Raw genomic sequence first — 144,179 nt, 5'->3', positions numbered from 1 at the left:
CCCTCCAAACTCTCCTTCACCTACTCAGAAGGCAAACATATGACATCAATTATACATATGAAATCACATAAAATATATTTGCATAGTAAACATGTCACATAAAAAGAAAAATATAAAGTAATAAAATTATACTTCAATTTGTATCCAGGCTTCATCAGTTCTTTCTCTGGAGGTATACAGTATTTTTCATCATGGGACTTTAGGAATTGTCTTGCATCAGGAACATAATCAGAACAGCTAAGTCTTTCACAGTTGATCATCATTACAATATTGCTGTTACAGTGTAAAAACAAATCTGGTCCTGCACACTTCACTTATCATCAGTATCAGAAGTGTACAACTCTTCTCAGGTTTTTCTGAATCTATCCCCCTCACCATTCCTTATAACACAATGCTAGTCCATCACAATCATATAACCTAACACAATCAGCCATTTCCAAATTGATAGGCATCTCTTCTATTTCCAATTCTTTGCCATCTCAAAAAAAAAAAAGCTAATATAAATGTATTTGTATATGTAAATCATTTCCCTTTTCTTTTCTTCTTGGGATAGAGACCTAATAGTGGTATTGCTGTATCTAAGAATAGGCAGGGTTTATGGTTCTTTCAGTTTTGAATTATTTTCCAGAATATTTGGACTAGTTCACAATTCAATCAATAGTGCTTTGATGTACTTATTTCCCCCAGTCTCCTGTAGCATTTGCCATTTCTGAGGTGTGAGTTGGTACTTTAGAGTTGTTTTAATTTACATTTCCCTAATCAATAGAATTTAAGCATTTTTATATGATTATAGAAAATTTTGCTATTTTCTTCTGAAAGCTGCCTATTCATATCCTTTGTCCACTTATCAACTGGGCAATGGTTCTTATTTTTATAAGTTTGATTTAGTTCCACATATATTTGAGAAATGAGTCTTTATCATGAAGAAAGACAATTTTTATATTGCTTTATGGCCTATAGTATCTTTTAACAAAATGCAATTTATCTAATTATTTCTTTTGCTCAGTTCTATTTTTTTTCTTTTTATTTTGTCTGAGATCATGATTGCAACACCTTTTTTTTTTTTACTTAAACTGAACCATAATAGAATTTGCCCAAGACCAAGAAATTATTTATTTTTAACTTTGTTGTGTGTCTTTCTAAGTCTGTCTCTTGTAAACAGCATATTGTTGAGATCTGGTTTCTAATTTATCTTCCTATCTGCTTCATGAGTGAGGTCATCCCCACATTCACAGTTATTATTATTGTGTATTTCACTGAAATCTATGTTCTTCTATTTATCTTTCTTTTACATTTTATTTTGTCCCTCTTCAAAAGTCTACTTTTCTTCTGAACACTGCCTCATTTATTGTGCTTTCCCATTTATCACCCCACTACATTTATCTTTTTTTTTTTTTTTTTTTGCTATAGCTTTTTATTTACAAGATATATGCATTGGTGAAATTTACAGCATGGACAAATGCAAAATCTTTTGTTACAACTTTTCCCCTCCTTTTTCCCACCCCTTCCCCCAGGTGGCAGGTTGACCAATACATATTAAATATGTTCAAGTATAAGTTAAATACAATATGCATACATGTCCAAACAGTTATTTTGCTGTACAAAAAGAATCAGACTTTGAAATAGTGTACAATTAGCCTGTGCAGGAAATCCGAAATGCAGGCACACAAAAATAGAGGGATTAGGAATTCTATGTAGTGGATCAGTCATCTCCCAGAGTTCTTTCCCTGGGTGTAGCTGGTTCAGTTCATTACTGCTCTATTGGAACTGATTTGGTTCATCTCACCCATCAGAATTGATCATCATACAGTATTATTGTTGAAGTATATAATGATCTCCTGGTCCTGCTCATTTCACTCAGCATCAGTTCGTGTAAATCTCTCCAGGCCCTTCTGAAATCATCCTGCTGGTCATTTCTTACAACAATATCCCATAATATTCATATACCCCAATTTATTCAGCCATTCTCCAAATGATGGGCACCCATTCAGTTTCCAGTTTCTGGCCACTACAAAGAGGGCTGCCACAAACATTCTTGCACATACAGGTCCCTTTCCCTCTTTTAAGATCTCTTTGGGATATAAGCCCAATAGCAGCACTGCTGGGTCAAAGGGTATGCACAGTTTGAGAACTTTTTGGGCATAGCTCCAAATTGCTCTTCAGAATGACTGGATGCATTCACAATTCCACCAACAATGTATCAGTGTCCCAGTTTTCCCACATCCCCTCCAACATTCCGCATCATTCTAACCAACCTGACAGGTATGTTTCACTACTTTTTTCTTTTCTTATTTTCTTCCCCCCTCCACTGTTGGACAAGATAAATTTTGGTAACCAACTGAATATGTATAAATATAATCGTCCCTCTTTGAACCTACTCTGATGAGAATGACTCAAGTATTGTCTACCACCAACACCCACTTTTTTATCCACTATAAAAGTTCTTCCTTGAAAGCTTATTTTTGGGAATTGTTTCCTCATTTGTATTCTTTCTTTCCTCTTTTCCCTGTGCATACTTTTTTTTTCCCACTCTTCAATTTTTGTTTAAGGTCATCCCAACATAATCAAATCATATTCATGCCTTCTATCTATGTAGAAGGGTTATAACTCTCTAATAATGACAAAGTTCTTAGGAGTTAAATAGATTATCTTCTCATAGGATTGTAAACAGTTTAACCTTATTGAATCCTTTATGATTGTTCTTTCATGTCTTCCCTTTTATGTTTCTCTTGAATCTTCCATGTCAATATTGAATTTTCTCCTGTCTTTCCATCAGATATGCATAACAACCTCCATTTTATAAAGCATGGAATGATGGAATTCCCCCTGACGGAATAATACTCAATTTTTCTGGGTATATTTTCTTGTTCATTGCCTTCTTAAATATAAAATTTCAAGCCCCCTGCTCCTTTCACATGGAAATTGCTAAATTTTATGTCATCTTGATTTTTAGCTCTGAATTTTGACTTGATTTTCCTGGGAATCTTCAATTTGGGATTTCTTTCAAGAAGTGATCAGTGGATTCTTTCATTTCTGCTTTATTTTCTGGTTCTATATATCAGTGTAGTTTTCCTTTATCATTTTTGAAATAAAATGTCTATGCTATTTCTTTGCTTTTGACTTTCAGATAGAAAAATAATTCTTAAATTATTTTGCTTCAATCTATTTTCCTAATCATTTTTCTTCTGATGCTATATTTCATCTTTTTCTGTGTTTTTTATTCTTTTGACTTTGTTTTCTTGTTCCTTGATATCTGATGGAATTAGCTTCCCCTTACCTAATTCTAATTGTTAAATATTTCTTTTCTTGTTTGAGCTTTTGTACCTCTTCTCCCCTCACCAGACTAATTTTGCTCTTTAAGGAAACTTTTTTTTTCCTAGTGAATGTTTGTGCCCCCTTTGAAAATTTGGTCAATTCTGTTTTTAATATATTATTTTCTATCTTTTTTTTTTTTACCAAGTAGTTAGTTCTCTCTTAATAATTTTCTTGCATGACTCTTTTTTTTTTATTTTTCTCTACCACTTTTATGTTCTTTCTGTAGTGCTCCCAAGAATTCATCTTGGGCTTTTATCCAATTTTACATTTTTTTTCCTTTGAGGTTATGCTTGTAGCTGTTTTCACACTGTTGTCTTCTCTGAGTTTGTGTCTTTATCTACTCTGCCATCATAATAGCTATTAATGATTGAGTTTTCATTTAGTTGTTTGTTCATTTTTCCAGCTTATTTCTTGGCTTTGAACTTTATGTTAAAGTGGATTTCTGCTCACTTGATGGTGAGCAGGCACTGTCCCAGGTTTCAGACTTCTCCATGCTATTGCTTTATATCTGAAGATGTGTAAGTTTTCAGTGCTTTCAGTTTGTTTTATCCAGGGAGAGAGGAAGGTACTACTTTCATAGTCAGCATACTGGTCTTTACCCAGGAAAAGCTGCTTCTCCTCTACAGCTAGAGGAGTGCTCCTTTCTACCTTGAAACTTTGACCAGGTTCTCTTCTCTTCTACAGTGCCCCTCTCTGCCCCAGAATTTTGACCCAGAAACTGTATATTGACAATAGAGTTGCCCAATAACACCAGATCCCATTACCCAGTTCCAGCAAAAAATGCCCTTTACTCTTTTTCTGACTACTTTTCTGACCTTCTTATCATCTCTAAGTTGGGAGCTGCTTAAGTTGCTGATGTCACTGATGCCATTGCTGATATTATTGCCAGGTTCCCCTAGAGGGTCCTCTTGCAGACTTGTCTTAGACTGAAAAATGTCTCACCATGGCCGTTTGTTGATTGCTGCTCTGGAATGTAATTTGAGGCATTATTTTAAAGTTATTTGGAGAGGAATGTTGAAAGAGTTTGGTTGTGTTGCTTGCTCTGCTCTATAGTCTTGCCTCTGCTCCTAGGGTCTTTCCTTTGATATTGTTTTTATTTTTTTTCCTTTTTTTCTGCAATAGAAGAGAGGCCTATCTCTGCTTGAGTTCACACATTTCTTTACTGAATTGGAGAAATTAGTCTTTTCTCTGTTTTCTTTAGGCTTCCTTTCTCTTCTATGGACTGGAGTGGTAAGAAACATTGTTTCCTCAATCTCTGGGAAACACTGATGGATAAGAGAGTGCACAGAAGAAACCCACAAGTGCGCTCTCTCTCTCTCTCTCTCTCTCTCTCTCTCTCTCTCTCTCTCTCTCTCTCTCTCTCTCTCTCTCTCTCTCTCTCTCCCCCCCCTGTCTCTGTCTCTGTCTCTCTCCCCACTTCTCTCTCCTTCCCTTCTTCCCCCTCTTTCTTTCTCCTGCTAAACTTAAAATTGGAAAGTTCACATAACTTTAAGTCAAGAGAAGGCCTACCTGGCTTCGAGAGAATTTCATTCCTTCATTTTCCATTCAAAATAATTATATATTCAGTATCTGGACCCTAGGCTTTCTAACTATATCATGGTCCTGTCTATCTTTAAGAGTATGTTATTTCTTTACTATCCTCTGTGTTCATATTGTTATTCATTCTTTATTAGGATTTTATGTAATTATAATACCATATGCTTGTATTTATTATCTATCCATATTAATGTAAATTAGTCTTTTCCCCCTGAAGTATCTCATTGAAATTATTGCTTTGACTTTTTATCTCTATAAGGTTTGAAAAAATTAATGATAAACTCGAGTATTGAACTGCCCTACAATTTAATATAATTCTTTATACACACTCTACTTAGAGTTTTTCCACTTGTGAAAGAGATTTGCATATCATATGTGAGAATGTTGCTGATGAAGTAGGTCTCTATGAGAGACTCTCTGTAGTCAGAGTGTTATCTTCATCAGCTTGAGAATTCAAAAGTGAAAGCTGATAGACTCCTTTCCTTCCAACTTTTTTCTGAAGAGCAGTTCTTGGAATAATATTTGTTAGGTAGCATCAGATGTACCCTTCCAATTTCCAAACTTGACAAGAACTAAGATTTGATCTTTTCAAAATAGCGAATCATGATAGTACCTGTTGGTAGACATGACAAGAATAAACCTAGAGCAAATTTTTTTTTTGTTTTTGTTTTTGTTTTTGTTTTAGTATAATTGAATTATATCTTCAATGACATTTCATAAACTTCATCATAATGGCACCCTAAACATGAAAAAGGAAACAGTAAAATAATCTAGCCAGTTATGAGCTACTTAGCTTTCCCTTAGATTCTGAAGAATTGAAAATAACCAATTTTCTGATTTGGTATATTCCTACAACCCCAGACATAATAATGCCTGAGACTTACCAGAAATATCCACTGAATACTGAAACGTCATTTAGCTCCTGTTTTAATGGTGTCGTCTCATTCTGAGTTTGTGACTTAAAACCTCCTCTGTCATACCTGTAGTTTTTTTGGTGGTCAGGTTTTTCTTTATTGTTTGCTCATTTTTTTGGTCTCTGTCTTGGCTTTGAACTTTATTGTTAAAATTGGGCTCTATACAGCCTGGGGTGAAGAGAAATTATCCCAAGCTTCAAGTTTTTGTTTTTGTTTTTTCATGCTATTGTTTTCAGAGCTAATTTTGGGAAGTCCGTGAGTTTGGGATGCTTCCAAAGTACTGTGATTCAGGGAGAAATGTGGTCACTCCTAGTCTGTTCTCTGGTTTTTACTCACATGTTATCCCTATTTCCTTGTAGCTACAACTACTAGTGCAATGCAGTTGCCAAATAGTGCCTGCTCCTGTGACCACTGCCACCCTATGGTTTTCTGTGATTATTTCTCACCAACTGTCTGACCCTCTTACCATTTCTGACCCAAGAGCTCCCTAAACTCTTGCTGCTGCTACTCCTGTCACAGCTGTCTCCAAAGTCCATCATGCACTTTGTTGCCTAGTGTCCCAGACCAGGCTTTATTCTGGTGTGATGGACCTCTATTTTCAGTGTCCTAAATTGCCTTAGTCTAGAAATAGATCTTACCCCCACATTTTGTTGGCTATACAACTTTAGAATTTGAATTGATCTGATGATCTTCTCAACAATTAGATGATTCTGACCAGTTCCAAAGACCTTGTGATGGAGAGAGCCATCTGTGGGAACTGAGTGTGGGTTATAGCATAGTACTTTCACTCTTTTTGTTGTTGTTTGCTTGGATTTTATTTTTTCTCACTTTTTTTCCTTTTTGATCTGATTCTTCTTGTCCAGCAAGGTAATTGTGTAAATACATATGCCGAAAATAATTGAACTGACTTTTTTTTAAATTGTATGAAAGGGGATTTTGGGAGAATTTATGAGGTTGTTGCCTCTACTCTACATCTTGGTACCACCCAGAATTTATTTTCTAAGGCTTAATTCTCTCCAGAATGTATTCAGATATGATCCATTCATATGAATAAACAATTGGGGGTCACAGAGCTAACCAGAGGCTGACCAGGGGAGACCTGGAAACCAATGGTCTGTGGTCTCAAAGCTGAGAACCAGACCTCTCAGTGAGTTATTCCTCCTATATAGTATTGGCCTGGAGCTTCCTCACATTCCACCTCAATATATAAAGAAAGCAGCCAGTTTCATGATCTCTAACATAGGGATATTCTCAGTGCAATCTTATAGCTTGTGCTTATAGTGCTCTCTGGAGGTATAGTTAAGGGGACACAAACCCTATGCTAGTTGTTTGTGTTTCCTATTCTTGTTTATGATCTTTTTTATACTCATGAATTCTGTCAACTATCCAACTATGTTTACCACTAACCTCAGATTTCTTATGTTCTCCCATGCCCTACAACACTTTTATATATTTATCATATTTCTATCATTCTTCCTTGCTACATATTCTTAAGGATAAGCCTTTTTTCTTCCCTGTATTTCAATTTGTCTCTCTTCTCCCCATTCCCATACACAATACCAAGACCATACAAATAATAGCTGTTATGTTAACTGCTAAATGAAAAAACAAGAACTCTATAACTGAGTTTAACACAGACTTGGAGTTTCCCGGTTACAAATATCTGACATAAAAGGGGGAATAGTTTAAATGTTTTTGATATGTAGTCTCAGTATTGCAACTGGGAAATTTTTATTAATTTATTAATGAATCCCAGGACTATACAATCTTCACATTTTCATTTAGCATTAAAATTCAATAATATTGTCAGTAATGAAAATTTTAATTTGATTTTTTAAAAAGTTACATACACAGAATTAAACATTTTAAGATTTGAAGAAATAGTTTGTAATATGTCATTATTCTTATAAAAAAAAACAATCTTATACTGGCAAGGGAATAGAGTAAATGATTCAATATGCTTTTTACTTATTTTAATTTCTGTTATCCTAAGAGGTCTGACAGTCATTAAACAAATAATTAAGAGACATTATCCCATTACATTTAACTTCCTCACATATATGATGTTTAATTTAAAATGTGACTGTATTATAATCTGCATAATAGACTATTAGAGGCACTTCAAAAAATGAGCATGTTACTTTATTAAATTGCTGTTTTACACAGAATTATTTCAGTACAATTTTAAATAAATTTATTAACAGCAGATTGATTTTTAATAATTTATTTTTACTTGTTTTGTTAAATCAGTCATTTATAGATGTCAACATTTTTAAAAATCAGAACTTATAGTGCTTCATTGCTAGATTTTTCTTTAATGTGATGTAATTGTTCTTAAATTGGTTGTTGCTATAGAAAACTTTGTAGCAAAGAAATTTTAATTATATTTTAACCACTAGAGAATGCTGGCCAGCTGCCTGATCCTGTTTATTACTAAAGTTCGAGTGATACAAAAGACTTCCCCACTCCCCCTAATTTTGAGATTTATGAATTCTACCTAAAATCAGAAGGGGAAATTTAAGATAAAACAAAACTCCCTCTCCTACTAGGAAAAGGCTTATCACTCCATCTTTTCCAGAAAGAGTATGAGATATTTTATCAATAGCCTTGCTAAAAAATCTAGGTGAACTGTATTCATAGAATTGTCCTTATCTATTTCTTTAGAAATCTTGCCAAAATAAATAAATGAAATGAAATTAGATTAATATAGAAACATCTGGACTTGATAAAATAATGTTTACCCTTTTAAATCACTATTTAACTTTTTAGATGCTCATTAATTACTGCTTTAAAGATTTGCTCTAAAATTTTCTCAAGAAACAAGACAAATTAACTTTTCTATAGTTTTGAGTCTCTGTTGTATTCCCTTTTATAAATTAATATTTTAATTACTAGTTAGAGGATTTTTTGCTTTCTTCCTACTTGTGATACCTCTCTTCCATTACCTTTTGAATATTACTAATAGTGACTTAGAAATCCCATCTACCAATTTTTTTCAGAATCATGAATTCCTTAAGTAGAATCAGTTCTCTTATTATCTCCTCAATTTAAATAGTAATCAAGTTCCTGTTGACTATTTTTTGTACTATAATTCCCACTATAATGAGAGAACAGAAACAAGCAAAAGAAAAAGAATCAAGTAGCTCATCACACCTACTTTAAGCAAAATTGTGATAATTTTTTCCCATAATATATCCCAAACTAAACCAAACTAAACCAATCCACTTTTTTTTGCTCCCCTTAACTTTACTTGCCAATCTCAATTCATGTTGTGCTTTAGCCTATAAAATAGTTTCATGATCTTGCCATATACATATTTATCTATTCCCTGGTCTTCCTCACATCTTTTTAAATTCTAAGTGGGTGAGTTCCCTATGTAGCCACATCAATATCCTCAGATATTGCCCCCACTACAATCCACCCATTTTTTTTCTCCTTATTGGAATTATTTTCCTTTTTTTTTTTCCTTCAAAATTCCATTCTTGAGAATTTCTCAGCCTACTAACTCACTCTGGGCTCTGGCTTTTATTATTGATTCTTTTTTTTAATTTGTTCATTTTTTTTTCTCTTGGGAATATCTGAGTTTCTTAATATCATCCTTCTTTCTTAGCTGTGGTTCTGATTCGTGCAATTTATAAAATATACATAGGCAACTTTTTCCTTCTCACATTGTTGTTTTTAACTTAACACCCTTTGATTAGATTTACAAGGAACCTAATTCATTCTTATCATGCTATTCCATGTCTGTTATCCTTTGATTGTAAACTGAGGTCCAAAATTTTGATCATTTACATATGCACCCATTTCTTAAACCAATTGTTCACTTTTAAATTTGTCTTTCTTTGCTGCATTCCTGTCCTTCTAAAGGCAACAGTGAAGAAAAGATAAACATTTTATTCAATTTCTTGCCTAAGATTTTACATTAATTGACAATTTCTCTTGGATTCTTTCTAGAAAGGTCACTTGTGCCCATTAGAAATAAAATGCCTGAAATATATATTTTCAGGCTTGCAGCCATCTTGATTCTCTTCTATTTTTTTGTTTTATCTCTAGGATTCTCTAAATATACCATTATATCATCTGCAAAGTGGGATAGTTTTTTTTCTCTTTCTCATTGTCTATTCTAATTTCTTTTTCTTTTTTCATTGCTAAAACTAATATATCTAATACAATACTAAATAATAGTAGTAATAATGGGCATTTGAATTTGTTTCTTTTTTTGTTTTGTTTTTCTGTTTTTTATTTTTCTGCTGAGGCAGTTGGGGTTAAGTGACTTGCCCAGGGTCACACAGGTAGGAAGTGTTAAATATTTGAGACTAGATATGAACTCAGGTCCTCCTGAATTCAGGGCTGGTCCACTATTCACTGCGCCACCTAGTTTTCCTGATTTGTTTCTTTTTTGATTTTATTGGGAAAGAGCTTAGATTATTCCCATTATATATAATCGTATTGATGTTTTAAATAGATACTGCTTATCATTTTAAGGAAAACTCCATTTATTCCTATGCTCTCTAGTGTTTTTTATTAGTAATGATATTGTGTGCTGTCAAAAGAGTTTTGTGCATCTATTTAGATAACCCTATGATTTCTTTTAGTTTTGTTACTTATATGGTCAATTATCTTTATTGTTTCATTAATATTGAAATAGTCTTGCATCACTGGTACAAATTCTTTCTGGCCATAGTGTATTAACCTGATGATAAATTACTGTAATCTGTTTGCTAAAATTTATTTAATTTTTTGCATCAATATTCATTAGAAAAAAATAAGTTTATAAGTTTCTTTCTCTATTTCGACTCTTCTGGGTTTAGGTATCAGAATCATATTTGTGTCATTAAAGGAATTTGGTAGGACTCCTTCTTTGCATATTTCCATATAATTTGCATATTATTATAATTAATTGTTCATTAAATGTTTGGTATGATTCACTTGTAAATCTATCTGGCCCTGGATATTTTTTCCTTATGCAGTTCATTGATGGGTTGTTTGATTTCCTTTTTCTAAAATGGGGATAATTTAAATATTTTATTTTCTCTTCTTTTTATCTGGTAAATGTGTATTTTCATAAATATTGATCCATTTTATGTAGATTGTCAGATTTATTGGCATACAGTTGGGCAAAAAGCTATAAATATTTTTTTTTAATTTTCTTCATTATTAGTAGTGAATTTATGTCTTTAATTTTTAGTCTTGGTAATTTGTTTTTCTTTCTTTTAAAAAATCCATTTAGCCAAATATTTATCCTTTCTCCCATAAAAAATCAACTTTAATTTTATTTGTTCATTAAATACTTTTTCTACTTTCAGCTTTATTAGTTTGCCCTTTGATTATCAGAATTTCTGATATGAAATTTAATGGAGTGTTTTTCATTGTTCCTTTTCTACCTTTTTATCTGCATGTTAAAGTCATTGATCTGCTCTTTCTTCATTTTATTTATTTAAAGATGTAAAATTTCCCCTAAATATTACTTTTGCTACATCCCACAAGTATTTGTATTTTGTCTGATTGGCATTCTTTTGATGAAATTATTTATGTTTATAATTTTTTGACTCCCTCTTTCTTTATTATAATTTTGCTTTTGGTTTATTCCTATAACTCACTTAAATTCTCCTTTAAGAATTTAGATACTCTACCACTTGGTACATATATGTTTCACGTTGAAATTACTTGATTGTCTACAGCACCTTTTAGCAAGATGTAATTATCTTCCTTTCTTTGCTTTGTGAGATCAGGATTGTTACCTCTGCTTTCTTTTTTCTTTAACTGAAACATAATATATTAGATTTCTGCCTTTTATCTTTACTTTGTGTGTATTACTCTGCTTCAAATGCATTTCTTTTAAGCAACTTATTGGAGAATTCTAATTTTTAATCTACCGTGCTATCTATTTCTACTTTATGGTAGAGCTTATTCCATTCATATACATAGTTATGATTACTGTGTATTTCCCTCTCTTCTATTTTTTGTTCATTTATGCCTTTCTCTTTCCTTTTACCCTGTCCCTCCTCACAATTGCTTTGCTTCTGACCACTGTCTACCTCAATCTGTCCTCCATTCTATTAACCCTCCTCCATTTTCTTTCCTCTTTCCCCTTCTAGTACCCTATAATAACATAAATTTCTAGACCCTACTGTGTATGCTATTCCCTCTTTGAATCAAATCCAATGAAAGGTTCAAACAATGCTCATACCTATACTATAATAGGCCCTTTGTGTCTCTTCATGTGATAAAACTAATATAATATATGATAATATTATATTATAATACATTGTATTATAATATATATAATTAGTATAATATAATAAAATAAACTCCATTATACCTCCCTTTCCCCCTCTTTTCCCAGTATTCTTTTTTAATCCCCCCTTTTGTAAATCATCACCTCAAAGTAAATTTAAAGTTATAGACAAAGTAAATAAATATAAAATTTAAATTTTGTCTATTCATTTTTAAACTTTAAACTCCACTAAAACATATGTCTCAGGAGTTATAAATAGTATTCTCCTGTATAGGGTTTTAAATAACTTGACCTTATTCAATAATATGTTTATTTGTTTTCCTGTTTCCTTTTTATGCTTCTCTTGTATTTGAAGATCAAATTTTCTGTTCAGCTCTGGTCTTTTCATCAGTTAGTTCAAAAGTCCCCTATTTCTTCCAAAGTCTATCTTTTTTTCCTGAAAGATTATACCCACTTTTCCTGGGTAATTGATTCTTGAGTGTAATCTAAGCTCCTTTGCTTTCTGGAATGTCATATTTAACACTTTCCTGTTATTTAATATGGAAGCTGTTAAGTCCTATGTAATACTGACTCTGGCTCCATGATATTTGAATTGTTTATTTCTGACTGATTGAAGTATTTTTAACTTGACTTCATAATTCTGGAATTTGACTATAATACTCCTTGAAATTTTCATTTTGGTGTCTCTTTTAAGAAGTGATTAGTAATTTATTTTAATGGCTATATCCTTCCGCCTCACCTCCTCAGTTCTAAGATATCTTGGCAATTTTCCTTGATAATTTATTGAAAGGTGTCCAGGATTTTTTGGATTTAGTATCATCTAATAATTCTAAAATTCTCTCTCCTAAATATATTTTCCAGGTCTATTGTTTTACTAATGGTTTATTTTACATTTTCTTCTATTTGTTTTCATTCATTTGGCTGATTATTTACTGGTCAGTCATTACCTTCTACTTGCCCAATTCTGATTTTTAAGGTAAATTTTTCTTCAGTTAGCTTTTGTTTCTCAATTCTAATTTCTATGTACTTATTTTCTTCAGTATTTTTGTATATTTGTTCGTTTGTTTATTTCCCCCTAAACTTGCTAATGGCATTATTTTTTAAAGGAATTACTTTAATTTCTGTCCTTCCTTTTCCAAGCTGTTGGCTCTTTCTATCATAATTTTCATTTGTTTCCCATTTTTTTCTTCTCCCTCTCTTATTTTATTTTTAATTTTTTTTTGTTTTTCATTGGATTTAGCTTTTCTAAGAAGACTTTTTGAGCTTGAGACCAATTCACGTTTTGCTTTGCAGCTTTGCATGTGTACATTTTTCCTTTTCTGAGTTTGTGTTTTGATTTTCCTTATCACCATTGTAGATTTCTATGGTCACGGCTCTTTTCTGGTTTTGCTCAATTTTAGCCTTTTCATGACTTGTAAAGTTGAACTCTACCCCTGAAAAACAGTGGGTACTGTACCAAGCTTCTTGTGCTTGGCCATGAGTACTTATGGCTTGCCCTTTGTGCTAGAATAGCCTGGCCAATTTGCCCCTGTTTTGCATGGGCTTCTGTCCTCTTGACTGCTGATCCATTCCTCCCATAGAGCCTCCTATTTTCACTAGACTGTACTCACCTTTTGTTAAAGTGAGACAGACCTTAGCTTAAATCCTCAGTTAGATTTAGTTGGAAATTTGTTGCACTACCAATATTACATATTTTTGTATGTTCTATCACTCCAGAATCTATTTAGAGACTTAATTCAAGCCCCTAAATTGTTGTTTCTAAGGAAATTTTGGCTGCTCTTTACCATCTTGACTCTGTCCCCATGATCTTCACAGTTATTTTTCATAATACTTCTATGTTCTTCATTCGGCCTCAGAGACATCTTGGATCTTTTCTCTATATTTAAATCTCAAACTCAGTTCAGTCATCAGAGCTACCCATTTTAATGCCTAAGAATCATATTTCCATTATTATTGATATAGTTTCTAGAATAAGAATCAAAGAAAAATTGAATCTTCAAAATCAAAATATTCTGAGATTTCTAAACAGCAAATATGTTAATTGTTAGTTCTGTAGTTTAATGTCTATTATCACATAGGCACACACATGGCAACACACACACACACACAAGAGAAATAGGGTTATGAAAACAAGAACACTAGACTGGGATATGATCAAACTTTCATTTCCAGCTCCTTTTCTTTACTCATTTATAAAATCAAGTAGTTGAACTGAATATGCTTGCCTCTTTGAATTCTTTTATTTTGTATTTGCTGTGTTTGGATAGTTAGAAATTTAATAAATGTTTTACTTGGAGTTTTTACATAATTTTTTTCTTAAGACTTCTCTTTAAAATAAGCAAAGAAATAAGGCAACGATCCCCAATTATCCAACTATGCTATAAGCTAAAGAAATGTAGTGCAATCATTCACTTTTCTTTTCTATTATGCAAAAGTTGCTAAATGTTCTATTTCATTGCTCAGGCAACTGGACCTGACAGTTCAAAGATTATTATACTTTATATTGATTATAGAACTATCATCTCAAGATGAGAATCTTTATAGTAAAAGCAGCATAAGAAATACAGAGATCATTTTTGTTCTATTTTTGATGACGTTAAAATTATGGTCATTGCTCTTTGTGCTGGAAAGAGAAAAGCAAAGGGAAAAACAGAAAAAAAGACAAAGAAAGAGAATGAGGCAGAGACAGAAACAGAGATAGATAGAGATTGAGAGAAACAGGGGGAAGAGGAGGAGGAGGAGGAGGAGAAAAAGAAAGAGGAGGAGGAGGAGGAGGAGGAGGAGGAGGAGGAGGAGGAGGAGGAGGAGGAGGAGGAGGAGGAGGAGGAGGAGGAGGAGGAGGAGGAGGAGGAGGAGGAGGAAAAAGAAGAGGAGGAGGAGGAGGAAAAGGAAGAGGAGGAGGAGGAGGAAAAGGAAGAGGAGGAGGAGAAGGAGGAGGAGGAGGAGGAGGAGGAGGAGGAGGAGGAGGAGGAGGAGGAGGAGGAGGAGGAGGAGGAGGAGGAGGAGGAGGAGGAGGAGGAAGAAGAGGAGCAGGAGCAGGAGCAGGAGGAGCAGAAGAAAGGAAAGAGGGAAGGGAGGGAGAGAGAGAGTGAGAGAGAATACGATGTCTGGTATGATTACATATATCTTCAAAGGGGGACATCTTTAATAATTGAAGCTGAAATTTTGCCTTTCCTCACGTTTATATGACTTTCACTTGAAAGACAAACTAGAAATTAAACACAGTGGGAAGTATGATATTACAATTGAAGTTTTATCAGTGGTGGACCCTTCTTAGTTTCAGTGACTTGAATGAAGTTTCCTTGGCAAAAAGCAGCCACACCCTACTCTATCTGATCATACATTTTATGTCTGCAATGAGCCATGACAGTTATAGAGACTCTGTTGGAGGACACCTGGCCACTTCTCAGGTGGCTATAGAGGCAGCTCTTTTTCAAATAGATATTGGAGTAGATTGCTTCTAAGACCTCTAAAGACCCTAAACCTCTGCAATCCTATGCTTTATTGACGAGGACAGAAGGCATGATGGAGATTGAAAAGGGATAAAGACTCTAAGACCAAAGACATGGTACAGTGAAAGGGATTGTAGACTTCTAGTCAAAGTTCAGATCCCACCAACACCATTTATTATTCCTATAGGACTCACATGTCTTCTCTGGCTTCAGTTTTCTTTATCTGAAAAATGAGGGGATTAAAAGAGATAACCTATAAATTATGTTCCAATCCTAAATTTCGAAGCTATTGTCCTAATAATATCACCTTTGTACTCTCTCTCCAAACAACTCTCTTCTAGATAATTCTGTTTCACTACATATTTCTCTCCCACCCACAACCCTGTGTTTTGTTCCTTGTTTTAACTTTTACTTCAGTATTAACCACCAGAGACATTTAGTTAGAAGATAATAAGATGGGAGGAAAACAAGTAAATAAAAAGGAGTGGAGAGAAATTGCCAGATTTGAAAATAGGGCTTCACGTTTCTCCTTCATGGAATTCTGTATTAAGTTTTCCTTACCATTTTCTCTATGATTCTCCCCTTAGTTCAAATAATTCCAAGGGGAAAAAAGAAAAAATTAATAACAACAATAATAACAAGAAAAACTTAATTGTATTTAGTTGCATCATTTTCCTGTTGCTTTATTATTAAAATTATGTTTATAATACCACATTATTTTGGTCATTTTATGTAGTTTCACTGTAAAGCAACAATAATTCATTCTTTTAAGTGGGGGAGAAAAAGCCTTAAAAGCTTTTCTAGAATGTTTGCAACTTGAAATGAGTAGTAGTTTATAACTTATTTATCTTGTAGTAATAGTCTTACCACAGATATACATATAGATAGATATATAAATATAGAATATATATATAAATATATAAATGGATATATATATATATGTAAGCAAATAACAATATACACAAATGCATGAGCATTTGTGTGTTTATATGTACATAGGTATAAAGTGCCATATGTATGTGTATATGTATGTGTGTATATATATATATATGTGTGTGTGTGTGTGTGTGTGTGTGTGTGTGTGTGTGTGTATGTGTGTGTGTGTGTGTGTATATGCAGTGTGGTAAATAGAGAACTAGATTCAACGTAAAGAAAACTTAATTTTAAGGCATCCCTCATATGTACCTGGGTTGTATGATCCTGGGAAATTCACCTAACATCTAACTGTCACCTAACATCAACTTTTAATATCTACTAAATTGACAAAAAAAGGTCAATAGTCATTAGTAGAACTTTCTCACCAAGGGCTTCCTAAACAAATAAAATCACAATTTTGGTCCAGAATACAAGTTGCATATCTGTATGCATATACATATATACACATGAATATATGCAAGGCTGCACACACATGTATATGTATATGCTTATATATGATCAGATCCAATTATATAAGGATAGTTACATGCCTGTATATACTATTTATTTGTGTATGTATATATGTGCATGTGCATTTATTATCCACGATGTAAATGACTTAAACGATAATGAAGAGATATGAAGTATAGAAATAAACTGTAATATATTATCAATAATTTCTTAATTTAAAATTTTATTTAAAACATATAATCCAAGATTAGAAACATGAAATGTTGCTAAGTATAGGGTGTTTTAAAACTAGGACAACTATAACGTATTTTAAACTTTGAATTTAAAACTGCTAAGACTTTGGGGACATGCTATATAGAATATAGGATCATAAATGCAATTCAACATGAGCAAAGTACTCTGATGGGCTAGGGAATATTAAACAATGAACAATAGTCCCAGATTCAGGGGGCTTACAATCTCTCAGGATATGAACAAGAAGGTGTATATATATATATATATATATATATATATATATATATATATATGTGTGTGTGTGTGTGTGTGTGTGTGTGTGTGTGTGTGTGTGTGCATGTATGTATATGTATATATATATATGCATTACAATGTATGTGCATATGCATGTATACATATAAACATAAATTTGTTTATTCTATTAGGATCCAGAATATGAGTGATGTCTAAGGTCTTCATTGAAACAACATAAAATAAATAAACAAAAATCAATGGACAATATCAAGGGTTCTTTATTGCATATGTATTTTTACTCATCTTTGGTTTCCTTTGTCATACGTTATATTTTATGTTATTCAATTAAACCTTTGTTTTGAGAAGGCCATAGAAAAGAAGAAAACAATCATTCTTTAAGTACCTACTATGTGCCAGATACTGCCCTAAGGGTTTTACAAATATTTTTCACAAATAATCTTTACATTAACCCTAGAAGGTAGCTAATATTCCCATTTTGTAGTTGAGGAAACTAAGGAGCATTTTCCCAGGTCATTATTGGACCAAAATAGAAACCACATTTGGATATAACTAAATGATAATATTACCTCTTTTTGAGAAAATAAAGCACAAATGTTGAAGAAAGGGTCATTGCACAGATTAGCATCCAAAAGAAATTCTGATATAACCTTCTCAATAGATGAGCCATCTAAGATGAATGACCTATTGATGTATTACAATTGAATATGGAAACTTAAAATATACGATGAGGTGCTTACAGCATTGATAATGTGTACTGTTTCTTTAGTTTATTCTGATTGAAATAATGCTTTTGATGGGCTATCAGTAGAGGTCAAATGTCATAGGGGGAGTTTCAGGACATTTCAAAATGATGACCTCTTGCATTATTATTTATATCTTTAGGGAGCATCAGTGCTAATGAGAGGTATAACATGCTAAGGGTAATTGGATCGTGGTTTGAATATTAATGCAAAATAGCTTTTTACTATTCCCAGTCATCCTTACATACATAGAAATTAGTTACTAATCCTTCTATTTTGAGAAGCGCACCACCTTCAGCCACAAGAGTCAGGAAGTCATAATTAATGAATATGGCCATACCATAGGTTCAATAGTGAGGTTTATGGATCATCAATTTAATAGCATCACTTTTCCAAAGAAGGTCCATTTAGTGAAGTGAAATGTTAGTGATCACAGCTTCCCTCTTTAGAGGGGATGGAAAAGCTATCTCCTTTAATCCAAGACACTGAAAGCACTTAACAAACATTATCTCATTATCTCCATAACATCCTTCTGAGGTTGTATAATTCCCATTTTATAGATGAAGAAAGCCATGTACATCATGGTTAAGTGGGGAGATATGGAGTCTACTGAAACAAAAGTGCTTTTGAGCTTATTTATCAGGGAAATTTGTCTCCTTTCCTCACTTCTCATTTCTAGTGTAGACATGACTGTAATGTGCTCAGAAAGCAAGTATTTAAGTGGCCAGATGTCTAGAGATTTGTGCCAGGAGGAGCACAGCAATGCCAGGGCTGATCTAATTTACTTTATTTCCTGTTGATAGTAGAGAGCAATACTTAAAGTTTGAAAGCCTGATAAACTTTTATGTTATTTTTCAAGGTACATTTTGATGATATGGTGACTAAAAATATCACCAGAGAATCACAGGATTTCAATGGTCTTTAAAGCCTAAAATACATTACAAGTAAAAATTGCAGTGGAAATTTATTAGAGGATATCATCCAAAATATATATGACCAAAGAAAAAGTGAAAAAGACGGGTTAGTCATATAGTAAGAGTGAAAGACACAAGGAAACATTAATATTCAAGCAATGTCAAGAAAATGTGTAGGGAAAGCCCTGGATATGCTCAGTGGACACTCTCTGGTCGATTTATGGGACATAGATCAGATTTGCACAAACTGCAATCAATATTGTCAGACACACAGCAATAAGAACAAAAATCCATTAGGGTATTGTAGTATTGTCGCTCAATGAGCAACATTTCCCCGGTCATTTATTAGCACAAAAGGCTCAATGTCACGCCCATGAAATGTTTGTGTATAACTTGTAGGCTATGGCCATGCTAAAACTTTTACTTTTGTTTTGTTTTTGTTTTTGTTTTACCTTGGCTTTCCAAATCTGGACCATATAAAGAGTATCTGAAGACAGAGATCAGTAGACCTTTTGACAAGATCCTTAATCTATTAAAGCATATATATCATTTGACAAGAATGTATATTTTTTTGATCCAGAACAAAATTCAGTGTCACCTCCCTTTTAAAGTTGAGAGGTATTTACAATGGGATTTTGAGTAAATACACAATAGATAGTCGGAGCAAAATGTGTTAAAATGCTCACACACAAACCCCTTCACTTTACCTTAAGATAGTTACAGAAACCTGATGTACTAATGGGACTAGGGGTGAGGGTAGCAGGCTGGAGCAGTGACCCAGTAGTTTGCAAAAGGCTAACTTCATTTAGTTGGGTGGCCAAGACAGGTGGCAAGGCTGATTGGAAGAAGGGCAATAAGAACTGACGCTCCCTTTTTATCCTATTCCTTCGACAGTTGTAAGAAGTTGTCAATGGAGAGAGAATTTCGCTGCACATAACACTTCATATTCATTTTGTGCTGTAGGATAGGGCATGTCTCATAGAATCAGAGGGTTTTCAGGCTAGAAGAGCCCTTACCATTGATTTCATCCCATCACCTCATTTTATAGATGAAAAAAGAGGTTCAAACAAGAGAAATAACTAAACTACCACTATCCAGGTAGTTTTGGCACAGTCAGTGCAAGAATCTAGGTCTTCTAACTCTCAATCTTGCAGTCTGCTTTCTATACAATCCTGTTTAAATCCTCATAAATGAGTCACTCAGGGCTGTAGTGAAATTGAAAAAGCTAAAAGATATGAAGAAAAGAACTATTTTTTTTCCTTTTCTTGGAAACAAGAGGAAAATTAATTTTTAATGTCTAAAGGAGGAATCTTAGAGAATCCTAAATTAATTCCAATAGAATGGAGACAAAATAATGGAGCAGGTAGAACACTACACCTGCCTTCATGAAGATCTGCGCCCAGAGCCTTTCCCAGGTACTTACAAAGTGCCTTGGGCAAAGCATTTCATTCTTGCCAGTTTTCTCATTTGCAAAATGTGAGCTTTGCATTGATGATGCTTTAATTTTTTTTTTTTTACAATTCTAATTTTACCATTTTATGAAATTCCAAATATCTTTAACACACAAATTACAGCTGAGTAGAAAAAAAAAATTAGGGGGCTTTTTGTTTAGTTTAGTTTTGTTTTGTTCTGAACTTTTCATTTAATTTCATTAATGTAAGGAATACCTGTTGTAGAAACTTCCTTATTGATGAAATCATCTGAAATTTCTAAACCTAGAGAGCTTCCTGAGGCACTGAGATGCTAAGTGGCTTTTCCAGATCTTCTCTGTGTCAGAAGTAGAAAACTAATCCAAGCTTGTTTATTTTCTGACTCCAAGCCCAGGCCAAGCTCATACATTATCTATTACAATATATAGTCTCACAATTAGATAATAATCTAAGTTTATATATATATATATATATATATATATATATATATATATATATACACATATATATGCATGTTATATGTTATATATGTATATATGTGTGTACATTTGTGTAAATGTGTGTATATAGATAAATAGATATAGACCTAGATGTGAAAAATTAATTGGTACAGCAGTGTAGGATGGAGATCTCTCTGTTAGAATTTAAAAAATGATTCCAGATTTGTTTATCCTCTGAATCCAAGCCCGTGTCTTATCAAATGAAATATATAATTTCTCAATTAGGTAGTAATCAAATTTTATAGGTATTGATATATGATAAACATTATATGTATATAATACATAATATATGTGTATCATCCATATATATATATGTCTGTATTTAGATAAGTAGATAATGATATGAAGAATTAATTGGTACAACAATTTAGGAAGGACATTTCTATATCAGAAGCAGAAAATTAATCCAGGATTGTTTACTAAATTCCAGCCCAATCCAAGCTCATACCTTATCTATTACAATATAGTCTCAAATTAGATAATAATCTAATTTACATAAATGTAATATATATGTATATATATACATATATGCATGCATGTGTATGCATGTATATATATACACATCTGTATATGTATGTACATTTGTGTAAATGTGTACACATAGATAAATATATCTAGATCTAGATGTGAAGAATTAATTGGTGCAACAGTTAAGGAAGTACACCTCTATGTCAGAAGTAGAAAATTAATCCAGGATTGTTTACTTTCTGAGTCCATGTCCAATACAAGCCCATACTGTATTTATTACAAGATATAGTTTCACATTTAGACAGTAACCTAATGTTACATAGATAGGTATATGTGTGTGCATGTGTGTATGTATACATGTATGTGTATTTGTGTAAATATGTATAAATAGATCAATAGATGTAGATCTAGATATGAAGAATTAATTGGTACAACAGTTTAGGAAGGACACCTCTGTGTCAGAATTAGAAAATGATTCTGGGTTTGTTAATTTTCTGAATCTAAGCTACTGCATTAGCTACTGCAATCTACAGTTTCTCAATTAGATAATCAATTAGATAATCAGTCTCTCAATTAGAGAGTAATCTAATTTTAGATGTGTGATATGTATGTGTGTATATACATATACATATACACAATACACATGTGTGTATACATGCATGTATATAAGTATGTGTATATATGTATGAGTGTATAGATAAATACGAAGAATTAATTGATGCAACATTTTGGGAAGGACACTGAAAAAACAAAATACTTCTAGAGAAAAGCCATTGAGAAGACTTTATTAGATGTTTTTGGTTGTGGTTATTCTTTCTGACTCCATTAAGGGGTTTTTGAAAACAAAGATCCTGGATGGGTTTATCATTTCCTTCACCATGAAGCAATATGAGGACTAATTTGTAATAATTGAGTAATTGGACACATTTAGTCTGCAAAAGAGAAGATTTGGGTGTGGATAGGAGGGATTTGATAGCTGTCTTCCAATATTGATAATTCCTACACTCATAGACTTAGAACTTGAAAGATACTCAGAATTTAGTTGATTCAATTGCTTCATTTTACAGGTGAGGCAACTGAGACCAAGGCATATCAAGTGGCAAAGTAATAGTGGCAGATTTAGGATTTTAATTTTGGTACTTAAATTTAGCATTTTCTCCTCCACACAGTGTTGCCAATCACTTGGAGAGGAATTAAACTTTGTATAGTCTAACCTAAAACTAAGCATAATAATTAGAAAATACAATTGTATTTATTCAGGCTTAATATCAGATTAATCTTTGTAACAATGAAAATTATCCCTAAGTGGAATGGAGGCCATTGGGAATCCTTCTTCAGAAAAGATTACCACTGTTAGCTTTTCAGGGAATGTTACAAGAGAATGTCTTGGGACAGATGATTTTTTTAGGTTCCTTACAATTTTAAAATTGTGTTATCTTGTGAAAAAAATTTGAATGGATTTTCAGAATATTCCCTCTCCTTCTTCACCCCATCCCACTTTGAGATAACGTTTCAAAAAAAGTGTTATTATAGGGCAAAATGTGATGTGTTTACAATGTAATCAGAGTCAATATATATAATATGTAATCTAGAGGGGGGAAAGACTTGAAGGTGATTTTTTTAGCTTTCATTTCAAAATTATACACAGTTATTGTCTTTATGAGAATAAAGTAAAATGAAATAATTATAAAATCAATATGAATATTAGCAGGAAAAATTGTCATAATATAAATATGCTCTACCTTTAGTGAGCTTCTCCAAAGGAATATCTTAACTTTAGATGTTAATAATCATATGTAGCATTTTTACAAAAGCCTCAAGTTGCAATCTAATAAATATAATATTCACTAATATATTCACATAGCCAGAAGCAGAAATTAAATTGCTTCATCTAAAAAGAAAAATAATTATATACATGGACCTAGATATTTATATAACTGTATCTACATCTCTATATTTATTTATATGGATATACATATGCAGTACCTATATACATAAACACATTTAGTTGCATATATATAGAAATATTAACCTGGTTTATACATTAAGGAAAGACAGATTAAGATATATGCTGTCTTTGATTAGTTCCTGAAAAGTCAAAACTGGGCAGACAAATGCTCAGCACTTCAGATTAGGCAGGGAATTCCAAAATATGGAGCAACCAGAAAATAACTGATTCCCTATTCTCAAAGAGTAAACCTGTGAGCCATTTATCAGAAGCACATCAGTTGTGACCTTAAGTATTGCAGAATGCTCTATTCCTGAGAGAGGAGACCTCCCTTCAGCTGAACTGCTCAAAATTCATTTTCCTCATGCACTAGCTCCTCTCAATTCTATCTGAAAACGTATGCAGACAAAGTTGATTGACAGGCCTCTAGTTACCATACCATGAAGGGTTAGACCAGAAAGACTGCACATCTAATTCGCTGACAGCTGAAAGCCAGAGAACCCAATTTCTTGGGTTCATTCCTAAATCTCTAGTCATATTCCCAAGAGGAAAACAAATAATGGAAGATTACACAGGACTAATGAAACTCAGTATAGGGTAAGGGCATAAATATGGAAATTACAGTCAAGAACTCTTTTCCCAAAAAAAAAAAAAAAAAAAAATTCTTAGAATCACTTGTTACCATTATTTTCAGGAACCCATTAATGAAATCGTTGTGTTTACCAGGAATCTATCTGAGGATGATGCATAATTTGATGATGAGCAAAAGGAAGAAAAGAAGAAGAAGGAAGAGTAGAGGGAGAAAGATAAGGAGAAGGAAGAAGACTAAGAGAATGAGGAAGGGAAGAAAAAATTATTTGTGTCACAAGGCCTTACCAAAAGAAAAAAAAAAAAAAATATATATATATATATATATATATATATATCCATAGAATTGATTTAATCAGTTCAGCTGAAGAAGAAAGTTTACATTAAAGAGAAATTGTTTTGTATTAAACCTATAAGAAAATCCATAGAAATATAAAATAATAAATAAAAGCAAAAGTAATAAAAACATTTGTTAGTCAGGAGGCATTCAAACAAATTTAGAAGAAACTAATCCTCTTAGTACACTCTCCCCCCACCCCTTTTCTGAGTTTTGTACACAGAAGTTAACCTTTCTAACACCTATAGTTTTTTGTTTGTTTATTTTATTTTGTTTTTTACTTTTCACTCTTAAATTTTACCTCTCACATTAGGAGAATCTAAATCTTTTATCTGTTCTTACTTTATCATTCAGTTCTATGGCTGACATTTAAGACCTTCCAGGGAGTGAAATGTGAATTCAGTTGATCAGGTCCAAGGAGAATTCAATTATATGCTGTCAGAATTACATAGGGGCTATATGCTTATTGAGGATATCTTTTCTTTAAGTAAGAAGGGCATCTAATTTCCTTTCTCCAAGGTCTAGCTATAATACTTATATATATATATTTTTTTCATTTCTCTTTCTCTGTCTCTTTCTCTTTATATATATATACACACACACATATATATATACAAATATATATACACACACAAACACATATATATACATATATACACACACACAAACACACACACACACATATATATATATATATATATACATATATATATATATAGTTTGTAAAATCTAAACTACCTACCATAGCATATGATTTACAGTTATGAAAATAGTTTTTTAATATTCTTAAGGAATTATCCTTGCACATACTAGGAACTAAACAATTTTAATTGAATTAAATGTTCTTGCAACAATCCCAATAAACAAAGACTTATGCAAATTAAATGGGACAAAATAAAATAATTAAATTTATTGCCATTCAATCAACCTTACAAATTTTACATCTAAAAAAAATAAAATAAAATAAAACTTTTATATTATGCCATATGGCCTCCTTTTTCTGTAATCACTTGTTTTATATGATTTGGCAGTGAGTTCACAAGTTTTTGACACTTTTATAAAAAATTCATTGTGAAAAAGCACCACATTGGATATTTAACATACTTTTGAGGAAAAAAATCCATTTTAACAAGTTAGCCTTCATCATTTTCCATAGATTTCCAGAGGCTTAAATGAAGAGAATCCATAGGCCATTGTATCATGTTTCTCTCTATCTCTTATATAAATTTCCTAAACTTTTAGTATATATAACATAATGGTACTTATTATTTCAGAAGTTCTGTAATTCAGAAACAATTCTGCTTGTTGGGATATCCAGATATTTAAAGACTTTTAGCATCATTGTAAACAAAACATCTTAAAAAAACACAGAGGGGGGAGGGTAGATAATTTTGTAGATTGAGGAAGATGTTTAAAAGTTCATCTGAACCTCTGACTAGAATGTAGATAGAACCTTGAATGGAAAAGTAAGTTACATCATTAAATATTTACATTTTCACTAATCTTTAGTACTCTAATCTTTGTAATGTCAATTCAAGAATTTTCCTGTCATATCAGCAGTTAGCAGCTAGTTGTTTGTTTGTTTGTTTGTTTGTTTGTTTGTTTTTTTGTTTGTTTTTTTAGTTTTTGTCTTGTTTATTTCTTTGTTTATCCTTGTCTTTTCTGTTATTCCATCTCCAAGATGTCACCATCACTTTGTAAAGGAAAAAAAAATTCCAACTCTTTCCTCGTATTTCTGAAGTTCTTTATTTTATGAAAATTAATTATGCTGTTTTCCATTTACAATTAGTCATTTATTGTCTCTTTTTTGTGGCAGTTTTCTTTCTGCTTTAATGTAACTAGTCCTGTTTCATTGTGAATTTGAATGATCTTTGAAACATAATTTCTCCCCACCAAAAGCCACTATCATATATCTAACATATATAGATAACAATATATACATCTATATTTATTAATAGAAATCAATATATCTAATTATACATTTCCATATCATGGAAACATATGCTTAAGAGTTAGAATTTTGCAAATTTCTTCAGTCATATATGATTTTCAAAATCATCTTGGGGTAGATTCACTTAAATTGACTCATGCAGATTCATGAAAAAAGTCATAAGATCAACTGAACAGATCCTAAAGTTTTATAGAATTAAGTAATAAATACAACATATACTAGAATTTTCTAATACTGATTTTCACGAGATCTATATTATAGAATAACTGAGCCTTCTAAGTGAGTCTGCTTTAAAATTAAGTAAAATGCTCAGCTTACTTGGGACGGGAGTCCAAGAATAAGCTGGAGCCAGCTGATATGTGCCTTAGAGATTAAATTTTCAATGTGAGCATTTAGACCTCAGATATCCTAAAGGATATCTTTAGTCCTGTTCTGATGGGTTTTCTTTTGATTGTCTAGACTTAAGAAAGTGAGAGAGATAATATTAATAATGCATATTAAATGAAAAACTGCATTGCATTTTCTGAGAGAGGGTTACTACATAATGATCAGAACATCCCGGAATGGGACTTTTCATGGCTCTTCTAAACCTCTGGATATAGCATATTAGCAATGATGTGCTTATCAAGATAGCTAATTGTCAGGTTTCATATCCATAAAGGATGACCTTTTAGACTATGGGCTTATGATCACAACAGCTACAAGACAAATCATCATCTTCTCAGAATCATTCCTAAGATGTTGTTGTTTTAAATCCCTCTGTACTTGGGTATCTTTGATAATATCTAGAATTTTTAATTGTTTTCACTTGTTAACTGCTACCCATTGGGAAAAGATGTGTCACTTCTAGTGATATGTTCTCCCTCCGTACCGTAGAACATTAGCTACAAGGAAGGTTTTTAGAAAAAGAGATGTCATATGAATGAACTAGAGGGCAACTTTCTATTCTTAAAAGGTTTCATCTTACTGATTCAAAATGTACTAATTTCTTAAAACACCTAATGCTACCCAACCACCCAATATCCTGCAGTTTTGAATTACAACATTCAATGAAAAAGGAAGCAATGGAGGTGGTAAGAAGAATTTTTAAACCCTAGCAAGAAGATAGGTGCCTTTAATTTTGACCACAGTTATTCCGTAGGCTATTAAGAACAACAAGCTTTCTGGCTCTTTGCCTTATTTTCTTACAGGCAGAATATCAAAGTTACAATCCTGATTTTCTGAAAATCTCTTCATTTTTCCCTGTCTTTGGTAAGGAGAAAAGACAGTGAAAGCTTTTTTTCCTTTCTCTTTCTTTTAGATTTGGAGTCCAATGGTCTGTACAGCCATTGGTCAACACATGCTAGGGATGATTCCAAAAGAACAAAATCTACCTTTAACCCCTTTACAAGAATTCTGGGATTATGAATGTTAAAATCAATATTGAGTCAATTGTTGGTCTTGTCCAACTCTTCCAATTAATCCATTTCACACCAGATGCTCTGTTTGGTTTCTATCCCATAAATATCAAAGTTTCCCCGTGATAAGTTCGTCACCAAAATTCTCAAAATTATAAAGATTGCTTCAGCTGTGGAGCTCAACACCTCCTCGCTACTCTCAATTGCCTCTTTACTCTGATTGGAGGAGGAGCAGATTAAAAAAAATAATGAAAAAAACACCTTCCAAAGCCTCCATTTATAGAGAATTCAGTTACCAGCCAACTATTCATATTGCACAAGCTGCTCTGCTTTTCCACTCCATGAATGTTATCCTCTACCCTCTTTCAGTACCCTCTGGCAGCACTCTCCAGAGGCTTTTCAACTTCTTTTTTTTTATATTGTTTTTGCTCATTAAGTCATAAACTCCTTGAGGAAAGGATTATCAATCTTTTAATTTTTTTCTCATTTGTATCTTTAACCTCTGTGCTGGGCACCGAATAAAAATGTAATAAAGAATTATTGGCTATCCTTGACTAATGTTTGGTTGAGTAGTCCATTATATCTGACTCTTCACTCTATTTGGGGTTTTCTTGGCAAAGATTCTGGAGCCGTTAGCCATTTCTTTCTTCACCTCATTTTAAGGTGAGGAAATTGAGGCAAAAAGAGAGAGTTAAATGATTTACCCAAAGTTACACAGCTAGGAAATGTCTGACACTGGATTTGAACTCAAAAACACAACTAATATCCCTTTTAAAATGCATACCCATGAATTTCCTTAAAAATACATTTAGCTTATAAATCTTCTCTTACAGTAAAATTGTCTTTCTTTCTTTTGAGTGACATGGACATTAATCTACTGTCCATCTTTTCCAGGGAACTGCAATTAACCTCAATTCTTGAGTCTCTTCCTAGAGCAGTCTTACTAATACATGTCCTTATCTAATGGTATTTCTCTCTATTGTGCATTTTATTGATCTCTATCTCTTGGTTCAAGGTACTAAAACCTCCGAACTTCCAGTTTTCTTCCAGTAAACTAATCAACTTTCTTCTTTTATTGCTTCTGCTGCTATAATATCTCCTCACTCAGCCTTTAAGTGAGGTCTTCCTCCCCACCTTTATCATCTGACCTGAGATGACATTCATAGCTTTCCCCAGATACCACAATTGGGTTAAGAAGAAATAATGCATAAACAAGACAATATAAGGATAAGTTAATAAATATAAGGATAAGTTAATTTTTTGTAATACCAGAGAAACACAGGAAATGTATGATTGCAAAATGAGATGGATTGGCTGGAAGCAATATGCTAAGAGCAAGGGGAAACTTTTAGACAATCCATGCTGAGTTCAAATATAGCCTCAACCTCTTACCTACAGATAGTCTTTAAAGCATTTTTTTCTCTTTTGCACCTCTGAACTTTCCTATGATACCTTGGGGTTTATTGGCTGGATTTCTTTCTTAATGACCAGGCCTTCAAAAACAATCTGATTCTCATTGACCATCAATAGGTCCCAGACCATTTGGTCTTCCTTTGGGTTCTGATGGACTCAGACTGAATATAAATAACAATCATTTATGTTTTGGCCAGAAACTCTGAGGGTCTTCCCCTCTCAGACTCATTCATTCATTTATTTATTTAGAATTTTTTTGACTAGGTAAAAGAGGTCATTCTTTGCCTCAATTGTTACCTAGCCTTAATCACCAAATTGATGTGAACTCAGTCAAACTGAGACCTCTTGAAAACCTCGACTTAAAAAGACCAGGGCCATCTCTACTCATCCAGATCTCTATCTGGCCACTGGACCCTGATGGCTCTGAAGGAAGAACTGAGGCACATGACATTGCCCAGCCCTCCCTCACTTAAATCCAATCCATTTGCATGTCACAGCATCACCTCCCTGATGCCATGGTCCTCTTCAAAACTGAAAGTCAAATAACAACTACCACTGATCCTTTCTGGCTGTAAAGCCCTGTTTACCTAATTTTCTCACAAGTAAAGTGAACTAGAGAAGGAAACGTCAAATCTCCCTGGTATCTTTGTCAAGAAAACCACAAATGGAGTCACAAAGGGTCAAACATGACTAGAACAATAGGAACAACAATTTTATGAAGTTGGGCACTAGAAATTGGAAAAGAATGAAAACAGGAGGTGACATTTGAATGGAAGGAAAGAATAAAAATCCCTAACAGTTACAGATCAGGCAAATTCTCCTTTGAGGCATTTTTGAATATTCTGATTTGTGTAGACTAATAATAAGGTCAGAAAAATATGACTCAACAAGGTAATAACCACAGTACAATCTATTTATCCTGTAGGTAACCTACAAACTATCAATGATTTTAGTTAAGTAGTAAAATCTCTAAGGAACTTCTAAGTAAAACCTTTTTGCAGCACACTTTCTTATGTAATAGTCTAAAAAATTCAGTGATCTATATGGTATATTTAGGAGATCAGTAGAAGAATAATTTCCTTCCTGCCCCCCAAGCCATTTAAGCAAATTAATTTTTGGCTATCTATTTTATAAAGGCAATAATTAATTTAATCATCTGTACTAAATTTTACTATACAGAATCCAGATCTAAAATTTAGCATTTTGCATTAATATGCCATGATGAATTTCATGGAATTATAAATCATAAGACTAAAAGAGACCTCAAGGAGATCATTTATTCTGTCCCCTGCCTTTTGGAAGACTACAGCCAAATTATTCCACGAAGATTCCTAAGCTATAATTTTCTTTAAACATTTTCACAGAAAACTCTACAACTTCTCTTAAAATGAGTGAGTGCTAAAGGTCCATAAGGTAAATTAGAATTGGCACTTTTTGGTGAAATAAAGAAAGTAAGATGAAATTGCCATTTGATTCAATGAAAAATGTGTGCTTATTGACTAAAATGATCTACATTTCATTATGTTTTCTGTCATAGTACCTGTAACACTAGATTTGGTATGTTTAAAGATGTAGATTTTTTAAAATTTGATTTTCTTCAAATATTGGTTTATTTATTTATTTTAAATAGCAATTATATCACATTTTCTTAAGTATTAAGAAGGCATCAAACATTGTTGAAAATAGGACATTGGAATGCCAAAGAGTTTTTAATCTAAGATGAGAATTTCTTCTCTATCATCCCTTCATTGGAAAATGCTTTTCTTGTTAGTAGGGGTTGTTTTGTTTCTTTTATTGTATTTGTAATCCAGATGCCTAACACAATATAAGACACATGATAGGTTTTTAACAAATATTTGTTGATTGGTATTATCACTTGCCAAATTTTATAGAACAGATTTAAAGTATATATTCAATGACTTTCATTGAGAAATCTTGAGAACAAAATTTTGGGGTGAAGCAAGAATGACCATTATTACCGATTTTGTTTAATATCATACTAGAAATGCGAGTTAAATGTATTTATTAATAACCACAATCTGTGAAGATTAACTACTATAGACTTATCACTGCTCATCAATACAGTGTCTAAGACAATTTCAAAAGATTCGTGATGGAAAATACCATCCATATGCAGAAAAACAATTATGGAGTCTGAATGCAGATCAAAGTATACTATTGCCATGTTTTGTTTTGCTATTTTTATTTTTTTTTCTTTGTCATGGTTTTTCCCTTTTGTCCTGATTCTTCTTTTGCAATATAACTAATGTGGAAATATGTTTAACATGATTGTAAATATATAACCAAATACACACACACACACATACACACACACACAGAGTAAAAGAGAGAGTGGGGTGCTCTAGAGCAATGATTATGGAATAGTTTAATAGCTATGTGGCTTCAGAAAATCCATTTAATGGTTTAAAACTCAGTTATTTCATTTATAAAACAAATATTGTATGTTATAAGTAATAAATAAGCTATTACAACAATAAAATAAAATATATTACTAACAGTAATGAGTTATCTACATATAAGGGATTGTTAGAGGATTAAAAGTAAAGTTCTGAGTTCTCTTATAAATCTCCCAATGCTAGGAGAGTAGATTAGCTTCTAGCAACAAGCTGGTGACTTTATTTCTCAATTCCAGCTTTTGAAGAATAGTCTTCATTTTCACAGACTTTTCAGTGGCACTGTACACATTAAGAAAAATTAAGACAATTAGAAAGAAGAAAGATAATGGGAAAACAAGGCTATTCATTAATAATGATTGTCGGGGAAATTTTTGTTACTGTAAAAAAAGCAGTAGAGGATTATTAAGATATAATGAAAAGCTACTTATAATAATAATAAAAGAAAAAGAAATTAAAGGAATTAGAATAATCAGAATTATTGTAGATATGATACTTTACTTAGAAAATTGTAGATAATTAAACAAAACTTGTTTGAAATAATAATTTTAGCAAAGTTACAGGATATAAAATAAACCCACTAAATCAAAAGCATTTTTATATTATCAATAAAGTCCAGCAGGAAGAGATAGAAAGGGAAATTCCATTTAAAATAAGTGTAGACAATATAAAATACTTGATGTCAAATGCCAAGAGAAACTCAGGAAATGTATGAACACAACTACAAAAAAACTTTTCACACAAATCAAGTCATATTTAAATAATTAAGAAAATAATAATTTTCCAAAGCTAGAACAAAACAATATAATCAAAAACAATTAAAGTAATTATGTATTAAAATTGTAAATTAATGTGCTTGTTCAGTCTGTATCAATAAATTACCAAAAATAGTTCATAGGGCTGGGAAAAAAAACAATAATAAAATTCATCTAGAAGAAAAAAAAAAGTTAAGTATATTGAGGAAATCAATGAAAGAAAAATTGTGAAGTACCAGATTTCAAACTGTGTTACAAAGCAGTAATCAAAATAATCTAGTATGACTAAGAAATAGAGTAGTGGATCAGTAGAATTAAGGCAAATGACAATAGTAATCTAGCTTTTGATAAAAGCAAAAAATCTAACCTTTTGGGACAGGAACCCATTAATTGACAAAAATTGCTGGGAAAACTGAAAAGTAGTTTGGCAAAAACTAGATATAGGACAATATCTCATATTATCCCAAGGTAAGATCAAATAAAGATATTATCATTAGCACATTAGAGGAGCATGGAATATCTTACCTTTAAGATCTATGAATAAAGGATGCATTTATGAAAAAAGAGGAATAGGAGACCATCACAGAAAGTAAAATGAATAATTTTGATTACATTAAAAAAAAAAAAAAAAAAAAAGCTTTTACAAATACAAATCCAGTGCAGCCTAGATTTTTGTAAGTCAAAAACCAGGACAGGAGGGGGCACATTTTACAGCAATTTTCTCAGATAAAGACCTAATTTCTCAATTACAGAGAGGAATGAATTATCTGTATGATATTCTACTTAATTAAACTAGGCTATCAATTGGGGATTTAACCATTCATATATTTGCTTGCTTGTCATCTCATCCAGAAGAATTTTCCAGATTCTACAGTTCTTAGACCTCATTTTATTTTATTTTTTATTAATTTTATAATTATAACATTTTTGACAGTAGCTATGCATAGGTAATTTTTTTACAACATTATCCCTTGTACCCCCTTCTGTTCCGAATTTTCCCCTCCTTCCCTCCACCCAGTCCCCTAGATGGCAGGCATTCCCATATATATTAAATATGTTATAGTATATCCTAGGTACTATATATATATATATATATATATATATATACATATATATATATATATATACATATATATATATATATATATATATATGCAGAACCGAATTTTGTTATTGTTGTTGCAAAGGAAGAATTGGACTCAGAAGGTAAAAATAACGTGAGAAGAAAAACAAAAAATGCTCACAGTTTACACTCCTTTCCCAATGTTCCTTTTCTGGGTGCAGCTGATTCTGTCCATCATTGATCAATTGGAATTGGATTAGCTCTTCTCTATGTTGAAGATATCCACTTCCATCAGCATACATCCTCGTACAGTATCATTGCTGAAGTGTATAATGATCTCCTAGTTCTGTTCATTTCACTCAGCATCAGTTGATGTAATAGACCTCATTAAAAAAAAAGTCACATGGCATTAATTTGTAAATATTTATATTTCCTTGTGTTCATATTATATTCTCCAGTAGAGCATACATTGCTTAAAGGATTAAAATTTTATATTGATCTTTGTATCCCTGTGCATGAGTTAGGAGGTTAATAAATCTTTGTTAAAATAACTTGAATAAAAACAAATATCCTTCTATTTAGGAGGAACATTTAAATGTATCTTATGGAAACATACAGATGTTTACATCAGTAGAGAATATGGGACATGAGGTATGTGTGTATATATATGTATATATTTATTTATATATATGTATATATATATATACATATATATATATATATATATATATATATATATATATATATATATATAGAGAGAGAGAGAGAGAGAGAGAGAGAGAGAGAGAGAGAGAGTATAGAGTGTTGCAGTGTTGCATCTGGAGTTAGGAAGATTCATTTTTCTAAGTTCAAATCTGGCTCACTTACTTCTTGTAATGTTGACTCTGGGCAAATAACTTAATCCTTGCCTCAGTGTCCTCATCTGTACAATAATCTGGAGAAGGAAATGGCGGCAAACTATTCTAGGATTTTCACCACAAAAATCCCAAATGAGGTCCGAAATGACTTAAACAACTAAACAACAATATCTCTGTCCTTACATGAGTTCCTTGAGAAAAAAATTCTTAAACAAAGCTTAAATATTGGTGATGTCTAAAATTTTCTCAAAAATTAATAATGTTATCTTCTTATGAAAGTATTTAAGATACAATATGGACTTGGGCATTTTATTTTTTTCATCACAGGAAATACAAGCTAGGAAATGCTAACAAGCATACATGTATTAATAGGGAAAACATGGTTCATTCAATTAGGCAATTACAGTCATTCTACTGTTTCTCAGATGATAAAGTTCTTTTATGGGAATGCTGATTGGATGTTTTGCATTTGCAAAAGAATCTCACCATAATTTTTAGCAATGATATGGGTTCCTTATTCCTTAAGTTTTTAGATCCTCCTCCAGCTGTTATTCCTCTTCTCTGAGAATTATGCTGTTAAAGGAAGATTAGTTTTTTACTACCATTGTGCAATTTTGGAATTAAGGAGTCTCTGACCCCAAGATTACTCACAAACTTAGAAAATACATTTATCAGACTAAACGACTAAACTGTGCTCTCAAAAATCAAAAAGCCAGAGAAAGGCAGTTAAGGACACAAGGCACTCTCAGATTCACTTGAGAGCTGATATAACTCCTGTTGCCACATTCTTAAAGATGTAAAATATCATTACCAATAGAGGGACAGGAAAAAGTGCTGGAAAATAGTGCTAACTGAAATACAACAATTATTTCTTATTTTAAAGAGAAAAATAGAAATACATGGTATTTCCTTAAATTGATTGTATGTGTACGTGCATCCAAATACTGTTATTTGTCATGGAGGCATGTGAGAATGCTTTCCAATAAAATCAAAAGCAAAACAAACAAAAAAAATGTCTATTGTCATTATTTATGTTTCGACATAGTATTAGAAATGTTGAATATAATAATTTGATAAGAAAAGAAAAATTGAGTAGGTAAAAAAGAACAGAATTAAAACATTTTGCAGATAATAAAATGGATTTTTTAAAGAACCATAAAGAATCAACTAAAAATTTAATTAAAACAATTACTACAGCAAACTTGAAAGATATGAAATAAATCCACAAAATTATCATCAGCATTTTATATAATATCAATAAACCCCAGAAAGCAGATAGAGAAATTCCATTTTAAATTATTGCAAAATATATAAAATGCTTGGGGAAACTACTTTCTTGATAAATACCAAAGAATTATATAATTACAAAGACACTACAGACTTCTCTACTATACCCCCAGAAACCACTTTATCCTGGAGATAATATCTAATTTGGAATTCATACCTGGGAATTACTCATTCCTGAGTTCTTACATAAGATATCATGACTCCTGAGAACTTCCAATTAAGGGGAACATATAAGTTAACAATCTCTTTATTTTTCAGCAGTTTGCATTCCATACCATTCCTCCACTACAAGTTTAATTCTTCTTATAATGCCTTTCAGCTTCATTTTATGTGTAACCTTCCCTCATTGGAATGTAAGCTACTTGAAAGAAGGCACTATCTCTCTTTGTGCTTGTCTTTCTTTTCTCAGCACTTAGCACAATGTCTGGAAGATAGTAAGCAATGAAATGTATATCGTCTGATTAACTGATTGAATAAACTCTTTACAGAAATAAAAATAGGCTTAAATAATTACAAAAACATTAATTATTCATGGTAGAATGAGCTAGTTTAACAAAAATGACAATATTATCTAAATTAATTCACTTAATCAGAGCCATAACAATCAAAACTGCCAAAGGATTACTTTATAGAACTAGAGAAAATAATAACAAAATTCATATGGAGGGGAAAATATGGTCAAGAATCTCATGAGCCTAAGACTTTCCAGAGAAATAATAAAATGAAACAAGAACAAAGTGTGTCTAGTAGTGCCCTCAAACTATATTTCAGAGTAGTAATTTATTAACAACAATTTAATACTGGTTAAAGAACAGAGAGATTAATCAGTGGAATAGACTGAATATGCAACATAGAAAAGCAAATATATCTAATATGCTAATATTTGATAAATAAAAAAGCCCCTCTGATTAAGAATCATTTTTGATCACCTATCAGATTGGCTAAAATGATTGAAGACAATCAATTAATAAAATAAAATGACAATTGTTGGAGGATATATGGGAAAATTGTCATAATAATTCTCTGTGGGTAGAAATGTGAAGTGGTCCAACTATTTTAGAGAGTAATAAGAAATTATGACCAAATAACTATTGTCTTTACCTTTTTATCCAGCAATAACAAAGACAGGGGTGTGGAATTGTGTTCCCTTTAATCTGTAAAATTAACACTAAAATTGTGTACTCTTTGATCTATAAAGAAGGGAGGGTCAGGTCTCAGGCCCTCCTAGGAAGCAGATTTCCCCAGACAAGTTATGTTGTATCATCCCACTGGGCTACTTCTAAGGTTAAATCACTTGCACTGATAGCAGATTCTCTATTCAAATTCAGGCTGAAAAAGCCTTCAAAGCAATTTCATTTGGGACATCCTGGTTTGATCAGCTCAAACTACCCCACCCCCACCAAGATCTGCTCATGTAATATCTCTGTTTACTCATTTCTTTGCAGAATGTCCAAAGTAGGACTATTCCTTGTCCCTTGGTATAGCTGCCAGGACCCTGCCCAATGAGAAGACATTCTCTTCTCAATGCCAACCTCCATTTCCCTAATAGGATTTGCCACTAGGAAGTCAGTCTCTTAGCAAAGCTGACTTCTCATCCAATAAAAAAACTTCCATTTTTTGCCACCTAAAACTCTTCGGATTGGTGAAATCTTTCATGAAGACCCTGCACCTCCAATGAAAAGGGGATTTCCACAACTCTCTGACTATCATTAGAACCTTGTCATCACTAAGAGGTCTGTATCCAAAGATGACTAGGACAAAAGAAAAAGAACTTATATGTTCTAAAATATTTACAGCATCATTCTTTGTGGTGTCAAAGAACTAAATTTTGCAGGAATATCTATTGAGAAATGGCTGAACAACTTGTGTTACATGATTATGAAGTAACACTACTAAAATGATGACCTTAATCTTAGAAAAATAGACATAAACTTGCATAAAATAATGAAAAGCAAAATCAGTAGAACCAAGAGAATAATGATTAATAGTTACAAAAATAATGATTTAAGAACAAATTTGAGTGTTGATTTCATTTTGACTATCATAAAAATGCAAATTAACTGCAAAGAACATGAAAAAGAAGACATTATTTGAATCCAAAAAAGAAAAAAAATATTGAAAAACAGAGGCATGTATAAAATGATTTTTACATGTGTGCTAGTATATACAAACAAACGTGTGTGTCTGTGTATGTGTGTATGTGTATTACATATTTGTTCCCCAGGACTACCTAGAAAGGAGGGGGGGAAAGGAAAGGAAGAAGAGAAAATTACAAGATAACTTTATTATATATTTACCTTTATTATATATTTAAAAGGAATAGCAAATTTTACATAATAGATTTGTAGCTTCATATGCAAAAATCTTTTTTTAATCTATATTATGGAAATGCTTGTTTTATTTCTAAGTTCAGAATAAAATTAATAATTTAAAAATAACTATTTGAAAAAATAGCAGGAAAACTGGATAGCATTATGAAAGAAATTGTATTTAGACCATATTTACATTTTAAACAAAGGTAAGAATGAATGATCTAGATATAAAGGACCACATCATAAACAAAGAAACAAACAAAAAAAAACCTATTAAATCTATGGATAAGAGAATAGTTTATTTTTTTTTTAAATAAGTAATAGAGGATCACAATAAGATGAATAATCCAATTGCATATAATTTATTTTTTTTTCTAATTTAAATAAAGGGGGGGGAGTCCTGGAAAAATATTTCAGCAAATTTCTCTGACAGAGGTATTTCCAAGATATAAGGAACTGATTCATTTTTTTTTTTTAAAGATCCATTCCTCAATTGTCTTAGGAGGTGAATAAATAATGAAAGAATAAAACTAAGCTATCTATAGTGATATGCAAAAAAGTTCCTAATCTAAATAACTAGAGAATTATAAATTAAAATAATTCAGAGTTTCTACCTCACAGCAATAACAGTAACAAATATGACCCCAAAAAAGCAAAATAATAAGTAGATGAGGCAGAGAAGAATGAGAGGAATAAGCATTTATTAAAAAGAAAAAAAAATCTGCTATAAGTCATGAATTATTCTAAGTTCTTTATAAGTATTATCAAATTTGATACAACAATTCTGCAAGGTAAATCTTGTTACTGTTATATTTTGTGGCTGAGGAATCCGAAACACAGAAGTTAAATTCTTGTCAAGGGTTACATACTTAATAAATGCCAGAGGTCAGTTTGAATTAAGGCCTTCCTAACTCTAGATCGTGTGCTTTACCACTGAACTGCCTCCAAAAAAAATTTTTAAAAAAATTGGCAAATTATTACAGAATGAACTGAGTAGAATTTGGGCAGTAGTTCATAACATAACATCAATTTTATAAAAATGAAAGATTTTGAGGACTTTTATTAACTGAAAAAGAATGAAATGAGCAGAATTGGAACAATTTACATAACATCACTGAAAACAAGCCGGTTTGAAAACTAAAAATTATTTATTCATATAATGATCATTCATTATTTCAGAGAATTAATGAACAAACAGTTATTTTAGATATTGTGATGAATTTAGGATATCGAATGACACATGATGATGATATACATATGTCTCTTATGTATATGTTTCATATGTTTTAAATCATAGAATTATTCCTACAAATTAAATGCATGATCAAGTATTTGTCAAGTATGTGCCAAGTATAGTCTAAGGCAAGACTTAGACTAGATGCTAGACATAGGAATGAAACAATTTCTACTTGTAATCAATTTATATTCTAGTAAAGGAGATAAAATAGTTATAAATAAATAAAAAGATAATAATTACAAATAGGTAAATGCAAATAGTTTTTCATGAACAGAACTAATAGTAGTGAAATTCAGGAAAAACTTGCATGGGGCAAGGCCAGTAGAAAAACTCAAAAGACTTAGACAAGAATGTCATATATTTTGTAGTATTCAAAAACAATTATATATTTCCTCAGAAAAGATGGAGTTGTTCTATAAATAATGATGAACAAGCTGATTATAGAAAAGCCTGGAAAGATTTACATGAACTGATGCTGAGTGAAACAAGCAGAACCAGGAATATATTGTACAACTATAACAGCAAGAATGTGCAATGAACAGCTACGAAAAGCTTAATTCTTCTTAGTAGCTCAGTGATCCAAAACTTTTCCAACAGACTTTGGACAGAAAATACCATCTGCATCTAGAGAAAGAACTAAGGAAATTGAAAAATTGAATATAAATCAACAACAAAATTCCATCTTTTCTCTATTTTTTATCTCTCTCATGGCTTTTCCCTTTTGCTCTGATTTTTATCTCCCAACAAGGTGATTCCTAAAACAATATGTAATAAAAAGAAATAAACTTACTACAATAAAAAAGGAAGAGGAAAAAAAGGAAAGATTAAGCAAACATTCAGAGTTTAGCTGAACACCTTCTTAATTATCAAAACTTAAAAGTAACACATGCCAGTATATCCTGGAGAATAGTTTTCCTAAAGCCATTCAATCCTTCTTTAATCACGGCCATAAAGGATTCTCCAAACATCTTAAAGAAATGAAGGGGAAAGCTCCTCTGAGAACTTTGTCCCTGTTTACTCCCAGATGCTCATTAGATACCCTAGTCTAACAAAAAACAAAACAAAACAAACAAACAAACAAAAAAAAAAACCAAACACTCTGTAATCACATCAAAAAATTTGGGGACCCACCAAGTCAAATAAGAGTTTCTCCTGAATATTCCATTTGAGAAGTGAAGATTCCTTCTTTATTAACTATTTCCCCATTCATGCTTAATGAAAAAGAACCATAGACAGGACAAGATATCAACAGTTTCTATAATTCTTTCTTAATTAAAAAAAAAAAAAAAAAACATTGCATACAAATACAAATGTTGGCAGAAAATTACTTTTTCTTTTCCTCATCACTCAAGAGTAATGTTGAACTCCAAAATGTATTCTACAGCCAACCATTTGGGAAACAAATAAATCATCTGGGATGGAAAAGAGAGAACTGAACTTGTGGTAGGAAGAATGTATTGAATCCCTCTTACTACTATATACTAGCTTTTTGACCAAGAGTAACTCACTTAATACTTAACATCTTTTAATTAAGCCTCAGCCATAGCTTGCTTGCAGATATCTGATGGAATTCCAGGAAAAAAAGTTTAAAGAAAGTTAAGCCATACTTTTTTTGTGGATAAATCCATAAGTATCCTTTATTGCAGATCTCTCTTTACCCCAGAAACCTACCAATTACTTGAGTAAACACAATCATAATCCCCTACAAGAATGAACAAATATTCTTCATACTGTGCCTCTTGTGATGAAGTGTCCTATACCTGGGAGGTTGCTCTGTCTTGAATCACATATCAAATGAGAATACTTAGCTTAGTGCCTTCTTTGTTCTCAATCTATAAAAACCCCTTAGTGGAAAGAGACTTTGAGGATTCAGCTAAATAAGTACTGTACAGCTTGGCTCCCACTCAAGACTTTGAATTGTTAAGACCATGAGTCCTCCTAGCCAAAGAATTTACATCTTGGTGATTCCTCAGAGTGATGATGTATGTTGTATGTTGTTTATGTATGTATTGTAATAACTGCTGTGTTTGTTAATTGGGTATTACTTTTGTGCTATGAGTTTCCCCTGCTCTAATGTCTTATTTAAATAAAAATTTTGAACAGTTATAAATTTGTACCCATATTCTTTAAGACACAAACGAAGTCACAGAGGTTGAATCATGTCTCTTCCATCCTTACCCATCCAAAAAAAAATAAAAAGTGAGAGTGGGAAGAGTAGGAGAGGGAGAAGCTAATAAACTTTAAAATCTACATGAATGTCAATTTATCACCATCATGATCCTTACATACTAAGGATCAATTTATTATGAATTTCTTAATGAAGTCTCATATTTAAATTAAATCCATCCCAACCTCTCTTGTCTTTACTGGAAATAAAGTACAATTGTTTTGAATCCATTTCTTTCATTTTTCTTAAGGTCATTCTTAAAATCTCACTCATCTTCCCTATTCCAAATTAATTCAATAGACTCTAGAATAAATAGATTTGATATTTTAGGTTGTACTCATTTTCCCTATGCTTGCCCATGTTTATCAAGCTTTATTTCATACATGAAAATGTTATAACTGACTAGAATTAAGGCTTCATGGAAACCCACAGACATTCTTCTCTGACTCTTCTACCCTTACTCACCACAAGACAGACATGGGGACTTAATTTCATAGTGATAGGGTCCAATGATTTAATTTACATTTTTCAAATGGATCTCACAAAGAACCACAAAGTAGCTAGAAAGGTAAGGAATATAGTTTATGATCACAGAATAATGAAATAATAGACAAAGTAGTGTTCCAACCATGATTTTTACTAATATTATAATTCTTTCCCAAATATATCTCCATTTTTATTGTTTTTATTGTTAATTTTTTTTCCTTTTATTTTATTTTATTTTGCCTGGGAGATTGGAGGTCAGTGAAATAATACAAGGGGAAAAAAATCCAGCCATAGCTTTTCTTTTGATTAACTGCTAAAAAAGTTCTAGCAGTTTCGATTTTATCCACAATCTAATTCATCTCTCACCCTGTTGCTATATAAGAACAACAAAAAAATATATCAATAATTCACATTCAGGTCTTATCTTAGAGTCTGGAAACATTGTGCATATATTAATACGTTTAAACCTCACAACAACCTTGTGAGGTAGGCATTATTATTTTTATATTTGGAACAGTGAAATTGAGGGTCAGTGTTTGAATTTTACAAAAGAATATAATTCTTCAAAAGAATATAATTTCTTTGAGATTAAGAACTGTTTCATTTTTCTTTCAGTATCTCTAGTGCCCAGCACAATGTTCAACCCACAGTAGGTACTTTAAAATTTATTCATTGATGAATTAATTCCCCAAACTCATATGACCATTATATTTCAAAAACAAGTCTTTCTGATGTTGAATATAGTATTCTACCTATTATATCATGAAGTATCCAAATGTGTGTGTATATGTGTGTGTGTGCTCACACACAAAATGATGACAAGAGAGAAAAGTTATAACTAAATATAATCTACTTACTTTTTGAAAGCAGAGGCACATTAATATTTTCTGACTTAAGAAAAGTAGTATAAATTTACTTTTGGTTACTTTTATGTTCATATTATCATTCAACTATTAAATCCATAGCAACTTTTTTTGGGTGCTTTGAAATGTAGGATTAATTATCAAATCCTTAAAAGAAAAAAAATTGTTGCCAGCCATTTTGAGGTCTGAAAATGAACTTAGTATGATGGACTAACATATTTTCAAAGCCTTGACATAATGTTTTTCATACCCATAAATAGGGTAGAGGGAAAAAAAAATTCGGCAGGATATTGGAATTGAGACAATAAGCAAGAATTAGGTTCAGCAAGAAGCAAGAAGTGAACCGAATAGAAAATTCATAAAAATAATTAACTAAAATTGGAAGCTTTGAGATACCAGGTCTCTTCTACCTCATACTAAGTGAAATTTTCCTGTCTCCAGAGTCCAGTGGTCTGGTTTTCTTCTCCCAGGGATAATCTCATTAGAAGTGGTCACAAAGAGTCCTATTCTATGTCTCTACTCACAGGATTTTTAATGATATAGTCTGGATCTATCAATGTTCAACTGGCTGTGTTTTACTGCTCTGCCTAAGTAAAAGAATTATGAGCTGACACTTTTTCTTTGTTTTAGACCCATCCTCCTGACCTTGAGTTGGTATTCAGAAAAGCACATTCATTACCATCATTCTCTTAATAATATGTATTCTCTTCTGAAATCATATCAAATTGGAATTCCTATTTTGTATATAAGATGGAAAATGAACCTACTCATGCACATGATAAAACACTTTCTGCTATAACACCTCTTTTCTAGGATGGATGAAATCAACCCAACATATTTCTAAGAACATCTTTTGTCATTTCTTCTTTAAATATTTTTACTGCCTAGATCATTTTTAACAGAAATCTATACAGTTTTTGGAAAGCTGAAAGAGGACATACTTGACAATGCTCTAAATTTCTCTAGTTTTGACTAATTGTTCTCAACATACAGTGATTTAGCATTTTTTAAAATAAAAGTGACTGTCATCAAGAGAAGTGAGATATTGTTCAGAGTGCATCAGACTTATGCTACTTCCTCCAAAAATATATTTTAAACTCCATCTGCCATATGCACACAAAGCAAATGACATTAATATAAAAAGCAGTAAAGTCTAGATTGGTCAAAAGCACACACAAGCTTATAAGAGTAAAGACCACAATTTGATTAAAATGTTAATATGCATTCAAAAGAACTAAAATCAATATAGAACAATGAGTCACCTCTTAATAGATAATATATCTGTGAATAGTATTCAGAAACATTATAAACTACCCACAACCATCAGATTTTCCACATCATTAATATTAAGAGATATACAAATTAAACCAAGCAAAATTTTATTTCACACTCAGAAAGTAGTCAAAGATGAAAAAAGCTAAAAATATTGTATGATATGAAGCAAAACAAGTACATTAATACATAGGGGAACTAGAAGTGTTCCTTCCATTTTGTGAAATAATTTTAATTATCAATTAACAAGGATTTTAAAAAACATCTATAATCTTTTAGACATTGTGGGTGATTGCATGTCACAGTGGAAAGACAGCTTTGCCCCAAATCAGAAAAGACTTACCTTCCTGAGTTCAAATCTGATTTCAGACAGTTACTATCTATGTGATGCTGAACAAATCACTTAATTGTCTTTCCTTCAATTTCCTCATTTTTAAAATGATACACACACACACACCCCCACACAGTATAAGATTCCCCATAAGTTTTAGTGTAATATTAAGCTTAAATAATGTCATATAGCAAAATTTGTGATATTTTTAAATTAAATTATTTTTAAAAACTAAGCTATCTATAATATAAACAAAATAGTTTAAAACTATGTCCAGATTTTCTGAGATGCTCATATATACAAAGTAAATACAAGATTAACTTTGAAAGTAAAGAACAGTACTAACAGCTGTGGAAGAGGAATAACTGATTTTGTAACAAAAATCACTAAGCCTTCCAAACATTTTGACTGTTGGACACATCCATTAACAAAGTCACAGATAGAAAGGGGGGAAAAAGGTCCCAGTTATGCCAAAATACCCATCACAAAAAAAAAATTTAAAAAAAAGTGTGTAACAAGAAGCTAGAAATAAAGTATTGGAAAGTGGATAAACACATTTTGTTGTGGTTATACAAATTGTTTTATAACAAACAACAGATATTAAGAATTTTAAAACATAGAAAGTATGTGTATTTTACAGTTGAGTGAAGTAGCTAAAATAGTCAATAAATATTTAAGTTCATGGTGAAATCAAAAAGTTCCAAATACGTAAACTGTTCCCCTTCTTAGATGGAGGTTGAGAAGATTGTGGCTCTTCTGTAGAACCAGATGGGCAGAAGGTACAAGTTGATGAAATGTCTCAAAGATGGATTTCTTTCCTGATGTGGAAGAATTGTAAAGAAAAGAAAAAAAAAAAAACTTAAAAATGAGAATCATACACATAGTACACATACACATACACACACACAGAGGCTATGATGATATAAATCTTGGATATTTCATTTTGGTAAAAACACATATGCATGTACATACATAGATATGAAGACATATTTTTTGCTTGGAGAGGTAGTAGGAATGGGAGGTGAGGATCCTGGAAGTAGAATATTGCAAATGCTATCAAGTATTGTCAGTGGGTGGGTTAGTTTTGCTCAACTATTTTTATTTGTTCCCTGAGAACATTCGCTGAATGGGTAATGGGTGGAATATAACTTGAAATGATTATGATATAAAAAGAAAAAAATCATCAGGAAAATGTAAATAAAATTTTAAAAGGAATATCTGAAACTTTCTTATCTAAAATAGTACTGAAGAAAAAAATTTGACAATGTACAACTATTCAAAGTTTGCTATAAATTTAATAAACTCCATACAGCCTCAAGGATGAATTCATAGACACTACGACCTTTAAAATTCCTTTATTGAAAAACATTCATATTCTTGTATCTAGTAATATTTACTTATGGTCCCATCAAATAATGTTACATTATTGTATTTAATTAGCTATACTTTTTCCTGCATTCGAATGATGTGGAAAGAGGAAAAATACATTTGAGAAAGAGGTGATGTTTCAGTTCTCTTTAGTTATGCTCCAAGTCAGTTTGTTCAAGGTCTTTATTAACATAAGGTGAAGATACGCATGTGCATGTATGCATAATAAAGTGGCATAGTTGAGCTTAAGAGAGTAAGAACATGATTGATGAATTCTTATCCATATTCTTCTACTAATGTTCCTGAATTTGATTTTCTTTTTATGTTGATTTGCTTATTTTTTTAAAATAATTTGGAATAGCTTTAAACACATGATTTGTTTTTTGGTAGAAGCCCCCACACCTCCAATATATGCACACATACACATCCCACTCCCATAAATAAAAAACAGATAATAAAGCCATTTTCTATGAAAAAATCATTGTACTTCATATTTCATTATATAATACATTTATGTCATATTTTCTTATTAAGTCTGACCTCTAGTATATGGCTCATAGAACTAAAATGTAGAACTATTGCATGTGCATGAAAATGACTAAAACAATGGAAAAATCTCTTCTTGAAAAGACAGATATTCTCTATTTTTCCTCCCTGGCAGCAGTTTGGATATCGCATAAGTTAGTGTTTCCCACTGTGCTAAACATTAATTCAGGAGGGATGATTGACAGACAACTTGGGTATTCAAAGGCCAAATTGCATAGATCAGTTCAGATTGACTCTCTTGCTTCCCAATATTCAAATAGGATATTTTCCTGATACCCTCCAGAGGCTCCTACAGATAGCAGTGCACTGTTGCATCAACTAATTACTCATCATGTTCCTCAAGTTGTGTGTAAAATGACAGGAGAGATTTTTCAAGAATTTGCTGCCCTTGTTATCAGAGACAACATGTGACTAGGGGCATAAGGGTAGGGGGAATGGAATACTTCTTATTATGACATAGGAAAGTGTACAGGAAAAAATTTTTTTCCAAGGTGTATATATACATTTTTGTGAATGTCCTTAAAAGAATACCTTCTAGGGGTACCTTAAAATACAATGATGCCCTTAATGAGTGACTTCTCTTGCTGTATGGGAATGAGTTAAGCCCTAGATGAACTATTGTCTAAACGACCCAAATGCTGTCCTCTGCCTTTTACCTTCCAGCACTCTCAGCCTCAGGTCAGATGGAAAGCAATGGCCACAAACAGTATTATCTGTTTCTCCATGACTGCCTCAGAAATACTGTCAGTCTGAATTCCATTTGATGCAGAGTGCCAGATGAAGCAAGTCACTTGTACTTCCCAGTGGTGTCACGGCTCATTGGAAAGACATGGCTGAAGTGAGAAATCTTCACGTTTTAAAGTACCGGGCATAAGGAGGGTCATTTTGTAACCTAGTTTGTCATTACTTATGGAGGATGGAAATTTGTATCCATACTAGACAATAGGAAACCATGTCCATTGGGTTCTAAGATACACCAAAGTTCTGAGGCACCAAAATCCTACTTCCAGCGAATTTCCATTGACACTGATATGAAATCGAGTGGTTCTAGTGCCATTCTGACCCAAGTCCAGTTATATTAGCAACGCCTACATAACCAAGCATTGTTTCCTAACACATGCCAATTTAAAATTTCAACAACATACAGATAAATGATACATGGTAATGTAAACAGAAGTAATTCAATATAAAATAATGGTTAAACAAAATAGTATTGATTTCCTTCTATCTGCACAGGGAGGAGAAAATAATCAACAATAAAAAAAAATCCTAGATAAAAAAGCAGAGAAGAAAGAATAGTTTATATCTATCTCTCATGCACCTGTCACATATAATTTTATAATTATCTATGCTTATGTCACACTGCTCAATTAAGCTTTAGGTATTATATTATTTTTGGAAGGAGTCCTAATCTGGAATTGACCAAGTGAGCATGATTCCTGGTGTGGAAACTACCTTCCACTGATGTGGATTGGAGCATTGTCTATAATTTATATTCCTAGAGGGATGTCTGAATAGTCAAAAGTTAACTCATGGTCTTATGACCAGCATGTGGCAGAGACAGGATATTCCTAACTCCAAGGCTATTCCCCTATTGTGTCATGTTACTTCTACATTACAATAATATCTGAGTATTTTATATAGTGCTTTAAAGTTAGCAAAGTGTCTTATACACATTATTTTACTGAAACTTTGCAACAGTCCCACAAATTAATATTTTAACCATTTACATGTGAAGAAACTGAGTTTCAAATAGTGAATTGGGTTTCATGGGACTTTCTGGTTTAGCCACTGTTTCCATAAACACATTACCCAAGTTCATCAGATAGTGTCTCGATAGGGAGTTGGGAAAATGTGAGACTGGTTTTGGAGAATTCTGAAAGAAAGTTTTGGAAAGAGGAAAGTGATTAATCAGGTACATGTGGTATCTATATAACATTTTGGGTCTAATTAGGAGATATAAGGCATCCAAATATTCTGCTATCCTAGTTCTTCCCTTTAGAAACACTAATTGAAGCCTCTGAAGTGTGTAAAAGCATTAGCTCCTCTAAGAGCTACAGTAAGGCGCCCTGAGAAGGCCTCAGACACATAGTATTTGTCCTTCTTTCTTGCTCTGAAGTCTAGTCTCTGAAGCACTAGCCATCTCCCCTGCCCTCTGACTCAAGACAAATAAAAGAGCTCTTTCTCCAAGGTCTGTCCTTCCCTTCTTGAAACTGAAGAACAATCTTACAAAGAAAACCATTTTCAGATGCTGCTGTCAAAAAACACTTGGCACTGCATGATACAAATCTAAGAAGTTGACCAATTGTGCCCTTTGTTTCTCAGATCTCTACTTATAGTCTCTCTTCCACTTAAAATAAAAGTAATCAGAGACACTAACCCTTGTTGGTTAAGCAATGCTGCTGCTGGAGATAGGGATCAGAGGAACTGGTCAGTCTGGAGAAGGGAAGGGATGCATCTAGACTCTAGAAGGAATCTTGTCAGGAGCAACTGAGCAAGATTTCTCCTCTGAGAGATCCCAACCTCAGGTCACCTATCACATTAGTGTTTATAGGTGAAAGTGCAAACACAGAGAAATTAAAAGGTGAATCAAAATCCTGGGACTTGAAAGGATTAGCTCCTTAGGCCCAACATAGGAGAAGGATCTATCCTCAGTTTTTGTATTTTTTATTGCTCCTCTACACATTTCTCCCTTTTTAGCATCTTACAATCGGGTGAGGATATTTACAGAGTAAGTGTTACCCCATCACCACCCTCATATCACCACCATCCTACTAACTTGTCTTTTAAAAGCCCTACTTGAGCATCATTATATTACATGTGGATATTCCTATCATTGGGTTTTCTTATTTTCCCAAATGGAAGCACAGAGATAGATCTTAATCTAACTTACATTTGTTTTCCTCACTACCTAGCAGTTAAAGTTTTCTAAATAAGGTGGCTTTTATCGAAAAACAGTAGATACACCAGAGAAATAAAAGACAACTCAAGTATAAAGTTTCCCAACCTGAAGCCAAATTTATTGAACTGTAATTCTGGTTTCTATTCATTTAATCCTTGGTCTCAAATGGGAAGAGTACAATTGTTGAGGACTCCCAGAATACATCTACCAGGAATGTACATTTTTAAGCTGGCAGAGTTTGTCTACATTACTGGATTGAGTTTATCAGTATGGACAGAATCTGCTTTGCTATGATGTTTTTAATAGTTTTTCTTTTGTTTTTATGTTCTACTGGGGGTAAGTTCCAAGAACCCTTTTCCACCAAAAAGATACAAGAGTTCTGAAAATAAATTTTAAAATTTAGCTTTATAAAACCTTTGTTTTCATATTCCTTGAGACTAGATTTATAAAGAGACACTATCTGCCAATAAATCTAGTATGAAAAAGAGGATTTTTCATGCAAGAATTTTGTTGATGGGTTCAGAATTTTTGTCTACAATGAGGTCCATCCATGTTGATAGTCATCTTAGTAATTAATTAATGTATTAATATAACCAAAAATTGATTTAGCTTCTTTTACTAACTATTCCAATACCATAGAAACTGATGCAAGATAGAAATTGGTTTTTAATCTTTAATGTGGAGAGTTTAGACTAGCAGACTGAATGGGACTAATGTCCAAAATCATTTGGCCTGAGGAACTGAGGCAGGGAACTTATATAGGATTTTAGCTAACTAGGGTTTGCAAACAGAATATATAATCTTATAGGGAAAATAAGGGCAGATAAGGGGTGGGGAAGATACTGGGTGGGTGGACAAGCCCATAATTCTAGGAAAAAATATAACTTAATCCTGACAGGATAGGGGTAAAGATAAGAAGATCCAGGGCAAGAGAGAAAGCAAGGTGAGGAGCAATACTCAAAAGGAGGGGGAATTATCCCAGCAAAGATTGAGATGATGCACCAAGAGTTTAAAACACAATGGTATGTAAAGTAGTCAGAGTTTAGGATTTTCCTGCCTCAATTTTCCCAGTCCTATTGACAAGGAAAGGAGGAGGGGGAGCTATGATTTTTTTCTATTCAGAGTTCAAATATATTCCCTATGGGCTGTTATTCAGGGTTCAGTACAATACTATCTGACAGATCGCTAGGCAAGAGAGCTTTCAAAATTGTTTTGTTTTGGTTTGGTTTTGGTTTGCTTGTTGCTATTGTAGATTATGCTGATTTAACAGAGGAAATAAAAGATGAAGTTAGAACAGAGATCCATAGGTTCTTTCTGATGAGGTTATCAGACAATAGTTATCCTGGCAGCATCAGCAGCAACTTTTTTTAGTCAGCATTAAGTCTTGGGGAACCAATCAGAGTAGTTTCCTACTTTCCTCTAAGCAAGGTAGTTACCTAGCTCAAAATTCAGATGCTTCCAAAAAGGCCCACCCCTTGAAATCTTAAGTTTAATGAAGGATTCATCCATTTGATCTAGGAGTCCCATTCATCCACACTCCTACTTCACAGGGTTGTTGCAAGGAAATTACTTTGTAAAGTACAAAACTCAATAATGATATGAAAAGGCAGTTTTCAAATCCATACTGGAAAGGCTTCAGGTGATATTCTCAACAGTTTCCTTAGAAGAATGAGTTCTACACTTTACATGTAGAATGTGAGGTGCCTGGTAGATGCTAGCTAGTTTGGGAGGTAAAAGCTTGAGGGTGATCATATTCAGGATCTGCTGATTTAGGATGATTTCCCCCAGAATCTAAATGGGAATGCCTCCTTTAGGTATTGTAAGTGAGGTTAATGAAACGTTAACTTCCAAGCCTAGTTGGGACCATTTATATGCTAATTATTAAGCCTGGCAGTTTAAGAAACAAAAATGCAACTGCACTGGAGGCACTTTTTAAAAAAGCTTTGTGCTTATGGTCACTGCTTGCTCTTAATTTATCTAGAATGACTTCTCCTATTAGGCAATTATTCCCTATGCAAAATGTTACCAACTTAGTGTACATTGGAGAGAAATCAGAGTGTTTCATGTAATCCAGCTCAGTTTGACTCCATCTCATTTATTTCTGAACATCTCTACATACATGTTCTGTAGGTAAAGGGAATGTCTCCAGTTGTGAGCAACCTCCAGATGAATATTGGATACTATCTGTCTTTTTATTTTTCCCTGAAGTTGACCTGTTAGCAAAGTGCATTACTAATATACTGTGAACCCAATCTCTCCACTAATTCTCTTTCATCAGTTTTCATTTAGAACACGGCTTCTTAAATTTTTCCCATGCTGGGTATGTATGTAGGTACATAAAATAGATATACAATTCAAACATTCACTGATAATAAATCATAATTTTGTGACCCCCTACATTTAGTATGGGACCCCATATGATTTCACAAACCCCCTTTAGGAAGCTTTGAATTAAAGGGCATTTCCTCAGAGATCTTTCAGACACTGGAACATCCTACGGAACAAAACCTTGAACAAAAATTTCATGCGCCATGAAAACACCCACAAGGACTAATCTCCTTGTCCTTGTCTTTGACTCTCATTCAGGTATTTGCTTGGTTAAGTTAGTCTAGAATTATTTTGACCTTATTGGTTGGTAATGGCTTTATCTCAATTTCATTTCTACCGGAAATGCTGAGAGTCCTGATGACATTTCCTTTATCTATTTTCATCGTTAATAGCTTGGAGGAACAGGTCAGGTGGAAGTGCAATCGCCCATGGTGCTGGCTCATCATTATCCTCTCCTCTAATTTGATGTTGATTTTGCCCTTTGACTTAACAAAGCTAACTTCACATAGGCAGCTCATTCAGAAATGACCCTGACATCAATAATCATTGAGTTGTTGTCTGTTACAATAAAGGCAATTGTAGAGGAAATGCTGGATCCTAGTCCTGGGCCTTAAACTAGCATATAAAAGTTACTACCATATATATTTTCTAAAATCACTAAAAGGAGTATATTTAGACTTTCTCATCTCATAGAAGGAATATTTGCTGCTACTTGAGCCAAAGGTATGTTTAGACTTAACTAGACCTGCAGAAGAAACACTTGCCCTATTAATTGTTCCTTGAACCCAAGTAAACAAGTTTTACCAAATCCTATGACTAAGCCATTGTCTGAAAAAGATTCTGTTGTAGTGACCTTACTATTCCTAACATGGTTTACTGCCAATATTTTTGTATAAAAGTTTTATTCCCCGGATCCTAATTCATTTCTTATGGTATTTGACCCGCCTTTTTTGGCAAAATCCTGTGTATGTTGTGTTCTCATTCTGAAACGCTCTTCCACAGCAGCAATGACTCCTCCCTATTTCATATTGCTCTTCAGTACTGTAATGCAACTTTTAGCTTCATTAATAAAATAGGTAGGGTTCAAAAGAAGGCATCTCATGAACTTCCTGTATCAGACCACAGCTGAGCACAACTAGGTCCTTAGTAGTGGGTGCTATGCTCTAGGAAAATATTCGAATTTGAGATAAACTAGAGAAAATAAAACTCTACAATTTGAATGTGCTATAAATATGATCTTAGCATAGGGAGGGAAAAGCTTGTTGGAGGTAGGAAGATATGATTTCTATCTTCTAAAGTATATTACCAAGTTAATGTATAATTGAGAAACATTAAACAAATTAAGTAAAAACACAATAAAACATAGATAATGTTTTAAAAGCCAGGCAATAGGTAATTTGCCAGAATCATTATGTGTGATTTATTTGCACTCATTTTCATTTAAGCTTGATACCTGTGTTGTACAGAATGAAGAACTAGGCCCTGAAAGAAGATTGATACTTGTTTTTCTTTGGTCAGAGAGATCAAAATTAAAACCAGTAAGTTGAAATTAAAAGAAGTATATTTGGGTCAAGTATAAAGAGAAGCTCTGAAAAAATCAGGATCAACATCTTTACCCTTCCTCAAAAAACCTTCACTTGAGTTGAGGACATGCCCATCAATTTGGGAATAGCGGAATGGTATTCATATGCTCAGAGAAAGAACATGGGCTGAAGCATACTTTTTTTAAGCATTCTTTTTTCTTCCTTTTTTTGGGAGGGAGGGCAATCTGTTTTCTTTTTCAACAAAACTGTTATGGAAATATTTTGCACAACTTCAAATGGGCCTCCTCAATGAATCTGGGTGCAGAGGGGAAGAAGGGAGAGATGGAAATGTAAAAATAATATTTTACACTTAACTGAGGAAAATAAAACTATTTTTTAAAAGTCCCTCAGTTGATTAACCATCCATCCTGTATTTGATTTTTTATCATTTCTCCCTTTTGAGGCTGAATTCCTTGAGGAGGCTGTCTATAATTAACATGTCCCCCACTACCCCCTCCCTCTCTTCTTAGCTCTCTGCAGCCCCAGTTCCCAACCTCATTTTTATACTGAAACTGTTCTCTCCAAAGTTACCAATGCTCTCTTCATTGCCAAATCTGATGTTCTTCTTTCAGTCCCCAGTCTTGTTGATCTCTCTATAGTCTTTAATACTGTTAATTATCCTTTTTTTTTTTTTTTTTTTAAAGATTTGCTTAACACTACTCTCTTATGGTCATCCTACTGTCTGACAACTTCTTCTCATTCTTCTCTGCTGGATCTTTGTCTAGATCATACCTCTAAAAGTAGGTGGCCCTCCAGGTTGTGTTCTTGGCCCTCTTCTCCTCTATACTTTTTCACTTAGTGATTTCATTGGCTCCAGTGGATTTAATTGATATCTTTCTCTTGACTATTCTCAAATTTATTTACCCATTCCTAAATTCTATGCTAACCCCCATACCCAAATGCTATTAGGTATCTCAAAATGGATGATCTTAAACTCAATACATCAAAGTTGGATTTATTATGTTTTTCCCAGACTCTTCCACCTTCCAAATTTGTCTTTTACTGTCAAAGTCAATCATTTCCCAGTCACCTAAGCTTAATAATCTGTCATCCTCAACTTCTCACTACTTCTTACCCCCATTTTAATCTGTTATCAAGTTCTATCAAGTTTGCCTTCATAATATCTATTATATATTCCCACTTCTCTCCTGTGACACTGTCATTGCCTTGGTTCAGGTCCTCATCACTTCATATTTGAGCTAGTATAATAGTTTGATAGTGACTTTCCTTGCCCCAATTCTCTCTCCACCCCATTCTATCATCCACTCAACTGTCAAATTAATCTTCAAAGAGTTAACTAGAGTGGCTCACTAGTATCTCCAGGATCAAATATAAAATCCTGTTTGGTATTCAAAGGCTTTCATAATCCATCCTACTTTTACTTTTCCAGTTTTCTTTTCCACCATGTTTGAAATATTTCCTTCCTCATTTTGCCTTCTAGCAGAGGCTTGTGTTTTCTTTCAAGTCCCAGATAAAAATTCATCTTCCAGGAGAAGCCTTTCCTGATCTTCCCTATTACTAATACCTCCCTTTGTTCATTTTTTGCCAATTTATCTTTTATATATCTCACTTGTACATATCTGTTTGCATGTTGTCTCTCCCATCCAATTGTGAGCAACTTGAGACCGGGGATTCTTTTTTTTTTTTTTTTTTTTTTTTTTTTTTTTTGCTTAGCACAATACTTGCTGCATAGGAGGTACTTAATTGAGGTTTATTGAATGACTTTCTTAAGGTGACATTTCCTCCTTACAAGCAAAAGCTAAAGGCCATTTTCATTTCTAGTCAAGAATTTAATAGAGAGGAATTTCAGCTTTGGAGGGTGAGGGTGGAGATTAGACTTCATGGCATTTTAGGTTTCTTCCAGCTCTGAGATTTCACATAAGAGTCAGAAAAAAACACTATGTGTTGGAAAGGTATTACTCATTTCCTAAATAATGAAACTAAAGATTAGAGAGGTTGAGTAAGTTCTTGAAGGTCATAAAGAAAGTGACTATGCTGAAATTTCACTCCAGATCTTCTAATCCCAAGCTCAATGTCCTTTCTATCATATTTTCCTAACTTGCCAACCTAATTCTCTGTCTGTTTAAGCCTTTATGTTTCTTTTCCTTATTTTTTTGGAAGAATTTTCACTGTAATTTTGAGAAATATAGTACCTATTAGGAAGGAAGACTTTTCCCAGGAGAATTTTGCAAATGAAAACAAAAGGTCATCATAAGAGTGTTATTAATTTAAAGCATGACATGACTTTCTTGTAATAATCTATAAATATCAGATATTTGCAAATATTAGGAAAACCTATTGAATTTTTATTACTTCTTTTCTAGATTATTGACGTCAGTGTGTGAATAAATATGCATGTGTAACAGATGCATGTGAACACAAATACATAAATACATATACATATATAATATACTATCATATATGTAAGTATAATATAAATAAATATGCACATGTACATAAACATATGTATTCAAATACTCAAACATATTAATATTTATTTGTTGTTTGTCATGTCATTCCAGTGTTCATCAATTAATGAATTACTGATTTAACATCAGTGATAGTTCAGAAGCATGTATCTGAATCAATAATAGATTCTTCAGACACATTTTCTAAAGAAAACTTCTTCTGTTCAATTTAGCTGATGACATTAAAATTTTCCCTTAAATATTGGAAGTTCAAGAATCCTTGGTCCAATCTAGATTCCATTTACTTGTGGGATTTTGTCAAGCTTTTTCAAAATTACAATAAACTCTCTCTCTCTCTCTCTCTCTCTCTCTCTCTCTCTCTCTCTCTCTCTCTCTCTCTCTCTCTCTCTCCCTCCCTCTCTCTGTCTCTCTCCCCCTCTCTTCCCCCCTCTCCTTTCCTTCCTCTTTTGTTCCCTTTCTTCCCCCTTTCTAATCTATCAAATATTTTCTTCTCTTATCTGATAGATTCTAAAGTATAAAAGATTCTGAATGGTAAGAGTGAAAAGTAGAATTTTAACGAGAAAGAAGTATAAGTGGGCTATTTTTCAGGGCAAAACTACAATGAAACAATTGCTTATCATTAATCTCTGATACCCCATCATTTCACAATTTTTAGTGAGATTTTATCACCTCTTAACTGTTGCCTTTTGCATCTAATGACCAAGGATTCATTAATTATCTATTTTTGTGCAATTATCAATTTTTATTTCATAAAAAATTTGTAAATTATAGAGCTGAAAAGGTGAGCTGTAATTCAATTCTGTCACCTGTGACAAGTAACCTAAAACATCTAGGAGGTTAATGGCATAAAACGACCTTTGAATCAGTTTTGTGGATCATAATAAAAAAAAAAAATGCAATAAGAATTTGAAGCAAATCCTGTAAAGTAGGAAGGAAGCAGCCTGGCACAGTGTAAGGAACCCTAGCTCCAGGAACCTGGCTTTAAACCATAGCCTCTAATGCCTGTGATGCAGGGCCTATCACTTAACATTAATGTGTGAGAGGAACTAAACCACTTTGCACTGTACTCCTAGTACCATGTTTCTTTACCCTTGCCATTTTTGAATCTCCCACTTGTATAATCTGTTTAATGCCCTGAATTCTACTTTCTTCTCTTAGCTTTGGGAATTGTGATTAAATAAACACTACCAACTTTGCTTCTGGGAAAAAAAAAAAAAAAAACGTGTAAATCTATTGCTCTAACACTCCACTCTCCATCACTGTGACTTCAGAGATTAAAGCAGGGTTTGAATCTCAACCAGCTCATCTGTGTGGTATGTGTGACATTGGACAAGCACTTTCTAAGTATGTTATCTTCCCCTATTAGAATGTTTCACCAAAGCAGGGGTTGCCTCACTTTTATATTTGTATTCCTAACACTCGGCACCACACCTGGAACAAAATAAGAACTTAATACATGGTTTTCCCTCATTCTTTATGCAAATTTCATTTCCTCAACTAGACTATAAGCTTACCAAGGACAGGACTGTGTCTCTTCTCATGTCTTACTCAGTAGGTAACAATAGTTAACACTGATACAATGTGCCCTAAACATTGTACTTATCCTCTTACAGTTCTAATCTTACAACTCTATGGAGGCAGTTGCTGTTATTATCCCTATTTCACATATGGGAAACTGAGACAAGCAGAGCTTGTGACTTTCCAGGCTCACACAACTAGTAAATATAAGAGATCACACTTGAACTCAATTTCTTGACTCCAGGACCAGTGATCAAAGGATCTCAGGAAATTCTTAATGACTAACTGAATGAATATCTAGACCCTCTTGATGCTTTATGAAAAGACAGCAGAGAAAAGGCAGTGACTGCCTCCAAGTCTACCACCAAACTCTGACCTGACTGTGCTGTTAATAAGGACATAGAATGAGCTGATATTGCGTGAGGAGGGGAGAATTAAAGATCTGCTAGTATTACTCACTTATTTGAGTATTATGCAGTGACAGAGGGTCCTAACTCCCATATCTCATCACACAGAGCTTGGTATATATTACTCTTTCTTCTCAGAAATTCCTGGACAATCCCACTTCAAGTTGAATCTGGAGACCCCAAATCCATCCAAATATAAACTAGCACATCTTGCTTTTAGAGTGTTTATAAAGTTATAGTGGAAAGGGGATAAGAGAGGAATAAAGTGTATAGCAATGACAAAGGTGAGATAAATAGCATGAGAAATTTGAGGGATGAAATGTTATTTTTATCTGAGGAAAGTGAAAATTGTTTTATATTTTTGTCTATCATTTAGCTGGAGAACCACCCCCTTTTCTGAGAGTTGGTCATAAGATCTTGCCTTTGGCTCTAAAACTCTTTCTCATTGAAATTGTTTCTGAATTTTTTCAAATTCAGAATCCAGTTTTCAGGTGCAAACTGTCTAGATATTCTAGACTCCTAAGCTGGCTCTTTTCTCTCAGTTCAGAAGTCAGTGAAATTGTAGTGAAGTTGGATTTAGATTTGGAAAAGATGGCCTTGAAATCTGGCTCTGCCACTTACTACCTAAGTCATTGTAAGCAAGTGATTTTTACCTTATAAAGCCTTAGTTTGCTCATCTATAAATAGGGGAAAGGATTATAAGGCATTTTTTTTTATTCTATCATCTCCTATAACTGAGGCCCAATTTGCTGTCACCTTTCCTTTATTTAATAAATACATATTAAATAAGTATTTAAATATTAAACAGTTTTATATGTAATTAATAAAATCAAATACATAAATGTTAAATAAAGAGATAAATATTCCTTTATATTATTAATATAATATTTTTTGTGCTTTTCCCTAATACCCCTGCTTTCCTATTATCTTCAAACACAATAGGCATTTGAAAAAAAAAAAAAACTTCTAGGATTTGATCCAAAGAAGAAAGAGATTATTCCAATTCATAACTAGTGAAAATAATAAGGTAAGGACATTACGTGGCCCTAAGCCTCCTAAATTCTCTATCCTCTCTTGTCTCAAGAAAAAAACCTTTCCAGAATGACTTCTTTTATATAGGAGGAACATAACTATTGTAGTACTCTCATGGTAAAACAAAACAAAACAAAACAAAACAACAAAAAACAAACAAACAAACAAAAAAAAACCAAAAAACCTCCAGGTAAGAATTTCTTTTCTTTTTTTTCTTTTTTTTTCTATGAACAATTACGTTAATAACTCACATTGTACATGGCTCTAAGATTTGATGAATACTTTTTTCTCACAATGGCTTGCCAACATTACTAGACCAACAATATAAGTATTTTTCCCATTTTGAAGGTGACAAAAGTTGTATACAGGTAATAAGTGAATGAATCAGGATTCAAACCCAGAATATTCACAATTAGGATTTTTTTTTTTTTTTTTTTTTTTTTTTTTTTTTGCATCTGAAGCAGGAGATAATAAAGGTACCAACAGTGGAAACAGCACAAAGAACTAAAACTCCTTGGAAATCATGATTTGGAGGTGGGGACACGGCAGGAAACAACCACATGAAGGGAGGATTGAAGCGCTGCAAATTATCAAATTTCTTCATAATTCAACTAATTATTCTTTTTTATTAGATACAAGTTACTTAGCTGTGTATGGCTAGTTTGGGCTCCTGGGACAAGGAGTAGGTGGTAGATGGAGGGATTCAACTCCCTTCTTCAGCCATAATCACATAAAAAATAGGATTTTATAGATGGAGAGGATCACAGAAACAATGACGATTATATAAGGTATATAAATACCTTATAATCCTTTCCCCTATTTGTAGATGAGCAAGAAGTTCATTTGAAAAAGAGCAAACCAAGACTCAGAAGGATGAATGACTTCTCCAAATTCCCACAAGCAATAAATAACCAAATTGAATGAAATTCAAATCTAGGTTGTTTGCCATCAATTCCAATGCTTATTCCTTCACCCCATACCTTCTGGGTATATGGAACCATGCTAAGTGCCTGGACCTCAAAGAGGCAAGAGGTGTATGGAATATAGCTACATAACAATTGGTGAGAAGAGTTCTATTTTATTAAATGACAATAAAAACAAATATTTAAATCTGTGCTAAGATGGTTAGATAAATCTTGTCAAATCCAAGGGAAGGGATTGTTGCAATTTTAGAGTTTTATCTCTAACGTTATAGTGACTCTGAAATTAGAGTGTGATTAGAGAGTTCATTTATTTTTCAGTTGGATGTGATTCTTCACGACTCCACCTGGAGTTTTCTTGGCAGAGATTCTGGAATGACTTGTCTTTTTCTTTTTTAGTTCATTTTACAGATGAGGAAACTGAGAGAAACAAAGTTTAGTGACTTGTTAAGGAGCACAAAACAAGTATCTGAGACCAGATTTGACTTCATGAAAATAAATTTTACTATCTGTAAGCCTGGCACTCTATTCACTGTGCCACCTCGTTATTCAAACTGTGATCACCAATGCTAAAATTACTCTCTTGTCTCTCTCTAGATATTTTAGAGGTTAAAGTTTCCTACACTTTACTGGCTTTTGCACTGACCTGGAAAGTGCTGTTTTGTCATCTTCATCATTTCTTCTTCTGTAGACTTTCACAGAATTGCTTTGGCTGTCATATTATGAAATACATTTATTTAAGAAGGTAACAGTAGGGCACAATGTATTGGCCATTTCTTTTAACTTCTGTTCACTATTTCCACAAGATGAAAAATGTTTTAATAGTAGTTGAATGGGATTTTTCATATTAGATTAGTTTTTGCTCTTCTTTATCACACAGAAAAAAACAAAACCCTAATGGCATAATAAGTTGATTGCTAATAAAGTCATTTAATATTCAGCACATATACATATTTATCAGCTGTAAGTGCAGCCTAGCAATCAGTGATATCCCCATGATAACTCTCCCTGTGGTGTTTGGCAAGATAATATAAAGCTTGATGAAGAGTGAGGCTCACTTGAAACATGAGGCAGTCAAAATTCAATTTTGGTGCAAAGTAAATGCATTCGCCCCAATGACCCAGCCAGGAGAATAAGCAGAAGCAAGGCGCCCCTTTGACAAGGAAAATTCAAAAATGTAGAATAGTTTAAATGAGATCTCTACTCTCTCCAAAATATTTTTAAAAGATGAAACAGACACTGTTATGACCCATTAATAATATATACTTAGCATTAAAAATCTCTTTGAAGTGAAATAGGCTTGTAATTAAAAAAGTAGAATTTTAATATGTGTTGTTTTATGCATAATAAAGTATAGTAATGAAGAGATATCCCAGAAGAACTGCAGCTAACAGTATGTTCTCAGTGCATGACAATGCATGAAAGAAGATGGAAGTCACATGCTATCATTAACACTAATGGAGTCACACTTCTCTAGATATTTTACTATGTATATTGTATTGTTACAAGATTAATATCACACTAATTTTCTTTCTATTACTGAAACAAGAAATAAAAAGCAAAGTAAGCTTTTTGGGGGAGAAAATTTGATGTGCAGGTCTATTTTAATGTTGATCTACCTTAAATCAATGAATATTTACCAAAGAAGACTAGACATAAATGGTTGAAGAAGTAGATCAAATGAATGTCAAAAGACTTCTACAAAATTATAATATCAGACATGAAACAGAAACCAAGTGTACTGCAGGCTATCATCTCTTTTTATATGAATTTCTGACATGAATACTTCTAATGTACCACTCCAATTGACAAAGTTTTTCAGGGTTCAATGAAAGGATTTTTCACTTTACTGATCACCACAATTGTCACATGTGAAACAGTCATAAACAGGGAAAGAGAAAGATATTTGATGTATTTTTTTCCCTGAGGCAATTGGGCTAAATGACTTGCCCAGGGTCACACAGCTAGGAAGTGTTAAGTGTCTGAGGACCAGATTTGAGCTCAGGTCCTCCTGATTCCAGGGGTTGTGCTCTATTCACTGCACTACCTAGCTGCCCCTGAGTTTTATGTGTTTTCATACTAAAAGCCACCCCAAAATTCTTTAATTTAAACTAGATAAAATTCTTCATCTCCCCACAAATCCTGAAATATTCCAATAACTAGCTAATGTAGCCACATTGGGCTAGATTTTTCATAAGATCACCTAGAATAGAAATTGTTTCTTTTCTTTTTTGTCATGGAGATTTTTGGCAATCTAGATGATCCCCTTTTTAGAATATTTTTTTCATATGCCTAACATAAAATGCATAGGATTACAAATCAATCATGTTAAAATCTGCTTGTTATTATTGTTATTTTTTAAGTTAATGACTCCTAGGTTAAGAATCCTAGAAGAATTTAAGAGAACTCAAATTTCCATGGCACTAAAAAAACAAACAAAATCCCCTCATGTGTAAAATAGAAATTCCAATTAACAAAGAACTGAGAATAAAGGGTGCTTTATAAATCTTAAAGGGTTGTACAAATATCATTTACATCTAAGTACCTCAATCTATGTTATCCTAATTGGGAGCTAAGCTTTGGTTTTCCTGAAAATGTTATAGACAATTTTTCAACCTAAAACAAAACCTCATTCTTATTACTTTATCACTCATGGCTATATATTTTGATCTCTGGAGCATTCATACTGAAGATTTCCATCATGCAACTCACACGTCTCTTATTCTCAATATATATAGCTAAATCATACATTTATTTAGTAAACATGTATCATCCAATATGTACTGGAGATTAGAAATTCATTGTTCTAGGATACAGAAATAGTACAAAACTGAACAAATTAAACTATTTGACTTTTTATTCTATAGAAGTTTAGGTCTACTTGCATTTTATAATATAAACTTTTTTTTTCAAGAGTAAAGTTATCCTTTCCTCCTACTTGCTCTTGCTATTCTGAACACTTTTGCTCATTGGAATCTATGTAATATTATGGGTAAAGCTCCATAGTTAGATCCAATGGTCCTGGAGAGGAATTTGGAACAGCTATCCTACTGTGCCTACCTTTTGATCTAAGAGTGTTTCTACTGGACTTATATCCCAAAGAGATATCAAAAATGGGAAAAGGACCCCATGTGCAAAAATGTTTGTGGTAGTGGCAAGAAACTGGAAACTGAGTGGATGCCCAACATCTGAAGAATGGCTGAATAAGTTATGGTATATGGATGCTATGCAATATTATTGTTCTGTAAGAAATGATCAGCAGGATGATTTGAGAGGCCTGGAGAGATTTACATGAACTGATGCTAAAAGAAGTGAGCAGAACCAGTAGATCATTGTACATGGCAACCATAAGCTCATACAATGATCAATCCTGATGAACTTGACTCTCTTCAACAATGAGATGATTCCAGTTCCAAACATTTTGTGATGGAGAGACCCAGCTACACACAGAAAGAAGACTGTTGGGACTGAATGTGGATCACAACATAATGTTTTTTAACTTTTTGTTGTGGTTTGCTCAAATTTTATTTTCTTCCACATTTTTTCCCTTTTCATCTTATTTTTCTTGTGCAACATAACGGTGGAAACATGTATAGAAGAATTGCACATATTTAACCTATATTGGATGGCTTGCTAACTAGGAGATATAGTAAGGGAAGGGAGGGAGGAAATTTTGGAACACAAGATTTTGCAAAGGTGAATGTTGAAACTATCTTTGCATGTATTTTGAAAATAAAAAAAAATATTATTTAAAAAACAAAACCTGTATTGTTAAGGATTGACCTCAAACTAACTCCCTACATGGTAGACAATTGAGATGCTTGGGCTCTTTTGCAGAATCTTTTTTTTTTTCGCCCAGAATTAATTACATTTCAAACTTTTAGAAAAAAATGATAGCTTGCTCCAAGATGCCAAGGTTTACATTGCTACCTTCATGTTGGAGATCAGCAATTCAGGAACATTGTTCCATTTTTATTCATGTGCATTTGTAAGTACTGTCCTCATTAACACTAAAGGGTAGATTTCAGATGCTCTGCATTAAAATGAATATTTAAAGCCCCAAATAATTAATGTTAATGGATGCCATGAAGTTTAGTCTCCTTTGAGACTAATTCAATAATTAGCCCTCAATGTTTACACTCAAAAGGGGAAGGTGGAGAATACAATTATAGCAGGGAGAGATTGAGATCAGTCCCTGAGAGAGCTGAAGACTTCTGGTATTCTGGCATTCTCATGAGATTTTTACAGCAGGAACTTTGAAGCATCTGTCCAATAATAGCAATAACAATAACAATAATAACACAGTGGTGATGATGATACTATATTTATATATATATATATATATATATTTTATTTATGTATAAATTTTATGTATGTATAATTTTGAGTTTTGCAAAACAATTTGCATATGTTATTATATTTGAGACTTGCAACAACCCTATGAGGTATAATTATCCTTGTTTACAGATAAAGAATTTGAATCTAAAAATTAAGTGACTTGTCCACACACACACATACACACACACACACACACACACACACACACACACATATATATAAACAACTTATATTTTTATCATAGGATTACAGAGAGCATGAAAAGATTTTACCCCTTCAATTTACTAATAAAAGAAGTTGAGCCCCAGAGGGCTTGATAATTTATACACTGGTAGTATGTAGCAGAGATGGTTTTCTTTATTGCTTAGTGTAGTTTCTAGTACATGGAAGGCACTTACTTAATACTTGTTGACAGGTTAATTAGCCAACACATTTATGTTATGGCATTATATTATCATCATAGTGCTTTTAGTTTTAGCAAGTGCAAACCTAGAGAGGTAAATCTTATTTTTTTAAAATATGATTTCATTGGGATAGGGAATTTTTAATGGGGAAAGGCTCTCTAACAATGAAGAGTGATCATTTTTTTTTAAATTTGTTGTCTTAGAGGTTTACCTAAGATACTGATATTAAGCAGATTGTTCAGGATGACATAGTTAATGTGAGTCAAAAGCAAGATTTGATTCTGAATCTTTGACTACTTTCTCCTCTCAATGCTATCACCATTCTTCCCATCGTACAGGGAGCAAATATCAGGTTATGAGAAGTTAAACAACTGGTATGCTTTTATTTAGCTAGAAAGTGGAAGAATTAGAATTCAAATCCGTTTTTGAACAAATCTATTGAATCATACTACCTATCTATGTAAATGAATGAGATAAACTAGTGTGAGATATATCTGTTGAAGTGCCACCAACAGTTAGATAAACACCAAACCTTTAGTCCCTTTATTAATCTTACTAATAGCATCCCCCTCACAGCTATCAGCTTGGGAAACACTCTTTGTGGAGGAGGGGCCAGTCTTCCTAACCAATTGCCAACCAATTGACATCCAAGACGGAAGAGAAGTCGTTTACCTCTCAAAATAAGGCACCCAGGCAGCATGTGTCAAGAAACCACCTCCACCACATTGACCACTGTGTTCCCTCAGATGCTGAGAACGACAGCCTAGGATCTTGATCCCAAAAACTTTTGAAGTAGCCAGCTTGTGCCTAGTGCCCATAGCCATCAGCCTGGGAAGAAATCCTGGTGTAGATATCTCTGGTAAGTACTTTATCCTTAACCCTGTGTTCTACAATCACATCTGTTAAAGATTCAGAAAGAAAAGTTTGCAGTGACCAAAATCTTTGGCATTTTAAAATGATTCAACAGAAGAAACTGCTATGGTTTTATTAACAGCAAAGACATTAATGAAGAAGCATTCCTACTGTTTTACTGATGCAATTTTATTGTTGCAGCAACTAAACTTCACTGAACTTGTAGATCACACTCTATATGTGTTTTCTTTCCTGTGAAAATTTAAACTATTTGAATTAGACAACTCTTATTTTTTCTCCTTCTGTCTCTAGTATTTGTTACTAGAGATTGCATTACACACAATAAAGTATTTTAAAAGTAGTTTATTCATTCATAGTTTATAATGTCTTAAGGAAAGTAAGGAATATTTATTAAGGAAATTTATTATTTTAACAATTAGCTTTTCCCACTGAGGACAATCTCTTAATTTTACAATGGCAAAACTTGATTCCAAGAGAGTCCTTTGCCCAACGTCATAGAGATGATGTGCATCTGAAGAATTTAAACCTAAGTTTTGCAATTTTATAACCAATATTCTTTCTACCACGTTATACTGAAACTGTAATTTCTGTAAAGAATTGTTGGAAAAGTTGATTTCACTTTTAAAATGGTTTACAGATGTTCCAAATTGGAATGATTAGTTTGGACAATGCATACCTGAATAAGATGAGACATAACTGCCACATTTTTGCTGTTTTCAGTCTTTCTTTGAATACCAACCATTATATTTGCAGGTAATTGAGTGTTCTTTGGGATACCTCTAATGTTAGTCTGTCTTTTTTTTCCTTACCTTACCCCTAATTTTTCCTATGTATTACTTCCACAATGATCAGGGTTCAATGCTCTAGGACCAACTCTATTCCTTCATTAAAGTGATGATCCTTCAGAAAATTGAAGACATCTATGTATACTCTGTACCTTTTCTTCTCTATATTCTCAGTTCTTTCAAGCAGACTTCATATTGTATCACCATAAGGGGTTTTGTCAGTCAGGTGGCCCTCCCCAGGATGTGTTCCAACTTATCAAAGTCTTTCCGCATGTGTCTTTCCTGTAACTGCCAGTAACATTCTTCAGAGGCAGTCTGACCAGGACAGAAAACTAAGTAGCGACTGTGACCATCCTAAATGTATTCTGGCTCAATTTCTTTCTTTACTTATTTTGCAATTTGTTCTAGTAGGTCAATGTAGATTTGCTTGATGGTTTCTTCTATATTGCTGCTCAGGTTGTTTTTTGGGTCAAGTTCTATACCTCTAAATTCATAATTAAGAAAAGTGTATATTTACAAGTTGTTCATGAGAATATAATTATTAATATTGTATAACTTTACCTTCTGCAAAACTTTTAAAGATATATACTATGACGAATGGGAACTCTAGAAATTCTTTCTTTTAGTCTTATTTGAGGATTGATAACTAAAGTATTTGATTATTTATAATGGATATATGGTTACTTGTATGAATTTGTTTGATATTACAAAGAATGTTCTGATAATGTCAAATATCTTCAATGGATTATCCTTATTAGGAAAAAAAAACCTTTAATGGCTTTATTTAGATAAAAATGACTATAAATAAATTGAGGCAAGGTAGACTAAGGGGATATAGATTACAATTGCAATTTATGTTGGTTCATTTCAGTGCTCTGAACCAGTACTAGTATATCCAAATCTGGCTTGAGATCAATCAATAACATTAACCAAAAATATAAACTATATACTTCATAGCAGTTATCTTCACAATGTTCAACATATCCTCAGTACCCCAGCTACTACCAACTCTCTGATTTGTTGGTGTAGAGAACTTGAATGGAAATTTTATTTTATTCCCTAAGACTTTGGTATTTAAAATGGCATTTTTATTTAGAACAATAACCTACATGTGGCTACTGATTCTATGAAGAGTATTTTTTTTAAATTTCCTGAATTACTTTTGACAGTTCCATGCAGACAAAAAACTATGTCACGTTTCTTAAATGTTAAACATCAATTAGCTGTATGTATTCAATTCTTCCAAAGTAATTAAACTTGTGTAAGAGAAACTCATAGAGCAGCCAAAGGCTGTTCAGACAGCAGTGCAGGAACCTGAGAATAATTATTCTGTATAGTAGTGTCAGGGCACGTTAAGTGATTCTTTGCTAAATGTTCTTGTTAATGTCATGCTTTGGAAAATGACATATCTATTGAGGGTGAGGACGAACTGGCTCATTGTTAGTTACAGTTAAAGAGGCAGAAAAGGGCAATGCCAGTTTCTTGCCTTTATATTAGAAAGTGTTTATAGGAATCAACAAATCATTCTAAATATACCACGGAGAGGTGGTTAGTTTTATTAAGAGTGTATCTTTCAATGTCATTGCACTCACAAAGGTAATGACTGGAAACAACAAGCTTGAAACCTATCATAGGGAATGTCTAAATGGCGTTCATCATGTAAACAGCAGGAAATCTTTTAGAGGAACATAAGTGCACATATAGAGATTATACCCTTGTCAAGAGGACACTTGATTTGACTTGTTTAGTTGTTGTTTGTTTTGCTTTTTCTCTACTAAAATCATGAGGAAAATTCTTAGCACATTGTACAAATGAACTGTGGTTGATTTATGAAAAGACATGGAGAAGAGTTGCATGGAGAAGTCATAATAAGCAGGGATGGATTGCTGCCTATCACTTTATGAGATAACATATCTATTAAAATTTTAGGGAGGCAAGTAAAAGGTTTTTTTTTTTTATTCTCCCAAAGTGGTTACTTCATATTCAGGATAATATGTTTTATTTTGCTTTTAGTTGACTAATTAGTATTGGATTTCAGAACAATAGGATAATAGATTTCAAACTAGGAAGAGATATTCAAAGAAAATTGAATCCTTTTATTTGATGGATTTAAAAACTGAGATCTAGGCAAATGAAATGAGTTGTCCAGAATTATATAGATAGGCAATTAACTTTCTTCCATATGCAGATATTCTCCCAGCTCATTTTCTTTAATCTGCAATGTTTTTAGCAAATATATGTATTAGTTTACTAACTCAACAAACTGACCATCTGATTGCATGCCATTCTTAATGACAATATACATTATTTATCCACTTGTTTTTTCTTGTGTGTTAAATTTTAGTCTAAACTCTTTTAATTATAGAAGTCATTGAGAAACTAAAATGTGTTAGCGGCTTGATGCAACAAGACCAGAAGTATGTGAAGGGAGTCCCTTGTCCCCTTGGACAATGTATACAATATCCTCCATTAGAACATCAAATACCTTTGGTGAACATGTATTTTTTTCCATGCTTTTCTTAAGAATGGAAAGAAATATTACCTTACAGAAACCAGGGCATATTGCATACTATTTTTGTATTTCTTAAGTAATTTGATATGATACTAATGTATTATTGTCATGTATGTTGTTAAAAAAAGAAATTTTAAGATTAAATTTTCCTTCACTAACTTATTTGTAATCACTGTACAATGACAAAACCCTCATTTATTCTCTGTACTTTTCATTAGTTGTATACATGTAAAAATGGATATCGTATTGTAAACAAAATTATGTGTGAAAGTTTTTTTTTTTCCTTTGTACGTTTTAGCCAAGGAAAAACTCAAAAGGTAGATAGGCATGTATGTATTTATGTATATGCACATATAAACATATATATATGTGTGTTTGTATATGTATATATAATACTCATAATTTATAAAAATGAAATATAAACCCATGAGTCATTAGTTATTAATAATACATTCTTGATCATCTTGATCTTATGTATTATTTTAGATAATAATATTACCCAAATGTTTTTTATTCTTCTGCTCTTTCCCACCCTTTTATGGTCTATTGGTTCTATGGTTATGACCATAAAATGAATTTCTTTTATTATGTGTTTACCTGAATCCAACAACACTTCTCATCTTTATCATCATAAATTTAATTTCCATTAACTTGTGTAACACTTTGAGCATTAGGTGCTAGACTATAAATGTTATTTCAGCTGTCACTGATGATGAAAATAATTCTTGAAGACATAAAGCCTGTTCCATTTTGCATTGATTTGTTGTTCTCCTATCACTGTGGTCTATGGATGCTCATGGAATGAGGTAGTTTTGATGAATTTCATGGTGCACTTTCTACAGATGCATTTCTGCTGCTACTGTTTTTCACTACTTATGAGGTGACTCTGCTTCCAATATTTCTCAATCATTCTCCACATCAGTTTTTGAAAAAAAAAAAAAAAAAAAAAAACCTTTGCTCTGAACTAGTTTTGTCCTTAGCTTTCATCTTTCTCTGCATTTCGAAATAATAAATACTTGGTGATTATAGTGATTTCCTGGATTCTTTCAGCCTTTCACCTATGGTGATTGCTTTACTTTACATTAACTTTTGTAGAAAACAGTGATAACAGCAAAAAGAAGAAAGAAAGATGTTATCTTTCAGATTTCTGGGCAGGAGAGTAGTTCACAATCAATGACCAAAGAAGGTAAAATGGATAATTTTGATTATATATTATTAAATTTGTGGGTGTACATGAGCATATATAATATAAATAAAAGCAAGGTGACTAAAATCAGGAGAATCAGATAACGGGAAATATTTTCAGTAAGTTTCTCAAAGAGTATAATTTCTAAAATATATAAAAATGATTAAAATTTAAAAGAATAACAGCTTTTCCCTAATTGATAAATGGTCAAATAATATAAAGTTTTCAGTGAAAAAAAAAACACAGGGTATTGATAGCCATATGGAAAAATGTTTTAAATTACAAATAATTAGATAACTTCAAATTAAAAAGCAACTTTGAGCTTCATCGCATATCCATCAGAATGTCAAAGTTCACATACACACAAAAAGTGACAAGTACTGAAGGAAAAATGTACACGTTAATGCACTGTTAAAGGAACTGTGATTTTTTCTAGATGCTTTGAAGAACAACTTGAAACCACATGCAAAAGTTTCTAAACTGTATTTTGATGCAGCAATAACATAGTTGTACATTTCCCAAGGACATGAAAGAAAGAGGGAAATGATTCAAATATACAGGAATAATTACAGAAGTTCTTGTTGTGTTGTCAACAAGTTGAATAGTAAGAGGACCATTAATAGTGGATTGGTTAAAAAAAAATTAAAGTGTACTATTTTGTTTTGATACTAGTGTGCCATGAAAAGGAAGGGGACAGTTGTAGAGAAATTGGGAAGACATAAATTAATGTATAGTGAAATTAACAGAACAGGAGAATAATTTTAGAGATTGACTGCTAGAGTATGGGACCATGACCAGAGGGAGTACCGAGGCCAACTCAACCTTTGGTGAACAATAAGTTTTGTGCCACATTGCAGAAATGCCCTTTTTGAGCAAGGACCAGTGATGCACAGCATGGAAGCAGGTTCAGCTAGTTGCTTGTAAGCCAGGATGCTTTAGCAGTGCCTCTTGCCTATGAGTGAGCTGCTGAATTACTGGATTGGCTCTCCTTCCATTGGCAGATACCATGCATAGGCAAAGCCCACAAGCTCATTCTCTGAATGGTGATTGGTGATTGCCTGCTGTTCATGTGCTGAATACACTTGCAAAAATATATAACAACAAGGCTGTGGTGCATAATAACCTGGAGCTTTTCCATACTCCATGAGTTTCCTCATCATTCCTCTGGCCTCTGAAATTAAAAGGCTCATATACTTTGAGCTCTTAAGACAGACAGCCTCAACAATCAACATCATAATATATACAAACAAGAAACTTGTAAGATCTGATCAATAAATATGATGACCACCCATAATGCCAGAGAACTATAGTAAAATGTTGACCTTCTGACAGAGACAATGAACTCGAGGAAAACTAAGATGTAGATAATATGGGGATTTCTTTTGTTTTGACTAATATGCATTTGTTACGAGGATTTTATTATTTCTTTTTTCTCAAGTAGGAGGATGGGAAAAATAATCTATTTTTGTTTGTTGAAATAGATTTTAAAAGATTTTAAATAAAATATTATATTAAATATTAAATCACATCAAGATATTTGATGCTAAAGTTTTTGTAAAGTTCCAATAAGTAAAAATACTATTGGTTAGTATAATTTTATAGCCTTAAAACCTCATGCAAGTGTACTATCATTAACTTTATAAAGAAATTCCCAAAAAGTAAACAGAATAAAAATATAATAAATTTTAGCAACTTGAAACCCATCTCTTTCTGACTTCACTTTATCTACTCAAAACATCCAAGAGAATCACAAGGTAAGTTCTAAAAGCTTTTTGGAAGCTAAAGTAAATGTCAAAAAAAGTCCATGAACTAAATAAAATCCATCTTTGTTACACAAAGAACTGCTCAAGACCTCACTCATTTTATCCAAAATTCTAACAACTTAGTTGTATTTCAAGACAACACAAACTTAGAATCAGCAAATAAATTTTTTTTAAAAATGCACACTACTATAAGCAGCATACTTGCATCAGTATGGAGATACAAGTAATATGAAGGGGAAAGAAAGAATGGAAAAAAATAAATATGAGAAGAGAACCAAAATTCAAAAGCGCAGCTAGCTGGCAAGGGCCATTAAGTACATAGGCAAGGTGCCCAACAAATCTCAATAATGCCTGCATAATCCCTGTAAAGATTTCAATAAATGATGTCTATAGTGATGAATCTGAAACATTTAAAACTTGGTTAAATTATGTATACTATGTGCTGCTTACAAAGGCATGTATTTTGTTTTCTTTTTTATAATTATTTGCACCAAAAAAGTTTAAAACTTTTTTTTAAATTTCTGTATCATTTCAAATTTTAAAATTTTTATTCATTTTCAAATTTATATTTATATAATATATATATTTATATTTATATTAATTTTCAATTTTTATATTTATATTATAATATATTTATAATATATTTTATAATATATATTTTATATTTTATATTCATTTTCAAATTTTTATTTGGTTATAAGAGTTTCTCATTCTACAGTTTTCACATTGCCATACTTCCTGATCTTAAAATTCAGTTAATCAAAAATCATTTAATGAGTTCCTACTATATATCAGACACTGAACTAATATCACATATTTATATTCTTTTTTTAAAAATCCATTGATGAATATGTATGCAGTTTTTCTAAATATAAGTTAGCACATTATTAGCTTTACTGAAAATCACAACTTTGTCATTGTCTTTCTCTTGTCTGTTGTCAAATATACTCAGGTATATTTCATTTGCATCTTCATTTGACTAATTCAAATTTTTGGAAGCTATTCATGTTACTGTCATTTTATTAAACCAATAACAATTGTTATTTGAGTTGAGGAGAATAACAAAATTACCTTAATTATCTCTCCCAAATCCCCAAACAGGCTAAAGATCACTACATCTTTAAAAGGATATCATACGGTTTCAATGTAGAAAGGAAATTGTCATGACTGGAGGGACATTCATGCTTTCTCATCTTCAGCAAGTCTTATCCATAGTTTTTATAACTCTGCTATAAAAGATACTACTTGGAATAGGTATTTATTCTTTTTATACTTTATGCTGACCAAAGTAGTAATTAGGTTATCTATTTGCCATCTCTTGTTTTGCTAAATGCTAAAAGCCAGTTTATTTTCTATGTGTGTGTATATATCTATATCTATATCTATATATATATATATGTATGTATGTATTTATATCTATGTATGTACATATAAAAATAGGAATACTAAAGAATCAGGCTATTCACATAACTCATTTCCTGAGTAGAAGGCAGACTGAAGGAGCTCCAAGTCTTCTCTCTGATACTTGGCTAGTAGAAAATGATGGACATGTCAGTCAAAGAAGCTTTACTCAGTTTGATCATGTTGAAGTGTCACCAAGGTCTAGTCTTGTTGAATATACTTTTCCTACTATAGCTAAATAAATCTATTTTTGTTAACTGTTGAAAGACCTACAAATGTCTCAGTTTGTTCCAGTAATGAACTGAAATGGAAAGGGGAGTCTCTTTAGTCCATAACAGGTCATCTTGAAGGACAGATCACAGTTGATAAGGTACAGCATCATTTCCTTTGCCCTATTGATATTTTTTATGTTGATCCTTCCAACACTGTATTGTTTTATGAGAAAATAGATATCCTTAAATCCTCAAAAGAGATTTAAAAAATAGATATCCTTAAATCCTCAAAAGAGATTTTTGTTCCCATGAGTATACCACCAATGCTAATCACACCCTCTTTTAACTTAGTAGATAGTGTTTGAGAATTTCAGTGAGGTGGGAAGGGGAATGTCACCTATAAAGAACAATAAATATGCTACTTTGACTGAAATGTTGAGTGTGGGAGGGGGAATATTGTGTGATCAGCTTTGAAAGAAAGGCTGGAGCCAGATTGTGAAAGGCTTAAAATACCAAACCAAAGAGTTTTCCCTCCATGAGAAGGTCTTAATCCAAATATCAACAGAATTTTATCTAATTAAATCTTCTGTTCTCTTCCCAATGGCCTTCTGCTACCACTCTTCCCCTTCCCTGGCATTGGTAAGCTGTTTTTTGTTTTCAATTTGCATTTGTTCTCTTTCCAAGTTAGATACATTATGTTTAACCCCAGATAAATTGGATTGCTTAAATAATGATCAGCCCTGGTTTAGGCAGGATGTAATAATATTGTCTGAGAGTCAGTTAAATTTCAAAAGCAAAGCCACATGCTATTTGAGGTGTTTTGGAACACAGCTAAGAAATAAATCCTAGATTAGATAATGTATAGAAATAGTAGTCCTGGTTACAAATATTTGCTAGTCTGCTAAACCAACCCCTTCCCCATTTTGAGGAACACTACAGACTTCCAGGTGTTACTGATGATTATGGGTATTTATCCCTGAGATATGCTCCTTTGCTAGAAACAAGATAACCTTAGATTTGTATCTTTTCAGTAAAGCCCTACCTGGTACTTTCTTCTGATTCAATTGCTCAACATGGCATTAGACATCTCCCTCAGAGATAGTTGTAACATTCACTGGTTCTGAATGATGGGATGTGATAGGATGATGCCTTTCAAAGTTCTAAATTAAACCTTACTACAGAATATTCCCAGATTGGTGGATCAACTTTCAGAGCATTTAGGCACATAGTTTTTGGATAAAATTGGTCAATTGGTCCTAAGGACCAAGCTCTTCACATTTGTATTGCAATGTGTAATTGTAATGCAATTCATCAAAATCTTGTTTTTAGTCATTATTTGAATTGTTCAGATTCTCCAGACTTTTTCTACTTCTTCTGAGACTAAGGCTAACTATAGCCAGCAGATACTATATTCAGTCCATCCTCATGATATGGGCACAGTCTTAGCTGGGAAGGAGTTACCCACTTAAGAAGTAGTTTATCTGCCAATATGGATGAAGAGGCAATGAAATGCTCTAAGTACTGTAGGATGAATTTATAGTAGGTCATAAATATTTTATAAAATGGATTTGGTAAAGGTCAGGAATGAGTACTACTAAGACATCATGGTTTTAGCTGTAGTTGAAACTACCAATGAGCAACTACATTGTTCCAAGAAAATAACCCAAAGAATTAGATTTCATGGAGAAACATTGGGAGGTACTTAGTCCAATATTAATTCCCTCCATTCTTTTCCAGTAGTGTTGATGTTTTTGTTTGTTTGTTTGTTTGTTTGTTTTTGTTTTGTATTTTTGGTCAATGAAGCAAAATGCATCCATCTCATGGTAATTAGAAAACACAATTTTCCATTTCCTATAAATTTCCATTCCCACAATGCTCTATCTTCTTTCAGGCTATCAGAATTCCACATTTAGAGCTTCAATCTCAGATGCTGGAATCAGGGTATAATGGAGAAGTTGCCTACCAATTTACTGTTGGTATGATCATGCTACTTTCAGAAGCTTTATCCTAAAAAAAACTAATTTAATGATTAATTAGTTACTATTCTTATAAGAAAAAATATTTTAAAAGTATGTTGATTATGCATAAAGAATTGAAAGAATTCATTGCTAAGTCAATTAAAAAAAATAGCCATAAGCAGAGAATCTCAAATGCTGTTGTTCTCCCTATCTTTTATATCCAACCCGTTGAACCACTTATCAGAGTTAGTAATGTTCAAAAAATTGAAGTGCCAAGATATAAACAACCCCTAGATTTTGAGCTCATTTAGATAACAGATTTTTCTTTTTATGCCTTTATATTCTCAACATAAAACATTGAAGCCTTGTACACAATAGATGTTTAATAGTTATTTTAATTAATTTTGATTAGATCTTCTCCTATTCAAAATACAAATAGCCAACAATCATTTCATCAGAACCAGAACTTGAAGGGATTTTAGGATTACTCTAATCCATTCCCCTAATTTTGCTGATGAGAAAATTGAGACCTCAAGAGATTAAATGACTCCATGCAGGTTACAAAGGTAGTAAGCATCCGAGATAAGAATATGGATCATCATTATACTGATTATCTTGACAAACTCTTCTACAAAGTATTCCCTATGCTGCCACCAAATCCAATCCAGAGTTCTTAGACCTGATCTACAAACAGGAGCCATAGGCTATCTCTGCCAAGGGCCAAGTTTGGCTTCCAAAAGTTTGAATTTAGGCTGGTAAATTTCAGGATTTGTTTTCTGAGACTAATATTTTCAGACTGCACATAAAGCTATGGGATTTATATCTTTTTAAATCTACATTATATATTAATAATGTATATAATGCTAATGAACAATTATATGGCAGAACATCTTGTTATTCACAACAATAATGTACAATAACTATAAATGAACACTAGAATTGCTGAACACATATTAAAGCCACAGTTAAAAATGTAATAGCTTGGATGAAATTAGCCACATGGCAAATAAATAAGTCATTCATAGTCATTTACTATATTAAAACTATTTTTTAGAGAAATAGAAATTTAAAGAGTAGCAAAATAAGGTGTTAAATATTAATTTTATAGGCCTCCTTTTAAAGCACTCTCAAAAGAAAAAAACAAACAGAAATTACATGCAGAGTTGGTGGTAATGTCTGCCCTTTTTTGAAGATGACTGTGAAATCAGGGAGGTAAAGCCATGGCATGCAACTGAATTGGATTTATGTGAGAGATGGCTATACAAAGTCAGCAGCCTCACTTTCTCATCTGAAGCCATCTGGACCAGTGTCCAGATAAAGATCAGGATGGCTTATATTTATCATCAAAGAAAAAGCCGAGTGCAAAATTGAATATTATGTGGTATAAGTGTAGACAGGAGATAAAATTTGATTTAAATAGAGGAACTGGTTGTGTCTTCAATTCAATTCAATGAACATTTATTTAACTCTTATTATACATCAACTACTGTGCTATACATCAACTACTGTGCTAAACAGGAAATATAAATAAGAAAGACAGGCCCTGCCAGCAAGGAATTTGCAATCTAATTGGGGGATATAACACTCAATAGGAAGCTAGAAGGAGAGGAAAGAAAAGACTGGAGGACTTGCCTGAGAAGTAAGAAGTATCTTGTGAGAGTGATAAATGGAAAATGAGAGTGAGCTGCAAAATCTAGGGTCTGCCATCTGTAAAGGAAAGCTTTGGATAGAATTTAATATTTTACCCTCCAGCCAGGCTATGATTGGAATGAGGAGGCTGAAGAAGTTGGGAAAGTGATGAATATTTCTGATAATTGATAACATAATATGAGAATTATGGTGGTCACTTTTGAATTGAGGATAGCAAAAAAAAATCATGGAATAATATATAATTGGAAGTCCAACTGAAATAGGATATAATTAATATTTCTGATCAAATTCATTAATATATTTATTAATGAGCAATATGTTACAGAAAGTCAAACTTGGAAGGGCAAAACTGTAATGGATATAGGATCAGAGGAATTGGATTTGTTGAACTGAGACAGTTAATGGTTTTAACTAACCACCTTTTTTATTTTTTATTTTTATACTAGAACTCCCTTACTATCCAAAAGGGGCCAGACTAACCTGGGATCAGGATCAGCCAAGTAGGAAACAAATGGAACATTTCTTAAGCTGAGCACACTAGAAATTCCTGGCAGTATTTGTTTGCTGAATGCAGAACTCCCTGTATTACGCTATAGAACCAACTCAGATGGTCTTATGTGAATCATGAGGCCAGCAATCAAACCTGATACAGCCAAGATATGCCTTCTGAGAAATCCCACTAAGCAATCTCCTGCCATTTGTGACTTTTGTCTGTATAGTTCCTGCTGCCTAAGCCCACCCCAAGTTCAGTTCTAAGGGATATATGCCAGCTGTTTAGGAAGAATAAGCCCATACACTATAATTCTATTTGTCTTTCTTAGATTGAACTCTGGAAAAAAGTTAACATTAAATGATGCTGTGACTCAGTGTGGAGAGATTTGGAGAATTTTGGCTCAACCATCTCAACTTGGGTCCATAGAACCTATTTTTCTATAAATCCAAATATCAACATGTGAGTGAGTCCCTTCTCCAAATTTCCTAATCCCATAATGTTCTCCTGCTACAATCCACTTCCCTCTCTAAGCAGGCCTTGGGGGAAGAGACCACAATTCCTCAGTAATTTGGGAAAGGGGCAGAATATAAAATAGAAATCTGGCCCAGCTGAACGGCTGCCTCTCTATCAGCCTAATGATTATAATTATTATCACTGTTGGTGTTGGCTAATTAAAGACAGCTCTCAATTCCTTTTTTTTTTTAATTATTTTTTCAATTTTTATTTTCTTTTTTTAAATTAAAACTTTTTTTTTTAAATTTTCAAAACATATGCAGGGGTAATTTTTCAGCATTAGCCCTTGCAAAATCTTGTGTTTCAATCCCCGCCTTTACCCCACACCCTCCCCAGATGGCAAGTAATGCAATATAAGTTAAACATGGTAGAAATATGTTAAATCCAATATATGCATGCATATTTATACAATTATCTTGGACAGCCCTCAGTTCTGTTGAGGCTCCAATGACTGGTTCAAATTGGTTTATCTTAAAAACAAAATAAGTCAAATGGCCTATAAGACATCTAAACCCAAGCTTCTTTCCAAACTTCTTTCAACTTGTTCCCCCCTGGTTTGCTTGAAGAGACTTCCTTCTGCAAGGCTCTAAAAGCTGCCTCAGCTCACCATTCCCCCTTTCAGTGCCATCTATCCCTCTCTGCTCTATCTCTTCCACTTGCTACTTATTCATCTGTCCCCCTTCTTCCATGAACTATCCTCTACATTGTTCATGTCATCCCCATTATCTCCAGAATTAGTAACAGTGGGTCCGCTCTATCCACAGACCAGATTCCTGTCAATGCCATTCCTCTATTCCCCAGGTACTTTGGTCACTATCTCCTTCAATCTTGATCTGAAATCTCAGGCCTTTCCTTTGTGAGATCAAAATAATATGATTGTAAACTACTTAAAACATAATCATTATCTTATACTATCTTATACATACTTATAATGCACTACATTATCATTATTTCTTTAATTGAATGTCATTGTTCCATACTTTATAACTCAAAAGTGGTTTTATAAATCTAAAGGTAATGAGATCAGTGATTTTTATTGTGATAATTTAGAAATGCAATCTGTGTCATCTGAAGTTTATTGTTTATATTATAATATTTCTACATCTAGTTCATGAAACTTGAGACCATTGCTAACTAGAAATACTATTAGACAAAACTTTCCTTTTAATTTGGATGTTTTAATTTGCATTTCTCTAATCCAGAGTGATTTAGAGCATTTGTTCACATGATTATGGATGGCTTTAATTTTATCATCTGAAATTTGTCTGTTCATATACTTTGACCATTTATCAATTGGGAAATGACTTGTATTTTTGAAAATTTGACACATTTCTTTATGTATTTTGGAAATGAGACGGTTATAAGTAAAACTTTTTCCCACCTATTCGTTTTTAATCTTGTTTCTGTTGGTTTCATATGTACAAAATCTTAATCAAAATTGTCCATTTTGCTTTTCATAATATTCTCTAATTTCTTTGCTCATAAATTCCTCAATCTCAGAAGATCTGTTAGGTAAATTATTCCTTACTCTCCTACTTTGCTTATGTTATCACCCAAATCATGGACCCATTTTGATCTTATTTTGGTATGGGGTGTGATATGTAGGTCTATGCTAAGTTTCTGACATATTATTTTCCAGTTTCCCCAACAATTTTGGTCAAATAGTGAGTTCCTGTCCCAGATGCTAGAGTTTAGGGATTTATCAAATTCTATTGATCAGTTTCTCTATCTCTTAGCCAAACTAAATGGTTTGGATGACTGCTGCTTCATAACATAGTTTTAGGTCTGCTACAACTAAACCTATATCCTTTGTATTTTTTTTCATTAACTCCCTTGATATTCTTGACCTTTTGTTCTTCCAGATAAATTTTGCTATTATTTTTTCTAGTTCTATAAAATAATGTTTTAGCAGTTTGTTTGGTTTGGCATTGAACAAGTGCCAATTTAAGCAGAATTGTCATTTTTAATTATATTACCTTAGTCTACTCATGGGAAATTGTATTTTTCCAATTGTTTAGATCTGACTATTTCTGTGAGAGGTGTTTTTTTTAAATTTTGTTCATATAGTTCCTGGATTTGTCTTGTTGGGTAGACACTCACATATTTTATTTTGTCTACAATTATTTTAAGTACAATTTCTCTTCTTCTCTCTTGCTGCTGAGGTTTTTCTTGATTTCCAAAGAAATATTTAAAAAGAAAGGGAAAAAAAAAAAGATATTGAATACATTTGTAAAGACCCTAGCAAATTTCATTATGATAAGGTTAACTGGTTGTATTTTTTTTTTCCATTTTGGCATATAAAAACTTAATCTCCTTCCCATTATATACAATTTTTGACTAAATATTAGTTAATTTTTATAATCATTTTATATTATTTTAAGGGTTTCTTTGTTACTTAGAGAAATCTTACACCAACTTAATTTTGATAAAATCCAATATTAAAGATTTGTTTTGGAGGTTGAAAAAAAAAAATATATATATATACATAATTTTAAAGACTGCCAACTTATTTACTTCACAAAAGTTTAGTGATTATTCCTTTTTTTTAACATGAGAATAAATTTTAAGATATCTTGAATAAAATAAATACTTTTAGGAGGAAATGTTTACATTAAGGGGAAAAAAATCTTGTAAAAAATCCATTGTGTGATTTTTAGAAGATTTGCTAAATTATTATTTGTAAGATAATTTAGTTAACTTGATATTGATAGCAATTATGCCCAGACCTATTGTGATTACTGAGACTTTGAGATGCTTTAATAGTCTTTTGATAATTTTATTCTTAGATTCACTATGTCCTTGGGCCAAGGGTAAATGGATCCTTTCAGAGAAAAAGTGTCAACAGTCAGCAGCTCAATAAAAGTAGCCATCTTCTATTATCAGGGTATAATCATTAGTTGTTAAACTAGTACCAAGGCAGGTAATTTCTGTAATAAGCTGTAAGTGGGAAAAATCTTGTTATTTTGATCTGAATTTGTTATCACTCCATGGCCTACACAGAAGTTAAATTAGTGTTTGAACTTGCCATATGAAAACGATTCAGATCCTGAAGATCTCATACTTTGAGAATAACATAGTCAGCAACTTTAAAGATCTTGAGAAACTAGAGAAAACAATGTTCCAAATCTAATAATTAGGATTTTTTTTTCTTATTTAGTGTGTATCTATAATATTATTACTATGAGATTATGACTAATATGAAAATTCCCTTCACTAATCCAATGTTGTCTAAGGTATGAATATTTGAAAGCTATTTTGTTGGCGTAGTGAAAATGTGGGGAAGTCTCCATTCTTTAAAGGAAGAGAAGCTCAATGAAAGACACTAATTACATATGAAGGGGCTAGATAAATTGATAAAGAACTTGCCTCTAGAGCATAAAATATATTCATAGCTTTGTCCCTAGACATTCACTTAGCTTCCCAGAGGAATAGGAGAGACAACAATGTCTAGTTTGCAACTAAACCTAGAAGGGATTTACTGCAGAAATGTATTTTGGAGCCAAGAAGAATTTCCAGATAGGAAAGACAAATAATTCTCTCGAATCCTGGTTGGAGGTGAGTCTCAGAGCTGAGCCTCTAAGAGAATCAATGGGAAAACTTCTGTTAATCTTAAATTAATGAGCAAGCATAATCATAATCATAACCAAAAATACCCAAACCTTTTTTGGTATTTTTTAACACTCTAATTGAGTTTTGAGAGTATTCATCCAGTAGATAATTGTGAAAGAGAGTGTAGATGCTCATTGAAGAGCAAGATGATTGACCTGTCCAGCCTAGACATCACAGTTTGCCCAGACCAATGACAGCAATGGTGAAGAGCCAGCAGCCAAGTTTCATAGCCAACTTCTATTATCCAATAGTGAATTGTCTCTGACCTAAGCCACCATACCAAGAGAAAGAAAGGCTTACTGCTTTATAGGTCCCAGAAGGATGCCAATCTGAAACCTGGGAACAGTCAATCCAACTAAAGAGCAAAGCATTCAACCAGCATTAGCAACAGGCTTTAGAGTGAATGACCATCTACCAGTGGGATAAAGTCCATCCAAGCCGTGCACTTTAGGAGTTGTGAATGGTTTTAGTCATGCATGTTCTTGCATATACAACTAAACTTTAAGTCTGTGCCCCCTCTTTCCCTCTCATTGACTTGGGGTTTACTCAGGGGATAATATGCCATAGTTTGGAAGATACTGCTTTAGAATAATTATTCTTATAATAGCATTTGAGTAAACAAATACTTTTGCTAAATAAATGATTCTATTGGCTAGAAGACTGAGAGGGACATTATATGTAAACTTAATAAACGTGTCTTCCATGACTTTATCCAAGTATTTGATTTTTTAAAAAAGTTAATGAGTTTAAGTTTAAATGATAGAGTCAAGGTAGAAATACCTAGTTCAAAATTCAAAGCACAGGTGAAGAATTCACAATGGCATTCTCTTTGCCAAAAGCTACCTTTATTTATAAGACATTAGGGACAAATGAAGAAGTAAAACAAGACACTAAAAGTAGTAAATATGAAATAGATTCAGAAAATGATATAGTTAGCAAGGAAAGGGGTTTTTAATAATTAACAAGGAAAAAGAAAAATTCCCTAGTGGAAATCACAAATAACCAAGAGAAAGGGAATAAGTCATGAGGTGGGAAGGTGCCATTGACTGATAGGTTAAATTAATAGAGAAATTTGGCCCCCTAAAAGAATTAGTTAGCTATAAAAAGGAGAAAGTCACCAAGAGATGCAGGGAGGGAAGAAATATAAACATGAGGGAGAATACCATGATGGCTTACCCCAAAAGAGTTTCAGCAAAGATGACATAGGCTATGGGCATATTTATAGGGTATATTTAACCATGGGGATGAAATATCACAGCTAAAATCTCCAGTTTTTTAGTCATTTACCATCATGTCTGACTGTTTCTGATTTGCCAAATTACTGGAGTGTTTGACATTTCCTTCTCCAGTTTATTTTACAGATGAGGAAACTGAAGTAAAAAGGGTTATCTTATCCTAGGTCACACAGCTACAAATTGTCTGAGACTGGATTTGAAATCAGGTCTTCTTGATTCTAGGCCTAGTACTCTATCCATTTAGCCATCTAATTGTCTTGCTGCACAAGATAACTGTATAGATATGTATACATATATTGGATTTAACACATATTTTAGCATATTTAACATGTATTCGATTACCTGCCATCTAGGGGAGAGAGTGGAGGGAAGGAGGGCATAATTTTGAATAAAAGGCTTTGCAGGATCAATGTTGAAAAATTACCCATGCATATGTTTTATAAATAAAAATATTCAATTAAAAAAAACAGAAAATTCAGCTCTTATATATAGCCAGTGTTTCTGATAAAGGAGGCCTCATTTCTGAAATATAGAAAGAATTATCTCAAATTTATAAGAATACATTTAATTCCCCAACTGATAAATTGTCAAAAGATATGAACAATTTCCAGATGAAGAAATTAAAGGCACCTATAGTCATATGAAAATAAAAATCTCTAAATCATTACTGATTAGAGAAATACAAATTAAGATAAATCTCATGTACCTCCTTATATATCTCAAATAGGTTAAGATGAAAGGAAAAGGTAATGATAAATTTTGGAGGGCTTGTGGGAAAAGTGGGCCACTAATGCATTTTTGGTGGATTGTGAATACATCCAGCCATTCTGGAGATCAATTTGGAACTATTCCCAAAGGGCTATCAAACTGTGCATGCCCTTTGATCCATCAGAGCCACTACTAGGTATGTATCCTAAGGAAATCATAAAGGAGGGATAAGGACCCACATGTGCAAAAGTGTTTGTAACAGCTCTTATTGTGGTAGCAAACAATTGGAAAAGGAGTAGATGCCCATTAATTGGGGAATGACTGAATAAGTTATGGTATATGAAGGTAATGGAATATTATTATTTTATAAAAAAATGATGAACAAACTGGTTTTAGAAAGGCCTGAAAGATTTACATGAACTGATGCTGAACAAAAAAAGCAGAACCAGGAATACATTGTACACAGTAACAGTGAGATAGTGTGATGATTAACTAGGAACCTTGGTTCTCAGCAATTCAGTGATCTAAAGTAATCCCAATAAAGTTTGGATAGAAAATGTCATCGTATTCAGAAAAAGAAATATGGAGACAGATTTTAAATCAACATATAATATGATCACTCTTTTTTTCTTTGTCTTTTTTTTTCTCTTCTGCTTTTCCCCTTTTTCTGATTTTTTAACATGATTTATAAAGAAATGTATATTTTTTGAAAAAAATATAAGAATGTGGATGTATAATCAAAAAAAAAATTAAAAAGGAAAATTCAACTCTCTCCCTTCTTTAAAGAGGTGATGTCCTCTAGATGTAGATATTACCAATCAATAAACATTTCTTCAGCACCTACTTTATGCAAGGTATTATGCTAAGATTTAAGAATACAAAAAAGAGGCAAAAAACAGTCTGTCTTTTTATTTATTTATTTATTTATTGTTTGTTTTGTTTGAAAGAGAAAAATCAGAGCAAAAGAAAAAAAAAACAAAAAACAAGGGAGAGGAAAAAAAAAAGAAAAGAAAAAAGAAGTGAATATAACATGTGTTGATATGTTGTTTTATATTCAATTTCCATAGTTCTTTTTCTGGAAGCAGATGACATTTTTCTGTCCAAAATCTAGTGATATCGCTTTGGATTACTGAACTACTGAGAAGAACCAAATCTTTCATACTTGATCATCAAACATTTTTGTTATCATTATGTACAAAGTATTCCTGATTCTGCTCATTTCTCTCAGAATCAGTTCCTGTAAATCTTTCCAAGCCTTTCTAAAATCAGCTTGTTCATCATTTTTATAGGACAATAATATTCCATTATCTTCATATACCACAGCTAATTCAATCATTCCCCATTTGAGGGGCATCTACACATTTTCCAATTCTTTTTTACTCAAAAAGAACATTTTTGGATATGCGGGTCCTTTTCCCTCCTTTATAATTTCTTTGGGATAGTCTCTGTCTTTAAGGAGCTTAGTCTATAAAAGGAGAGATAACAGAGACAAAGAAAGCAAGACATATACATACACATATTGAAGCAGGACCATTATCATTGTAATATTCTATTAGTTGCTCTTCCACTAGTTTCCATTTATCTGCTTCTAATTCTTCTTCCTTAGGGAGCCAAGAGGACGTGTATTCTAATGTTTCTAAGAGTCCAGTGACTACTCCCAAGTTATAATCAAACCTTCACATTTTATTAACCTAACTTTGCTTTCTACACACTTCCCTTGGGATGGGGGGGGGGGGGAGGCTCTTTTCTTGGTATCTGCCCCCGAAATGAAAGTGACTAGTTTAGCCCTTACCAAAGTTTCCTCCTTGTCTATTTTTGTACTCATCCTATTTCTGGCTCACAGGGACTTCTCCACTGAACTTCTGATAGCATCAGCAGAGATGCTGAGTGTAGGTCCATAGTCCAGGTTGGGCGCCAAAATGTAATGTCCTGGCTAGCTCTCTGGAGGGCCTCAGGATCAGCCCAGTCCTTGGTCTTTAGTGAAGAAGTGAAGGAGGCAGGAGAGCTGCCATGTGGCTGGTCCAAGGTGGTGTCAGGAGCCTGATGTCTTCTCTGTGGCTTAGAGCTGCTACTGAGAGATGGTCACTACCTCACACAGAGCATGCCCAAATGATAGGGTACTATGGATTTCCATATTTCTCAAGATGTTCAGATATGTAGATTGAGTTGAGGTATTTGTTAAAATATCTGTCCTGTTTTTTTTTGTTTGTTTGTTTGTTTGTTTTTTTCTTTCCTATCCATTGTTATAAAGGATGACTCATAGGAGAAGGAAGAACAACACATTTAGAAATTAATGCTATTTCAATTTTTTTCTTTTTACAATGTATGCCATATCTTTTTTTTCTAGCAATTGAGATCAAGGAATTCATGTTTTTCCCCTTTTATTGAAAAATCAGTTTTATTTTCTTTTGTCCTATGCTGTATTTCTTGTGTCCAAAGGTCTTTAATATAAATTTCAGTGGCTGAATAATCTGCTACGTTGTTTGAAAGTTTTATTGGTTTAGAAAGTGATATCCATATTGATTTTTTCAGACTTGTCCCTTACCAATATACATACAATCTCACAGGCAGACACACACACACACACACACACACACACACACACACACACACACAACCTTTTCCATTCTCTTTTTTCTTTTAATTTTATTTTATTTAAAAAAGAGTAAGAAAAAATAGGAAAACAGAAAAGCAATACAAAAAGAAAATAAAGCAAAACAAAATAGAACATCATCATAGATCCAGCATCAAATCATATAACAACAAATTACCAGATTAAGAAACTAATATTCCTGAAAATCTACAAGTTTGCTGAGTATCCATTTTTTTTTATCATTCAGCATTATAGATAATTTTACTGGATATATTTTTGGCCACAGGCCTAGTTCTTTTGATTGCTGGTTTATGTGATTCCAGGACATGCAGTTTTTTATTGTAGCTGCTGATAAGGTTTGTACAATTCTAATTGCAGCCCCAGCATATTTGAATTGTTTTGTTTTGTTTTTTTCTTGTTTCTTAATAAAATTTTCTCTTTGATCTGAGGATTTCAAATTTTGGCACAGATATTCCTGTGTGTGTGTGTTTTGTTTTTTTTTTTTCTCCACAGGATCTCTTTGAGGAAGTGAGATGTGGATTTTTTTTTTTTTTTTCTGTTTCTACTTTGCTCTCATGTTCTATTTTACCAAGGCAATTTTCTTGGATTACTTCCTGCATTATTGTATCAAAGTGCTCTTTTTGATCAAAACTTTTTGGCAGTCCAATTATTCTTAATTTTTTTCTTCTTGATCTGTTCTCCAGATCTGTCATTTTTCTTATGTTTCACATTCTGTTCTATTTTTTCATTTTTCATAATCAGTTTTGTTATATTTTGGTGTCTCATAGCTTCACTGGTGTCCCCTTGATGAATTCTAATTTTCAAAGCATTATTTTCATCTTGGAGTACTGTAACTCTTTTTTCTAGTTTGGTTAACTTTTTTTTTTTTTCCCATCAGCTTCTTATTTTTCTTGAATGCTTTTTTGTTTTTTTATTTTTTTTCCTTTAGTTTTTTCCTTTAAGTGTCTCATTTGATTTTTTAATTCTGTTTTAAATTCCATAAATTCTCTCTGGTCAGAAAACCATTTCAAATTATTCTTTGGGATAGAGGCTTTTTTGATTTAAGTGTGCTCCTCTGAAGATAACTCCCATTCTTCCCTGTTCCCATAATATGCTTCAGTGGTAGGGTCTTTCTTCTTTGCTTATTTGTTGAGGTTGGAAAAGGACCCTGAAAAGGTTGAGGGTCACAAACTAGTGTTATGAGGTGTTTCAAAAGAATTTGCAAGTTTGAACTCATATCCAAGAGGCAAAGTTTATTGTAAGTTCCAAAAGAATTTAGCAAAGTATCCAAGAAAAAGGAGGTAGATTTATAGGAAAAAGTTGATCAGAGTCAAGTTACTTATTTGCTAATTTTATGGCTTACTAGTAGATTTGAGGTGTGGTCTATATTCACTATTGTCTCAGAAACTTGGTTATCACTGACCAACAGATTATCTATTTAATAGTCCCTAATACTTGTAGATCTATTCTAAGGCCAGAAGACTTTGAATCATTGACAGGTGGTTAGAAGAATAGCATTCTTAGGTCAGAGGAGCTCAGGATCACTAATACATCTTCCCTAAAATCTAAGGGAAGACATAGTATTTTCCTCAGCCAGAGGGCTTTTATAATCAATTACAGATTACCAGAACAATAATACTCCAAGATTGGTATTAGTGTAAGTACCTTTAATCATGGGGTGGGGGAATCATGCCTCCAGCTTCCCTTCAGCTTTTACCTCGGACCAGCAACCCCAAACATGAGCTCCCCTGTCCTGCAAGTGCCCATAGCCTGGAGTGGCCCTGTCCTGCAGCTTCTGCACTCCTGGTGTGCTGGCTCCTTGTCTCAGGAGCACAGCTGGGCCCTGCTTTCCCAATAAATTGAGATTCACTCAATCTTCAGGTTCTTAAACCCTGAAAAAACAGTGTGGGAGGTGAAAGTCTCTGTGGCTCCTGTAGACTTCAACCATATCCAGCCAGCCCAAACTATACCCTACTTGACAGAGATAGCCTGGAGGTGTTTGCACATCTGACAGGGTAATCCCAGGCCTGGGGTTTTTCTTCAGATCTTCTCAGGTTATTTTAAGAGGACCACTGTCTTCTTGATTTTTCAAGAGTCTATATTCACCTTGAGGTGAAAATTTGTTCTATTTGTGAGGGAAATTTAACCTATTCCACCATCTTCCCAGAATCCTCACATTCCTTTTAATTCTCAATGAAATTTCATCTTTTTATGTCTTTAGAATTTAATTCCTGAGAGTTTCATTTTCCTCTTGGGAATATGCAAGGAGAATTTTTTTTTTTTTCCACAAGAACCTAACCATACTTCTGAACCTTTGAAATCTTTTCTTTAAACTATATATAGCATGCATATCAAACTACAGCCCATTTTTCTCTCCTCTTTCAAAACTTACAAAAAAAGTGGTCTATTCTCACCAAAAAAAAAAAAGGCATCAACAATCTATTATTCTACTTTGGTGAGAATTAGATTCTTGAGTGAACCTTTTTGGTTCTTCTACATTATAAATAATGGAATTTATCATAAAATAAAATCATTATTAACCACTTCACTTTAAGTAATAAGACATATATATGCATTATATATATATGTATATATATATATATTAGTGCATAAAAGTATTTGAATACTTCTTTACAACTTGGCAGTCACTTATATATCATGACCTCAGGCCAAATATTCAATCTGTTTTTTGAACTTATCCATTTCCTCTTTCTGTCTAGGAATTCTGGAATAAATTAAATTCTGAGCATTTTTAAATTAATGTGGACCCAATTGCTCTTCATCATGAGTCTCTCTCTCTCTACTTCTTACATTTTCATCCCTTGAATTTTTTTTTAATATGCAATACCATTTTATCTCCTCTTATCTACCCTGTTCTTCAATAGCAATAATACTATTAACAATAACCACAGCTAAAATTTATTGAGCACTTAAATATGTGCAAAGTGATGCACAGACATGATCTCATTTGACTGAACAATTCTTCAACTTAACTATTATAAATATGATTATCTTCACTTTACAGATAGGGTAACAGAGAAATGGAGCACTTAAGTTAATTACTCAACCATGGTCACACAAATGAGAACTGAACAAGTCTTATTTCAGTTCCACCATTCTATCTATCACCTTTCCAAACATAAACAAAGGAATCCATAAATACATTAAAATTTTATATAGCTCTTTATATTTGCAAAGTATCTTAATACATTATCTCAATTTTTCATTACTACAATCTTATGATAAAGGAAACTGCTTCTCAGACAGGTTAAAGTACTTGACTACAATCTCACTGCTAGTAAAGTATCAGAGATATAATTTATAACATAACTTTATCTATTTATTATAGCTATCTCTTAAAAAAATTCTCACAGCCAAATTCCAATCTTGAGTTTTTTCAAATCAGATCAGATTACTACATATAAAGTCAAAATGTCTCCTTGAATTCAAATCTTATTTTACCTTGGATATCATTCAAACATGCTACTTTATCGTTTTTCTAAGAATATTATATCAATAATTACTCTTTTTATACACACACATACATTTCTGCATATTTCACTTTTTCCCTTTTCTGTTGGTTTTCCACTAATATCTTTGGATTTTATATTTAAAATGAATGATTAATTTATTTTTGCTTGTCTTTATCACATGCTTTATCTGTAAATAAGATTACATAACATCTATGTTTTAACTTTTATTTTTTTTTCCTTTTTTATTTTATTGTTTTGTGGGTTTTTTGGTTATACACATATATTTTTGGTAATTTTAATACATATTTTTTGAATCATGTTGGGATATGAAATCAGAAAAAAAAGGGAAAAACTACAAAAGAGGGAAAAAAAAACAGTGAACATAATGATGTGTTGATTTACTTCAGTTCCATAGTTCTCTCTCTGGATGATAGTGTTTTCTATCCAAAGCTTATTGGAATTGCCTTGGATCATTGAACTCCTGAGAAGAACCAACTTTTTCATAGTTGATCATCACAAAATCTTGCTGTTATTGTGTACAATGTATTCCTAGTTCTATTTGTTTCACTCAGCATCAGTTCATATAAATCTTTCCAGGCCTTTCTAAAATCAGCACATTCATTATTTTTTATACAGTAATAATATTCCATTACTTCCATATGCCACAACTTATTCAGACATTTCCCAATTTATGGACATCTACTCATTTTCCAACTCTTTGCCACCACAAAAAAAGCTGCTACAAACATTTTTGTATGTGTAGATTTTATGGTTTTCCTTGGGATACAGACCCAATAATGGCACTGCTGGATCAAAGAATATGCATAGTTTTAAAGCCCTTTGGGTATAGTTCCAAATTAAAATCCAGAATGTTTGGATCATTTCACAACTCCACCAACAATTCATTAATGTCACAACATTAATTTCTAGTTTTTCCATATTTCCTCCAACATTTATCATTATTTTTTCCTGTCATCTTAGCCAATCTGACAGGTGTGGTGGTTTATCAGAGATGCTTTAAATTTCATTTCTCTACTTCAGGAGTGATTTAGAGAATATTTTCATATAATTACAGATGGACTTAATATTATCATCTGAAAATTGTCTGTTTATTCCGTAATCATTTATCATTTTGGGGATGACTTGTATTATTATATATTTGAAATAGTTATTTATATATATATATATTTTAAAAAATATATAGTTTTCAAGCATTGCAGCTATCATTTTCCCATCTATGGATGTACAAGTTTAACCTTTAAATAATATATATTTTGCCCCTGTTTGTCTTTCTCTGCTTTTCTTGAATCCTGTTTGTAGATTAAATTTTATGTTTAGCTCAATTTTTTTTCAATAGAGATGATTAAAATTCTCTTTCTTCACTGAAGATCCATCTCCTCCCCTGAAAGATGATGCTCAATGGGTATTTAATTCTTGTTTGTAACTCTAAGTCCTTTGCCTTTCAGAATATGGTGTTCCAGGTCCTCTGATTCTTTTAATGTAGAAGCTGCCAGACCTTGACAGTTTCTCCTTGATATTTGAATTGCTTTTGTCTGGCAGCTTGCAATATTTTTATCTTGAGAATTTAGTTTTGGAGTTTTACAACAATGTTTCTTGGATTTTTCTTTGTGGGATTTCTTTGTGAAAGTGCTAGATGGCTTCTTTCAGTGAGTATTTCTCCTTCTAATTCTAGAATATTGGGGCAGTTTCCCTTAATGACCTCTTGTAGAATGCTATTCAAGTTCTTTTTTTTTTGGCCATGTACTTCAGGTAGATCAATAATTATTACATTGTCTCTTTACAATATATTTTCCTGCCTGGCTGTTTTTCTAATTAGGTAGTTCATATTTTCTTTCATTTTTTTTTTTTTTTACTTTATGTCTCATAGAGTCCTTGGCTTCCATTTGTTCTGTTCTAGTTTTTAATGTGTGATATTCTTCAATTAGCTTTTGTATCTTTTTCCAACTGGTTAATTCTACTTTTGAAAGAGTTGTTTTCTCCAGTGATTTTTTTTTTTTTTTGGTGTGCTTTATGAAATTTCCTTCCTTTTCTAATCTGTTGGCTCTTTCTTGCATACCTCTTATTTCCTTTCTCAACTTTTTCTTCTACCTCTCTTTTTTGCCCTTTAAAAAAAGTGTTTTATGAGTGCTTCTAAGAAGCCTCTTTGGATTTGAGACCCATTCATATCACTTTTTTGAGATTTCCTCTGTGGGCATTTTGTTCTCATCTGAGTTGGTATTTTGATCTTTCCTGTCTATTTCTATTTCTTGCTCATTTTCTTTCCTTTTCTTTTGGTATTTCTTTTTTATAACATTTATGGTTGAGTTCTGCTCCTGGAGTAAAGTGCCTATGGTCTCAAACTTACCCTGAAGCTCTGAGCTTTGGCTTTGGGAACAGGGGCCCTTTGTGTTTACTAGGGTTAGCTTTGACTGCTCTATTCAAGGCTTGCCTTCTGATCTAGGACTGAAACCTTTTCCACTGATCTACTCTTTTACTGAGCCAGGGTTGAGTGTCTCAATTGCTATTTGCTGTGATTAAGATCTCTTAGCAGATTTCCCAGAGTCTGTTTGATCTGGGCTGAAGGAGAGTTACCTTTCTTGAAATTTTTCCAATGTTTGTTGAACTGGGCAGTAGTTTGGTTCCATTAGACTCTATTCAGAGCCTTGGTTTCATGTAGTTTTCAAGAGAAAGTGGTAGAGGTTGAGCAACTTCCTGGCTTTATTCCACCATCTTGGTTACATGTCTGGAACTCTCTGTTTTAACTTTCAACTTAAAATCGAAATTTCAGTCTCAGATGCTATCTCCTTGACAGGATATTTACTTTTTAAAATCTACCTTTTGACTTTTAAAGTTGTTGATGTTTCTCAGCATCCATCATCATAATCATGATGAATTGACCATTTTTGTCTATAAAGTAATTCTGGCTTTTTTTTTTTCCCCAAGATTTCCAAAATTTGAAAAAAAAAAGTTATTCTGATATTCCTTCTGCAATTTTCACTTATTTTCATTGAATGGATAGCAATCATCAAGTTTAGTAGTGCTAGGTGATTCTCCCTCCTCCTGAAAGCACTCTTAGGAAAGAAAGAAGACTTTTACTATATTGTTATTAAATTGACAAATAGCTGTTTCTGTAGCTTTCAGAGGAGATTCCAACTATCACTACTAGTTTCTTCCTCTAACATTTACTGGATGACATTGAACCTGACAATACCTGTGTATTGAGATCATCATTCATTCACTATATATACATAAATCATGATAACTTGACAGACTAGCAATGTTTGGTTATATTTAACTTAGTAATATCATATAAACAATTTCAGAATTACAGGTTAAACAGCAATTACTTTAGTAAAGTGAAATGTTTTCTTAAATGCTCTCTTGCAACAATTATGTATAATAATTAGACAACATTTCCTAAAAGATAGAATATCACAGATAACCTTGTTCAACGACCATTTCATCATTTATATCAGGTGAGGCATAAAACTGGGAAATGGATGCTTGCCAAAGATATCTATCAATGTCAGGAAGGGCTCTAGTGCAAAGGCCAATTTGAATAGAGATCCCTCATAGATGGTGAGATTCTTCTAGACACTTTTTAAAAAATAAATATATCATTGTGATAATTGCATCAAATCATGAGATATAGCAAAGCATCCTGGATGAGAACTATTGCCAAGAACAGAATTTAGACTTATTAATCCCACAAGATAACACAACAACAACAACAACAACAAAATAGAAGAATCTCCAAATAATGGCATTAAGTTAGATAGGAAATGTGAGAAGAATTCCATGAGGATCCCCCCCCCACACACACACACAGAAAGAGAAAGGCACTAATGCATGTGGTATCTGTGTGTGTGTGTGTGTGTGTGTGTGTGTGTGTGTGTGTTTGTGTGTGTATTTTGCTTGGATATTGAAAATTAAAAAGAAATCAGAAAGAGAATTAAATAAAAATCAAATAGCAAGCTAAGTTGACTTTGGAATTTGCAATCTTTCCTTGTTGCTTTCATTCCCCCATTTTCTTTTTTTATTTTCTTTTTAATGTCCATATTCTGACATTGTTAAATAATTGTGGGCCATGACTGATAGTCTCCAAATACATATATACATACCAATGTTTGTATATATATATACATGCACTATAAAATATATAGAGATATATATGAAATTGACAACCATATTTATTTACACTTTTTTATTTAAATAAATTTAAATAATTTAAATAAACATGAACGTCCTTGAGAAAAAAAAGGAGAAGTTTATGATATATGTGAACAGTTTCAAAGATATTACAAAGGAGAATTAGAACAAAGAATGTCTTTAATATGTGTCCTTGAAAAAAGGTGGGCTCACTATCATGTGCTAAAAGCAAAAGATAACCAAGACACAGCCTGTATGTTCCATAATATCCTTGCGGTATCAAGAAGCAGCAAGGGAAACCTTCAGCATATGGGTAGATATCTTGTGGTGAATTATGAAAGGATATATGCCAGTCACTCAAATTGAGCAAATACATATGGGCAGAAGGAGAAGGGTTAAGTATTTATTAACTATATATTGTGCTCAAATGATTGTTCTAATTAATTTTCAAGTATTATCTTACTTGATCCTCACCCTGTCAGGCAGATACTAGAATTATATCCATTTTAGAGATGAGAAAACTGAGATTAACAGGAATTAAGTGATTCTCTCAGATTTACAAAGCTATTAATTGTCAGAGACTGGGTTTAAACGTAGATTTTTCTGTCTCTAGACCTACTTAGCTGCCTCTTGATGGGTTATAATTTACATCACTGAGATCACAGATACATTATACTATTAAGTATCAGATACTCATTGAAGCCTTTTTATTTTTCCTTTTTGTACCTTTATCTCCTCCTTAATAGAAGCCAATGAATTTTATAGCTTATCACTCTCATTAATAAAATACAAAGCATTGTTGACTATGTGAATAATATCATCTGTAACCAATTCTGACATGTGGACTTTATAACCCAGGTGTATAAAGAGCAGAAAAACATTTACAAATAAGATTCCAACATATTCAGTCCAATAAGAATTTATTGCTGGATTAAATTGAATGATTTTTGGAGTGAGGTTGATAGGATGAGATCCTCTCACAGGATTGTCGCTGACTCAGGGATATGAGTGATGATTACAGGCAATAGATAAAATGAGCATTAAGAATGCCACTTTCATTATTAATTTGAAATATATTTGAAAAATGAAAACCACCATTACTCATCTCAATCAGAGAACTCAACTAAATCCAGGACACTTTCCCTCTAAGATAAAGATCTTGCTCAAATAATATTCACTGTGTTATTCATAAGACTGGACACCAAAGTAACCTGGCTTGATGCAATTATTGAAATGAATCTACTTACATACCTATACTGAATTCTTCTTCTCTTTGATAAAGACTGATTCTACATTAGATGCATTTTGTAAACATGTGCCTAAAAAAAAAAAAAAAAAAAAAAAAAAAAAAAAAAAAAAAAAAGGAGGGTTTGGTTTGTTGTTTTAGGACATAGACTGGGCATAGACATAATAAAAATATATTAATTTGAACAATTAACTTTTTAAACAATATCTTGTCAATCACTTTAATTAGTAAAATACAAAGCCAGTTGAATCATGTAATGAGAATGACATTTGTGACAAGTATTCATACATAATGCTTTCTATGACTCAGGAACAAGAGAGCAAATATATAATCTATATATATAATCTATATATTGAGCATACATCAGTTGTGGACAGAAAGTCTAAGTAAAAAAAATATAGTTCATGTGGAAGCATTAGCATATATGCATATATAATAGAATAAGTTGTTCCAAGCATGATGACATAAAAACTGAGTTGAAATGGCAGAAACTAGGCATGGACCCACATTTAACACCACATACTAAGATAAGATCAAAATGGGTCCAAGATTTAGGCATAAAGAATGAGATCATAAATAAATTAGAGAAACATGGTTTACCCCTCGGACTTGTGGAGGAGGAAGGAGTTTGAGTCCAAGGGAGAACTAGAGACCATTATTGATCACAAAATAGAACATTTTGATTACACCAAATTAAAAAGTTTCTGCACAAACAAAACTAATGCAAACAAGATTAGAAGGGAAGTAACAAATTGGGAAAATATTTTTACAGTTAAAGGTTCTGATAAAGGCCTCATCTCCAAAATATACAGAGAATTGACTTTAATTTATAAGAAATCAAGCCATTATCCAATTGATAAATGGTCAAAGAATATGAACAGGCAATTTTCAGATGATGAAATTAAAACTATTTCCACTCATATGAATGTTCCAAATCACTATTGATCAGAGAAATGCAAATTAAGACAACTCTGAGATACCACTACACACCTGTCAGATTGGCTAAGATGACAGGAACAAATAATGATGAATGTTGGAGGGGATGTGGGAAAACTGGGACACTGATTCATTGTTGGTGGAGTTGTGAAAGAATCCGGCCATTCTGGAGAGCAATCTGGAACTATGCCCCAAAAATTGTGAAACTGTGCATACCCTTTGACCCAGCAGTGCTACTACTGGGCTTATATCCCAAAGAAATACTAAAGAAGGGAAAGGGACCTGTATGTGCCAAAATGTTTGTGGCAGCCCTTTTTGTAGTGGCTAGAAACTGAAAAATGAATACCTGCCCATCAATTGGAGAATGGTTGGGTAAATTATGGTATATGAAGGTTATGGAATATTATTTTTCTGTAAGAAATGACCAACAGGAGGAACACAGAGAGGCTTGGAGAGACTTACATCAACTGATGCTGAGTGAAACGAGCAGAACTAGGAGATCATTATACACTTCAACAATGATACTGTATGAGGATGTAATCTGATGGAAGTGGATATCTTCAACATAGAGAAGAGCTAATCCAATTCCAATTGATCAATGATGGACAGAATCAGCTGCACCTAGAAAATGAACACTGGGAAAGGAGTGTAAACTGTGAGCATTGTTTTTGTTTTGTTATGTTTTGTTTTTCTTCCCAGATTATTTTTACCTTCTGAATACAATCCTTCCTTTGCAACAACAACAATTGAGTTCTCCACATATATATTGTACCTAGGATATACTATAAGATATTTAATATGTATGGGAATGCCTGCCATCTAGGGAAGGGGGTGGAGGGAAAGAGGGGAAAAACTCAGAACAAAAGGGAGTACAAGGGATAATGTTGTAAAAAAAAAAAAAAAAAAAAAAAAAAAAAAAAAAAAAAAAAACTACCTATACATATGTACTGTCAAAGAAAATGTTATAATTATAAAAATTAATAAAAAAGAGGAAAAAAAAACTGAGTTGAATATGATTGTACATCCTATTTGAAATGTGCACAGCAAAGATTCACCTAAACTAAGGAGCTACCTCAATATATCCTGAAGAAGAGACCATTATTAATGAGGCTACCTGCAAAAACTAGGTTCATCTCTTTTTGACATTTCTGCCATCTGGTGCTTCACTCTCTTGTGGCAGTAAAACAGAAATAATGAAATCCATAAACTGAGAAAGGGCACATGTGACTGAAACATTGTCTTCTAATTCCTCTGGGAGTGCTAATCTTCTAAGGCACTAGTGCATGGGCTTTCTGCATTGTTTTGTTGGGGTGTCATTGGCTTCTGACACTTCCATTTATTTAATATTTTTATCACTGTACCTGAGTGAACACACCTGCAGCCAGAGAAGGTTTTATTTTACAAACTTGTCATTTATGCATCTGTTTGATTCATATTGAACTGTATTTCCCATTCAGTGGACAGAAGTTTAACTTTATTTTTGTCAGAAAGAAAAAAAGAAAAATATTATGGGTAAGTATAAAGATAATAAAATAATATGCGTGAGCATTTCCACACACACACACACACACACATACACACACACACACACACACACACACACACAAGATATTGTGGAAAGCTAACTGTAAGAGCGCTATACTAAAACTCTTCAAATACATAATCCAAGGATAGGAAACACAAGGTGTTCCCATAATATGCTACAATTGCTTGTGTTGTTTGTTGTGTTACATGATTTAAATAATGGATATGTATCACTTGAACTTTCATAAATAAATGTCACTGTGGTTTGGAATGACAAGCCTCATGTCACTTCATTTAGCATGTTTTGTGGGAGTATCTGTGTGTGTGTGTGTGTGTGTGTGTGTGTGTGTGTGTGTGTGTGTGTTTCTACCTTCGGTAGAAAAGTTTTCAAATATGTTGCTATGCTATCACTTACATAATATACTAAAACATATACCAATTTCTACTTTGTAGAAAGAATAGAGAAGCACGGGAGAGACATAATGTGTATATTGTCAGATATGGTGTTTTTTAATGTTTCATTTACCTGGTAGGATTTTTTATGTTTTTGCTGCTGTACAAGGAAAGATTCAGTGAGCTGGGAGAGTAATGGAGAGGATGTCATGTCGGGAAATAACTAAAACTAAAACTAAAAAAGTTTATAAAATGTATTAAATATATTTCTATCATTATGTTCTATTCCTTTTCTTGGAAAGTAACAAAGGTTAAGGAAATAGTGTCTAAAAATAGGATAACAATTTATCTATTTCTATAATATCTATATTATGTCTAATATATCATATATAAACATTATATATGATATAATATATAATAACATTATCTATAATATTTCCACATGAAGTATTCTAAAATAGAATTATATCTTAAGATAATAGAGGAGGGGTGATCTCAGACATCATCAATCCTAATACATGTGATTTTCAATATTGAAAATATTTTCTGCCTTTCTTATTTTTTTCAATATTATTTAATGTCTTTTTATCTACTTGCAACTTTTTTTATCTGTAGTCTCTATTGGTATATCATGTTCTTATACCCATTGTGCACTTTTTACTTTATTATTTTCCCCTCTTTCTTCCCTATCTCTTCCAAGCATGTTACAGTTAAGTGCAGATACATACACACACACATTCTCATATATATGTGTATGTGTGTGTATATATAAATGTATACATATACATTTATACCCATATACATACGCAAAAATGCACACATATATATACGCATATATATTCATATATATATATGTAAGTATGTACTATGCTTGTTTGTTATCCATTTTCAAAGAATATCAATAACAACATAGTATGATGTTTTGAACTGGATTTAAGTAAGACAGAGTTACACAGAGTCATCAGTCTCATTCTCTCTTACACAGTCATAGAAATATAGTGGCAAGGCAAAAGTCAAGACAACTATAAATAAACACCAACAAACATTATTATATCATTAATTTATGTAAAATAGGTCCCCATCATCAAAGATATTTATCTTGTGTTTTTGGAGATAGACAGAGATTTTTATTCTTTAAAACTATTAACTATAATGCTCAAAATTTTAATAATAGCATTCAAAATAGCAAGACCATTATTCTGTATTCCAGATGCCTTATTTAATGCAAATATGTGAAATGAAAAGAACAACACTGTATACACAACATTTTGTGTTTTTATGGTCCCCTATAGTTTAGAATAACTAGTGAACTATTAAAAAGCATAATTGATACACACAAATCATCAATATTTCTATACATTACTGACAAAGCCCATCAGCAAGATATAGAAAGAGAAATTCCATTTAAAATAACTATAGAACAAAATAAAATATTTGGGTGTCTACCTGTCAAGATAAACCCAAGAACTAAAAGAACACAATTACAAAATACTTCTAACATAAATAAAGTCAGATCTAAACAAATGGAAAAAATATGAATTGCTCATGGATAGACCAAACTATTATAATAAAAATGGCAATTCTGCCTGAATTGATCTACATGTTCAATGCCATGCCAATTAAACTGCCAAAAACATTTTATAGAATTAGAAAAAATTATAACAAAATCCATCTGGAAGAACAAAGTTAAAGAATATCAAGGGAATTAATGAAAAAAATACAAAGGTTAGTGGCTTAGCAATAGCAGTCTTCAAATTATATTATAAAGCAGTGGTCATCAAAAACATTTAGTACTTACTAAAAAAAAAAAAAGAATGGTGGATCAATAGAATAGATTAAATACACATAATCTAACAATCCAGGCCTATAATAATCTAGGATTTGCTAAATACCCAAACTCTAGCTTCTAAAATTAAAACTCACTATTTGACAAAAATTACTGGGAAAACTAAAAAATAATACATCAGAAATTTGGCACAGAAATTTCACACCCCATAGCAAAATAAGGTCAAAATGGGTACATGATTTGGGCATAATGGATGATACCATAAATAAATTAAGAGAAAAAGGGATAAATTACCAATCAGATCTTTGGGGTGAAGGAATACATTTTTGGCCAAAGAAGAACTAAAAAATATTAGTAAAGGCAAAATGGACAACTTTGATTGCATTAAATTAAAAGGTTTTGTACAAACAGAACCAACAAAAAGAATATGAAAAAAAAGAAGTACAAAGGTATGAAAAAATACTTATAGTCAGTGTTTCTGATAAAGGTGTCATTTCTAAAATATAAAAAGAACTGTGTCAAATATTTAAGAATATGTCATTCCCCAGTTGATAGATGGCCAAATGACATGAATAATTTTTAGATAATGACATTACAACCATCTATTGTCATATGAAAAATATTCTAAATCACTATTGTTTAGATAAATACAATTAAAACTACTGTGAGATACTACCTCACACTTCTCAGATTGGCTGACAGGAAAAAATAACGATAAATGTTGGAGGGAAGGTGAGAAATCTGGAACATTAATGCATTGTTGCTGGAGTCATGAAATGATAAAGCTATTATGGATTTGAAATTTGAATTTGAAACTATACTCAAATATATCAAAATTTTGGTATTTTTGACCCAGCAGGGTCTGTATCCCAAGGAAATCATAAAAGATGGAAGAGGAACTATACATGTAAAAATGTTTGTAACAGCTCTTTTTGTCATAACAAAGAATTGGAAAATGAGTAGATCTCCATCAATTGGGAAAAGGCTGAATAAGCTTTGATATGTGAAGGTAAGGGGATATTATTGCTCTATAAAAAATATGAACAAGCTGATTTTAAAAAGGCCTGGCCTGATGCTGAACAAAACAAGCAGAACCAGGAATACATTGTATACAACAATTACAAGAATGTGCAATGGTCAACTATGCAAGACTTGGTTCTTCTCAGTGGTTCAGTGATCCAAAGTAATCCCAATAGCCTTTGGACAGAAAATGCCATCTCCATCCAGAAAAAGAACTATGAAAATTGAATGTAAATCAACACTTGCTATGTTCACTTCCTTGTGTTTTTTTTTTTAATTTCTCCCACAGTTTTTCCTCTTTGTTCTGATTTTTCTCTTTCAACATGATTCATAAAGCAATGTGTATTAAAAGAAAAAAGAAAAAAATCATAATTGAAGGAACTGTTTATTTTAGAAATTATAGAAATTTTTTCACTCCTCTATAAAATCATTAAAATTATGTAAGGGCGTGAAGTATATATGGCAGTGAAATTGTTTGCCCCAATTACAGAGAAGTAGGGAATCACAGGATCAGGCATTGAAGTCAATAATGGACTTTATTGATCATTTAGTCTAATATCCTCATTTTATGGTTGAGGATAATGAGGTTGAGGATATATATAAAGGTGGTAAGTGTAACCATCCAAACAGCTTTTGAGAATCTCACAAAATTTATATGCTTTTCTGAGGCTTTTCCTGGTCTCATACCTCATACTTCATACCCTCACCATGCCCATCTTTATGACTTCAGTAATTATTTGACCTCTTTTGCATTGTTTATTTTATATTATTTTTGTAGTAAGTTTATTTATTTTAATACACATTGCTTTATGAATCATCTTGGGAGAGAAAAATTCTTTGCTACCACAAAAAGAGCTTGCTCCAAACATTTTTGCACATTTGGTTTCTTTCCCTCTTTTATGATTTCCTTGGGATGCAGATCTAGTAGTGGCAATGCTGGGTCAAAGGTATACACAGTTTTATAGCTCTTTGGGCATAATTTCAGATTGCTCTCCAGAATGGTTTAGTCCTTTCACAACTTCATCAACAATATATCAAGGTCCCAATTTTCCCACATCCCCTCCAACATTCATCATTATCTTTTCCTGTCATCTTAGCCAATCTGAGAGGTGTGAAATGGTGGCTGACAGTTGCTTTAATTTGCATTTCTCTAATGAGTGATTTAGAGAATTTTTTCACATGACTATGGATGGTTTTAATTTCATCATTTGAAAATTGTCTTTTCATGTATTTTGACTATGTATCAATTGGGGAATGGCATGTATTCTTGGAAAATTTACAGTGTTCTTTATATATTTTGGAAATGAGACTTTTATCTGAAAAACTGGTTGTAAAAATTTTTTCCCAGCTTTGTACTTCCATTTCAATTGTGTTTCTGTTAATTTAATGTAATCAAAGTTGATCATGGTACCTTCCATAATGTTCTCTAGTTCTTCCTTGGTCATTATTTTACTACTTTAAATGACTATTCTCATCCTGGATATTTTCACTTAGAAAGAGATGTACAATTTGAGTAAATGAGCAATCTTCTAAACGGTAGATCACATTTAAGGGTTGGAATGTCCAATCATTGTTTAGCAATAGAATTTCAGCACAGTGTTTGGCAAGGACAAGTTAATGTCTGGGAATCAGCCCCACAGAGTCCCACAGAAATATAAACATTAATTCAACTGTTTTATTCCAAAACTAAAGCTTTATTTTTTTAAAATTAATGTCTCATTATTACTACATTTATAAATGTTTTTTAAAGTTTAACCAAAAAAAAAAAGTCATAGTGGGGAAAATGTATATGAAAAATGATAATATAGACAGTACATAGTATGCCATAATCAATAGAATAATGGATAGGGAGTGAAGGTGAAAACTTAATGAATATGCCATTTAAAACTCAATGAGGCAGTTTCTTTATGTATGAAATGTAGGCAGTAATACATGTAGAATCTTCCTCTATTGTAGACTATTTTAACAATTGAAAGAAATCATATATATATATATATATATGTCTATTTTACAAAAACTGAAATCCTATACAATATTTATCATTTTTATTTCCCTACATTTCTACAGGGAAATATTTCTAGTATTAGCAATCAAATAAACAAGTTCACTAGGGGAAATGCTAATTAGGAAAACAGTAGTTGAAATTAAGTTTTATAATGAAATGTTGTGTGGTGTTTTTAAAGTATATTAATATATTCTGGGAGTCAAATGACCTTGTGACTTCTGAAAATCCATGTAGCTCAGTTAAATTCCCAAGAAATTCTTGCAGTATGGTTATGTCCACAATTAAAGTGGTCAGAAGTAACATTTGAGGGCACAGAATTAAGTTTAAAATACTATAAGGATTTGTAAGGTCATATTTGCTGCATATACACACCTAGGTATGAACACTTTTTCTGATGACCAAATACTCATGCATATTCAACCTCATTCAACCTTGCTAAGGAACATAATATTAAAGAACCGTGAATTTAGAATCAAATGTCCTGGGTTAACATCCTGGCTCTTTTAACTAGTTGTATGACCTTAAATGATCTCGAAAGTACCTTCCAATGCTAAATCTATTGCCTTGTATAAATTCAATCTGAAACAACTTCTGTAACTGTTGGATCTTTTTAAGGTACCAGAAAGAATAATAAATGAAGGAGTAGATATCTCTGACATGTGGAATAAATGGAATGCTTCAGCTCAAACCTAAGTGACAAGTATCACCACAGTTTGTGAAAAAGCCCCCGAGAGGGGAGGGAATAGAGGGAGGGAGGGTAATTTGGAAAAATGAATGCAAGGGATAATATTGTAGAAAAAAAAATATATATATATATATATATAATGAGAAGGAGTAAAAAAAATAATAAAATAAAATAAAATATAAAAAAAAAAAAAGAAAAAGAAAAAGCCCCCGAGACAAAAAGTATTAGCAAGAGAAAAAACTAGACATGGTAGGCTGATCATTCTATTCTTTTGTCTTGGATTCTTCCCTCCCTACCACCAGCCATGGCAATATTCAAATAAGAAGGTTTGAAGGACAATGAGGAAGTCACAAAGACATCATTACATAGAATGTGTTACAAGAGCAACCACATCCAATGAAGTGAATGTGATAAATCAAGATGGTCATCTCATTCTGTTCTCTACTTGTGGAAGGATGTTGGGAAACAGGGGTGGTTAGGAGCATAGTTGGTAGAAGGATGCTCTGCTAGTATGATCTTTGAGTGTACCTGAGGATAACCATGTAGAAAAGACTAAGTGGGAGTAGTTACGATTTCAGAAGATTTCTAGGAATACCCTAGATCCTAAATTCTAATCATATATTTTGTTCATTTTCTTTTTTTCTGTATTAGAAAATGTAATTTAATCTAGATGTAAATGAATAATTGTTTCTAATAGTTGAGAGCTGAGAATATATTAGAATTATGTGAGAACAAGGATCAGTTTTTTAAAGTTAAAAATAATTGTTGTGAGAGTCAGATTATAGAAAGGCCTAAATATGCCCAATTGGTAGTGAAAAATTTCTCAGGATTTGAACCTATAAATACTTGATTTTGCACAGTGAAAGTGAACTGGAGAAGTTCAAGCTCAGACTGTCTCTTGTTGGCTTTTGCAAAAAGTATACTAGATGTAGTTATTCTATGGGAACGTTTATAGGTAGATTTACCTATAATCCTGATAGTTGATAATAAGTTTCTACTGATCTCCTGAGGCCTTTAAATCCCATTTTGAATGAGAAAAGGCTTGAAAAATAACTATTTGCATCAATCCATACATAAGCAGACATCATCTTTACTAATGTCACTTATCAAACTCTCTTGTAACCCTAATGCATCAAATGGTCCCTTACATTAGTCTGGCAAATTGCCTCATAATTCTGATCTCATATTCTCATAATATCACATCCACATCCTTCTTACAAATCTGTGGACTAAATCTTCACAGAAGACTGGCTTGGATTTGGCAGTTGCCAAGTTATTTTCCTTCCTTGGGGGCTCTTATTCAAGTAACTCAGACTGTTGATGTTCCCTAGTAGCATCTTCTATTGGAACTCTGGCTTGAAATATCCTCCCTGATCCCTAATCAATGGTAGAAACCAGATTGATTTGTAATTATTTCAAGGTAAAGTCAGACTTAGCTGCTAATGGGAACTTTACCAATGGGAAAGAATTCTTTGGGAGCAAAAAAAATGTTTAAAAGATCAAATTGGGTTTCTTTATGCATATGTGATCTATATGTAAACTCTTTACAATTCTTTTTAGTGCTGCTGAGTTCCTCGTTAGTCAAAATTATGAAGGAAAAGCAATTAAATCAGTGAAGTGAAAACTGTTAAAAGTTTTATGGTCAGTTCACTTTAAAAGAAGTTATAGAAGTTATTTATATATATATATATATATATATATGTATATATATATATATATATATATATATATATATACATATATATATATATATATGTTAAAAGAAGTTATAGAAAATGGATGGGGCAAAATGAGTGGAAGATGGCTTTCCTTAAGTTTTACATCAAGCAACAAAAGTGTTTATTAGACCAAGAGAATTTTTCCTGCAAAACTTCACTATGGTCATTATTAAGATTAAAAAGCATAATATGCTGTAATTTGCAAACCAGCCAATCATTTTTGTCCTTTTTCCTAGTGCTTCATTTCCAGAGGCAAGTACTATTATTGCATTTGATGTAAGAATCTATTTTAGTTTATAAAACTTCACAATGATAGAGCATTCTTGCATCATTAAATCTTTGAGTGAAAGTTCATGTCTTTGGGCATCCAAAATATTGTAAGGTGAATTCTGAAAAGTTTTTTCTTTTCTTTTCTTTTCTTTTTTTGAGTGAAACCGACATCTTCATGCAAAACTCTCATGATCGTTGAGGCATAGAGAGAACTAAAAGAGCTTGAAAAGTAAGAACAAGTATATATTTCTTATCCTTAATTTTACTTGTAGCCCTGCTTAATGCTTTGCCCTTACTGCCCCCTGACCTGTAAAGCATTCACACACAGGTTTTGGAATGCTGTCTCAATTTTTTAGATCTAGTAGTTTGTATAGTGAAATGGAGAATTTGAAGCTTGACTTGTCTAAAGAAGTTTTCTTCACTAGTTTACCATCATATTCTACACTTTAATATACATTCCATAAATTCCATTATGAATCCCAAGCCATTTTGCTTTAAATTCAGTAAATAATTTCAAAATTTCCAGGTTTTAAAGATAATGGATGCCTCTTACTGCTAATAAGTTAAAGCTTCATTTTTTTTTCATTTTGTAATCTGTCTATTGCTACACACAGCTAATCTTACTTTTCCTTACATTTACAAATTTGTAAAAATTTACATTTACAAATGCAATTCTTGCATTTCTTTCATGAAATAAACAAGTTACATGATTGAAAGAAGAAATTGCAATAAATGCATTCAAAGTTACACAGGTAATAAGTAATAGTATAATCCAAGTCCAATCCCATTGATTCCAAATACAGATCTGGTTCCTCAAGACCATAGAAGTTCCGAAAACAATTAGAAAGATGGGATTGATTGTTATTGAATAAATTGAAACTTTCTCTACTTAATATTTTTGCTCAGGAGTTTTTTTCTATATTCTAAATATGACTTCAAGAAATCAAGAATTTCTTCCAATGATGCAAATGACAACTAATTTATGCTGATCCTTTTTCAGTTTTATTCAGTTTGGATTTCATTTATTTTCCTCATCAATGTTCACCCCAAGAAGTCTACCTCAATGTCATAGGGATACCAATGACACTCTAGCTATATAACTATTATACCTTAATGTTGCCATGCAATTAGTCCACATTAATTTTCTGTCAATTCTTTAATGGTATGTTGTATCCCTGTTCTTTTCTTTTCCTTAATGATTATGTCTTGCATGCTATTATGACATTAAATTGCAGTCTCTGTGATGGTCATTTCTAGTTTTTTCTGAGAGAATGATATCCCAGTACTTTCTGCCAGCTAGCAATTTTACTAATATTTTTTATATTTAAAAGATATGATTTTGTAGGTATGGGAAGTTTAGGGCTAGTAAACATGCTTTGTAATTTTCTGAAAGCAACTGAGCTGGTTTTCCACACCCATTTCAATTCTGGGCTTGACTTACTGTGTTCCAAATAGACATCAGTTTGGATATAGCAAAGGATCTTCACCTGTATATATTCCAAGGATTCCTTTGGATGTCTACTGAAACCCTTTTCAAAATAATTTTTTTAAAATTATAACTAAAATCTACAAAATTACAACTGAAATCAATCATATGTAAACAGGGTCATTGTTTTTTAAGTTCATAGATGATAGGTTAAGAACACCTTCTCCAGGGGATGTCCATTCAGATTGAGAATGAAATCTGGAAAATAGACATTCTTAACCTATCTGGTATTTCCTATTTGGATGGACTGGCCAAACTCATGTGAATTATTCTGAATCTCTTCAAGAAAGCTCTTCAATGTTATGGAGCTTGATAGATTAATATAATGTCACATGCAAAAATAAAATAAAACAAAAACACACAAAGAGAAAATCTCATCGTCTTCATGGAATCCTTCCTATTACCTCTATCACAGTGACAGATACTTCATTAATCAGGCATGCTTATGTTCCATTCCTTCTGTTACATTTTTCATCATAGAACTATTGAACTGGAATTTGTTTTTACATCTTCCTGCTTGTTCCCTACTAATACTGTGATCAAGAATACCCTTAATTCATAAATAGATAACCCTTAGAAATGTAAAAAAATGGTAAATATACATAGGATTTTGTGGTCATCAATATTCTTTCAGCACTTTTTTTAGGGTAATAACAAGATTAAGACTATTTTTTTTCCTTTGATATTACTCCCTCTTTCAGATATCTCATCTATCAATCCCTCAGTAAATTCACACTTGTATTACTTTTAAGCAACTCTGCTGTCTGCATACTTAATCAAATTAATCTGCTTTTTCCCATATGTGGTTTCTTTAATACTAATTCAACTTCTTCTGTAGGCACAGCAGAGTCTAATATTAGGATCCAAATACGATGAGTGTAATAGCCTTGATAGTTAAAAAACCTCATTAAAAACAGTTATATCATTTTAAATAAATATTTTTTTTCAGTTTTCCTTCCATTTGTACTACTTTTCTATTTTTAATCCTTGAATGGCCTTGAGATGACTTGCTTGGTTGGTATTTTGCCAAATTAACTAAACTTATTCAATCCTTCACTACTTGCATCTGCTTTATAAGACAAGTATTTATAACAAGATTTTTTCATAGAAGCTTACATTTTTAACCAAAACTGACTTTGTAAGTTATCTCTGTCTATTTGGTGAGTAAGTCAAATGTTTGATGGCTAAGTTGATTTCTGGTCTATTTTGTTTTTCTTGCAGTAGCAATTAATTTGTTGGATTAGATGGCAGTTTCACCAATGGTGAATTAGTCTCCCAATTTTTCCTCCATTTCAATATTTATAGCTTTCCTCTTCAATCTGAAAGGAATGAAATGATATATCAAGTTGTTTTAATTTGTATTTATCAAATCAATAATAATTTGGAAAATTTTTTTATATATCTTTAAATTGAATTTACTTTAAAAATTAACCCAGTTTTTCTATGCTGTCCTTTATATTTCTATCAGTGAGTAAAATTTAATTAAATAAACTTTGTAAAACAATATTGGTTTTGTTTGTATAATTTTATCAAGTTCTTTGGAGAATTTTTTCTTCTCTTTTCATATAAGACGTCATTTTCTAAGCTATAATTGCTCAACTTATTCACCACTCGGCTCGATCTCAATTTTAAAGTTCTAGCAGTTAATGGAGTGTAGAATGAGACATTTAATTTTTGTTTGGGTGAGACATATAATTTATAGACAAAGATTAAAATATTTTGTTTTGAATTTTTTATTTATTTAGTATATTTCCCAGTTACATTTGAAATAATTTATTTTACATTAAAAAAATAAAATTGAGTTCTAGGTTTTCTCCTTTATCCCTATCCCCAATTAAGAAACATGTCAAGTTCTGTAAAACATTTCCATTAAAGTGTACATTTCACTTTTGTTGAGTTCATGAAGCACTTTGTAGGTTTGTTGTTGTTTTTCTGAGAGTATCATGCTCATCATTTCTTATAAAACAATAACATTCAATCACAAATATACACTATATACACAAATATACACTTGGTTTGTATGGCATTGAGCCATTCCTCAATTGATGGTCATCCCCTCACTTTCTAATTCCCCCCCCAATATTCAGTATCCCTATCTGTTAGAAAGTTTATAAAGAAGGAAAAAAGCCAATTTTTACATTTTTAGACATAGCCAGGGAATTTTTCACCTATTGACCAATCTGCTGGCCATGTGAGCCCTTTACAATGATATTCATTGGAGACATTTCAGTTTGTCAGAAGGATTGCACTAGAATCCCTTGTAGATTATGCAATCTGCCAGAGCTTGCATTCCTGTGGCATAACCATTTAGAGCCAAGTATCACTTCCACACTGTGATATGGCATCAGTACATGATCGTGGTATTACTTAAAATACTTTTCTTCCTTTCTTCTTCACTTCCTACTGTATTTTTTTCATCTATTTTCCTCCTAAATCTTCAATGGAGAACCCATCTCTAACTTTCTGTTCTTAGAGTACAATACAGATCATTGTATCTAATAGACAATTTAAAATGTTTACTCATTGAGGGTATGATGGTGACATAGCAATGGCCTGCATCAATTTTACTCCACGCTTCTAAATGTTTTTTATTCACTACACAATAAAACTATATATTTTTTATCCCTTGTTTCCTTTCTCTGGAAGATTTTTCTGGCAATCACTTATTTTTTCTCTTCATCTTCAGTTTGTTTCTATAGTTTCTATTTTTTACTAATGTATATTTAAAAAGTAAACCAGATTACTAATTTGTGGTTGTTCCTGATTTGTTTTATTTATTTATTTTTTATTTATTTTTTTTAACAAGTAACTTCTGGAGGTACATATACACATAAAGTCATGAAAGGAAAATGTAAACATCCTAGTGGTAAATGGCACTATATCTGGGATCAAAGTAACTATTCCTGACAACAATAAAACTGGGAAAGCAAGGAGGGAGCTGAGATGGGACTATTGATGAAGTTCATTTATGGATTTACTTGTGGGAACACTACTGAGGGAAAATTTTTAAATGTCAGAATAAGAAAATTGTGGCACAATATATAGATAATCTTCTATGTGTGTAGAAAAGGTGCTGACTTCATCATTTTAACTCCTGGATTTCTTATATTTGAAGGACAATTGAAGATAAAAGAATTAAGATAGTGAAAGCATTTTAATATTGATTTATTTTGATACAATTGGTAATCTCCAATTCTTGTGTGTGTTTTTTTCCTGTTGACTCCAAAGACTTTACTGTCCCTTGATGTTGCGCCAATTTCCTTCTCATTCCCCATTGCTGGATAATCATATACCTTCTACTCCTAAATATGAGTATGCCCCAATACTCTTCTCTTTCTGTTATAGAAAGGATGAAAGAATAGAGCAGTTTTAAATAGAATGTGATAATGTCTTCAAATCAGGTCAGCCTTAGCATTAATATTATATATATATATACATATATATGCATATTATTTTATCATATTATTATATAAAAAACAATATAATATTTAATTAATTTTATTTTAATATATAAATCTATTTATATTATAAATACACATATATATAATATATATTAATAATTTAATAATTAAAAATAAAATACAAATAAAATATATAATAATATATATTATATTATTAGTATATATATAAAATACATAGTATATTATATATATATATATTTTTTAATCGATTTAGTATAAATAGAAGGTAGTTATATAGCCACTAATAGACAGATAAGCTATTAAAAAGGAATATTTATTTTAAGAAGTACAATCACAAATATACAAATCTACTCCCCCAATCTGTGGGAGACAGAGTCCTCCCTTATCCTCTGTATCACTTTAGCTCCTGGGGAGGGAAAGGGGATTCGTTTTTTTCAGCTTTGCTTGATTTGTATGGAGCACTGTCCTGTTGCAGCTCCAAACCCAGAGGTATCCTCAGTCTCAAGTCCCAGCACCCAGTCTTCTCTAAGGCTATCTGTCAGATTGGTTGGCTGCAACATCCTGGTTTCAGATGGCTTAACCTTCTGTCACAAATTCAGTGGAGGTTTCTGCCTACACTTAAAACTGAGGACAAACAACATAGAATAAGAAAAAATATTCTAGTCCATTTCTTGGAGCCTGAGTTAAAGAAGGAACTGGAGAAATGAGCCCTTCTTTCTCTAGTTGAGTTTGTCATCCAAATTGTGGCTATATTATTAACTTCCTCCCATTGACAGTAGGAGAGTTTATGTAGGAATGAATGCCCAATCAAAAAGAAAAGCTTGAGCTAGAAAAGGAAACAGTCAGGCTCCTTCTACCCAAATGAAAGAGAATCAAATGAGATCTGAGACCAATCTTAGAGATGCTTCCATGTCAGGCATGCATGGCTCAATTCAAAAACATGTCCAGCAAACATAAACTAACAAATCTATATGCTATATTTAACTTCACTCTGGACCTCCTATTCTGTATCAACAACAGTCTGTTGATTGCATATCCCTGGGTATCTTTTATGGATTTCATCACCATCTATCACCATCCCTCCAATTAGCCAGGTTTCTAGCCTTAAAATTATACTAAACTGTCTACTTTTCCCTCATTTTCAATCATCAGTACCTAGGGTCCTGTCAATTCTATTTCCACAATATTTCTTAAATCCATTCTCTGTTCTCTTCTCTGACTGGCATCCCCCTAGTTCAGGTGGTCTTCTCCTTTCACTCACTTTCAGTATCTCACCTATCAAATCCAAACCTCACAGACATGACAAGGTTACTCTGCTGTTGATGTATGAGAAAAAATAGAGATATAAATGTTGACATGGGCTTATCACCTTTTGTTGCACAGATCTGTTCAGTAGTTCTTAACTTGGTGTTTATGAGTTGCTTTTCAAAATTATTTTGATAAATGAATTTCAATATTATTGGGAGTTTTTGGAGATCCTATGTTTTTGTTTATGCATTTGAAAGCAAAAGTTTAGACTTCAAAATACTATCTGAGGAGTCCATAACACAAAAGAGGTTAAGAATTCCTAGCATAACTAATATACCATACTGCCAAGCAGAATCCAGAAACTACCTCCGCTAACAAAAACGGCTTACTGAAAATCCCTTTGTGTCTCCCTATTTCTTTTAGGATAAAATGCATATTCCTTAATATGATATCCAAAGCCCTCTTTTGAGACTCACTGCATGTTACTCCCCTTTGTGTACTTTAGATCTAACCAAAACAGACTAGTAGTTTTCCTCAAATAGTGAGTTTCATCTGCAATCACACGCATTTTCCACTCTAAGCCAGGGGCACCTTCCTTCTTCTCCTCTGTTTCTCAGAATTCTTATCTTCCTTCAAAGCTCAAATAATTTAAGGCATCTTCATGCAGCCTTGTCTAATTGTCTCAGTTTCCAATGTTCCCCTTCTCCTCAAATTGCCTTGTAGGATGAGGCAGTAGGAAGGAGACAGTGGGAAGGTCTCAGAATCCACATGACCTCCAGACCTTCAGGCCATGGTGCAGATATATAATGAGTTGACATTGGGCAATTCAGTTACTGTGCCAGGATATCCAGAAAACTTGTAAAGATTGTGAGTTACAGATAAGTTTTCAATCTGCATTGGTAAAATCATAAGTGTCATGCTCTCATGTCAAAAAGTCCACAACAACAACAAAATCACAATGATAATTATTTTGGGTATAGAAAGTATCACATCTCACACAACAGAGTATAGTGAGAAAACATTATATTTTGATTTAATTTCTAGTGATTTTGAACAATGAATGAATAAATGGATGAATGAATGAAGTTAATCTTTTACTACATACTAAACACTCTGGATATAAGAACAAACAAGACTGTAATCTCAAAGAACACACATTCTAATGGTAAGTCAACATATATCAGAATTTTCACATTCAAATTAGATGACAGCATCCAGTGATCCTTAGGGTATAGCAGGGAACCTTCTCTTTAATAATGTTTCCACTGATAAAACCATATTTTCTGCTGTTGAAACTTTTGATTCTGTTCTAGAAACATTGCTATTCCAAAGGCCTTTAGGGGCAGTCTTAGACTGTTTTCATCAGAATCTGAAGGGAAATGGTGATTAAATTGGTAGTGGTGGTGGTGATTCAACTTGTCAGACAAATGTTGTCTCCTCTCTTTTCCTCAGTGGGTCTCAATTTCCTCAAATATATGTTCAATAGAACAAAAGTCTTGTTATATCCAGCCCTTAAGGCCCCTTCTAGCTTTAAATTTATACTCCTATGATTATCTGTATACATGGTCTGTCCCCAGAGTAATACAGAAATTTCCTGACTTGAGAGACTAGTTTAATTTCATTGTTGTGTGCCAGCACTCAGCATAGTATTTTTGCATAGATGTTTAGTAAATGTATTGAATTGTTGAGAAAGAAAAGGACAAAAAAAATTCCAGATCTCAAAGCCTATGAAATTCCAATTTAACCATATTCAGAAATTTTCCTTTCCTAAATCTTCTTTATTGTCCTCTAAACTCTTACTGTGTGTTCTAAGTACACTCAGAAAAATTGCCCAATATAGATTCCCTAAAAGGGCTATAGTGTATTATTTAAAATTTTATTTTGTACACGTTCTACTTACTCTCAGAATTGGACTTCCTTTTCTAAACTCAGCCATATGTCCTGTTTGTTGTGTTGAGACACTTTTTCATTAGACAGAAAAGGACCTTTCTAAAATTGACACCACATATGGGATTGCTTTTTTTTTTATAGATTCATAACGTCTGAGTGACTAGCACTGGGTCTCTGAATAAAAATGGGGTATATGAGGAATGGACTCAGGGCTTGTCTGATGAAATTCACCAGTCATTGTTGGTGATTGTCACTAAGATGGGTAACAGCAGCTAGATAGTTAAGAAATGGTTTCTTAGGGCTGGGTCACCACATTCCAGTGGTTGGCTTTTAGCAAGCAGGTTCAGAAAACCTTGATTCAGTTTACCTAGGCTTTTTAATAAGGCTCTAGGGAATTGATTCACATACACTTAACTCACAAGAGGCTAACTGGTGAGCCAGAATGTCATTTTGTAAACAGGGCAGTTATTTAACATGATGACAAGTCAGTAGATCCATTCAGGAGGTGACATGATGAATCTCCTACAACTTAGCTTATCACCAAGTAGAAAAGCACAAACATTGATATTTCACATTTATTGACTCCAAAAGTGATCCATTTGACTTGAGGTTTCAGGCTGACTATCAGACTGATTTGATGGCCAGAAAGGGTAAAAGTGTTCTTTTTTATTTTATTTTATTTTTTCAAACAAGCAGAATACGGTATTTTGTTCCCAACTAGATAACCAAATTAAAAGTCCATGCCCTGTCATGGACTAAAAAAAAAAAAAATAGTCTTGTAGGGCTTACATAGTTGTGTTTCTGAATTTAAAAAATTTAAGAGATAACAGTAACATGATTTTTTATAGATTTTTTTTTTCAATTTTCAACATTTACTTTCATAAGATTTTGATTTCTATTTTTCCTCATTCCCTTCTTTTCCTCCCATCTCCCAAGATAGCAAGCAAACTGATATATGTTATTATACACATACACATAACCATATTAAAAACATGTACACATTAGCCATGTTGTGAAAGAAGAATAAGAACAAAAAGGGAAAACCATGAGAAAGAAAAAAAGTGAAAATAATATTCTTCAATCTGCATTCATATTCCATAATTATTTCTCTGTAAGTGATAGCATTTTCCATCATAAGACTTTGGCAATTATCTTAGAACATTGTATTGTTGAAAAGAGTTAAATCTATCAAAGTTGTTCATGATGCATGTTACTGTTACTATGTTCAATATTCTCCTAGTTTCAGGATATTTTAAAATTGATTTTATTTAAATGTGTGCTTGAGCTAAAAGACAAATCTAGTAGCTTATCTTAACAAGTCACCATTGTTGGAAACTGGGCTTAGGAAGAGGTCCTTTAGAGACAGACCCAAGGAATAGTGGAATTCTGAGATATTTAGGAAGTGAAGCTACTTAAAGAAAAAAAAAATAGGAAAAAAAAGAACAAAAGAAAATGACTGAGTATAAGGGTCCCTCAAGCTGAGCCAGCTTCATGAAACATTTCAGGAGGCCTGCTTTTCTGGCCTAAACTCTGAATAGCAGATTGTGAGGGGAAAATTCATTTGTCAGTGCACAGAGCATTATGGCCTTAGAGATATGTTTTCAAAACCTAAATTGCTCCTATGGATACTGTGTTAACAAACAGGCCTCAAGCCATTTGCACTGATGGCCGTGGATACTAGTATTTGCCTTTTCCACTATAGTTCTATATTACCAGCATAAAATAACATATAGACATTGCACTTTAAAAATTTGAGAATTTAATGTATTTCTACAGCTCTTTATATCCCCTGTCAATTTTCCAGCTCAGTGTTTTCAATAAATAGGACCAAGCTACTACTTTAAGATGATTGTTAAGATTTTTGTAATATTCATTAAACTGGTCAATAGTATTCATGAAGTTGTCACTGATTGTAAGAATTTTCTCTTCTCAAATCTAACACAGGATATAATTAACATAGATACTTGTCAAGCACTATTTTCATATTGTGGCTATCTGTGTCTCCTGTCCATTTATATTGTAAGCTCCCTGAGGGAAGAGGCTATATATCTAATCTAAATTTTGTATCTCCCCAGGAGCCTAACACAACTCCCTTTGAAAAGTAGGTACTTAAAGCTGTTTACTAAATTGCACAGAACCAAATTTTATTTTAAGGATGTTCATTATACTTATTAAAAAGAGTTGTCACATTTTTATACTGAAATGCCAGTGTCTGTTTTCCATTCATTGTAGTACAAGATTATATAGTGATATGCAAATTAACCAAGACTATGTAAAGTAATCAAATTTATTGTGTAACCTGGCTTTGTCTCACTATGCCTCTTGTGCTTAATGTAGACCATTTGAGGGACCTTTAGAACACGTCCATATTGCTTAACATCTGGATCCCCATGTAGGTGGGGGAGTCTCTGAGATTAACTGATTCTTTAATACCAAAGAGATTAAATTGACTGCTCTATTTCTAACACTCTTACGGCTGTTCTCTTCCAACATTCTTGCTGAACTCTTTGCTTGGGCAGGGGGTGAAGACCTCATTCCATCTAAGCATGGATGCTGTGTACTGAAAGGAAAAACTTTCTTCCTCTGCTCCATCTTTTACCCAGGGTCTATGAAGTGGGTCTCTGGGTGTTGGGTTTTGTCTTGTTCCATCTGTTTTTCTCAGTTTTTTGTACCAGTGATCATCCCATCCAGACCTGGGAATTCAAGCCATGGCAACTTTGGAGCTAATATTGCAGGTGGCGTTTTGCAGCCAGCCAGCCTGGCAGGGAAGCCCAAAGTAATCAAGGTCCCTGGGACCCCAGCCCAGGGGGAGTTTTGAACTTACAATTGGAACTATGCTCTATAGATTGAAAGCAAATACCTTTGCTCTCTCCAGAGCCGGAGATAGTGTTTCAATCTGGATTCAGATTCTGTCAGTCCTTTCTCTGAGGTCGAGAGCACTTTTCATTTAAATCCTTCAACATTTTCTTAGATCATTATATGACTGAGAATAGTTAAATCATTCAAATTGTACCATCATAAAACATTGTTGTTACTTTATACCAGGAACATTCTCCTGATTCTGCTCATTTCACTTTGCATCAGTTTAGTAAGTCTTTTCAGATTTTTTCTGAAAGCATTTGGTTCATTATTTCTTATAGCACAATAGTATCATATATCACAAACTTGTTGAGCCATTCCCCAAAAGTCACACATACCTTCAATTTTCATTCCTTTTCTACCACAAAAGGAGCTACTATGAATATTTTTTAACATTTAAGTCCTTTTTGTTTCTCTTTGGAAGACCAGCCTGGATGGGAAATTCTGGGTCAAAGGGTGAGCATGGTTTTATAGCTCTTTGGGCATAGTTCCAAATTAATCTCCAGAATGACATCAGTTCACAAATCTGCCAATAGTACATTAATGTATCAATTTTCCTTTATCTCTTCCAAACATTTTCCTTTTTCTGTCATATAAATCAATCTAATAGGTATGGGATGGTATCTCAGAGTTGTTTTAATGTCCATTTTTCTATTCAACAGTGATTTAGAACATTTTTTTTCCATAAGACTATATAGATAACTTTGATTACTTCATCTCAAAAAAGCCTATTACTATTCTTTAGCCATTTATCAGTTGGGAAATAACTGAGTCATAAATTGACTTATTTCTATATATTTGAGAAATAATGGTTTTGCCAAAGAAACTTACTATGAAATTGATAAATGGTCAAAGTAATCAAAAGTTATCAAAGTTACTTATATAAAAAATGTTTTCTAATTTATTCTATTGTTCAAGAATAGAAAAGCAATTTTTGTTAATAATTCTCTGAAAGGTGATGTCTAGGCTGGATTTTTCATCATTGCTTTTAGTTTATCCAATACTTTTAAATTTATCTTTTCTGGTCTAATTTCCATGTCAATTTTTTCCCCAATGAGAGATTTCAAAATTGTCCATATTTTCTTCTATTTTTCATTCTTTTTGAATTTTTTTTCTTTTCTTGATTTCATCATAAAATCAATAATTTTTACTTGTTCAATTCTAATTTTTAAGGAATTGTCTTTCATGAGCAAATGCTATATATTTTGTCCATTTGATCAATTCTTCTTCTTAAAGAGCTCTTTACTTCAAATTTTTGTACATTTCTTTCCCTTCAATAATTTTTATATCTTTTTTTTCCCCATATGACCAATTTTCTCTTTCTTTCTCTATCTCTCTCTGTCTCATATGTAACAATTTTGTCTTTGTCAAACTTCTTCCAAGTTTGTAGTTTGATTTTTCCTGTCACCATAGTAACTATGGCCATGTTACTTTTTCTCTTTGCTCTTTTTTCTAGCCTATTAACTTTAACTTTATGTTAGAACTCTGCTGAGCTCTGTTTCTGGGGTGGAAAGAGCATTATCTCAAACTTCAATTTTCTTTTGAAGTTGCTTTCAGAGCTAGTTCTGGGGGCTAGTTCTGAGGTTTCAGTTTTTTCAAGGAAGTGTTCAAGAAAAGGTATGTTCACTACTCTAGGCTTCTGCTCTGATTTGATTTATGATCAACGATGAGCATTTTTTTCCATTGTGGAACTGTGGACCATGGTCCCTGCTCCTTGTGGATGGCTACAAGCTCGTTGTGCTCTTGTTCCTCCCATCCTGGGACTCTCATCAGGATTGCAATCCAGATCTGTTGTCACAAAGTACTATATCCAGTGCCAGTAAAGGAGTGCCTGTAATCTCCTTCTAAAGGTATCTGACACCATTCTTATGAACTGAGAGCTCCAAAATCCTTTGCTGCTGATTCAGTGGGCCCCTAGGCCTCCACTGAGACTGATACTTTCTGCTATTCTTCTAAATTGTTTTGGGCTGGAAAAAAAAAAAAAGTTCCCTCCATATTTGTGTTGATCGGGCTTCCCTAGAATTCATTTTGAAACCTTATTTTGAAGTTGTTTACTGTGGAATTTGGGAGAGTTCAGGTGATTCCATGTCTCTTCTCTGCCATTTTGACTCTGTCCCATTATAGTTGTTTTTTTTGTTTGTTTGTTTGTTTGTTTGTTTTCTAATTCTATTTAAATTCAGTAAGTTTCCAAATTATTGAATCACTCAAGCATCTATCTCTTGTGTAACATTCTTAATTTATGGGCATGTTGTAGTATTCCATTATCATTTGGAAATGGCTGTAATTCAAAAACAATTTTGCTTTTCAGCATTTTAATATACTTATCAGATTGTCCCTGAATGTAGTCAAGAATTTGAAGCTCAATCTAAGTTTAAAAAAATCACCAAGGATTTATTTTTTTTTCAGTTAGGGGTGTGTCTTTACAATCTAATGAAGACAGACTCACCTCTAATTTTCTGACAATGGTTTTAGCATAGCTTTGAATAAAAAGTGAGCTGTATCATTTAAAATTACCCTTTTAAAAATATTCAGTAGGCTGGCTAGTCTTTATATTGTCTTTCCTATGACATGACAAACATTTTTTCTTCATGACAATGGTGAGCACCTTTTAAAAAAGAATCCCATATGAGTTTTTAAAGGAAAATAACTAAAGAAGCAGTAAGAACACCACTAACTAGATCACTCTGAGAATCTTTGTTTTCTTCTAAAAATTAATTAGGTTCTTTCATAGCAGTATTTTGTCAGTTATTGGAATTTTGTGATTATATTTTAAACTACAATCTTTTTATCACTACTGCTTATTCTATATCATTATGGGCTTGAATAAGCCTTGAAATGCTTAAATCACACACATCAATACCTGCTGCCATGTCTTGAACTATTATTATGATTTTTAAAAGCTTCACTTTTTGAATTCTCCCTTGGGATAGTATCTTTCTGTGATAAAAGTTTCTCACTAGTGGGTAGTATTCTATTTGCTTCCCTCAATTTGTGGAGAAAGTTTCTCATAAGCCATAATTTTCAGGTGACTTGATAATAATACTTAGGAAGAGGGACAATATTCACATATAATATGGAGGAGGAAAATTAGTCAGTGAAGTCATCACAATCTAACTCTGATCAAGAGGGAGGATCAAATAAAAGGGCCATGACTATGATAGCACATCAGTGAGTTAGTTACAGAAAAGAGATTCAGGAAAGGTAGAATTTAATGGAGAAGATTATTTTCATAGGAATTTGGTAGAGGAGGAGATTAAATAATCATACAGCATAGGGAAAGGAAATGAGGAAATGCTTCATGGTAGAAGTGATGCACAAAATAGCCCTTGAAGGGAAAAGTGAACAGCTGTCAGCTCAGGGATAGAGAATTCCTTCCAAGTTTAAGGACAGAGTGAAAAAAGGAATGAGAGAAGATAAGAACAGGATGAAAATGGACTCTAAAAATGTTAGAGTGGGTGATCTCTTCTAAGTATGATACTGGCCAATTATTTCCCATTGCAATTCACCCTAAGTATGGGGTAGGGGAAAATTGGAAAATTGTTACAGAATCAGAAAATACATATAAGAAGGAACTTGGGGATCATCTATTCTTGATTTTCATATGCAATGAGGAGACCAAACAAAAGTCATAGGGAAGTTAAAACAAGACACGAATTCTTCTCAATCCTATTCTCAAACATTTCCCATTAAACTGCATTTCAGTGTTAGATAAGTCAGGTATTCAAATTTTAAAATCCCAAGCTGCATCAGGGAATAATGTTTCTGTATGTTTATTGTTTTAATAAAAAACAAATCCCAAAATATATGCTTCCCTGGGAATTTTGCTCAATGATTGTAAAATCTTTTCATTTGTAAGTTATTGTGTCTTCCTACGAGCTATACACACTGTATTCCTGAAGTCTCTGCTCAAACATTCTCTTTGGATTTGACCACATGATTGCTCTCTTCAAAATACACTTCTTGCCTTTCCATGACTTTCTTTCTTATATGATTATAGCTATTTGTCAGTCTACATCTTTAAGCAGCTGAAGCCACAAATTTATTCTTGATGATAAAGAATGATTGATTGATATTGAATGAAAACATTAACAATTATTATTTTTTCATGATAGAAAAAAAACTGAATGCTTAATTCTCTTCTATCTTCTTGCAGTGATACTATGAGTAGAATTAATGATAGAATCCTGGAATATTATCATGGACTTTATTACATCATCTATTAAGATTCCCAAGAGACAACCATTCTTTTAATATTCTGTTACTCAATTAAAATAGCTGATGTGTATATTTTTTTACAGTTTTAAAGTCTGTAAAAATTTTTCTTATTTTATTAATCTTATACAGTAAGTTAACCTATTATTCTTATGTAGAGTTGAAGGGGGAAATTTGAGACAGAAAGAGGGAAGAGGACAAGAGAGGGAGAAAAGAAGGAAAAAGGAAGGAAGGAAGGAAGGAAGGAAGGAAGGAAGGAAGGAAGGAACAAAAGAAGGAAGGAACAAAAGAAGGAAGGAAGGAAGGAAGGAAGGAAGGAAGGAAGGAAGGAAGGAAGGAAGGAAGGAAGGAAGGAAGGAAGGAAGGAAGGAAGGAAGGAAGGAAGGAAGGAAGGAAGGAGGGAAGGAAGGAAGGAAGGAAGGAAGGAAGGAAGGAAGGAAGGAAGGAAGGAAGGAAGGAAGGAAGGAAAGAAGAAAGAAAGAAAGGAAGGAAGGGAGGGAGAGAGGGAAGAAGGAATGAAGAGGAGAGAAGAGGAATGGAAAGAAGAAAGGAAAGAGGAAAGGAAAGGATAGGAAAGGAAAGGAAAGGAGAGAAGAGGAGAGGAGAGGAGGTGAGAGGAGAGGAAAGGAAAGGAGAGGAGAAGAAGAAAGTAAAAAGAAAAGGAAGGAAAAAAAGAAATGAAGAGAAGGAAAAAAGAAAATGCAGAAAGTTTGAAAGGAATGAATGGAGAGAAAAGAGGAAAAAGAAGAAAGGAAAGAAGGAAGGAAGGAAGGAAGGAAGGAAGGAAGGAAGGAAGGAAGGAAGGAAGGAAGGAAGGAAGGAAGGAAAGAAGGAAGAAAGGAAGGAAGGGAGGAAGGAAAGAAGGAAGAAAGGAAGGAAGGGAGGAAGGAAAGAAGGAAGAAAGGAAGGAAGGGAGGAAGGAAAGAAGAAAGGAAGGAAGGAAGGGAGGAAGGAAAGAAGAAAGGAAGGAAGGAAGGAAGGAAGGAAGGAAGGAAGGAAGGAAGGAAGGAAGGAAGGAAGGAAGGAAGGAAGGAAGGAAAGAAGGAAGGAAGGAAGGAAGGAAGGAAGGAAGGAAGGAAGGAAGGAAGGAAAGAAGGAAGGAAGGAAGGAAGGAAGGAAGGAAGGAAGGAAGGAAGGAAGGAAGGAAGGAAGGAAGGAAGGAAGGAAGGAAGGAAGGAAGGAAGGAAAGAAAGAAGGAAGGAAGGAAGGAAGGAAGGAAGGGACTAATACTAACTAAGAAGGCTAATCATTTTGTTGCAATATAATATATAGAATGTTGACAGTGAAATGCTGAATATGAGTTTGAAATAGTGTTAGAATGTATAGGAACAGTTTCAGAACTTTTAATATTCAAACTATTTTTGCCATATTCAAACTATAGAAAAGTAATATAATCATTTTTCAAAAACAAATAACTTGTTTCTACTCTGAACTGAAAATTATAGTTGGAAGCTGCAAGAAGATATATTTTAGTCTGATTTTAGGACAAAATATTTTCCTTAAACCCTATACAAAAATAGAATAAGCATTTTGGGAAAGGTAGCAAGTTTACCTTTATATGAGGATTTCATGCAAAGATTGAATACCTATTTTTAAGCATTAATCCACCAGATACATTTTCAAGCATGGTTTTGACTAAAGGTTTCTAAGTTTGCTTCTGGTCCTAAAATTCTGTGAGTCTTTGACACACACCTTCCACCCCATTTATCGTTTCAAATTCCAAGATTCTCACGACTAAGATTGTTCTCCAGAGTTCCTCTAAAATGAAGAAATCTATGTCTTGAGTCCATGTTCTAAATTTGAAAGAGAAACTAATTTGAACCCTTGCTATCTATGGCAGAAAGTGATCATCTTTCAGAATTGTTTTAATGAAAATGGCATTGTAGGCCAATAATCTATAATTTCTGTTGTAGAAGTCTACATTGGGATCATTTCATTGGAATGGGAATTTTAGGCTACTGCAATGGTAGCAGGGCTGTCTGACACATTCCCTTAAATATACCTAGCAGAGCAGTGAAGTTAAAAGTGTGGCTTGCTATGTTACATAGCATACATGGATGTCTTAGGAGAACAATACAAATTAGAGAAAAAATGTAAACTGATGGTGGCAAAAAGGGATTAATAATGTCAAAAAGTTTAAAATGGTTTTCATAAAGTAATTGTAAATTATTAATATATTTCCTGCTATTTGCCAGTGAAAATATGAAGGGAATTGTGAGAATTGTCGTGGGGTTAGGACTTGGGGATATATTGAAGAGTTGTATATTTTCTTGAAATATAAAATATGAGAGAAGAAAATAAGAAATCAAATAATGTTTATAATTCACTCCACAATAATGGTGTTTCATCTTAATAGAAGTGCCTTTACCTTTCTTCTATACATCATTCTTTTTTTTTTTTTTAATTAATTTTTCCAAATTATCCCCTCCCTCCCTCCACTCCCTCCCCCCGATAGCAGGTAATCCCATACATTTTACATGTGTTACAATAAAACCTAGATACAATATATGTGTGTAAATACCATTTTCTTGTTGCACATTAATTATTAGCTTCCGAAGGTATAAGTAACCTGGGTAGATAGACAGTAGTGCTAACAATTTACATTCGCTTCCCAGTGTTCCTTCTATGGGTGTAGCTACCTCTGTCCATCATTGATCAACTGGAAGTGAGTTGGATCTTCTTTATATACATCATTCTTTTTAAGAAAAATCAACTTGACCATGAAAATACTCCTAGGTAAAAAAGACCAATGTTTATTTTTGGATTTTGTTATATACTTCATTTAAGACTTTAGTGTCAGTTTATCATTTGATACTCGGAGGACCTTTACAATTTCTTGGCATTGTTAGGAGATTTTAAAATTTCAACATTGAAGATAAACTTTTGAGAGGTTATTGAGAAGTCATTTATACATGTCTTAATAGATGGATGGATAATTGATCTCAAGGTATAGAAAACATTGAATTACTGGCTTCCTCTATACTCTTTTTTATTATAGTTTTGTTTTTTTTTTTTGTTTTTTTTTTACAAGATATATGCCTGGGTAATTTTTCAGCATTGACAATTGCAAAACCTTTTGTTCCAATTTTTCCTTTCCTTCCCCCCTCCAGATGGCAACTAATGCATGTTACATATGTTAAAGTATAAATTAAATACAATATATGTATACATGTCCACACAGTTATTTTCTGCACAAGAAGAATCAGACTTTGAGATAGTGTACAATTAACCTGTGAAGTAAATAAAAAATGCAGGCAGACAAAAATAGAGGGATTAGGAATTCTATTCCTCCATACTCTCAAACAGGACTTGGTGATTTTCTGTCTTTTCTAATGATTTCTTTCATAACCTTGGACAAATCCTGTGATCTCTCAAGAACTCACATTCCCTCTTAAATCTTCAAATTAACCACTCGTGCAACAAACTATGCTCCTTGTTCACTTAAAGACTTTAGAGAATGACCATCCTTTAACAATTGCAGTTCTTCAAACTCCCACTAGTGTAGTTTACATTGGACAAATCAACTAAAATAACATCATTAACTCTGAATCTGTAACATTTATTAAAAAATAGGCAAAGCAATCCTTAAAATATATCATCCAATGCAAAAGTCCACCAATGCAAGGTGTCTATGAAGGTGGGTGAATACCATAGCACATAGGCACGTAAGTATGGCTCATATGTCTTTTGGGCAACATACAACTCTGGAAGATGGGTCTTGATACTTATCTTTTTACTTCTTCAAGAGTTTTTTGCCCAATAATTCACCATAATGGGTGGGACCATGCCTCTTCTAAGTTTCTCCACTTGCCTAAAAGGTAGTTCTATTTCTTTTCTTTTTTTTTTTTAATTTTATTCATTTTTCCAAATTATCCCCTCCCTCCCTCTACTCCCTCCCCCTGATGACAGGCAATCCCATATATTTTACATGTGTTACAATATAACCTAGATACAATATATGTGTGTAAATACCATTTTCTTGTTGCACATTAATTATTAGCTTCCGAAGGTATAAGTAACCTGGGTAGACAGACATTAGTGCTAACAATTTACATTCGCTTCCCAGTGTTCCTTCTATGGGTATAGTTATTTCTGTCCATCATTGATCAAGTGGGAAGTGAGTTGGATCTTCTTTATGTTGAAGATTTCCACTTCCATCAGAATACATCCTCATACAGTATTGTTGTTGAAGTGTACAGTGATCTTCTGGTTCTGCTCATTTCACTCAGCATCAGTTGATTTAAGTCTCTCCAGGCCTCTCTGTATTCCTCCTGCTGGTCATTTCTTACAGAGCAATAATATTCCATAACCTTCATATACCACAATTTACCCAACCATTCTCCAACTGATGGACATCCATTCAACTTCCAGTTTCTAGCTACAACAAAAAGAGCTGCCACAAACATTCTGGCACATACAGGTCCCTTTCCGCTCTTTAGTATTTCTTTGGGATATAATCCCAATAACAGCAATGCTGGGTCAAAAGGTATGCACAGTTTGATAACTTTTTGGGCATAGTTCCAAATTGCTCTCCAGAATGACTGGATTCTTTCACAACTCCACCAACAATGTATCAGTGTCCCAGTTTTCCAACATCCCCTCCAGCATTCATCATTATTAGTTCCTGTCATCTTAGCCAATCTGACAGGTGTGTAGTGGTATCTCAGAGTGGTCTTAATTTGCATTTCTCTGATCAGTAGTGATTTGGAACACTCTTTCATATGAGTGGAAATAGTTTCAATTTCTTCCTCTGAGAATTGTCCATATCCCTTGACCATTTATCAATTGGAGAATGGTTTGGTTTCCTATAAATCAGGGTCAGTTCTCTATATATTTTGGAAATGAGACCTTTGTCAGAACCTTTCCTTTTAAAAATATTTTCCCAATTTGTTACTTCCCTTCTAATCTTGTTTGCATTAGTATTGTTTGTACAGAAAAGGTAGTTCTATTTCTATGCTGGCAGTTCTGCATATTTGCTTTCTGGATCTTCAAGACAATAAGCTTTTTTCAGGATAAGACAGCAGAGCTCTTCCAAATTTGCCTCCTTGCTTGGGATATAAGGAGTTCCACCTGTAAAGCAATATATGGAGAATTCCTCTCAAATCAATATCTGAAAAAATATATATATATCATATATAAATATATATACTATATAATATATATGATAAATATATATATATATATATATATGATAAATGAAAAAATATATATATACATATATATATATTTTTTCCCCTAATTAACTAGCAACAGAGTTTTTCTCACATCAAAGTTTCCTCAAATTCACTTTTAACAAGCAGCAGGTGGCAGTGCAGACTTTAATACTGTTATGACCTCCTATAAGGTCATTACTGAGATTGTTCTGAGAATTCTGACCAACGTTAAGTTCTGGTCTGATCTCTCCCAGATGTGGTCTTTACCAACGTTATAATTATAAACAGGGACTCTTATGTTACTCAAAGTACCTGTATCTTTTAAATTTAAAAAATCAGTATTTCTATTCATCAGACCACCACTAAGTAAAATAGAGTTGTCCCATGATCTCCAAACAGTTTTGGTTATCAATATTTCCCAGACAGCAACTTATACCCTTCATTTAAGTTGTATGTAAATTAAATGCTGGGAAAACTGGACATTTCAACATTTTTATGCTTTATCTTTTCTCTGAGGGATTGTTTTGTTTTAGTATATCATTGTCTTATTTATTTCTGTTCCTGTCTATTAGTAAAATTGTCCAACTCAAAAAAGGGATAACCCCTTACCCAGGGATAATTTTGAAGGAACTTTGCTTGCTAACTTAGAGAAAGGAAGATTTAAGGGCTAAATGAGACTTTTCTTCAAGTATTTCTCATGTAACAGAAAAGATGGATTTCTTCTGCTTAAAAGAAGGGCAAATCAAGAACAACTGTGGAAGTGGCAGAGAATTGTGTTTTGATTAGTGTAAAGAAAATGCCATAACCATAGAATCATTCCAAAGTAGAAAGGAGGATTTCTGGAGATCATGGGTTCTTTTTCACTGGAAATCTTTAAGTAAAAGTTGGCTGAATACTTCTCAAAAGTGCTTTAGAAGGGCCAGACAAGACATGTCTTCATTTTTCCCTTGGCGATACTTTTTTGAATGTTTCTAACATGCCTCCAGGAACTTCATCATTAAGAACCTCTTTATCTTTGGTACTGTTGCCTGATTAGTACCCTCTCCTCAGACCTCTCTTAATTGAAGGCAGAGCAAAGGTTCCATCCCCAAATCTTCCATTTAAGGGAAATTCCCTATCCAGGCATCTCCTCATTTCCCTATTGGCTATTTTTTGTTTTGTGTGTGTGTGTGTGTGTGTGTGTGTGTGTGTATACACACGTGCCTGTTATGTTCCCACATTATATTGTAAACTCCTTGAAAGGAGGAACTCTTTCTTTTCACATTTGTATCCCAGAATTTAGCACACTGCTGATCGAAAGTAGATGTTTAAGAAATGTTTATTTACTGACTGACTTCTCCAAGTAACAAAATGCAGTGATTCAACCCTACAGACAATCCTAGGTAACTGAGATGCAATTAAATTTTATGTTAGATGAGATAACACTCCTACTGACAAAATCTGGAAACACTCAAAGTATTACAGTTTGAAATTAATAATTTGCATTTTTTATGATTTAAGGATTATGGTTTAATAAGACTTATGATTTCATTGGAGCAGCAAATACCCAAATATGAGCTCCCTCTGCTAATGAAGATTGTTATTACTTGCACTTATTCTCAAAGAGAATTATTAAATATATTAACAAGGCAAAAGTAGAATTTGAAAGAAATCTATTGACCTAAGTTATCTGGGGGAAAAATGATAGGTCACAGGTAATATGTACATATATTTCCTTCCTGGATCCCCATGCTTAAACCAAGCATGCATTCAATCATTTATTCATCATTTCTTTGTTTAATGAATGCTGTGGAAAATCATGTGCTTAGAGACAGAAATGGATAATTCTTCGCTCCTTTTTTCAGGGATTTTACAACTTAATACAAAATTAAAACCTTGAAAGCAAACCATTATGCACCATATATCCTCTTTTCTCTTTTTTTCATAAATATATATTTTACTACTAGAATAACACACATAGTACCTTAGCTTGAGGCTTACCAATAGTAGGGTCCACTCCTCTGAGATTCCTTGGCACATAAATGCACAAGCAAAATGCTTATAATGTAAAATACATATATATACACACATATGCATGTGTATATATGTGTATATGTACATATATGTATGTGTATGTGTATATATACATACATGTATATGTATGTATGTATATATAAATGTCAGGCTAGAATTGTTAGTAAATTTCGGGCCATAGCCAAGAGGATTGAAGTTATCTTCCACCTCCAATTCTTGGTTTATATTTTTCTGCCTTTTTTACAGTTGAGGAAACTGAGACACACAGGCTAAGTGACTTACCCAAAGTCATTTATGTAACTGAGTTTAGTAACTGAGTGAGGCTATTTTTGAACTCAGAGCTTTCTAAATTCCAGTTCCAGAGCTTTGTGTACTTATGGTACCACTTAGCAGCAGCTGGGTAGACAGTCTGCAGTCAGTTCTATATATTCAAGACATGAAATAAGTATTCTATATCTGGAGGAAAAGGAAATTTTTCCCTGCCCAAGTTTCTTCAACAACATTTGTTTTCATAGGACAATCATTCACAAATATACAGCTGCCTACTTCACATTCCCAGCAAGTCTTCTCCTGTAAGAGAATAAACCAGTTAAACAACTATATCTAACAGCATATTCAGTATTCCACTAGCATAACTCCCACCTCTCCAATAGAAGTTCAAAAATATGTTTTAGATGATCTTTAAAAACAAAAGGAACATTCCACTGAGCAGATTTCTTCATCAGTAAAATTAGAATGTTGGACTGGATGGTCTGTAACATCTCCTGGCTCTATCTGTAATCATTTCTAAATCTACATAAGAAAGCAAGAATATATGCATATACATACATGGGTATGCATGTGGGTATGTTTGTGAATAGATACAGATAGATATATTTATATCTATATCTAATCTATCCATATTTCTATCTATCTATCTATTATTTATCTAGCTATCTATATCTCCATATAACCTCTCTACAGATTTTCTCAAAAAATAAAAACCAAAACAGTTCTGTGAAGTATTAGGACATAATTTATTTTTCTATATCCCCTTTTAATTTTGCTTTCCTCTCTCCCTAAGGGCTGTGTTTTTTCAGAACCCCTTGACCTAAGGTGCTATACCTGATGTGAGAAGACAAGAAAGTGCCAATTTAGCATGTAGATGTTTGATTGTTTTATAATAAGGAAAGGATGTCAAGCATCACTGGATAATGTGAATTAAGAGGAATGATGCAGAATGATAGGGAGGAGTTTTGAAAGGGAGAACCATCATTGACCTACTAAACAAAAGGAGTAGAAAAAAAAATTAGGCAAAAGACAAATCCTGCTATGTTAGAAATTCAAGAATAATAATAGCTACAGTTAGCTATTACGGTAAATAAATCACAGGGCTTGGAATCCAGAACAGCTGAGTTTCTATCCAACTTAATATATTTACTATGTGACCCTGAACAAGTAGTTTAATATTTATCTGTATCTCAATTTCCTCATTTATAAAAAGGGAGTAATAATAACTCTGATCTCCCAAGGATGTTGTATTAAATGAGCACTATATAAATGTTAGCTATTATTAGTAATTCTTAATATTAACACACTATATTAACAGCTAATTATAGCTGTATATAACAAATAACAAAGTTGACAGTTTAGATATGGAAAAGAATGAGTGGATCAAATAGAAAAAAATTTTTAAAAGCCTCATGATCAAAGAATAAGAATTTGTTTTAGTATGAATAATAGAGATTGAGAAGCTGAGTGAGCTCTGTCAAAATGAAAATGTTAATCAGGAATGGGGTAAAGAATTCTGTCAGTCTGGAAGATGTCTTTAAAAAGAGGAAAATATATTCAAGAGAGGCTATTACTTCAGGAAAAGTATAAAAAGTCTTGGTTCAAATGTTCGATGTAGATATCGTTCAGGAAATAGGTGGAGGAAATTGGATACTTATTGCATCATTGGAGGGTTTGCTCTGGAAGAGATATATTTGAGTGCTGTATGCTAAATGATAACTCAGAAGTTCACAGAGAGGGACTGAGGGAAATCTACTTAGGGAGTCAGAGATGTGATTTGTGCCAACTGATGAGGCAGTAATATTAGCAGGCTGGTTTGGTGCACAGAATTCAAATAACTACTTTTTTTTTTTCCTAATTGCATTTTAAAATTGAAGACATAGTTGGAAAAACATCCCAAATTAAGATAATCATTATATATTGAGTATTGTTGAATTAAATATACAGGAAAGGGGAAACATTTCTCATTTTATTTGTAATGTGTTTAGGTTGTTGTGGGTAAAAAAAATGCATCAAGAGCAAAATAAATAAAACCTTCTCTCTTTCTAAGTGCTCTGTCACTCCCAATCGTGCACTCAATGGTTACCCTACTAATGTGCATCCCTAAGTATCTCATTTCTTCTAACTGAAACTTAGGCCTTGGGGAACAGGGGATTTAACGCAGATGGATTTGTTTAATTTTTATTTGTATTTTTCTTTTTGGTCCAGACCTGTAATTTCACAAGAGGTAGAAAGATATTTCCAGTGTAGAAACTCTCATCTGTAACTAATATTTATAGGAAGTTGTACAGGGGCAGTGACTTGTATGTGATCATACAAAGCTATTGTCAAAAGTAGGATTTAACCCCAAACCTTCCTGAGTTCAGAATAAGCTCCCTATCCACTTACTTTGTTTTTCATACAATACCAAATAGTCAACAAAGAGCAAGACAATGCATGCTGACCTGTGTGAGTGTGTGTGTGTGATTTTTTTAGCCTCCCTTTCAGGGTCTTTCTGGAGTGGGGGGATGAGATAAACTCACGATGTATTGATAAAGTTTGAGGTAGGCAATGTTTGTGGTGAAGAAGCATATCAATCTGTTTTTCCATCAAATAATAAAAGTTGTCGGGCAGTTAGATGGCACAGATGAAACAATGGTATACCTAGAGCCAAGAAACCTGAGTTCAAATTTTGGCTTCAGATACTTATGAGTCAAGTAACCGAGGGCAAATTAGTAGATTTTCTAAACTTCATTCCTCATCTATAAAATGAGAATAATAATAACAACAAGAGTTTCTGTAAGGATCAAAATTAGATAGTGTATATAAAGTGCTTTGTAAACCTTAAATCATTCTATCACTTCTTATAATAAAAATACTAATTATTATTTGTTCAGAGTTTGAAGGTCAGCATTATTATAAGTGGGAGACTATTAAAGGCTGTTCTATAGGAGAGTTATTTTAGATCATCTTATTATAATATGACAAAATGTTTTTTCTGAAAATACTATAGGGGTTTTATGCTTCCTATATTTCACAAAAAGTTATGGGATATTTTATTTCAACAAATATTTGTTAAAAATGTGGTCTGCCAGAAGCTGAGGATACATGGAAGAAAATGGAGTCACAAGCCTCAAGGAGCTTTAAACAAATAATGGGAACATTGTGTGTGTGTGTGTGTATGTATGTAATTACATGCATATACACAAGTACATTTACATATATGTATACATGCTAAGATCAAAGATATACTAACTAAAATATTGAAAATTAAACAAAAATAATAGATGGGGAGATCAGTCTCTTAGATATTCTGTATACTTACTTTGGGGACTTAACCATTCATTATCCTCTTTTTCTCAATTACCCATGTCCCCATCAAACATAGTTCTCCTTAGTATAGCCAGGCTGAAATCCTTTTGTAGAAGAATGGTGTCTTGAAAATCAGAGCTTATAATTCATTTGTATGATATACTTCAACAAGCAGGTGAATCCTATTATATATCATTGAAGTTCAAAGTCATTTTTACTCACTACTTCATTATCAGTTCATGGTTTGAGCTTCCCCAGCTTCTCAAAGGAAAAAAAAAAATGACCAGACTTATGACCCTCTGAAATTCTTTGTAGCCAATATAGACTTTCAATCTGATGCTGTCTGATCATTTCACTTAAGCATATAAACGGAGTGCAAATTAGATTGAATAAGTTAACATATTTTAGCAATAACCCAGAAGAGAATCACAGACTTAACATTTTGTTGTTCAGTCATTTCAATTATGTCTGACTCTTCATGACCTCATTTGAGATTTTGTTGGAAAAAATACTGGAGTGTTTTACCATTTTCTTCTTCATAAGTCTAATATATCTTCATTTAATTTATTGTTTGCATGAGAGAATGGTTTAATGATCTACACAAAGATGTGAATTTGGTAAATGGCCAAAAGAAGGAAGAGTTTGTTATTTTAGTTGTGTCCCACTTTTCATGATGCCTTTTGGGATTTTCTTGGCAAAGGTACTGGAGGTTTTGGCCATTTTCTTCCCCAGTTTTATAGAGGAGGAACCTGAGGCAAAGGACTTTAAGCTAGATTTGAACTCTCAAGGACAAGTTGGACTTATTCTAAGTCTGATGTTCTATCCATTGCATCACCTAGCTCCCTGGAAGACATAAAATTAAGTTAAATAAATATACAAATAAAAATAAATAAATGTACAAATGGTAGATATAATAATCGAACAGAATATACTTTTAAAAAATACTAACTGAATTATTGAAGAGGAAATAAACATAAATGATAGGAGGGAGATCAGTTTTTTGTTAGGTGATTGTTGGCAGAGAAAATGTCTTTCCATATTTTAATTATTATCACCTAAAGAACCTTTCAAACCTGTCATAAGTCCTACCTGGATTAGTTCTTACCCATATGGCCATTTATTAACCATTAATCAAGTTCAGCAAGTCCCTTAATCTATGAGTACCCCACTCAGAAGTCAAGTTTTTGCTCTGTTCCTATACCAATGTGATTTGGACAAGTCAGTACTCTCCAAGACCTAATTTTCTCATTTTTATAATGAGGCAGTTGAACTAAACAGCTTTGAATCTTATGATTATTAGTATCTGGATTCAAGGACCTTTTTTTACTGTTGTCTATGAATTCCTAGAAGTTACACAGAGCTTTGAATATGGTGGGAGATTAGACAAAGTAGTTGAAGACATATGACTATACATCTCTGAAGGAGGGAAATATAAAAGAGGCACAGAAATGCTGCTACAGAAGGGGAAACAATGGGTGAAATTACTACTAACTTCCCAACCACCTCAAAAAATTAAAAATTAAGGCCAGAAAAAAATGTATATCACTAAGTAGGTAGTAAGAGCTTCATTAATGCCTTAGGGGACATAAGATGTATATGGATTTAAAAAAAAAAAAAAAAGCATTATTGTCCTATATGTGTTTTGCCAGTTAGGAAAATATGCTCACAGAACTTCAATTTTAATATTGCATTCTATGATTTAATATTTGTATCCATAATTCTTATGATTTATTATACTCTGTCCCCCAAACTCCCAAAACTCTCAGATACTTCAGTAATTCATTCTGAGATCATTTGAAGATTAAATTGTTTATGTTCCCTAATGAGTGGATCACATTTCCAGAGCTCCTTAAAGATGAAAATGACAGTCATTGTCTCATTTTAATTTTCATAAAGCAAAAATGGAAAGAAGATATTATAATGTGTGCATGTGGGGAGAGAGATGCCACTGATTCTTATTTGTGTATTATCACTTCTCACCCTACTCTACCCTCTAAAAATCATTTCTAACTTAATTCCAAAAAGGACAATATAAACTTATTTCTTTATTTTTATAAAGATACATAGTTTATCTCTAAACTTCCCTAAAAGCAAGAAGTGTTATGAAGATTTCTATTGAAATTTTACTGTGATTTATTTTTTCTTGGAAAATTAATATATTTTTATGGCTCTGTCATAATTTCCTAAGAATAATCTCTAGTTCATTGTCAGATATGGAAAAATTGTCAAATTGACCCAGTCATCTCAATATATCTGTCCATTCTGCCTTTAACCTATGACCACATTCCAAATTTTTCTTAAATTATTTAGGGCCATTACAATCTGGCTCTAACTAGCCTTTCCAGATAATTTATATTCTTCATTGTTTTCAGAATTCATCATCCTAGCCCCTGAGACTAGATCTTTTCTAGCCTGTCCTCTATCCATCAAGATTATGTTCATTTTTTCTGTCCCCTGCTTGCTTCTTTGAAGATACAGTTAAAATGTTTTTTTCTTTCAGGAATTCTTTCCTAATAACACAGGCTGTCTGCATTTCTTTTCATTTTTATATTTATCTTCCATTTATTTATCTGTGCATTTTGTATTCCTCTTTTGGAACTCTTGCCAATAAATCATAAGCTTCTTGAGTTCAAGAGCTATTTTGATTTTCTTAGTATCTTTAGAACCTAGTAAAGTGCTCTGGACAGAGTAGGTCCTTATTCATGTTTGTAAGTTGAACCTCATTCTTCAACTTTATAGGAGCTACTCTGCCACTTTAATTTATCAATAAGAAGAGAAACACCTAATATATGAGTATTATCGATCCTGAATACTTCATTGAAGAATTAATTAAATCAAATGAGATAATATATGTAAAGTACTTTATGGGCCTTAAAGCACTATATAAATGATAGTTATTGTTATTTATTTATTAATTTTTCTGTCTGACTGTAGTGAATAAGTACTTCTAGGGTTGAGACAATCAAAGGAAAATTCCACAGTTTTGATCTTTTGGATTTGGGTGGATGGAGAGAAACTCTTTACCTAGGATCCAAGAACTAATTTATTCCTTTATAATCCTATGTATTCAATTTTATGCATTTGAAATCATTATTTTTGATTTGGGATCTATAAGCATCACCAAAGGGAGTCATGATAACAAAAAGAGTTGAGAAATTCCGGCATAGAAAAAGGGTAGGATTTATCATTGCTACTATAGAAAATATGAAGATATATGTGGCAGATCTTCAATTCTTAGTTGAGGATTAATGCTTAATTACTTTTCTTTCCTTTTTTTTTTTTTTTTTTTGAACTCAGATCTTCCTGACTCTTGATTCAATACCCTATTGCCACTTAGCTGTATTTGATTATCAGCCCTTTTAAAGGAAATAATCATTGAAGTTACCACTTTTTTTTGAATGTTGTAAAACTTTAATATATGTATAAGAAGCAACTTGGTGGACAGCTATGAAATTGTATTTGGTTCTACCAACCTAAATTGCTAATTGTTATTGCAGTCAGCTAAAAATGAACCCAGAAAATATGTTGTATTCTCTACATCTTTCTCTTAATTGTGTATTTAGGACAATTAGGCTTGTTGTGAATATTTACAAAAGTATTCTTTTTCCCATCTCATATTTTTCTAGGGATATTCTTAGTAATGAGTTGGATCATCTTCATAAAGTTTTTAAAGACATGGTGTTTTTCCAATTGACTATTTCATAGTAATCTTTAATTTCTCACTTGCCATCTGATCTTTCCCACTTTCTTTGAGATAGCATGCTTCCAAATGTCTGTGTGTATTTTAACAATTTAATCTTCCCAAATTCACCTAGTTTCATGCCATTTTTCATTCTTCATATATTCTATCAACTTTTAGAGGGGTTAAATGTGGTTTCATTGTCATTAAAGATGAAAGGTACTTTTAGAAATTCTAATGAATCAGCCCCATTTTTGTCTATTTTTTTCCCTCCTGTTTCATCTATATATATGTTTTCGCCCAAAATCTGTTTTAGGTGAGTCTTATGGCAAACATAATATTAACTTTTTTTCCCCTATTCTACTCTTCAATGTTTTATGAGATGATACTATTCATAATCTTCTATTACTCTCCTCAAAGATATATTTTAAATTAGTTTCCATATTAAACTGACTTGATTTATGTTGACCTTTACTGTCATATCCTTGTGTTTGACAAGAGGATTGAGTCTTTATTACATATGGTAGTTTCTGGTTTATTTTGGCCTTATTATAGTCATTGCTTAATTTGTGCTAAACTTCTATTAGAAATATTGATAGTCAATATATTTATTTTTATTCAATTTTTCTCCCCTGTTCCATCAATACTTTGTTTGAATTCACTAGGATAGAGCTCTTATAGCATTATATAGTATCTACTCATGTTCTAATTTAATTTTGATTCTGAACTCTTTTAAATTATTAATGATTTTATGGAATATAGAGTAAATTTTAAAATGAATATACTATCGGTAACCAGTCATTATATCATCATTATACCCTGTGGATACAAAGAAAGATAACAAACCATGTTCCCTGCCCTCTAGGAGATTATATTTTAATATAATATATAGATAAATATATTTAATCTTTTAATGGAAACAACATGCAAATAACTATGTACGTATAAGACATATATACCTCTCTCTGTCTCTCTCTGTTTCTCTTTCTCTCTGGGTCTGTCGGTCTGTCTCTGTATATATAGATATATTTCATATACTAATAGAAAGCACTCTCTGGAGGAAGAAGTATATTTAGAATTTCTCTATTCTTTTATCTTTTATATAACATATGTTGGTCAACATTGTTCAATGATCTAGAAGGGAAGTATCTCTCAACTGCCTCAGTGTGAGAAGATAATTGGTGACATTTTATACTTATCCATTTATTCTGTCATTTCTGTGTAGCAAATTGGCTAGTGGGAGAACTTTTCACTAAATTATAATCCTTTTACTTGATTAAGTGGGGCCTATAATCCAGAATTTACTCAGCTGACTCCTTGCTCTGCTAAAGACACATGTTATAAACTGTGTCAGCAAATGGATAAAAAAACAATGTTCAAAAGGACTAGTAAGATGTTGTCATGGCCTCCGGGAAGACTGCTAAATAAACACTTAGTCCCAGACCAATTGATTATATCTCAAAACAGGGAGACCAGAGTCTAGGAATGAATACAGAGAAATTCTCAACAGGAGACAATTTAAAAAATAATTTTTTTTCAAACAAAAATCCACTACCTTATGAATGATTACTTATGTAAGTGATTGGATCATAATGATTTTCCAATGCCATATAAATATCAATAAATAATATATATGTAGATTTTCAAATCCTTAATATATGCTATTGGGATCTGAAATTACTTAGGTAAATTCATCGTTGACACAAAAATCTAAATAAATCAATGAATTGAAACTGTCAGTTATGAAGCTGAAGAGAACTGATGATTTAATTTTATATGGAATTTTTCTTTGCATATTTGGACACAGGATAGAATCAACTCCTCAAGCTGCCAATTCAAGGAAAACTTGTGGGTCATCCTATTTAAACGCAACATCTTTAAGTTGTTTTTTCTTGTATTTAAAGCTATGATGTTGCTATTGTTGTACTTCATTTCTTTCAAAACTATAGTAACTTATTGGTCAGTAAGCAAAGAACACCCATTTAAACTACCAAGATTTAAACAAACAAACAAACAAACAAAAAAAGCTTACCTTCCCCTGTTATCTTTTCTAACCCCCTACTATTATCAGCATTGTGAAATTGGAAAAGGGCTATATTGGAATGAAGTGCATTTTATATGTCTGTTTGTATCATGGTTTGTCACAGCAAAAACCGTCATCACCTGCTGGCTAACCATCTTATGATGAGTTTCTTTATGTATAAATACACTGGTCCTCAGACAGCAGAGACAATTCCTTACCGGGACAACCCATCATTGTCATCTCTATGACTTTGCACAGTCTGTCTACCATGCTTGGACCAAATTTGTGTCTCACCTATGTTTAAGCTCTGCCCCCACGTGAAGCCTTTCCTTTCCCTTTAGTTCACTCTCTTTAGTTACTAGTTCTTCCCTATCTTCAAAATTATCCTATATTTACTTCTTAATGCATAATGTTTCCTCTAACATGTTTCCAAATAAGTTGGTATTTGACAGTGACTATCAGTGACTTTTGCCTTTGCATCTGCCTAAGAAAACTGATTGTCAGCACTAGCCATTTAATAAATGTCTCTTCATTGATGGATTGACAATATTCAAAATGACAATATGAAAATATTCAACGATGGCAAAATCCAAATACTTGGAAGATTCAGATATAATATGTAGTCATCTGATATAGCCTTTGAGAATCCAGGGGCTTGTCAATACTTCATTGAAGTATTAGAGTATTACAACAATAGTATTACTTCCATAAAGGAATATTCCAAGAAGTGAATTAACTGTGTTTTATGTAGTAATTTAAATATGAGTATTTAAGTTAATCATTGTCAGATAAAATGCCACTGTTCAGAGAAATATAGAATCAGAAAATACTTCTTTCTTAGTTTACTTTTCTTTCTGCTAATGCTCTGTCAATTTTCCCACTTTAGTCTTCATCTTAGAACACTGTTCTTCAGGTTTTTTGACACTTGACTAATTAACACATTTGAGCTCTGTTCTATTTCCATTTTCTATTATTGAGACTTATACATTAGTTAAACTTATCTGGATATTTATTTTTAACTGTGACTGATAACTAATTTTTTAGTCTATTTTTCATTTTTAAAAATGTGTCCCTTTGGCTTCTGTTATGAGTGATAAGTCTGAACTGTGATTTAGAATATACAGAAAAATATATAGATAAATTAACTTTTATCAGCTGCTTATTAGTTCCATTAATTTTAATATGACGTTTACTTGTGCTCAGAATGTGACTCAATGCATCTCATCAATGATTTCATAGATTCATAATCTTACTGAAGTGATTAACAATGGCATATTACAGCCCATCCTGTGCAACACTTGTTGATAGCCTACTACAAAATTTCTTCAGGGAGCTCAATAAAAATTCCAGGGGATCTTGCATTATCTGCTTAGATATTGTGTATATATCAAGAGAGCATACATACAGTTAGCCCACTCTAATTGGCCTACTTCTTTATTCTCCTATTCAATCATATCTCTAGTATATGACCATTTCAATTACTTTTTAAAATCATGTTGTGTTTTGGTTTTTATTTTACTGAATTCTGTAACCAACCAGAAATGGGACCGCAGACATTACATTCGTGCCACGTCTTAGTCCAAAAATCTAGGAAGTCAGAGAGCTGCATTAAGTTTGGCTTTAAAATTATGCATATTTTATGATTCCATAAAATGATTTTTCATTAGCACTGCATACACTTGGCAAATTTTGAATGGCCTGAATTCATATATTATGAACATTCTGCAGGACAGAAAGTTCAGTATTTTGAATGGAAATGTCATATCAAGCAAACTGTTTTTAGCTGGGAAAATGCTAGTTTCCTCTTTGCCCTAGATCGTGAATTTGGGTTCATCCATTGAGCATTGGAAAGGATCTTAGAGATCATTTAATCCACCAATTTCATTTTGTATTTGTAAGTTGCTTATGGCTACAAAGCTGGGATCCAAAATCTATATGTATATGCAAATACATATGTGTATATATTATACATATATATTATCTTACAATGAAAATAAAAAAGGAAATAAGAAAACAGCTAACATTTATGTAGTATTTTATAGTTTATGTAGTATTTTATAGTCTGGAAAATGTGTTTATATTATCCAATATGATTCCTGTCTCACAGGAAAACAGGAAAGGCAGGTGCTATCGTTTTCTCACTGATGAGAAAACAGGATTTGTAAAGATTAAATGGATTGTTCAGGATCACTACAAATAGCAAACATGAGACTTGAACATTGATCTTCTGATTTCATATTCAATATATCAGAATAAGAACATGTTTAAATCAGACAGTAGCAGAAGAATTGATAGTGGATTCAGACACAAACATAAAAAATTCTAAGTATTTTAAAATAGACAGCCCACTAAGTCATCATTTCACACAATCCAAAAGGGATCATTTTGGGGGGTAAGTGGAAGAGTGTCCCTAACTGAACAGTGAATTAAATAACCAAAGCCTGAAAGACAAAGATAGTCTAATATAATAGGATATTAAATGTTTCAAATAAATTCTACTGCTTTGCAGATCAGAAGTTGTTTGGGATAAGGTGAAAGAAAAACATTTTGAATGATTTTTCAGACAGTGGATCTTGAAGACAAAGATTACCCATATCAATACTAGGGGAACTTTTTTTATTTAATTCAACTCAATAAGTATGGAGTTCATAGCATGTGCAAAAACACTATGCTAAACAAAGGATTAAAAGAATTGAAAAAATAGTCACTAATTTCAAAGCTCGAAAAGTAATAGCATTTTTTGTAAATAGAAAAATTTGGAGAAGGGATAAGGATAACTTTTGTTTTTGTTTTTGTTTTATTTTGCTTTTTGAGCATGTTAAGATTAAAGTGCCTATGGGACAAAGATTTGGAGATATCTAGTAAGTGGTTTGTGATATGGGATGTAATATGAGGAGAGATTAAACACTAAAGGTATTGAAAGTCTTTAGGAAGCAGATAATCAAACCCACAAACGGTGATGAGAACATTGATAAAAAGTGGAGAGAAGAAGTCCTAGGACGTAATATTGAAGTATAACAGCTGAAAGCAGGCCAGACGTGAATAAAGCAAAGAAGTAAAGAAGAGAAAATTTAGATAATCATAGCTTTGGAAAATGTTATCAGAACTATTATAAGCACTGATTTCTCAGAATTCATTCATGTCAGATCCCAATCCCACCCAATTTCATTCTCTTCATTGTCTTTTAAATTAACTCAGGTAGGGGGAAATCACCTAGTCTTCTCCATTTTTAACTCTGAATTGCCTAGTTGGCTTTGGATGTTGCTGATATATTCTACAAATTACTGCTTTATCACTACCAACTTCTGTCAGTCACTTAGTAAGTCCATCACTTTCTAGACTTTGGAAACAAACTATTATCAAGACCACCTTCAGATATATCTCCATCTATTCACTCCATGCTTCTTTCCAGGTATCATAGTAGGGAACGGGGCTAATGTTTAGCCATTTGATTTTCCTTAGCCAAGGATTTTCCTAATAAGAAATTACTTTTTGGAATCTTCAATAGAAATGTCTATAGCACATTCAGGAATGGTAGCCAGACTGCAGTTCCACAAGGGTTGTTTCTCAGTATGATGACTACAGGAAGGCAGCAGAAAGCATTGCTATCCGAAGCTCTTGGATTCAGGATCCTGGACTATTTTCCTTAGGGTTAAAAGACAGTAGTTGCGATTGTTTAACTTAGCTGTCACAGGCTACTTCTTGCCTCTGTTTTAGGTTGATTATGGTCAGCTGGATTTCCTGCCCAGTGTCATTAGTTGGAGCTGGCTGGTCTTTTTCCTACAGGAAACATATTTTTCAATGAGGGCCATAAGGACTGGACTGAAAGCCAGAGAGTCATGACCCAAGGGCTTGCAAGTATATAGAACGACCCCTCCTTGGGGTCTTGAGTCTATGCGCTTATGAGTGGCAGTTCCTCAGCACTTGCTGCTGGTGATGATGAAGAAGTGGTCCTTTTTCCCACAGTGATTTTTTTCTCATCAATAATGTATATGACAGTAATTCAGAAAACAAGTTAAGTGGTTTAGAGTTGAGTGCTATTTTCAAGCCCTTGGGCTTGTTCTGGCCTGTCCTTATCAGAATATTAGGGAAGATGGTGGTCAATGCAGTGATGGTAATGGTTTGGTTTGTCTGGCACCTGCTGCTTCTTATCTGTTAAGAAAGTTAATACTTCCTGGGGTTTGAGATCCAGAAGGCATTCTAAACCTGAGCTGTATGAACTTTTTCTAGTTGTTTTTAAATTAAAAATGTTTTTAAATGGTTAATTGTGTGTTGATATTTTTGCAATCTGTACTTTATTTTATATATTAAAACACATTGTTATATAAAGGTGTCAATAGGATTCACCAGATTGGGATCCATTATGAAGGAGAAAAAAGAGTTAAGAAACCCTAAACTAGAGGATCTTTGAAGTTCTTTGTGATTCTGACACTCTGTATCAATAAAAACATCATCCTGAATCTAATTATATACATTCCTGTACAAAAGATGCCTCATCTTCTCAATGAAAATCAAGTTTTGATTCATAATAATGGTACTCAAGCTATTTACATAACACTCTGTGAGTAATGGTGAAAAGACATCCTTCTTCTCTGATTACTAAAGTGTCTGAATAATGAGGCAGTTTTCAGCATTAACTCAGCAAATACATTCTACTTTTATGGGCAAAGGAAGATCACAATAACTCTTCATGAAGTTGAATAACATTCTTGTGTCAAGATCCCCTTTGCATTCTAAGAGAAATCTAAGTGATTGTCTTTGACATTAGGTTTTTTTCAGAACAACTGAATGCATCTCAAACTATCATTGATATCCTGTTAAATGAGCACATTTTAATTAATTCCTCAAAAATGAGCTTTTGTCACATTTGTTAAAGTTGTGTCAGTTTCTGTTGAACAAACAGTGTGTCTTCTTTAATATATAGATGATTTTAAAACTCCCTCAAGAGAGAAACCACATTGGGATATTAAAACATCAGACTCCCATGTTTCTGTTGAAACTGGCATCTGTTTATTTTTTTTTTCTGAGTAGCTATCTTCTTTCTCAAGGGAAAAATAAAAAGCTTCTTCCCCTAGAGGACCAAGTTGACCTCACATGTGGACAATCCCCAACTAAGTAAATAAGATGTAAGGGACCTAATACTTAGACATGTTGTAGACTTATTACCTCTGAAATAACCAGCCAACAAGATTGAGAATGTCTCAAGAGGAACAGAGTAATCATCAATAATTGCCTCTGAAACATTTTCTGTGGCTAAGGCTAGGGCCATTCACAGCACATAAGAGTTCCCTAAGCATGCTCGAAACAAAAGACAGGAAAAAACATGCCAGAAAACGAAAATTTCACAGTTGTGCTGTTCTATACTAAGAGATCTTGCCTATCTCTTGTTTTCTCTCTTACAAGAATAATCCCTTCTACAAGATGCAGTATGATTTTGAAAACTAGACCACTGGACCAGAGATTTAGGATATTTTAATTTTAACTTAGGCCTTCAAGCAACCTGAGAGTAGGAATTCAGGGGTGAATATTTATAACGTCATTCATGGGCCACACAAAATTATCAACTTATAGAACTCAAACAGAGGGAGGTTGTTATACTTAGCTTTCAGCTCTTCATCACCTGTGGTTACCTTAGCAAATGATTTCAAGGGCCTTATATAGCTGGGAGGTCAGACACTGACCATCCCTGATAGATACTGGTATCCTCATTAAGCTCGAGAGCAATTTCTACCTTTCAGCCTCCACTGCTCAACTGACTTAGTGGTTTTGGAAATGGAAAAATGAGAAACAGTTTGGGCTTAGAACTGCATTTTTGGTATGGTCTTAGGCTAACTGAGATACTCTTTGTTCCACAAACCTCTTTACATTTCTTTCTGTGAATCCCAATTGTATTTGAAGGGGTGTACATCTTGTCATAAAGTAGGACACTTTAGTAAAAATCAGATAAAACAATTTGTCTGATTATTCTATGCTAATGATAATATTATGCAGATAGATAAAATAGTGAAAGCCTTAAATTAGACATGTGCATAAAACAAAATCTTTATCTTGGGAAGACCAAGTGATTGCTATTAGATGCTTTAGGATCTCAGCAGGTTATCCAAATTGTTATTGGATTTAATTAGCAATCCAACAAGTTGTAACATTTTTTACCTGAACTCAGAAGAAGCTTTGAAACAGTTTTCTGCCTTGAAAACATCAAATCAAACCAAAGAAGTCAGCACTAGTTTTAGCTTTACTATCAAATATCGAGGGAAAGGATATTTACAAATTCAGAGCTTGGAGACCAAGTCTAATCCCCCATTTTAAAGATAAGAATAGTAAAACAGTAAAGGATAAAAAAACAGAGAAGTTAGGGGATCTGACCATGATCACACAGCTAATAAATACCAATGAAAGAGTCCAACATCCAATGTCCTGAAAAAGAGTCTAAGCACTCTATTCATTACATATCATTAGAGCAAAGGATAATGGAAACAATTACAATAGCAATTACTGTTTAGGCGATAACTGATTTTCTAGATAAGCAGTTATTACAAACTGAAAAATTAAAAGGGGAAAAGAAAGAAAACAACTATCATTCTTAAGTTCTTCACTGATAATTTTCTCTCTTTTTCTGTACCTATAATTTTTATTAATGTTGGAAATTCTTAGTCTGGAAATTCCTCCCACAATTTCAGAATAGCATTCTCCTGTAATTTATAATCTTAAAGAATTGTCTGAGACACTGACAGGTTAAATGGCTATCCAGGAACAACTAACTAGGCAGGTAAAAGATAAAATTTGAACTAAGGTCTCTCATAATTCAAGGTGGATCTTCGATGCTTTCTCTTTTCTTTTGTTTATAGGAAATTAAAAAAAAAAAAAACTATTAACATCATCCTGGTACAGTAAGAAAATATTATCTAGAATAAAGTCCAAAGTTTATTGGTTTCTCTTTCATTTTCTCGTTGGTCTAGCACATGCTAAGTAATTAGTCAATTTGACTTATACAAATGCTTGTATTAAATTTCCCAATAAATGTAGGGCAGATATTTTGAGGCAGAAGAATATATAAAGTCACATATGCCAAATAAAGCATCTGTGCTGAAAAAGGATGTTCCAGAAGCAAGATAAGCTATTAGAAAAATTAATGGTGAGGATAAGAACATACATTTTCTATATAGTTTTGTGAGATTAATTGTTGATCACTGTTTGAAATATTTGTTTACTAATAGCATTATATTTGCTCCTGTTAGGTAGAGTTTGTCATCACTCTAATGGTTCCTTTGTGATAAATCTCCTATGGAATGAGAAGAGCACATCTTGCATGAGAATATGTCCCAATGGGTAGATAAAATTCTCTTTTCTGTTATTTCTGAAGTATAAACAAATATGTCAGCACAATAGTTTAGTTTTGCTTTATTTCCTACAAACATAAACAAGCAGTTCCATTTGAATATATTGCAAAGAGACAGCCAGAGTAATAATTGGATAAAGCCAATAAAAATGGAAACTACATTGGACTCGTGTAACTTAAAAATTCAGGAGAAGGAAAAGCTATAGGCATCCAGAGACTTATTTTATTGGGGTGAGTTAACATTTTCCCCATGGCTGGCACTGAATTATCTATATATCTCAGGCCTCCTCTTTTTGATCATTGCTCATGCAACAGGAAAGAAATTTAGGTGGTAGTTACAAGTTGTTTAGAGTACTTGGTTCAACAACAATATTTTTAAATTTAATTTCTCTTCACACAGGGAGGCAAATGTGACCTCAGAAATATCACTGGGACTTGGAGCCACATGATTCATGACTAAGGTATGGCAAGAGAAGCCTGTTCCATAAACACAAAGAAATAGAAAAAGCAGAGTATGAAAAAATCTATGTTGCAACTGATGGCTTGCTGAGCCTAGAGTCAAGAACACTCATTTTTCTGAATTCAAGTCTGGCCTCAGACACTTACTAGTTGTGTGACTCCCTGTTTGTCTCAGTTTCCTCATTTGTAAAATGAGCTACAAAAGGAAATGGCAAACCATTCTGGGATATTTGTCAACAACAAAACAAAACAAATAAAAAAAAAAAAAACGGGGTCACAAAAAGTGAGACATGACTGAAAAACT

Source organism: Sminthopsis crassicaudata, chromosome 6, assembly GCF_048593235.1.
Source record: "Sminthopsis crassicaudata isolate SCR6 chromosome 6, ASM4859323v1, whole genome shotgun sequence".
NCBI classification, from domain to species: domain Eukaryota; kingdom Metazoa; phylum Chordata; class Mammalia; order Dasyuromorphia; family Dasyuridae; genus Sminthopsis; species Sminthopsis crassicaudata.
Note: the sequence above shows the minus strand (reverse complement) of the source record.